The sequence below is a fragment of the Pelecanus crispus genome, chromosome 11, assembly GCF_030463565.1.
Source record: "Pelecanus crispus isolate bPelCri1 chromosome 11, bPelCri1.pri, whole genome shotgun sequence".
Lineage (NCBI taxonomy): Eukaryota > Metazoa > Chordata > Aves > Pelecaniformes > Pelecanidae > Pelecanus > Pelecanus crispus.
In genome coordinates this window covers 10132372-10276550 of record NC_134653.1, presented here as the reverse complement: position 1 = coordinate 10276550, position 144179 = coordinate 10132372, and the positions used below count along the sequence as shown (strand labels likewise).

Sequence of the window (144179 nt, the reverse complement as noted above, 5' to 3'; positions counted from 1 at the left end):
GAAGTTTAATTTACAATCTGAAGGATGACATACTAATTCCCTTCCAAAATTTGCTAATGTCACCCTTCAGGATGTTTTTGCTTGTTCAATTACAAGTCCAATCCACTTTTTAATCTTGCTGTATATTGGCCACGGTGATGCTCCTCCAGGACTTAACTCCACAATTTCCATTCTGCTTGCTGTCATTATCTAACTGTTCACATCCTGTTGGAAAGGCCAGAAATCTGCCACAGCACTAAAATATACAGGAGGCAGTTTATACCCCAGTAAAACATACACGCCCCTTAGGTCCAGCTATGAGCTGCAACAGAGGTGCCATACTCTTGAGTCAAACTGTCCATTAAAAAAATGACTTGTTCAAAAAATTTAGCCCTTCTTCAGCTCATTAACTCATTAACATATTAATTTTTACAAGTTTGTTCATTACTCACAGCTGCTTAATATATTCAAGAGTGCAGACTGCTCACAAAGTGGCCATAAAGCAAACTTAAACTGTTGGTGGCTATTTGGTACGCTGTGTTTAGCTCTGTGTCTCGGTGGCTATTGAGTTTTGATTCTCTCAGCTGAATTAAACATTTCTGATTATTCCTAAAATAATTTTTCGTTGTTCCTTGTACATATTCTGTTTCATCAGACACACAGAAAGAACTTGCCTTTTCTTGAAAAATTACCTAAATTAAACTTCAGCCATACAAGTGTCCATGAACAGTAAAATGGAGGAGGAACAAGGCCCTAGGTGCCTCTGGTGACTATGGGACCAACCTTAAAGCTGCCACTGACTTTCTGGGTGACTTGAGGCATATCATTTTACCGTCCTGCTTCAAGGTTAGAATGCATAAAAGATCTCGACTGTTGCATAAATCTGTTAGGATGACGATTTGACCCTGTAAAACACTAAGTAAATAGCAGGTACAATTAATGGTGTTGAACATATTAAACCCATAATTCTACCCACCAACAAGTTTTACTCTGAGCCACCCTTCCACTGAACTGCTTATTGCAAATGTGCCAGCACAAGAACCTCAAACAGTTAGATCCTTTAGAGGAGTTTAAATCAACAAATAATTTCTGTGAGCTTTTTTTTCATGAAATTTGGCCTCATGAGCAAGTAAGTTACAGCAAAGCTTATACAGATCTATTTTGTCCTCAAGTGAGCTAAAAAACTGCTGCTTATTCCGTGATTTGCACATTTTCACTCACTTAATATAAAAGTAATGACATTTTCTACTCCATTCTGCACACTTGAAGTTAAAGCAGCAATGGCCAGCTCTGAGCTTTCAGCTCAAAAGACTAATGTCACTCTTTGCCACCCCAGACAGAGCAACAGGAATTTTCAGGGATGCAGTTTATACTTGCTGGGTTGCCTATACTACTGCCTACTAGTAGAGAATATACTGTTCTTACACAAGTGGGAGTGTTGACACAGGTGTTGAATCCAAGATGAGGTATAGATAGACAATTTTCCCACCACTGCAAGTGTTCTTCGTTTTTCAGTAAACAAAACAGTGGTATCATGCATACTGGATCAGCCAGGATCTAAATATTTGAAAGAAAATTAAATCAACAACATTTAAGAATTTCTCTTGCCTCCAGCTTCCAGGAAATTTGGTTATAAGACATGGCTGGATTAAGAGCCCAGTACATAATGCAGCCCCATGAATGGTACAGCAAATTATAAGATCAAGAAAGAGCGCTGAGTGAGAACTAGGAATTTCCTTTGAATGGCTGATTTCTGGAGATTTATTGCCAGTTATCCAACAGGATATTGGATTGGTATGGGCTATGTTAAATATAGGGACAGGAAAAACAACTTTATCTTTGCTGTTGGAACAGACATGGCCAGTCTGACTAGGGTTATCTCAAAGCCGTCTGCCTGCTGATGGCACTGGTGACATGGAGCTGAACTAACTTTTTCAGTTGCCAGAATTGTCATACACAGTACCAGTAACTTTTTTTTCAGTAACAGCTTGTTTACCAGATGAGCTATTGCACCCATCTACCGGCAGCATTTTAAATTTGTTGTTAGCATTTGTTTTTTAATGTCACTTGACTGAGTGACCTAAAATATGTTTGCAACCACAAAATGTACACACAGATGTATTATTAGAAAAGATTCTGAAGAACTGAGGAAAATGAAATATTGTACTGTAAGCCAAAATGTAATCTTCACAGACACCATCTTATTAAAATCTGAGAAGCAGCCTTTTTAGTACTATTCCTTCCATTGATATATGGAGGAGTGGGTAGGATATCATATTAGCTCTCAGATTCATCCACTTTGTTGTTTCCATGCCAGGAGCAGCACTCTTTCTCCCATGGCCAAACAATATATACTGTATTTACATCTGTTATATTGTGTGCACTTATAAACAGTTGGCCAAGTTTAGCCCTGGAATAAATATGTCATTACAATTGCAATCATCAAACCTGCCTCCTCCAGAAAAGAATTTGTTCTTTTGTCCTTAAAACTGGATATTTTGTGCTAGGAAGTGACATGCTTTCATGGAGCTGGCTTTGACCCCTTGATGGGGGAAACAGGAAAAAAACCAAAACTTGCTGACCTTTGTATATGGCTGGTCAAAAATTAAGATGTCTGATAAATTGATATTTGTTATCATTTCAAAGTGAATGAAAGAAAGGGATATGCCTTAAAAGAAAAATTCAGAAGACTTCACTTAAAGAAAAATACTGACATATCTGATTGTAAACTGCACATGGCTGTGCCCGTACAGCTGCATACCTCCCACTCTCAGTCTCCTCTTCAGCCTGGCCTCTGCCACTGAGCTGCATCTCCCAGTTGCATCACTGACACAGAAATCCCCCAGTTCCATGAGAAGAGAAATGTCCCAGTACCAGGGGAGCCATACACAAGCTGGAAATCTGGTCAATGAAAGAGAAGGGACACACCCATCACAAAAATACACCACCTCTGGCAGCTCATGATAACATTGAAATGAACCATGACATCGCCCGGGTGTTTTTCTGAAAAGAAAATAATTTTGACAAAATCAATATTTTCTTCTGCAAATATTTTGTTTTTGTGGAAACAGGAGCAAGGAGTTTCTTGGGGATTTTTGTTTGGGGATTCTGCATTTGAAATTTACAGGAAACCTGCACCAAATGAATTCCCATTACAAAGGCAGCACGAGCAGATAAACAAAAGCCACAAAATACAGTAAGACATCCTTCAGTAAGCTGGTTCAATGTAACTTACTATAAAATCCACACACTATCTTACATAGGTGAAAAAATTCAGTTTAATTGGTAAGTCAGCTTCATTACAACTTGCTGACAGCTCCGTTATGATGTACATATGTTTCTATAGCACGGAAACTCAAAGGCATTACTGATGTGTCCACCCTTTTCCACATACTACGTTAACATGCATGTCAATCATTCAGAATTGCTTTTGCCATCATGAACACAAATCAGATGAAGTTTCATTACAAAGAGATTTCTATGGTAAATAATTGACACCCACAGAACAGAAAATATTTCATCCTTTGTATGTAGACCTAAGCTATGTGGCTGCCCTTAATGAACTCCACAACTGCACTTAAACTAAGCAGAAAAGTTCCCATAACCAATTAAGACTCATATACCCATAATAATATATCAAGTGAGGTAAGACAGTGCTGAGATTTTACAGGGACACAGTGGGATACATAAAAGGTTCTCCACTCTTCCCCAGTCCATGCTAATACCTACCTCTACAGTAACTCCTTACTCTCTTTCAATACTTTGCAAAATAAATGTGGTTTATGGAATTTCCAAGATATAAATTGCAAGAGGAAGTCTTGGACATGCTATTAAAGCAGTATTTGGCCCCTCTGGTTCCATTATTTCTCCAGAAGGCAGCATATCTATCAATAAAACACCTTGTTATTGCCAAGATGCCTTACTGAGGATGTTCTTTCTGGGATGCTGGTCATACAATGACATGGGAATGTGGCCGGACAACATTAGCAATGACAGAAAAAAGTTATTTACTAATCACCTCTTGGGCTCCAAAACAAACAGATTTGGCTGTCAGAAATATTGCGTTAGACAGCTACCAGCCTTTGCATTCACACACTTAAAGCATGTAAGAAGGCAGAGGGAGGTTTATGGATATAATCAGGATATAAGTCACCAGCATCTCCCAGGCTGGGCAGAGAGGGAAGGGACCAGCTCATGTGGGAAGGGGAAGCCTCTGGAGACAAATCAGCTACTGTGCAGAGCAGGATGAGGGACTGAGACATCCTCCTCACCTCCAGAAAGGGGTCACCACCTCACTTCCAGAAAGAGGTCTGATTCTGCTCAGTTCTGCAGCTGTTTGCACCATGCCTAACAGCATGTCGGATAATTTACTTGCCTATTTCCCCAAGTGTCTTTTTTTCTTTTTTTTTTCCTTCTAAATCATTCACTTAGCTTTCTGCTGCACTGTCCTGACAAACAGCCCTGAGGAAAGAGTCCCTTCGCAATGGGATTTTCTGCCCTGACAGCTTACTATAAAGTTTCTCATCAGCCTGGCTCCATCGCATCTGTGCCACTTCACATCACAGCTTAAACAATAGGAATAAATCAAGTAAATGAAAATATGCATCCTGAAGGCCTAATGCAAGCGATTTCATCCATTTTAAGAGCCACCAGCTCTGATTTACCTTAGAACCTTGCTTCTGCCTTGAGGGTGCCTCTGAAGTACCCTGTGACTAATGCCCCTATTTTCAGTTTTGTAGCAGAAGCCAAGGAGAAATTAAAGAAATAAAATTGAAAAAATAATGAGAGCTCATTTCAGCTTATAATGGTATTTTCTCAGGTGACTAAACATTCATTTGACTTTTGGTAGTGTTGAATTTGTTCTCCATTAGGGCAAATATGATTTGGAGGCTAGCTTGACCTCTGAAGTGTAGAACTTTCCTTTATCTTTATTGCCGGCTTCAGTTATTTATCAGGTCAGTGTGTGTGCTCAGATTCCAGGAAAACTGAGCAAAGAAATGAAATTAGCACTGAAGACAAACACAATTGGAGAAGCTGGCTGTTGACTCAGATGAGCAATTTCTTTCAGACAGTCACTAGCCTCAATACAAGATGAGATGCCTGTCAGAGTCCAGTATCTGTCATCTAAAGATTCATTTCACTGTATGACGGGAATAAGAAAAAGCATTTTAAAAAAAAAAAAATATATAGTCTAGTCTGGAAGAATTTGCAGTAAGTTTTTATATGTACCTGCTCCCTTTTGCATGACCCTACAGCATACAACTTCCACAGAAGTCTTAAAAAAACAAACAAACAAACAAACAAACAAACAAACCCTAAGATACATATTTTTAGGAACTAAGATTACTGTGGGAAACACATTTATTAATAAACTTAATGTAGAAGAAACAAATGTTCTTCCTGAAAGGCAAAGTCAACTCATTCTCTGCAGGCGGACAGCTTATTCTGTCTGTTCGTCTGTGAGAGAGAAAAAAAAGGGACCGTTTTCAGATTCTCCATGAGAAAATGACAGATTTTTCTGATTCAGGTCAAAATATTTCTTTATCTCCCTGTCACGTCTGAGTACTCGTGTTGGGTAGTGGCTGCATTAAGGTTTAAATGTGATGCAACTCCTCTCTTAGCATTTCTCACATTATCTTTGTCACAGCCCTGCTGTAGTGTACCAGTAAGTTTGAACGCATCCACAGGGTATAAGAGATTTTGCTAACTAGAGCATTGCTAACTTATTTAGCAAAAAGTCATCCAGGACAAAGACCTTGCTCAAGTCTGTTTTGCTGAGAGTTTACGTTATGAAGAGAGAGACTAAAGTGGGTTGGAAAGCTATTAGCAATCCTTCCTCTGTCCCTTGAGAAACACTAAGTCAAATTCAACAGGGCTAAGAAGCTCTATGATACAAGTAAAAATGGCTCCCAGCTGCAACAACAACAAAAAAAAAGCATAGCACAACTCCAGCTCTGTCAGTGGGAAGTGCTCCATTTAGCAAATTCAATTCTTAGAAATGCAAAGTGCAAACTATAATGGTCCCTGTTGAATAAATGGTACAATTGGCTAAGTTCAGCTGGCCTATATAAAAGGTGACATTTTGCCCAGGAATATTTCTTAGAAAATGAAGGATTTTTGGTGGTTATTTTTTCACAGATCACAATGGGAATTTCTGCACTAGTGAAAGGTGCCAAAAGCAGCTGCAGATAGTCAAATCCAATTTATTCCTCAGCATGAACAGTGAGCAGCAATGCAAGCCTCTGCAAACATGCCTTGAAAATGTCCTTGAAAGGGCCATTTCCAGAGGTGAGCAGGGAGTTGCAAGTCCCAGTTCCATGAACCTCTGCCTCTCAGAGGGGTTTGCCAACAAGTGCGCTAAATACAGCCTCTAGCAGGGCACAGACATACATGGGAACAGGGTGACATTACAGCAGATTTCACCTAAAGAACAAAGAAAAGGTGTTTTTCATGCACTATCCAAATCTGCATGAGAAGGTCTCATACAAGCCAGGGGCCACTGGTGGACCAAGGTCCTGAGCTGCCACCCGGGCAGCAGGTTGACAAGTTGTTCCTTGCTCCCTGCCACCCTCACTCACTTCAGGGGGAACAAAAAAGGAGGCTTTGAGTGTGAAAGGAAGAAAAACAATCATCTTCATTAATGGAAAATAAACTGTGTAAGGAATGATTTCTGGATAGCTGTGCTTCTCTCAGTACACGTGACTTACCTGCTGCCCCTGCTGTTAAGAGCTCAGTGGCTCATTTAGATGTAGTGTTTTCCTCACTTTTTGAGAAGATACTTTCTGATCAAACTACTAACTCCATTCTACCAAGAAATTTCTGAATCCCAGATCCTTCTTTTGTTCTAGTACCGCAAGTAGTAAAGGAACAATGACAATTTTTACACCATGGTGTGTCCCTATGCATCAAATATACCCAACTGTGTTGCTGATTAATAGGTAACATACAGCCTTCTTCAGCAAAGTGCTGCTCACAGGAGCAGAGGTGTTTTGTAATTAATGCTGAAAGGATAAGGCGGATCATCTTGACTGCTGCACCAAGGGCCAATACATGACAGAGCTTTGTTTGAGTTTCTCAGTTGGATAGAAGAGAAATTAATTTGCTCGAAAACATCCTCCTTGGGACAACAGGAATGACCGTGAGGGCTATTCCAGCATCTCGTCCCCACAAAGCACAGTAGTCCACAAAGCAGTAAGTGAGAGGCAGAGGGTAAAATCCCACACTCCAAGGGTAGACTCAAAAAGATCAGAAAGGGAACAGAACCACAGCAAATCCTGCAACTGGGACATTCACTTTTTTAATCCCTTTCACAGAACTGAGGATCCCTCACATCAGGAATTCCTTTCTATGAAAACACTAATTTCTCATCTCTTTAAAAATTAATCTGTGAAGGCAGCTATTCCACTTTGGGTAGGATTTCCAGCTTTTGATAGCTGCTCCTTCCAGTTGTTTAACAATGTAAATTATAGTCACAGTGCCACGTCTTCACTCCACCAGTCAAAGGGTTTTACCTCCCACAATGAATTAGAAAATGCACATTAGGAAAAAGCTGGCAGACAGATTATTGTGATTATCTTAGCAGCAGGTATTTAAAGCTCATTGTCACTAAAGCTCCTTGCCAATGCCTAAATTCTTTGTCACAGTCGTAAGGTCTGTGCTCCTGGGATGTTGCCTTGACAGACATCTTCTCCACTGGTAATGCTTCTTGTTTGGACTTTGTGAGTGTGGCTCAGCATGCGCTGAAGCAGTGCCACAGTGACATAGGCTATTCATGGGAAGGAGACGTGACCTGCCATCTGCTCATCCAGTATTTTATGGTCTTTAAATTGCACTGTAATAATTTCCTGGCTGTCATCCTGGAAGGAGACACAGGCAACGTGAGTTCAGTCAGCAAGCAAGACAAGAGGTGAGCAGAGCTTTCAGGCATTAAAGAGGAGAATTATTCAAGCATTAGGTGCTGGAAAGATGCTTTCATGGTATACATGGCTAGGACGAAAGGAATTTTCTTCTGGCCTCCAGCTTTCTCTTCAATATTTGTTCACTTTATATTGTATTATAATACAAGGTGTTTCTGAAGGGGGAGACTCGGTGGACAGAGACTGGTCTGGACCCCACTCAGGAGAAGTACAGCAACAGAGTGAAAGTACTTGAAAAGGGTTGAAAAACCAACTTCCCATCACTCAAATATCTGGCATATGTTTGCTCTGAAATTGCAAGGCATACAAGAAAGTACAAGGTAGTTTAGGGCCAGCTTTGATCACAGAACCATCGTCTTGCATTGACTGAGGTTTTGAATAATAAAGCTACACCCCAGGCACAGCTCCAGGGAACGCGTGACACCAAGAGGCCTCTTGGGCAGGGGAGGTTGAGTTGGAGGATGACTGTGGCTACTGAATACAAATAGCAGGTCAAAAAGGCAGTGGGAAGGGCAGGACACAAAGGCCTAATTAGAAACAAGAGGAAGCCTGTTTGCCTCTACACAAGGCTGCAGTGGATGCACACAGGAGGAGCTGTGTGTTCCCAGCAGCCATCCTTCAAGCAGGGGTTAGCATTCCCAAGGGTCGGGGGAGACATTGCTAAAAGAGAAAATACGGGGGGTCAAAGACTGAAGTCAGACAGACCAGACTATAATTTTTGCCCTTTCTATTATTTTCTCTTATTGAACAGATTAATAGCAATTATGAAAGCTCAAAAGCTAAAGGTCACATTTTTTAAAAAGAGGCAGAATATAAAAGTAGCTAACTTCCAGGGGAAAACACAGCGTTATTAACAGTACAGACAATGCAAGCACTGGAGCAAAGCCTAAGGAAACAGAGGATGCTGGCAAGAGAGGCAAATTGTTTGGGTTTCCTTTAGTTTTTTAATTTCCTCTCCACTCTGTGAAGGCAAATTGTCAGCTAAAGATGAGAAAATATTTTTATTTGCTTATCAAGCCAGAGAGAAAGAAGGCTTCACAAGGCATTTGTCCAGCAGTGGTTAAGCTCAACTCTGCATGGTCCATCAATGACTTGCTTACACATGGATCTGTCCCTCATTAACTCTTGTAGTCCGGCACAGGAGTGTGTGTGCACAGATTTAGTCAGTACCTGCTCCTCAGTAGCTTTCAAGTGCTGACAAGATCATGGGAACTACAGAATTGGTGGCCCTCATCTTCTGGCCTCTCAGTTATTCAAGGTCACTGCCTCACTAAGGATTTTGAGCCAAATTATCTACCAGTGTCAATGACACTTTCCTTGGCCTTTGGTTTTGCACAAGGCAGAAATCAATTATTCAGAGTGTCTTCATGAATGGAGTTGACAGCACAGCTGGGGTGATGACAGAAGAAAAGATCTGCCCTTTCTTTAAAGTAAGATTTTGCAGCTGAAACAGCAGGAGCAGCAAACATCCTGCGCTCAGCAGAAACCTTGACGTGATGATCATTCCCTTAGAGAGCAATCAGTATGATAACAGCAAGTTATAACATCAACTCATCTGCGGACAGGGGAGTGCCAGCAAACACTAACAGAAATTAGCTTTTTAAGAGGCCATGGTGGGACAGGGAACTTTAAGCCAATGTACAACCCAAAGCACCATCGCACACAGGGTAGTGACTGGAACTGATCCACTCCAAGGAAAATCAGCCGCAATACAACTTAGACAAAGCCTCACTCAAGGAAGTAGGACCACACAGGTCCACCCACAGAGAGCAAAAGTCTCACAGGTGTCTCCCACTTGCACTGTTTGAAGGAAGGGGTTGCTTCAGAGATCTTAATCACCATGGTGTCCCCTGTGGACTTTCTCACCAGAGCCACTTAGCCACAGGCTGGTTGGGTCAGGAGTCAAGAGCTAAGAATGGAAAAGTGGTCCCAGATGAAGTCTTCAGACCATGCTCCCTGCCAGCCCAGCTCCACCACCTGAGAGATCATTAGGCAAACACAGAATCTGCCCCCTCCTCCATTACTCATCATGGGCCCAGGCCACAGCCAACAGCTTCATGAAAAATACTCCCTCATTTCAGCAGGCTTCGGGTCATACCAGGTCAGTGCCTGTCCTAAACATCAGTTGACACCTGAAAAGATGCATATTCTCATTATCTGCCCTCACTTCTGTGTTCTGGCATGTCCCAAGCCTGCTTACAACAGCAACAAGAACAGCATTTGTTTTTTCTCAACACAGACTTTTTCTGCCTCCCAGAAATTTGGGTTGCAAGTCCATCACTTCAGCATCACAGCTTCCCCTGCAGGCAGCATTAAGAGATGTTTCTTCTCTTTTACAACTATAATTCCAACACCAAATCAGCAAATGTTGTTTTTGACAAAGGCTCCAAGCAGCACGACATGAAGGTGTGAAGACTTTCAAATATGTTTTAGGAGCAATACAACCTGATTCACTAGATTTGACAGCAGAACTACTAACTCTTAAACCAAGACTGACAATTTACTGCTTTGGGGTGACTCAGAGGTATAAATAACAAAATACTTTAAACAAAGACATCTAAACCCACTTATCAATAACTCACATACCTCCTGGGACCCTGCCACTGAACACTAAATATTGATTCAAATTGCAGTTTACCTCCTATACAATGAGAAAATACCCTCTCCAGACCTTAATAGTTGTCTGGAGAACTTTTTCAGATAACTAGTGCCTTAACATTTAATAAATTTGGCAATTAACTACTGTGTTGAATCTAATCTCCTGAAAAACTTGGTTAATAGGAGGAAAATCAACAAGAACTATTTTGGTAGGGGAGACGGAGAAAGGCACAGAGAAAGTGTCTTTTAAACTATATGCATTTATTTAGCTGGTCCTATCAATAAGTTTTCAGGAAGACTTGCCATCCCCAAGCATCTGCTTGTACAGAAGGCTAAAAGGGCCAAAGAGTTAAGAAGGAACTTTCTTCCTCAGAGCCTTGATGCTTTTGCTGCAGTGATTCAAAAATCAGGTCTGGCTCAGTCATAGTTTTATCACCACTTTTTAAGCATTTTCTTCTTGTTGACTTTTAGTTGTGGACTTTTTAACTAGTGCTATCATGGCCTTACTAGAGCATGTGTGTGAGGGCAAGTTTACTGTCCAACCACCACTACAACATGTTCAACAGTGCGGGCAAAACAAGTACCCTTTCCTTTCTTGGGGTGGGCGAAATGGAAGAGGAGAATTAAAGGTCAAATATGCTGCTGCCACATCTCAGTAAGAGATGCTAGGGGTTTTTGGAACCTGGGCAGAGACTGAGAAGTATTTTAAAAAGGAAGTTGAAGACATCAGACATCCCTGCTAGGGCTCTCAGTATTCTATCTGGAGTAACAAAGAGGATAATGATTAGGATATGAAAGTTTACAAGAAAAACTTGCTGGGAGACAGAATCAAGTTCACCTAATGACTGATGAACTTAACCAAGCAGCAGTGTGATAGCAAGAGACAACCTGGTGCCTGCCAGCGATTGCCAAAGCTCAGTCATGCCCTTGCTCTCTCTAGCTTTCCTTCTGGTCCCTGGCTGGCCTGCTTTTTTGGTTGAGGCTTATATGTACACGTAAATATACTTTCTCAACTGAGAAAGTCTGGGCTTCGGGGTAAAGGATTCTTCTGAGCACACAATGTATCATGTTCTCTTAGCAGTCATCTGCAGTACTGTGTTTGCCTCCCAAAGGTGTAACCTGTGTTCACCAAATTGTATTATAACTAAAAAAGAGGAAAATACCATAAGAAAACCTTACTTGTATTTATTTTTCTGTCTACATACATCACAGAGAGCCCTAGCAAGAGGAGAACGTGAGCAGGCAGAGCATGTCACCACTGCTTTTCTCAGGGTATGTACATCATCTTATCAGAAAAAGAAAGGATTTCTTGCTGCTATTTGGCCCATACGTTTGACCCATAAATAAGATTCCAGTTAAGTCCATTAAAGAACATCAGATAATGACAGAACTACTTGACATATTCCACCTAAACTACAGCAGCAATTCAAAAGACAAAGTATTTAATCAGAAATATGTTCAGCAAAATTTAGATTACTAAAAGAGCAGATTTTTTTCTGGCATCTATTTCAAATGAAATAAAATGTTCTTCAGACCTCAGCACTGGTTCTTTTATCATTTTTTAAAATACCAGTCCAATATCCCACATCCACTCTATATTTTTAATAAGGTATCATGTGCTAAGACAAAATGCCATGTCATTATACCCTATGACCAAAGACCATTGCAATGAAAGTAAAGTTTCCCAACAACTCCAACCAATTTTGTATCAAGTGTGCCTTATATTTCCACTGTATTGCAAAAGGCCTGTCAGTTTTGGCTCGTTTCTTCTTTTTTGTTTTGTTTTGATATACATTCTAGGTTCATGTTGGAAATCAGATTTTTGTCTCACTCTGATATATGAGAATCAAGAGGAAAATCATTCCAGTGTCACCTCAGGGTAAGTCTGGCAGGAGAAGAGAATCAGGCCCAAAGACTTCAATATTAATGATAAAGTCAATGGCTCTGTGTGAAGGCATCTGAAGCTGAAATGGACTCTGACAGTTCAAAGGAAACCCACTGTCAGCATCAGCTGCTTCCTTAGAGTTAATGGTGCTTTTACACAGCCTTTGCCCATCAGCAACATCTCACATGCTTGGGCAGGAATTCAGGTAAAGCTTCTCTATGTTATCTAGCTGCTAATATCAAACAAGTAATAAAAAACAATCCCAATTGACTCCAAATTGCAAACAGCATAAGCACAGCATGCTGTGAACAGTATCAGAAGGGTGACTTAGCCACAGGAGCACAGAGCCCCCCCTGCTAAAATGGCAAGTCCTGTACAACAACACATGGTCAAGATATTCATTTGAAGGCTTTTCTTCAGGAGCTCCTTCAGCATCCCCATGCCTGCCTCTCCAGCAACACGGCAGGGCTCAGCCTGCTGCTCATTTGGGGGCTGCAATACCTCACACAAGCTCTGTGCTGCGTTTGGAGGGAGCGAGGTTAAAAGAGTCAAGTTTTAAGAGGGAGGAAAGGAAGGTATAAGCTGTGAGGCTACTGGTGTGCAGTTACGGAGCTGGGACTGGCTCACTACAGGTGCCGTCTCCCACAGCATCCTCCTCCTGCAGGTCCCCCAGCCAGTAGTAATGATGGGAAACTCTGGCATGTGAATCGCTCCTGCTGAGTGAAACTTTAATTTCAGGCAAATTAAGAGAAATGCAGAGCGAGACCTCATAGGATATTGCAGCTGGGATAACTCTTTACCTTTCCTTGCCAGAAATGTCAACACAAACAGGGTGAGCTATGAACTCAGGAGAGTAGCTGGTATTTGCCAGCTGGCTACATCAAACATTGTATGAGATGTGATAACAGACATGCCACACTGCCTCCCATCAGCCAGCTTCTCTCTTCTGTCAGCCCCATCGCAAGTAAAAATTAATACTGTTTTTAAAAATGTATGTATTTACTTAGTTGTTTCTTTTTTGGGAATTTGGGAATTTGGGAATTTGTCCAAAGAAACTGAGAGCAATTCTCTCTGTTCCCACCCTCCAGATACAAAGAGAGCAAAAGTGAATAAGAATCCAGTATGAGCAGGATTCAGACACTACAACGTAGGAATCACCTGTCTTGTGCCAGATACACATTAAAAAAGTGAGGTCAAGGGGTGGTAGCCAGTGATAGATGCAGGTTAGTCTTTCCTGTAAGATGCAGAAGTGGTTCAGAGATGGTGTTCTACAGCACAGAAATCGAGGCAGCCACTTTCTCCCCAGGACTAACCACCTCCTGCAGACTGAAGGGCATCAGGCCATACCCTAAGTGACATGGGTTTTTGCCCCATGTCACCATCATCTGAAGTCCTATATGCTTGTCAGGGCAGCCGAGTGTGCCCCCACTTTAATGACCGAGTGGCTTGTGATAGAACCTATGTCGTGGTTTAGTCCCAGCCAGCAACTCAGTACCACGCAGCCACTCGCTCACTCCCCCTACCCCGATGGGATGGGGGAGAGAATCGGAGGAGTAAGAGTGAGAAACACTCCTGGGTTGAGATAAGAATAGTTTAATAATTAAAATAAAATAAAGTAAAATAATAATAACAACAATATAATAATAATAACAGTAATAATAATATACAAAGCAAGTGATGCACAATGCAATTGCTCACCACCCGACAACCGATACCCAGACAGTTCCCGAGCAGCGGTCGCTGCTCCCCGGCCAACCCCCCCCAGTTTATATACTGAGCATGACGTCATATGGTATGGAATAGCCCTTTGGTCAGTTTGGATCAACTATTCTGGCTGTGCCCCCTCCCAGTTTCTTGTGCGCCTGGCAGAGCATGGGAAGCTGAAAAAGTCCTTGACTAGCATAAGCAGTACTCAGCAACAACTAAAAACATCAGCATGTTATCAACATTCTTCTCCTACTAAATCCAAAACACAGCACTATGCCTGCTGCTAGGAAGAAAATTAACTCTATCCCAGCCGAAACCAGGACAGTATCCACCCCTTATTCTATACCATCTAAGTCATGCACAGGCCCTCCCCTTTCCAATGTGTTCCAATTAATCACCACCACTTTCCCTATCTTGATATACACACAGATATCATTCCCTTCGTCTATGGCCCATCCCTCTAAAATGTCCATTGAGTTCATTTAGTCCATGACTTTGGGTTCCATCTGTCATCACAGTCTTTCAGAGCAGGAGAGGTGGTGTGCAGTGTTGGACTGTTGCATGCTGAAGTCAGTTCTCATTCCAAAATGGTTTCATCAAAGTTCATTTTCATTAAGCTGGGCAATTCTTACTGCAATACCATTGATGTGACATATGGCAATCATAATATACAGTATTATATACTTAATATTAACCTACTATATTATTATATTAACATGCAGTTAAGAGATAACATATAGTTAAGAGATAACATACAGTATTATAAAGCAATTAATATTATACAATTCAGTTCATTAGCTATTTTCACCCAAAATCAAATTCCCTTGAGGTACACATTGGGCTTCCCCATCCTTTCGCATCACCCACCAAGTGCACCCAGGTCCTTGAGCAAAAGCAATCCCACGAATGGGTTTGCCTTTGCCAGAGGGGGACGTAATCCAGACTGTCTTCCCCAGCATATTTTTCATGTGCACTACAGGAACTTTATCTCCTTCTACAGTACGTAAAAGTTTTGATTGGGCAGGGCCAGCTCGATTGGCAGATCCCCTGGTGTTGACTAACCAGGTGGCTTTTGCTAAATGCGTATCCCAATGTTTAAACGTCCCACCACCCATTGCTCTCAGGGTAGTCTTTAACAATCCATTGTATCGCTCAATTTTCCCGGAGGCTGGTGCATGGTAAGGGATGTGATACACCCACTCAATGCCGTGCTCTTTGGCCCAGGTGTCTATGAGGTTGTTTCGGAAATGAGTCCCGTTGTCTGACTCAATTCTTTCTGGGGTGCCATGTCGCCACAGGACTTGCTTTTCAAGGCCCAGGATGGTGTTCCGGGCGGTGGCATGGGGCACGGGATATGTTTCCAACCACCCAGTGGTTGCTTCCACCATGGTGAGCACATAGCGCTTGCCCTGGCGGGTCTGTGGGAGCGTGATGTAATCAATCTGCCAGGCCTCCCCATATTTATATTTCAGCCATCGTTCACTATACCCAAGGGGCTTGAACTGCTTGGCTTGCTTGATTGCAGCGCATGTTTCACACTCATGAATAACCTGTGCAATACTGTCCATAGTTAAGTCCACCCCTCGATCACGAGCCCATTTATACGTTGCATCCCTTCCTTGATGGCCTGAGGCGTCATGGGCCCACCGAGCTATAAATAATTCACCCTTATGTTGCCAGTCCAAATCCACCTGAGCCACTTCAATCTTAGCAGCCTGATCTACTTGCTGGTTGTTTTGATGTTCTTCAGTGGCCCGACTCTTAGGTACATGAGCATCTACATGACGAACTTTTACAACCAGGTTCTCTACCCGGGCAGCAATATCTTGCCACAATGCGGCAGCCCAGATTGGTTTGCCTCTGCGCTGCCAGTTGCTCTGCTTCCATTGCTGCAGCCACCCCCACAGGGCATTTGCCACCATCCATGAGTCAGTATAGAGATAAAGGACTGGCCACTTTTCTCTTTCAGCAATATCTAAAGCCAGCTGAATGGCTTTCACCTCTGCAAACTGACTCGACTCCCCTTCTCCTTCAGCAGTTTCTGCCACTTGTCGTATAGGACTCCATACAGCAGCTTTCCACCTCCGATGCTTTCCCACAAGACGACAGGACCCATCAGTGAACAGGGCATATTGCTTTTCATTTTCTGGCAATTTATTATACAGTGGGGCCTCTTCAGCACGTGTCACCTCCTCCTCTGGTGATATTCTAAGGTTTTTTCCTTCTGGCCAGTCCATGATCACTTCCAAGATTCCTGGGCGACTGGGGTTTCCTATTCGAGCCCGTTGTGTGATCAATGCAACCCACTTACTCCATGTAGCATCAGTTGCATGATGTGTAGAGGGGACCCTCCCTTTGAACATCCCGCCCAACACCGGCAGTCGGGGTGCCAGCAGGAGCTGTGCTTCAGTACCAACCACTTCTGAAGCAGCTCGAACCCCTTCATATGCTGCCAGTATCTCTTTCTCAGTTGGAGTATAGCGGGCTTCGGATCCTCTGTATCCCCGACTCCAAAACCCTAGGGGTCGACCTCGAGTCTCCCCTGGTGCTTTCTGCCAGAGGCTCCAGGTAGGGCCATTCTCCCCGGCTGCGGTGTAGAGCACATTTTTAATATCGTGCCCTGCCCGGACTGGCCCAAGGGCTACTGCATGAACTATCTCACGTTTAATTTGTTCAAAGGCTTGTTGTTGCTCAGGGCCCCATTTGAATTCGTTCTTCTTCCGGGTCACTTGATAGAGAGGGCTTACGATCTGGCTGTAATTTGGAATATGCATTCTCCAAAACCCCACAACGCCTAAGAAAGCTTGTGTTTCCTTTTTGCTAGTTGGTGAGGACATAGCTGTTATTTTGTTGATCACATCCATTGGGATCTGACGACGTCCATCTTGCCATTTTATTCCTAAAAACTGGATCTCTTGTGCAGGCCCCTTGACCTTACTCTGTTTTATGGCAAAACCAGCCTTCAGAAGAATTTGGACTATTTTCTTTCCCTTCTCAAAAACGTCTTCTGCTGTGTTGCCCCACACAATGATGTCATCAATGTACTGCAGATGTTCTGGAGCTTCACCCTGTTCCAGTGCTGTCTGGATCAGTCCATGGCAAATGGTGGGGCTGTGCTTCCACCCCTGGGGCAGTCGGTTCCAGGTGTACTGAACACCCCTCCAGGTAAAAGCAAACTGGGGTCTGCACTCTGCTGCCAAAGGGATGGAGAAAAATGCATTAGCAATATCAATTGTGGCATACCACTTAGCTGCCTTTGACTCCAGTTCATATTGAAGTTCTAGCATGTCTGGCACGGCAGCACTCAGCAGCGGTGTAACTTCATTCAGGCCACGATAGTCCACTGTTAGTCTCCACTCCCCATTAGACTTTCGCACTGGCCATATGGGACTGTTAAAGGGTGAGCGAGTCTTGCTGATCACTCCCTGGCTCTCCAGTCGACGAATCAGGTTATGGATGGGAATCAGGGAGTCTCGGTTGGTGCGATATTGCCGCCTGTGCACAGTTGTGGTAGCAATTGGCACCTGTTGTTCCTCAACCTTCAGCAACCCTACAATCGAAGGGTCCTCTGAGAGACCGGGCAAGGTGGACAACTGTTTAATTTCCTCTGTCTCCAAAGCAGCTATACCAAAAGCCCACCGGTACCCTTTTGGGTCCTTGAAATACCCTCTCCTGAGGTAGTCTATGCCAAGGATGCACGGAGCATCTGGGCCAGTCACAATGGGGTGCTTTTGCCACTCATTCCCAGTTAGGCTCACTTCAGCTTCCAGTACAGTTAGCTGTTGGGATCCCCCTGTCACTCCAGAAATACAAATGGGTTCTGCCCCTCTATAGTTTGATGGCATTAGCGTGCACTGTGCACCAGTGTCCACTAGAGCCTTATACTCCTGTGGGTCTGACGTTCCAGGCCATCGAATCCACACAGTCCAGTAAACCCGGTTGTCCCTTTCCTCCACCTGGCTGGAGGCAGGGCCCCTCTAACACTGGTCACAGTATTCGCTGTTCACTTCCTGTAAATGTGAATCAAAAGTCCCCTGATCAAGGTCGGAAGTAAAATTAGCCCTCTTACTCTGTCTCGGGAACTGCTCACTGGAAACTGGAGCTGCAATCTTCCTGGGAGAACCGCCTTTCCTAATAGTTTTTCCTTGCAACTCACGCACCCGTGCCTCTAAGGTTGAGGTGGGTTTTCCATCCCACTTTCTCATGTCCTCTCCATAATCACGCAGGTAAAACCACAGGGTGCCCCGTGGTGTGTATCCTCTATATCCTCTCTCTTGAGCATAGGGACGTTGACTCCTAATGGCTGAGACACTGGTCCGTGCAGGTGGGGAGTAGGACAGATCCTCTCTGAGTTGTTGGAACTCTTGGCATATTTTTTCAGACAGTTTTTCCACAGCCGAGACACAGGCCCGTAGGGAGGAAGAGAGCTTTTCTTCGTAGTCCCGGAGTTGTCTAGCCACTTCATCCACCGTTGGTGCCTCGTCGTCTTTCCAGGCTAGTATTGCCAACGAGTTGGAATACGATGCTGGTGCGCTCCGTACCACCTTCCGCCACATGGATTGTGTGCACCTGACTTCATCTGGGTCTTTGGTTAACTGCTCATCATTCAGGTCACTGTAAATCACCTCCAGCACGCCTAATTCCCTCAGGTACTGGATACCCTTCTCTACGGTGGTCCATTTGCTTGGGCGGTATAAAACATCCTCCTTGAAGGGATACCTTTCCTTCACGCTTGACAGAAGTCGCCTCCAGAGGCTGAGCGGTTTTGCCCCTTTTCCAATTGCTTTGTCAATGCCCCCTTCCCTGGAAAGGGATCCCAGCTGCTTGGCTTCCCTACCCTCTAAATCCAGGCTACTGGCCCCGTTATCCCAGCATCGGAGCAGCCAGGTGATGATGTGCTCGCCTGGATGACGACCAAAATCTTTTCGCATATCTCGCAGCTCACTCAGGGATAGGGATCGGGTGGTCACCATCTCATTTATGGGTTCTTCCTCCTCTGGTTCTCGTGATGGCCCTGGTTCATCTTCATCCCTTACTAAACGAACTGATTTCCTTGTGTATTTTTTCTTCTGTATAGGGGCAACTGATACCGGCGCAGGTTGGTTCTCTGGTTTAGCCGCAGTGCCTGCCACTGGGGTTGGAGTGGCTGCAGTACCTGTGGTGGGTGTTGGAGTAGCCGCAGTGCCTGTGGTGGGTGTTGGAGTAGCTGCAGTGCTTGTGGCTGTGGTTGGAGTAGCCACAGTGCTCATGGCTGTGGTTGGAGTAGCCACAGTGCCTGTTGTTTTGTCATCAGATCCAGAGACCCTCTCTTTCCCTTGAGGGTACTGAATAGTGTTGAACAGGGCTCTATAAGCATGAGCCAGTCCCCAGCATGTTGCAATGAGTTGTGTCTCTTTGGAGTTGCCAGGGTGAGAACATACTTCTTCCAAATACTTTACTAGTTCTTCAGGATTCTGCACTTGTTCAGGGGTGAAGTTCCAAAACACTGGAGGTCCCCACTGCCCTAGGTACTTGCGCATACGATCCCACACACCCTGCCACTCATAACTCTCCAGCCTTGGGGCAGATCTCTGGATGATATTCTTAAATTGCTTACTAACCTTTGTCAAAACCAAAACAATATTCCCAAGAAGTATCAATAGAAGTATCTTAACTGCCCAGGGATGTTCAAAATACTGAAAACTTTCTGTAATGAGGGAGGAAGCATTATAGAATAAGGTAATGAAGGTGCCATTCTGTAGTTCCTCCACAACAGACGTCTCCGAGGGAAAGGTATAATTGCTAACTCTCTCCATGAGGTGGTACCCGAAGTACAGTAATGACTTGTGTATAAAACCCAGATACAAAACCATGCTCAAGGTCAGGATTTTGATAAGGAACCTCCCAATCAAAACATCCTTAATCACTACAGAGCATAGCGCAATGCACAGACCAACACCAAGCTTTAACATGCACAGCCAAGAAAAGAACATGGTACAGATCAGATGAACTAATATCATGACCGGCAACTGTTAACAGACTCCTTAATACACTCTAGTTAATCTGTTCTTATCTCAAACCCTTCGTGCCCCACGTTGGGCGCCAAAAAGGACTGTCGTGGTTTAGTCCCAGCCAGCAACTCAGTACCACGCAGCCACTCGCTCACTCCCCCTACCCCGATGGGATGGGGGAGAGAATCGGAGGAGTAAGAGTGAGAAACACTCCTGGGTTGAGATAAGAATAGTTTAATAATTAAAATAAAATAAAGTAAAATAATAATAACAACAATATAATAATAATAACAGTAATAATAATATACAAAGCAAGTGATGCACAATGCAATTGCTCACCACCCGACAACCGATACCCAGACAGTTCCCGAGCAGCGGTCGCTGCTCCCCGGCCAACCCCCCCCAGTTTATATACTGAGCATGACGTCATATGGTATGGAATAGCCCTTTGGTCAGTTTGGATCAACTATTCTGGCTGTGCCCCCTCCCAGTTTCTTGTGCGCCTGGCAGAGCATGGGAAGCTGAAAAAGTCCTTGACTAGCATAAGCAGTACTCAGCAACAACTAAAAACATCAGCATGTTATCAACATTCTTCTCCTACTAAATCCAAAACACAGCACTATGCCTGCTGCTAGGAAGAAAATTAACTCTATCCCAGCCGAAACCAGGACAACCTATTATTTGAATTAATCCATTATTGCCGCATTTATTAATTTAGACACTTTAGCAGTAAGGAAATTTACAGCAGTATGTAGCATGATTTGTTTGTGCTTATATTTACAGAACATCCTATGGCACATTGTTGTCTTCCCAATAAATCACACAAACTGCTGCTTTCATGTACTCCAATATATTAAATGCAACAGTCTTTTTTATATTCTTTAGCACAGAGGAGTATCTCACATTGGCCATGGAGATTGCTCCAAATGTCATTGAAAGTCAGCAGTCAAAATCCCCAAAGTACTGAATGTTGCTGACAATATTATGGTGCACGGACAGATGAACATGATGTCAAGCTCGGTGTCTGCTCCAGAAGCTGGAAGAAAGGCATTGCTTGAAGAACAGAAGCCTGTGCAGGATGGTGACTGTGCATCAGAGGGATTCCTGGAGCTGCTCCCATGATAAATATTAAAACACAAATCCTCATTTTACAGCAATGCTAGTTAGTTTTCTAGGAATCATCCCTTAGGAAATGAGGCTATCTCATCAGCAGTGCAGAACTGGCTATTCTTTGTAAGGCCATATTGCAATTTTGAAGTGTTAGAGAGCTACTGCCACACGGAATGAGCCAGGCTCACTCAGAAAAGCATGCTGCTGATCTCCACAGCGTGCCGCCTCCGTGCCAGTTCTCCCAGCAGCCACAGCTCTCCCTGCCCCTTAGAAATGCCCCAGTAACCTTCACAGAAATCAAAACTGAAACATCACCCCCTATCCTCATGGAGCCTAGGTGGGCATTTTCATCAGTTATCTTGCATAAAGGAAGATGTCTGTGGAGCTAACGCCAACCGCCAACTGCCTTGTCTGACTTGGTGCCTGAGCAGAGGTGGCAAAACACCTTCAGAGGCTGGACGCTTCCAGCAGGAACCCCTGTCAAAACACTAGTGACACATTCCCCCAAACTGACCACTGGACCCTGCAGGAGAGATTAAGGGGACAAAAGGTCCACCTGCCACTTACAACAAATTCGCCCAGGAGAGAAGCCAAGTCCAAATACCAAAACACCTTTCAGAGCTGTACCTGCACTGTTCACCTGCCCCGTAATCTCCCCAGCAGGGTCTAACAGTGCCATCTACTGACTCCTGCTTCAACAGTTTTCACTCCACCACCCAAGCAGCAAGGGACAATTCTTTAATTTTAATGCTTTACAAGAGAGATGGTAGAGATATAAGCTGCCACTGAGCCAAAGACAGCTGAGAAGCAAGAAATCCTCTGGGTTCCACTAACTGTTGTTCCTGTTTTACTCCAGATTTAGCAACCATTACACAGACACAACACAAATCAGTCAACAAAGACCAGCCATGGGAACAGGCTGATAGACACAAGTATGCTCGTATGCTTTTAAAAGCCACGATAACATGCAATACTCTTAGTTTATTTTAATTCACAGAGGAAGAATGAACTAATTGTTGATGCCAGTGCAGCTGGTCTGGGAGCTGCACTAATCTAGGACAGCCAACGTTTTGACAAAGTGAACATTGTCGCGTATGCTACCTAGTTGGTTTTAACAGGGGGCGAAGATACTGAGACCAGAGACTAGCAAATCAGCAATAGTCTGAACACTAACACTTCTGTCTTCATTAGCCAGTGCTCACTTCTCTGTTAATGCCAGCACAGGCAGACTTTAGCGGGGCCACATACAACTCTCTATAACGAGAGGAAGAATGGTGTAAAAACAAGATTTAGAGTACAGCAGAGAAAATGATCCAGCCAGCTTTTATACCAAGTCAGGCAACAAAACCACCATAGCCAGAAAGCAACAGAATGCAATAAAGCAAAAAATGGCATCTCTTTTTTTGCATCCTATGCTGTTTCCAAATACCAAGAGCAGAGGAATGCAGATCAAGATATCTGACAGCTGCCAGCAAGGAGCACGGAGGAGTTGTGGCTGCAGCAGTGATGGAAAGGGCTGCCAGTGTCACACTGCTGAGTCCAGCCCTTTTCAGTTGCTGGCACAGTCAGTAACATTTTCTGTTATGCTCTCATTCATTTTTTCAGCTCCTGTAATATTTACTGGCTGGACAGGCTGGGTGATGATTTGGCAATCAAGTGCTCTGCCACACAAGCTCTACCAGCACTACCAGATGCAAGCTATGTGGCCAGTCTGTCCTGGCTTCCCGTCCTCCTGTCCAGCTCCTCATCTTTGGGCTGCCTCATACCTCAGATCCCACTTTTCATTTGTTCTTCTCTCCCTCCTCCACCAGAGAATTGTCTGTATTTTTTTTCCTCCCACTTATAATATGTGGGAGTTTTAAAATTATCTATTTACGGGGGCTAATCCCACCCTCCTAAAATCCCAGTACACTGCCCCTCCTCACAGCCAGCCACCTCCCCTTTGCAAATATCCACCCGAAAGCAAGGTTTAACCCAGCCACCCCCTATTATTTGGGCTCAGTCCCTCAAGATAATGAAAACTCAGGTCACAACCCAACGTCTCAGGATTAAAGCACAGATCAAAAGCAAGTTTTGAGTCATGTCTTGTGCTACCTGCAGTTCACATTGAATGGGGAACCTCTTTCCATATATTAGTCACTCCAGAAACTAAGAAATTATGAATTCCACTTGCACATTGTGAACTGTTTGTTCTGGTCAGACCAGGAATTATTTAGGGAAGAAACTCACAAACAATTTGTTGTAATGAATTGTTTGAGAATTTAGCAATCGGCTCACAGGCCATTTTCAGACAGAACAAAGAAGGAATTCATCCAATAACTTAATTAATTGCAAATTATTTTCTCATGTGTAACGGAAGGACTTTCCACCACACTGTACCTCCTATGCAAAGATTTCAGAACACTTTGCACACAGTAATGCAGCAGCACAACTACACTGTCAGAAAGGAGAAATTTGCTCTGATATAGAAACTGAGAACAATGAATCGAAGCTAGGCACTAAAAAAGTGACTAAAATAGCCAAAGCGATGAGTGACTGGAAATTGTGACTTTCAGATAATGAGGGCTCAAAAGATTTGTGTGGAAAACTTTTTTTGTCCTAGGCAGAGGGGGGAAAAAAAAAAAAAAAAGATATTTGCTCTTCCCCAGTTAAACCCAAGAAGTCAGGTCAAGATTTCAACATTTTCACAAACAAACAAACAGCAACAGCAACAACCTTTGAGGAGTTTAATCTGTTATCCTGAATGCTTTACTGCAGAATCAAGCAGATTTGCCAAACATATTTTAAAATGGAAACTTAGAATCCTGCTTCTGCAGTTTCCAATGGTGCCCAACAAAATCCACTTTGCGAGACTTGCAGAAACCCTTTCTGCAAAATACTGAGCTCTCAATCTCTGATCCCAGAGAAAAGCAATCGGAGACCATCCAGCTAGTAAAACTAACACAGGGATGTACAAGTCTGAGCACAGCTGCAGCTCTCTGTCCCTCTCAGGGCAGCAGCAGGGAGCAGGACAGACAGTGAAAGTAGCACAGGTGGGCCCTGGGGAGCAGGAGGATTCCCAGCTGTGTTCAGAGCGCAGCTTTCTGCTCCCACTGCCCTGCAGAAGATGTAGAGACTGTGGTTAGGTGTGCAGGCCATCTATGGCCCCCGGCCATGCGCTTGCCAGGGTCAGCAGAGTCCTACACGTGCAGCATCCGGCCCAAGACATTTCAGCTGAGCAATTAATCCTGGGAAGGGCTTTGCTCTTTTCAGTAGAGTCAAGGTTAAATGTCAGCAGATGCGCATCTTGTTTTCAGGGCTGGCCAGGGCTGACGGCTGCACTTTACTGTGATCCACGCAGCGCTGTGCAAAAGTGCAGGTTACAACAGCTGTCAGTTGTAACAACCAAAAATAGCCATTTACAACTTCAGCAAAGTCTTAGACAAAGCGAAGCCTTAAAAATAGAGTTACAGTCGAATCCCCTTCCCAAGAGAGGCCTGTACAAGACAAGTACCTAACAGTTGTTCTCACTGCTACATAAAAGGCATGTCTCGGGTCTCTGCTATATGCTAAACACTCCGCAGAGCGAGTTGTCAGTCACTGGTAGTGATGCAAACCCGACTCAATGCAGTCTGGTTTCTAGTTTTGAGTTCGGATGTGCTCATTTTGCTTCTTTGGGTAAAGAGGTTTGTTTTCCTCTGTGCCACCGAAGACTACTCGCTTTCTACTTTTTTAGGATAACTTTTTTTTCTTACTTTTTTTTTTTAGGATAATCTGCTTGACTTTTTAGGATACCTTCCTAAGCCAGGTATTAGACACCCCTACCCGAGGGGATGCAATACTGGACCTGATGGTCTCCAATGCAAGTGAGCTCATCCATGACATCAAGACTGCAGGCAGCCTGGGCTGCAGTAATCATGCGTTGGTGGAGTTCACACACCTGGGGGACATGGGAAAAGCGAGGAGTACAGTCAGGACCCTAAATTTTAGAAGAGCAAACTTAGAGCTCTTCAAGGAGTTAGTGAGAAAGACCCCATGGGAAACAGTCCTCAGGGACAGGGGAACGGAACAGAGCTAGGAGATCTTTAAGGACACCTTCCATAGAGCACAAGAGCTCTCAGTCCCCAAGCATAAGAAATCAGGCAAGGAAGGGAAGACACCAGCATGGCTGAGTCAAGACATGCTGGTCAAACTAAAGAGTAAGAGGGGAACTGCACAGGCAGTGGAAGCAGGGACAGGTATCCTGAGAAGAGTACAGGGAAGCTGCCCAGTTGTGTAGGGAGGGGGTCAGGAAGGCCAAGCCACAGCTGGAGCTGAATTTGGCAAGGGATGTAAAGAATGACAAGAAAGGCTCCAACAGGTATGTCAACCAGAAAAGGAAGGTTAAAGAAAGTGTACCCCCCTGATGAACAAGAATGCCGACCTAGTATCAACAGATGAGGAGAAGGCTGAGGTACTCAACAACTTCTTTGCCTCAGTCTTCACCAGCAATCTCTCTCCTCGCCCCTCCTGAGTCAATGGACCACAAGATGGGGACCAGGGGGGTAAAGCCCCTCCCACAGTAAGGGAAGATCAGGTTCAAGACCACCTGAGGAACCTGAATGTACACAAGTCTATGGGACCTGATAAGATGCATCCCAGAGTCCTGAGGGAATTGGCTGATGTAGTTGCCAAGCCACTCTCCATAATATTTGAAAAGTCACGGCAGTCAGGTGAAGTCCCTGGTGACTGCAAGAAGGGAAACATTGTGCCCGTTTTTAAAAAGGGAAAAAAGGAGGACCCTGGGAACTACCAACCTGTCAGCCTCACCTCTGTGCCTGGCAAGATCATGGAACAGATCCTCCTAGAAGATATGCTCAAGCACATGGAGGACAGGGAGGTGATTCGAGACAGCCAGCATGGATTCACCAAAGGCAAGTCCTGCCTGACCAAACTAGTGGCTTTCTATGAAGGAGTAACTGCATCAGTGGACAAGGGAAAAGCAACAGATGTCATCTATTTGGACTTCTGTAAAGCCTTCGACACAGCCCTCCACAACATCCTTCTCTCTAAATTGGGGAGATATGGATTTAATGGGTGGACTGTTCAGTGGATAAGGAATTGGCTGGATGGTTGCATCCAGAGGGTGGTGGTCAATGGCTCGATGTCCACATGGAGACCGGTGACAAGGGGAGTCCCTCAGGGGTCCGTACTGGGACCAGTGCTATTTAACATCTTCATCAGTGACACAGACAGTGGGATCGAGTGCACCCTCAGCAAGTTTGCAGACAACACCAAGCTGCGTGGTGCGGTTGACACACCAGAAGGATGAGATGTCATCCAAAGGGACCTGGACAAGCTGGAGAGGTGAGCCTGTGTGAACCTCATGAGGTTCAACAAAGCCAAGTGCAAGGTCCTGTACCCGGGACAGGGCAACCCACGCTATCAATACAGGCTGGGGGATGAAGGGATTGAGAGCAGCCCTGAGGAGAAGGACTTGGGGGTAGTGGTGGATGAAAAGCTGGACATGAGCCGGCAATGTGCACTTGCAGCCCAGAAAGGCAACTGAATCCTGGGCTGCATCAAAAGAAGTGTGGCCAGCAGGTCGAGGGAGGCGATTCTGCCTCTCTACTCTGCTCTGGTAAGACCTCACCTGGAGTACTGCGTCCAGCTCTGGAGCCCTCAGCACAAGAAGGACATGGACCTGTTGGAGCGGGTCCAGAGGAGGGCCACCAAAATGATCCGAGGGCTGGAGCACCTCTCCTACGAGGACAGGCTGAGGGAGTTGGGGTTGTTCAGCCTGGAGAAGAGAAGGCTGTGGGGAGACCTTAGTGCGGCCTTCCAGTACTTAAAGGGGGCCTATAGGAAAGATGGGGACAATCTTTTTAGCAAGGCCTGTTGTGACAAGACAAGGAATAATGGATTTAAACTAAAGAGGAATAGATTTAGACTGGATATAAGGAAGAAATTTTTTACAGTGAGGGTGGTCAAGCACTGGAACAGGTTGCCCATAGAAGTAGTGGAGGCCCCATCCCTGGCAACATTCAAGGTCAGGTTGGATGGGGCTCTGAGCAACCTGATCTAGTGAAAGCTGTCCCCGCTCACTGCAGGGGGGGTGGGCTAGATGACCTCTAAAGGTCCCTTCCAACCCAAAGCATTCTATAATTCTATGATTCTACTGTGAGAATGCCAGTTTGGTGTTGAGTAGCTTTACATGAAGAGGTGCAACATAACATACAATGAACACAGCTGGAAGGGTTTTTTCACCCCTTTGAAGTAACACTACCAGACAGTTCAATTTCATTCAGGCAACTTAGAGCAATAAGGTCCAACACATATATTAGCATCCCCTGCCTCAAATCAAAACTCTTTCAAGATCTCTAGTGTCAGACAAAAAATATAGCTTGCATGGTAAAGTATTTATCTAAAATTCATCCTTATATTTAACTTATTTTCAAAAATGCTCAACTAGAATACCATGTCAAAGGATCATTATGCTTTTAGCAAAGTTAAAATTTCAGAAGAGGCTGTTCAGTTGTTTTAATCACCTACTCCAGTTCTAAGTTCCTATTGTATAAATAAAATGTATTTTAATTGTGTCACATAAATTAACTCCACATACAAAAGTGAAATCAAATACTTCAATTAAGGTTTGTGTGGTAGAAATATCCTCATCTAGATGAACTCAAAGGAAAACACCCTCAAGACTTGGAAAATCATTTTCATTTTTTATCTCAGCATAGAAAGAACAGCTCTGAGATGAGGGAGGGTGGAAGTGTGCTGCTCTAGCACTTTGGGATGTCCCCTGCACTTTGCAGAAATGGTGAGCCTTCTGGTCTCAGTTCCCCTCTGCTCCTCTGCACCTGGACGCCTGCCCTGCTGAGCCTCCAGTCCTTCTCCTCCATGGCCTTTTCGGCGCCGAGACCAGCTCTCCACACTTGCCCCCGTGTCCTGCTGCACTGAAATGCTGTTAGATCAGACTCTCTCTCCCACCACCACTTCATGCCTGAAGCACTGTTGAAGAACACCATTGAGAAAGACCGATTTCTTTAACCTCCTCGCTGGGGCCAGGCATGACCCTGGCATGACTTGCTGAGCTTTGGACCACCTCTCATGGGACATGCTGACATGCTACAGATGCTGCAGCTGCCTTCATTCACACCCAGCTCTTCTCTCTGCCCCACACACATGTTAGAACATATCGTCTGTAGAAAACACAAGGGAGCTCGCTTATTACTTTGTGATTAATCCTATAGAATCTAGTCCTTGTACCAGCAAAAATCCCACACCATCTTAAGCCTTGGCCTAAACATATATTGCAGATGTTATATCATCATCACCTCAATATTCCCAGAGAGAAACCCAGTGATTTTCCAGAGAGCTACCACAGAATTTTCTTGCAAACAAAGCATAGGTGACATCAGTAGCCCAAGAAATTCCACAGACCTGGACGGGGCAGGGGGGGCACACTTCAGAATTTAGCCTGGTTTTGGAAAGGCGATTCTAGTGGCTACTTAAAAGCAGAGCAAACTTCAGTTGCCACAAAATCAGCACGGCGAACTAAATTAGAGAAGCATACTTATGCACCTAACAAGTTTGAATCTGCAGAAAAACCTGCTGGGAGTGATTTGAAAAGACTAATGAGACTTTTCCCATCACCGGCTGGGTATATTCTCCTTTAAAGGTTTATGAGCATGTCATTTAGTTTCACTACAGCTTTTGCAAAATCATTAATGAACTTGTGAAAACAATTAGAGAGATAAAAGGGCAAGAAATGTATGTGTTAGCCTGAAACCTGTGATAATACAGAGTAGGTGAAGCAGAGGAGAATGCACTGCTTTGAAGGCATCAGACGCAAGATCCTGATGTTTTGTGCCTGTTAAAATTATCATTCCTAGTTTTGCTCCTGCTAATCCTAAAGTGGAAAGATATCTTTGTAGAACATGATCTTGGAGACTCTGTTGCTTATTAAAACAAGGGGGACAGCAGAACAATCTCATTAGGGTAAACAGAAGACATGAATGTCAGGCCATATAAAGCGCACCTCATTAATATCTGCATAAACTGAATGGCAGAGGCATGAATGCTATAAAGACTGGATCTGACTTTGATCTTTTGAAGCTACCTTTGAAAAACTCCCAGCTAACTACATATTGCAGAAGAAAAGCCAACGTTCAAAGGGAGAAAGGACTTAAAATCACAGACTCGGTGCCATGGAGGTCTTTTCTTACTTTGGGTGCACATAGGTTATTTTGGCAAATAAACCCACCAAACCCCATGACCAGTGAATACGCTGACTTCTTTCCCTTGAAAAGGCATTTTCTCCTTCTGTGCCAAGCTTACAGAAACAGGAATGGACATGGGGAAAGCCCTGTTCTGCTTTAGAACAGCACATTCCCACCCTACGAGCGACCCCAGCTCCCCAGCAGCACAAATATCCTTTGGCTTCAGGGACCATGGTCTGTGTGCATTGCAGCTCTGAGCACCAGCACATCAGAGGCTTCCTGATGTGGACCAAGGCTCGGGACTGAAAGCATATGGTCCTGTCACTGGTGCAGCATGGGACCAAGTTGCAGACGGATGGCCAAACTCACTCCAGCTGTCAAATTGCTTCCCTGCTTCCCCAGCGACTTCCAGCTGCTTGGCAGACCTCAGCCTGTCTGCTTCAGCAGAGACAGTACCTGTTCTTCAGCTCAGTGCCTGTGCTCCATCCTAAAGCATAAACCTCTTTATTTATATCTATCTCCATTACGGAATAACAGATTAATTTCAGAGAGACTGCTCTGAGAGCAAGACAGAAAGCAAGACCAGCTTCCTAAAATGACTGGCTTGCTCATCTCATACCATTTTTCTCCTCTGTATATAACCACTACCGTATTCTCAGCCCTGTGCAACTGAGCCTGTGCCTCAGCATTCACTGTGCATTCATGCAAGTGGTTTCTCTTCTTCACTAGCTTCTCTGGGGCCCCAACATGAGAAGGACATGCACCTATTGGAGCAAGTCCAGAGGAGGGCCACAAAAATGATGCAAGGGCTGGAGCACCCCTCCTACGAGGACAGGCTGAGAGAGTTGGGGTTGTTCAGCCTGGAGAAAAGAAGGCTCTGAGGAGACCTTACAGCAGCCTTGCAGTACCTGATGGGGGCCTAAAAGACAGCTAGAGAGGGACTTCTTACAAGGGCAGGTAGTGATAGGACAAGGGCTAATGGCTTTAAACTGAAAAAGGGTAGATTTAGATCAGATCTAAGGAAGAAATTCTTCACTATGGGGGTGGTGAGGCACTGGAACAGGTTGCCCAGAGAAGTCGTGGATGCCCCATCCCTGGAAGCATTCAAGGCCAGGTTGGATGGTGCTTTGAGTAACCTGGTCTGGTGGAAAGTGTCCCTGCCCATGGCGGGGGGGTTGGAACTAGATGATCTCTAAGGTCCCTTCCAACCCAAACCATTCTATGATCAGTATTCTGAATCTCTCAGACTTACAATCAGTAATTCAGAAAATGGAGACTGCAAGGTTCACTTCTTCCCTTTTCCCTTGGAAACACTGCAAGTTTGGCCAGCTATGTGGCAAAAATATAGCTAAATATAGGTCAAAACCCAGTGTCAATTCTGGATGATTTGTAGGCTAAGTGTGAACATAAACTGCCATAGAAACTTGCTGTCTCTGGGAAAGTCTGAAAATCAAGTCCCTTCTCTGCACATTAATGACCTGAAACTGGCAAGTGGCATCACAGTAGTCTGTCCCATCACAGCCTGATGGCTTAGGTAATGTCTGAAAAGCATTTGGACCTCAGGAAGGGGAACATTTTCAGTGTGGTTTCATTTCTTAGGTGACTAAGTCAGTTTCAGAAATAGAGCTTGGCTGCTTCGGCCATGCCATCATTTATAAGTGGTTTAACCTATGTGCTGGGCTCTCTTTTCCAGTAGCTATGGATAGTTCCAGTTTGGGCCCAGAGTCCCAAAACCTGAGACAAGTACAGTGAATGCCTGGCTGTGAGTCAAGTCATTCTGGAGAAAAAGAAATGAGTACAAATGGCTCAGAGTCAACATACACCGATAGAAAAAAAGTAGGACATTTTACCATCCCCTACACTCACACTAACTGGACTGGACTAAGCAGGATTGGTCCACAGCCCAGAAAAAGTACTGGAAATCTTGGCAATGACTTCAGTGAATTTGAATCATACTCAAAGACTCACAGGTTTTGGTGGTGAGTGAGTGTCATGGTTTAACCCCAGTCGGCAGCTAAGCACCACGCAGCCGCTTACTCACTGCCCCCCCTGGTGAGATGGGGGAGAGAATCGGAAGGGCAAAAGTAAGAAAACTCATAGGTTGAGATAAGAACAGTTTAATAATTTAAATAAAATAAAATAATTATTATTATAATTATAATAATAAACTGTAGTGAAAAGGAAAACAAACAAACAAACAAAAGGAACAAAACCCAGGAAAAACAAGTGATGCAACCACTCACCAGCCACTGACTGGTGCCCAGCCAGTCCCCAAGCAGTGACCGCTGACCCCCGGCCAACTCCCCCCAGTTATATACCGAGCATGACGTCACATGGTATGGAATAGCCCTTTGGGCAGGCTGGGTCAGCTGGCCTGGCTGTGCCCCCTCCCAGCTTCTTGTGCACCTGGCAGAGCATGGGAAGCTGAAAAGTCCTTGACTAGAGTAAGCAATACCTAGCAACAACTAAAACATCAGCGTGTTATCAACATAATTCTCAAACTAAATCCAAAACACAGCACTATACCAGCTACTAGAAAGAAAATTAACTCTATCCCAGCTGAACACAGGACAGTGAGAAACCCTAGCTAGAGTCTTCTGCCTCTAGGATACACTTCTAGGAAGAGATGCATTGTATCTTTTGCTGCAACAATCAGTATCTTGCATAGACAGCCCTTGTGCGCACCAGCTGACACTGCAATCACTGGTGTCACTCCATAAATCTGCTCGCTCCAATATTTGCTCCACTATATCAGAATTCGGCCCAGCCTCTGCATCTGGCAGGGAAAAGTGCATTGAAAGGTTCTACACACCAGCCGTTCCTCCTTTCCCCAACACGCTCCAGTCTTCTAATTGCCTTGTTTGGATTCTCCTCTCATCTCTCAAACCTTCCTGATGGGAATAAAATACACAGTAGATGACAACTTTCAAGTCATTTTCATGTCACGCCTGATAGCTGCTGTAGGAAGGTTATTGATACTGTTTTTAATTCTTTCATTTCAATTTTCCCTATACATTTCTGCCCCCAGCAAACCCTCAATATGAAATTATTTTCTGAACCGTTTCCAGCCTGCTCCTGATGTTGCTCTCAGAATGATCTGAAGACAGATAATACAGCTGTCATTTCTCAAGGCTCCCCTGCCATGCTTTGATAAAACCCAAATCATGGTTTTGATGGTGCCAGATTTTACAAGCCTATTAAGCTGTCTCTGCCAAGTGATGGTTTTCCCTTTACAAGCTCTAGGCTGACACAGGGTTTCCATGCTCTCCGCAACATTTAACATCCCATCTCCGCCCAACCGTCTGCCATTTTTTTAATTATTTTTTTTAATCTGACTGCCATTATAGCAGCAGACTCAAATGAAAAAAACCAGCATAGCCACAAGAAGCAATCACCTTATTTGTCCTCAAGCAGGGTGTCAAGGAGAAATATTTGTGTTTAAACAGAAAAACATAAACTCAGGGGCAGGGGGGGGTGGGGGGGGATACCCTGCCTTCTGGTTTGGATTTCTGTACTGGTTTTTTTTTTCTGGCAAAAGATCTCCATTCACCAAAGCATTTAACACACATTTTAGTCCCTCCTAAATCTGAGAAATTAGAAACTAAGCACATGCCCAAGCACTGCATTGAAATCCCAGCAGCTTTAGTGAGACTCAGAGACTGCACAGTAGAGATGTAGAACAGGTGGGATGAACAAGACCTGTTAATTCATTTCAGCACTGTTTCATTACTGTCAGACATTTACTACTCTGATGTGCAAACTGGGTCTTGCAGGCAATATCTGGCCTTCAACAGTCCTCCTAGATTTTGCTCATGTGGGTTACACTGTACAGGTGGGCAGATGCATTAATTTAACCTTCAATTAAAGCATTAACTCCTGGCAACATTACCCACTTTCTGAGAGTTTTCAATGGTTACCCAATTCTTGTGGTAAGTGGCCAAATAAAAGAGAGTTCACAGTAAAGGAAAATATTCATCATAAACAGAGATGGCTCTTCTGGACAGCAGCACAGCATGCCCACAGCAGATGGTTGCTTTGAACCACATTCAGTAGCTCCTCTCTGCAACTGCCTATAAAAGCTCGTACACCTAAAACAAGCCATCTCAGAGGTACCCTAATGCCTTCAGTGGTACCCTAATGCCTTCATGGTGGGTGTCAGACCCAGCTTCCCCTCCACATTCCCATCCCCACCTTTCCCTTGATAGACAGCAAAACCCCAACAGAAGGAGTGACAGCAGTTCCTGTTTCCCCACTTTGCTGAAGCCTAGCCAAGCCTGAAGAAATTTTCTATCTGGAAATTTTCTAATGTTGACAAACACCAATTAAGTTGCAAAGCAAATTGAATGGAGGCCATAGGGAGAACTTTCTCATTTCCATGAGTGCTAGTAACATGCAGACAACAGACCTGGTAGAAAACAGCAACCTGGCAGGCTGTACCAATACCCACAAAGTGCCACATAGCCCCAGTTCCCAACCAGACCTGCTGCACTGTCTGCAGATGTGAGCACGGGCTTTGTTGGATTACCACTGCAGAATACAATGCAAGGCAATGTTGCGTTTACAAGACAAAAAATAAGGATTCAGAGAAGAAAGTAATGATCTCTGCAGTGCTGATGCCATTCTTGCATGACTGAAGAGCCAGGCAGCATGAGAGCAACCTTAACTTTGTACGTAGACCTGAGAAGTCCCTAGAACCGTGGCCACACCAAACAGTCAGCTTTCAGAGAATAGGAAGACATGGAAATTAGTTTAAATGAGAGCTGAAAGGAAACCAGGGCCTGGAGAACAATTTCTGCAGAGACAGACATAAGGAATTTAATGTGTCTGAATAAAATAAAGGGTAACTCAATTGATACTCACAGGTACTTGCATGTGAAAGACCTAGCCAAGAGTAAGCTTCATCAAAATAGGACCCAATGGGCAGAAACTGAAGTCAAACAAATTTAGCTTTGAAATAAAAGCTTGTTTCCCCACACTGACAGTAATTAAACCATTGGAATAGCTTTCCTGGGGAAGTGGCAGACTTCCCGGCTGGGAAGTATATCACTGCTGGATGATATACTTTAATCTGCTTTGTCTATCCCTACACATCCAACTGTGCCAAACAGACATATTGCAGTGGTCCTATCCCACATGGCCTGCCTCAAGGCTAAGGGCCTTTGGCTTACATGTGTCCTGCTGTGAAACAAGAGCCTGAGGCCAAGGAGCTCCTTGCCTAGACAGACTTGGCTCTCACTCCCCTGACAGGGCCTATGGGAACCTGGGGACCTCCAGACCATGCCAGGCTCAGAGCTCCTGAGCTCTTATATTCAGAAACAGACCCTGTTTATTGTTTTAGAATGATAGAATTTGCTGAAGAAAAAGATATATTCAACCACTCATGAGTGAAGCGCATGACAGTTAGCCATACAGATTGCAGGTCCCTCCAGCCATTACCACCACTCTCTCCTTTTCTTAGGAACTTCTCTCTTGTTAGGTGCACTCTCTGGAAATGGCTGCTGTACCAGAGATGGTGGGCCTAACTATCTTTTGTTCATAAAAGAATGATCTCCAAAGGCCATATTCTAGTCAAAAGACCTCTAACATGGCAGCCCACCACAGAGAGGTGGTCTCTCCTCCCAGTAGCATGCAGCCTGTGAGCAGACCTCACTCCCAAGTATGCCTGACAGGGTCCCCCCAGCTCTGCAATCACAGCAAAAGCCCAGTACCTGGAACTGGCATAAGGAGAGGGCAGATTGATACAACCATCTGTGCCATCTATTGGTAGCCCACTTAAATCATCCCCAAACAGTACACTGTGCCTGCATCATGGAACCGGCTCATTTTCCTGAACACCATGGCACTATCACTGGGATCACGCTTCCCAAATGAACTGGTGAGGCACCAGACCAGAAGTCCGTACTGTGAATAGCAAGACCATAGTTGCCTTCAGTGCAAGGGTCAGGGAGCACAGTTCACCTTAAATTCTTCCCTCCCAAGCCTTCCAGACACTTGGAAGAGGCCAGTTAAAAAGCCAGACGCCATTGCTTGTTCATTTGCTTTTCCATTCATTATACATACTTCCAACCAAGAGACTTTGCTCCAACTTGATAAGCAACTGAGCCACATTTACCCTTGTTCCCAAATCACTGACTCCCCAGTAACCACTTTAAGATGGCAAGAACACCAAGTTAAGTGGCAGTAATTTTCCAGCATGAAGAGATGAGGTCATATCTGCCTATTCTACTTTAGGTTTTCCAGTGCAAAAGTGAGCCATTTCTTTTTATGCATTGCAGGCGCCTTTCAAGCATACAGTAAGTTGTTTTCTAACGACCTGGAACATCTTGCTTGATGAGATCTCTGTTCAAATTGTTATTTTCCTCCAGCTGGGTCAGGGCTTTCTGGCTTTGACACAATAAGAAAAGTACACACATTTTGCATGATTTATGTATTGCAAAGACTCGAGTGTCCATGCTGGCAGATGCAGTGCTCCAGCATCCAACCTTCTCCAGCGGGTTGCTTCCCCTTCCTACCAAACTCTGTCCACAAGGGGACATTTCCCTTTCTCCCCACAACTTCAGGAGAGCAGAACCAGTCATGGTCCTTGCACATGACTACATGTGTAATTTTCCTATCTGACCCACAAGACAATGTGACAGAAACAGACTGCTTCTTACACCGAGGAGCAACACATACACCAGGTACACCGTGCAAATGTGTCTCTCGAGCAACAACCAGCGTGTGACACAGCAGTGCAGCCAGTGTTGCTGCCACATGAATTCATCTGTCACAACTCACGGATCCTCATTAAGCACTTGGCCAGCTTGCAGTTATTTGCTTCTATAACATCTCCTGCTTGACGACAAACCTACCCATGCTGCTGCTTCAAAATAAACGTTTCACAAATAGCCATGCAGAGTTTTTATCTTCAAAGGAAATTTCCAGTGAGGCCACTGTTTCCACTCCACCACTCTCCCTCCACTGACACCAGGTGGCCACCCTCCCCAGCAAGCACAGAGCAGCAGATGTGTGGCAGACCACATTGCACAATTTGTTAGATCAAGTTTAGAAAAAACAATAATAAGCCTTCCTGAGCTCACAAATAAACAGACTGGTTTAATTATGGGTATGCTTTGACAGAAAGAATTTCCCATTTAAGCCTTTAAAAGCACTCTACCAAAAATAGATGAGGACCCCAAGAATATCAACAAACATATCCTCACATCACCCCTGCTGGGTGAAGCAAAATGTATTTTACAGAGAAGAACCTGAAATGAGAGTTTTAACTACAAAAATCTGTGGCACATGGTATCCACCAGCACCAGTGACATGACGGCAGTGGACTCACTTGTTGGAATGTGAGGCTTTCCATCACGGGTAGGCAGCACATTTCACCCATGTGCAATGTTCTTCCTATAATGTCACAGTGCTTTATTAAGTTCTGTGCTGTCGTGCTTGATTTATCAGCAGAAAAACAGAATAAAGGTGATTCCTGCCTTCTTTCCATCCTCCTGGCCTGCCCTCAGATTATTCAGTAACTTGACTGCATAATGCAAAAGCCATCCTGTCTTTCCTAGGCATTCTCCTTATAGCCACCCACAAACATTTGCTCCCATTTATCAGACATTTCACATGTCTACCACCCATTCATGGTTCTTGCTTTATGCTGTTTACACCAAAGACAGCAAAAAGCCACCAGCTGCATGATAAAGACATACCTATCTGCCTCTGGTTTGGTCCTTGAACTGGCCAAGCCTACAGAGACCACCAGGGTGTCAATGGCCTTTCCTTTACAGCAGGTAGGTCTGGGCATGGGCCAGCTCCTCCAGACCAGGAAGGCAGATTTCCCAGGATTAGTGAGGCAATTCAGGCACACTGCAAAGGCCTACCAGGACTTCTGGACTTTTTGTGGTGTTGCAAATTCCTGTAGACATGCAGTGCTAAGATTAACAGACATATCCCTTGATTTACTACAAAGCCTCAAGGTCAGCCATCTCTAAAAGTCTGTCCCACCGAACTGCAGGAAAACTTCTATGCCCCTTCAGACACAGAGACCTGTGAGAAGGCAGTGAAGCCAACATCACTCAAGTGATTTAGCTTTTATTCACACTGCAATTCCCACTGTCTATCCCAGGTAGCCCAGGCGTAGAAGAGCAAAATGTCAGCCAAAAATGTAATATCTAGGAAAAAGAGACAGAACCACCATTACATGAAATGCCTGAGCTAATCCTGCGGGGACGGTGCAGCCTGACTAGGAGCGAGCCCTCCAGAGGCAGTAAGTCTGTGGAAGCGTGCACACAGTAAAGCAATGCACAGTTCATCAAGAATTCGGTCATCTCTCACCCTGACTCTACTGAGGTACTCAAGCAACATGGGAATGGAGAAATGGGAATTTGGGTCTACTTGAAAGCCAAAGGACAAGTTTAAGCTAGAGCAGCACTTTGGGTGGCATCTAGAGGCTGGATTGTGCTCCCACCCTTACATCAGAGAGCAAAGAGCTGGACAAATGCACTGCCTGGACCTTGTGCTTCTGGCCAGACATTATTTGGTGGCCACTGCCACCTCATGGCACTGTCACCCACAGAGGGGCCCAGAGACAAAGTAAGGACTCCTTCACTCCTGTTACTCAGCCATGAACACAACTTAAAACAAAGGAAAATCTAACATTTAAGAGAAGAATAAGGCCTGGAGAGACTTGGAAGTTTTCTCTTCCAATGGGTGGCTGAGAAAAAGCACACTCCTACCACCAGAGAATTTGTTTGAGGTTTACTGGATAGTACCTCACTGCAGGTAAGGTATGGTCTACCCTGTCCCAGCCACCCCTTGCTGTCTCAGAAGCTGGCCCAACAGAAAGTTCCATCCATTACTACTACTCACTAACAGGTCAAACAGTAACAGCCCAGGCTTAAATGATTCAGACACTCCAGGTTCAATCAGCATCCAGGGCCCCAGCTGGAGGCTGATGTTTAAGATCTCCAAACTGTTGTTAAGCCCTGACTGTTTCCACACAAAGTCAAGGACAGGGTCTGCCCATGCCACCCTGCAAGGACACTACTGTGACACTACATTACTTTCATTGAGGCAAGCCCTGTTTCTCCCTGCAGATTGACGCCACTCATCTATCCTCAAGGCAGTACAACCTCTTGTTTGTTGAGGGTGACCTACCACCACTGCTGAATCTTCCAGGGCAACTTGATCACCAACCACCGTTACAATATGAACTACTCCTGAGGACTGCCTTTAATGGCAGGTCTTAAATCTCAGTGCTTAACACCATTTGTGCTTGCTTTTTTTTTTTTTCTTTAATATCTCTGTGCACATAAGCAGAGCAAAGCCTAAATCAATGCACACAATCAAACTACAGATGAAGTTATACGAAATTTCTCTTTGAAAGACAGGTTCCTCTTTCTAGGGGAGAGAGAACAGCTGGGGTTACATTCTCAACTATCCTGAGCTTCCCTTTGCCATTGCTGGAAGATCACTTGACATGTATTTGGTAGGAGCTGATGCAGAGCCATTGTTTTCATTGTCTGCACATAGTCCTTTGGGCAAGGGTCACCACGGGTTAATCTAAGTAGCATAACAGAGGAAACCATTTTCTCTCGGGGCAAGTAAAGCCTTCTCCAAACTTCCCCTCTGCAACTCCAAAGCATAGCAAAGTTGTAAAAATGTGGGTGAAACATGCAAATTATATTCCTGAAGATGTAACACCCACTTTCAGATGCCTGGCAGAAGACAGTCAGACCTTTATTTTTTTCCCCACCAGCTCATGTAACAAGCAGGTCCGGGAGCATGCAGAGAGCAAGCACCCCTGCATGAGTACGCTTCTAATTACAACTTCAAAGAGCCTTACCCCAACTCTCCTGTGGAAGTGTTAGCAGGAACCCTCCCTCTAGCTGCTGTGTGACCTCTGCCTATTGTCTGTAGAGATATTTACTGTCGTCGTGGTCTCCCTCGCTCTGTAGGCTGGCTCCCGAAGTCTTTTCATATTTGGAATATGTCAAGTAAATGGAAACACTGACAGGGAGAGTAATTTAAGCAACCAGGAACCAAACTACCATTAAAACAGTAGCACACAAAGGAACACATACTAATATCCTAAGGAACAATAGCCAATCTGAAAAACAATAGGTAATTTTCTTCTGTCTGCTGCTTTTTTTATGGCTCATACTACCTGTCATAAGCAGCTATTAAAGAGCCCATACCGCAGCATGGAAGAGAGGAGGGGGAAACCCAAAATACACTACAAAACATTCTCCCTCAAATTCTGCCCATCAAAGGGAATTTAATCTCCAGCTGTCTACCATTTAAGAAATATCAAGTAAAATGGTGAGAATAGACTGCAAAATGCCTTTTTTTGCCATTATATTCACTACTGAGGGAAAACATTTTTGATGGGATGACCTTTGCATCGAGCTGTGTTCATACTGAAATGCATTTTGCAGCCCGTGAAAAAAGCGGCTCCTTTTGACAGCTGAACTCAATACATAAGAACTATTTAAGAGAAGCTGCTTTACAAACAGTGGGTGGCAGATGACAATTAGTTTTATTCTTCTATTATGGTACTGATGGGGGAAAAAAATTATTGGCATTAGTCACAGTGTGCTTGATATGACAACAAAGAGGGACTGGGCTCTCTCTTCTTTCCCATGTTTTATTTTCCCTCTGTATCTGCAGGCATCGCCTTTATTCCTTTGTACACACATATACACACTTATTCTTTGGTCTGTTCCCAATTTTGTCTCCCTTTGCTTTAATTCAGCCCTAAATAAGTTAAATATTTAAATACATTAAATGCAAATCTGGGCAGCTTCCTGAGCCGTGGAAGCGTTTTGCATCTATCCTTGAAGATCAGGGTAAAAAGCTGAATCCAAGAAGGATGGGGATTAAAGAGGCGGAGGGGGGAAAGAAAAGCAACACAGGGAAGAGAGGGGGCACAGAACAAATCCTCCACCAGCACAAGTCACTCCCTCTGCTGCTTGAATTACACAAGATTAGTTTCTTTCAAAATGTCATCCGTGCCTCACCTCGATGCAGGGACCTTGCTGGAGCCCAGAGCAGAGCTGTTTGCTGCCCTCCAGGGACACTGGCATTGCTGTTCCCACTCGGGGCCGGCAGTTTCAGGCCGGACCAGCCCTCATGGCTGGGCAGAAGGGACACGCGAGAGACGGAGAGGCCACCGGTCTGGAGAGGGCAGCTGAAAAGCAAGAGGAGACTCAGTACCTGCAAAGCAACAGGAGCTCAGGACAGCTGAAAGCCCTGGCAGCCACCCTCCCTGTCAGCTTTCCCCGGCCCCTCGGGAGGGGCTGGGCCAAACCAGGCCCAGCTGCAGGCCTGCACCCGCTGGGGCAGGGCCGGCAGCCATGTCGGGGGGCCCGGCCTGCGGGGAAGCAGGGCCATGGCCACCGGCAGCCCCACCTGGCCAGGCCCTGGGAAAAGGGGGGTCCCCAGCGGAGTCCACCCGCAGTGCTGCCCTCCCCAGAGCAGCCCCACACGGGAGTGGCCCTACACGCCAGGAGCTGGCACAGGTGGCGGCTGTGTGGCTTTTAAAGGGTTCGGTGGGCTAGGAGCCGAGCCAGCAGCCTGACCTCTTTCAGGAGACACACGATCCTGAAACTCAGAGTCCAATGGTGATTGTCAAGCTGAAAGAGGGAGAAATGGGACAGTGGGATGCTTTCGGAAACAGGGCGACAAGAGCATAGGGCATTAACATGACGCTTGTTGGCGCTTGTGCCACACGTACCACAGGAAGCCATTCCCTTCCCACGCACCTCATGTCACAGAAAACCACAGCCGACTGCTTTTGAAAGGGGACTGAGGGACAGGCAGATACTCCATCCACGTCCAAGTGCCACTTGGGTAGTCACACACGCACCTGGCCCATCTCTGAGACCACGGGCTGGGACAGGGCACTGGGAGAACAGCTGGCAACGGGAGAGATCCCAAAATGCCTGGGAGGGTGGCCCAGCATCTCCCAGCCTGGTTCCTCTGCAAGAGGCCAAGATGGGCCAGGAGGGCAGCAGCCCTTGCCTTTGGCAACAGTAAACCTGGGTGGTGCTTTGCCACCAAAAGGCCTGGCTTTGGAAGCACCAGTCCCTACAAGGGGATGCCCAAAATCCCACCTACCTCTGCAGAGAGATGACCCCAGCCTGCCCCAGCTGGCAGCCCTCGTCAGCTGCGCGAGCAGCACCCTGGGTCTAGAAAACACCAGCGAAGCCCAGCTGGGTCTTCCCAACTCCTCCCCTTCATTCCCAATGAGCCCCACCAGCAAGGACCCTGCTCCGAGCCAGGGTCCTCACCAGCACCCGCTAAACAGGGAAAAGCTGTGGAATCACTTGTGTTCCCTGTTCCTGTAAGCACATGGTGAGTTTATGCTGTGATGGACTGAATTTGAGAATGCTTCTTCAGTATCAGACAATGGGCTGGGCTGTGTGTGCAGCATCTTTTTACTAAGAAAAGGACTAATTTCACCACACCGTCTGCAGAAAAGTGACTGTTTTCCTCAGCTTAGCAGACACCACGTAAGACTGACGGGGCAGAGGCCACGAGGACTGCCGACCCGCGTTCAGCGAAGGCCCGAGGGTGCTGTGTGAGACACCACACAGTGACCTGTGAAGAGAGACAAAGACATTTACTGAGCACATTCCTATCCAGGCAAGCAAGTAAACAAAAGGACAAGCAAAACTAATAAAAAAAAAAAATCCTATAAAGAAGTTATTTGGCCATAAATTAACACCAGTGTGGCAGCATCAGATATGATGGTTCCCAGATATTTTTTTTTCCCTGAAGGTCAGGCAGCCCTTTGACTAACAAAATTTGAGAACAACAGCTGTAAAGTCTATTCCTGCCTCTGTTCTTTGCCAGCAGAGAGAATATATATGCATGAATCTGTATTTCAGATAGCAGGGGCCAAGGATAACTCAAAAGATCTTCAAAAAGGATAAAAACATCCTTTTTTGTAAGGCAGCTTCCAAACCATGGTTTTGGTAGAAAATAGGCACAGTCATATGAAAAGCTACAAGCTACATGCAGCATACGAAAGGCAACAAAAAAAAAGTATGTGAATTCAGGAAATGGTTGAATCATTTTAATATCAGCTGAAGCTTTGAAAATGTGATTAGCATGTAGTTAGGAGACACTTCTCCTTTGCATCTAAAAATACCATGCCAGCTCTGGAAGAGAGCAGCCACCAGCAGAGCAGGAGAGTTGCATAAGCCTTTGTACGCCATTGTCTATGAGGATCAAAAGGGCCCCAGGTGTTTTCTTGGTGTTGTGGGAAATAGGAGATACTGCATTGAGCAGTTTGATTTTTATGACACTTAGCGTAACAAATCCATCAAGGTCAGCCTGAAATAGTCACAAGACATTCATACCATACATTGGCATCCTTTGATAAAAGGCTGTGCATCTCCTCTAGCACTTAAAAAGTGATACCTACTTTTGAATGAAGGTCTCCAAACGACTGTTTAAAACCTGAAGTGGGAAACAACATTTAGAGCCCAGTTTTGTGGCTCTGATTTGCATGAGACCGTGCTCCCACATAGCAGGGACAGTAACGAACTCCCTGGGCTGCTCCCAGCTTGGTTCAGCAGGCAGCTCTGCCTCTCTGAGCCATCACAGCCTGGTGGGGTTTGGATCTGTGCCAGCAGAAATCTTCCCTTCAATTGTTTGAGCTTTGGATGAGGACTGACCTGCACAGACCTTTTAGTGTGAGCTTCAGTGAGATGCGCTGAGGAAGGCCAGTTCAGCACATACTGTCCATTAAAGGTCAGCAGTTCAGGGATGAGCTTCACCAGGCAGGAGCGGGCACTGGCCAGGATCAGCCATTATCTTTCAGACAGACCATAAATTACTTCATCCTTCAGACTGGGTGCTAAAAGCAAGGTCCTGAATATCTCCTAGACTGCAAGGGACACCTGAAATCTGGATCTTTCTCAAGTCTAGGCAGGGGCTCTTTCACCCCTGTTCCTTCATGGCTGAGCACTGGCACAGCACCAGCCCTGCTGCAGCCCCACATTCAGCCCGGTTCCCCACACCCCCATGTGCTTCCCATATAATCTCAGTTGTTGTTCTAGGCAGACGGCTCTGTTTTTACTTAAGGCAATTCTATGCCTTTCATTGTGTTTTTAATTTTCATTTCACCAAGATTCACTCCCACGACCGTGCTTTCTGGCTTCTTCCAGCTTTTGTCCTTTATTTTTACTGCTGGAGTCAGAGATGATTATCTCTAAGAAAGAGATTTCAGCTGCATTATGTTGATGGTTAAGTGCTGCTTTTCCTGCCCTGTCTGATTTTCCGTGCAAGATGCTTTTCATATAGCTTTAAGTGTTTTATTATTTGCAAATTGATTGCCACGTCTCCAAGTTTCCCTTTCCCTGCTGTGGAAAGTGCCAGCGTTGCTGTAAGGAGGGGACTGCAGCCTCTGGCAGGCCCGAAGAAGCAAACAGTTGAACCTTGGAGAGGACCACAGAAACCTCCCACAAATGCAGGCTGCTCTGGAGCACTGTGACCTCTGCCGGTGGTACCATAGTGTCTTCGAGCACCTCTGTCTGTGTGCCCCAGGCAGCAGGGACCTTCCTGTGCCAGGGCATGGCTCGCTGAGGGACAGCAATGGGGTCACAGGCTTCCCAGCAGCCAGCACATTCGGGTGCTGCTACACAAGCTGTGACACCTCCATCATTGACAGCACATTCTCCAGCGTGACATGGAGATCCTCAAACTGTCACTTCTGCTGCTGGCACTGGGAGATGTCCACTGCTGAAGTCCAGGACTAAAGACAGATCCTGATGCCACCCAAACTTGGTACAAGCTGGACCTGGCCAAGACTGTGCTTCTAGAGTATCATCTTCTCCATGACAGGAGGCTTCTGAAGATGCCACATGAATCTCCAACCGTGACTAAGGTCTCCAGAGAAGCACCTTCCTCCTCCTTGCAGGCAAGAGGACATATGCCCTCCCCAGCCTCTCCAGCAGCGCTCTGCGTTAGCCTTCCCCACATTTCCTTCTCAGTGCTATTGCTGCCTTGTGCTTCGGACCACCAGTTCTCAGCTGCTTCTTCAGGCACCTTTCACAGGTCTGCAGTGGCCTCGCTGGTGTTACGCACATATTACACAGGGCCTGGCAATGCCATAAGCTTTCTCACATCACTTGTTGCGCTAGCACCCAAAGCTAGAGGAGTGGACAACCCTGTAAGAGAAGGCAAGAGCATTAAAACAGTGTCCCCGCATTGTCACCGGTCACCAGCAGCCAAAAAAGGTCCAACAAGGTCCTTGTCCCCTCAGCTGGCCATGTTTCCCATGCCCTACAGGGGACACTCGTCTGACTTCAGCCAAGTCAGTGCTGTAACCTCAGCATCTGAGTTTTTTCCTCCCTGCCTACTTGTCAGGTCCCTCTATTGACATAAACTACCTGCTCATCTCTCAGCTCTGCAATACCTCCCAGCGTGCTGCAAACCAGCAGGTCCATGCCCGTACAAGACCCTCACACCATACAGGCTTGTGAAATAATATATAGACATGGCAATACAATAGAGCAAGCACTACTGAAAGTCACTGCTGGCTCAGCATTTTTATTTTCAATCAAAGCAGCATTTTTTATTTTTTGTAATAGTTTTTCCCCCTTTGGCATTTTCATTAGAAGACCAACAGGAAAAAATACGCCTCAACAATCCCTGAGTGAAAGTTATAAGCAGCCTGACACCTGGTAATGAGATATTTCAAGCTATGGCCTGGCACTTTTATGGTATTTCTAAACCAAGCACTCAATCAAGCAAACTTAGAAAGAATGGAAAGTTTGTTACTCCCAGGCATATGTCTTAAGGTTTTTCATCTTATATTTCAGCAACGGAAGAATACAGTACAAATAAGGCAGGCAAATACCTGGCAAGTAAATACCTTTGCCACAGTATAATTATTCCCCTCCACAAAAAGGCTTCCAAGATGGCTCCTGAGACAGTACTCAGCATTCACAGTGGACCTGAGAAGCTCTTGGCTCCTCATTTGAAATGCCTTATGATTTTTCTTAAGGAAATAGAGCTCAGACAACCTCTTTGTCTGTCCACCCCATTGACTTCCCTTCCCCAAGTAGCTCTGCAGTCCACCAGCCAGTGTCACTCCAAGTTCAAACGGGACAGTAAAGATCCAAGATTGTCCATTTCCACACATTCTTACATTAAAATGTATGCAGAAGAGATGAGAAATCTTACTGCTGTTGCAAAGCAACAACTCAAAGATGATGCACGCTGCACCAGTCGAGTGCTAAGAGATGTGTCCAGAAGCTGTTGCAAGGGGGCCCTTCACTCCAGGCTGGCTGGCAGCCAGCGTCTGCCCAACACACGGACCTTCAACAAAGCTTTACCTCCCTCCCTCGCTCCAGAAACTTGGGGGAGAAACGGCAACCATAGTGGGAAGCCCCCATTGAAGTGGTCAATGCTTTTAAAATTACTGCAGGCTTTTGCTCTCTAAGGGCGAGAAACCCCAAACCCCATGAAATGAGAAGGGGCAGGGCAGCAGCAGGGCTGCCAGACCCCAACACAGCCGTCATGACCAAGCAGTTTCTGGGCAAGCGAGCAACAAGCACCTCCCTGCAGAGCCTCCAACACCACTCCCAGCTAAGACTGCCAGGTATGGGGGCACCTGAAAGCACCTGGCACATAAGCACAGAGAAGCAAGACAAGAATAAGATGAGCAGGTTCCCATCAGCAGAAAGGCAGGTAACCTGCACATTCAAGCAACCAACCTTATCTCCATCGCCAATCTCCACTTGGAGCACCCAACTCCTCAGAAGACAATAAAGCTTTCACCCAGCCACCCACACATCTGCAATTAAATTCCTGTGAGATAATTGGGATGTTTCCACTTCCCTACCACTCCAGCCACAGCTCAAGTTAAGCCTGTTGGCTGTGGCCAGGCTGTCAGGAGTTCCAGAGGGGCTGGCGAGGGGTCTCTCATCTTCATAGGAGCTCTGCAGCACCCAAAAGCGGAGCAGAGCCACCACGGGCAGGCAACTGTTGGGCATGGAGATGGGGGAGAAGAGCCGGCCTTTCGTGCTGTTGTCTCACTTGTCTCCTGTTTGACACAAGGAAGAGAAGGTTTTCTCAAAGCACAGCCATGCTTAGGCCACTCACTCATCTCCCACAACAAGTGATGCCATCCAAATGTTGGTGCTAATTGCAGAGACAGGAAAATCATCTGCATTCTGCCCATAATAATCCATTGTTATTTTTACGCACGCACACACGGACACGAGTAAAGAACCCTTCTCGTATCAAGCTGTGCTATTATGCTAACTACAGAGAAATAAATATGCCACACTGTAGCTAATAAGTGTCATTCACATCAGTATTTATTCCAAACGTGTTTTCCCCATCACGTCTGCTCTGCCTGGAACTGCTCATCACTAAAGAGGAGACCTTTATTTCTAGTGATTTCAGCAGACAGGAGAGAGTTAGCAATTAAAGCACACTTTTGTACAGTTTAATTCTTTTTATTTCAGCTATCGAGGAGTGTTATCTGCTATCACTGTATCTTTCTATTTCTGGAGCCACCATGTACCAGCACTGGGTTCGTGTTTCACCAGTTTGCAAGATGAGTTCTCCCACCTGGGCGTGGGAACAGGGCTGACTCTTGACATGCAATGGGCTTGTGGTTCTCAGCCCCCTGCCCTGTACTGTAGGACTGGGTCCACATCAGGAAAATGGGCTCAGAGTAACTTTCACTCAAGTGCTGATACATTCCTGTACGGCCAACTCCAGCTCCCTGCCACCCTGCTCTCGCCCGGTGCCTGCCATTAGGTGATGCCTGCTGCTCCCGGAGCTGCCCCGCACTCCCACAGCCACACCAGGAGCTACCGGCAGCTGAGCACAGATCCAGGCACCTTTGTTTGTGCCCTTGAGGGATTATTTCTCTGCTCATCAAAGGCTGGTGAGGACTAAATGTCATTCAAGAAAAATATTTCAGAGCTAAAAATAGTCTCCTGATTTTTGCTTCCCTCCCAGAGCAAATGTCTGCCTGGCAGGCAGCAGATGAATTCAGTGGTCCTACCACGCACATCTCATGTTTCACCTGACGATGCTTCACAAACACAGCAAGCAAGGCATCACACCAAACTCAGAAACTTCTGCTACTGGGCTGAACTATAACTGTTTTTCACATTAAACTGAAAATAGAACCAAGTCAGAAATCTTCCACCAGTCGTGGCTTTGACTTCTGCTCAAGAGGGACAGATCTACCTGCCCATCCAACTCCAGCACAAACACAGGTCTCTGCACAAACACAAGCGATGTCTGCAGTCAGCTCCGGGACCCACAGCCTGCCCAAGTGAGGTAAAAATGGTTTCAGATCTGAGGAGCGCAGATACTTAACTGAGGGGCTAATGTTGCTGCCCTAAGGAATGAATCTCAAGGACTGAACGAGGGCCAGCGCTAATTACCAGCCCACGCAGACTTGTGGATTATATGTCGAGGATCCTGTTATGCAAGAATACTGCTGGGCATGTTATTGCAAGTGAGGAGACAAGCATCCATGTGAATTGCAGAGGTGTAGGGAGAAAAGGAAAAAAGAAAAACAAACAAAACAAAACTTTCATTTTCCCCTTTTTTCATTCTTATGGTTAAAGGCCTGATTTGTAAAGATACTAAAAACCTAAAGTTCTCATTGATGTTCCTGGACTTTGATTTTTAAAACTGCACAGAACAGTAGACCAAACACCAATTAGGCTCCATCCATAGAGCCAATGAGAGTGGGAAAGTACCTAGAGGTGGGTTTCAGCAGCAGCTTTTATTTTAACCTCACTCATCACCTGCTTTTCTCCTCCTGCTCCCAGATATAATCCTTGCTCCTTCCTGCTTACAGCCTGGTCCAGCTGAAAGCACAATTTACTTGCATCACTGGAAGACAAGAAGAATGGTTATGCCACATTTCTTCCCCACAATAGAAGGGACAAATCCCACTCTAATCTAGCTGGGGAGGTGAAGACGGAGGGGTGTTGCACATACACGCTTCTATCCCAGATCACATCCCAAGTGTTTTGCTACTCCTGCCTTGTTCATGTTTTCTTATATTAGGGCAAGAGAGACATCTAGAGATCACAGGCAGGGGACTGCAAGCTTCTGGAAAAACAGTTTTCTGTAGAATGGGTAGCATGATGTGTTTATAGAGTGGCAACAATAAATGAAATGAATGAAATATGAAACGAATCAACTCCTGGTTATAAATGATGAAGACCCAAAAGGGAATAGCAATGGATTATTGAGTAGCAGGAACACTCTCCATTTCCTTGGCTTGTCCTCACACAACACTACCCCCAGACTGTGAAGAAAAGTATCTCCTTGGCAGACAGAAAGTTTGGAGTAGGTCACATACCCTGCTAGGGCACCCTGTCCAAAAGCAGACAATACTGCAGGAATGCATACGCAATGATTAAGTGCATCGCTAGCAGATAAAACCCTCAATAAAATGTAACTAAGCTAGACTTGGAACTGGAATCTCGCCCTTTTAATCCCAAAGCAAAGGCCCACGTCCATCCCACCTGCATAACTGCACCAGCAGCACCGCTATTCTCAACCCAGACACAAGACTGATGAGATTGGGTGTCCTGAGGATCAGGAAAATTACAGCCCAGAACAGGTAGAACAAGCTACCTGTTTCATTAAAATATGCACCTCACCCATTCGCTTTTATAGACCATTCGGCATCCACTTTAACAATGTTTTACGTCACTATAAAAAGTTTAAGTGGTGGTTGCTGGGTGTTTTCAGCTGGCTGATCTCAAGCGCCCTGCTGCACTGTGCTGTTGCATGGCACTAAAATTTGATCAACTACAACTGCGCAACGACTATTGCCCTGCTGCTAACCCAAGAACAAGATACGTGTCCCCAGAGATTTTGCTTAAACAGTTGAGTGTCACAACTGGTGTATGAAGTAGGGGGAACAGGGTTGTAGGACATGTAATGCAGTTGTAGCAGTCAGCTACATCTAGTCTACTGAAGAAAGCAGACATGAATTTGATTACCTTGTTAGACTGAGGCTTGCACCAGCACATCAGAGATTTTGCAAAATTTTAACTTGCTTGCTGCTTGCTGGGAGTAATCGTTGTAGCTTTGCTCCGCTTGTAAAGACAGCTTCACCACTAGCATACCCTCCTGTTCTTGTTCGCTCCCTTGCACCCAGAAAGAACTAAATGGGGTGAAACTCAACAGGAATGAGGTCTGGTGCCTTTGTTATACCAAGGTCAGGGAAGATAACAGAGTGTCTCTTCTGGACTTACTTCCCAACTCAGATTTCAGAAGGTGGAAAAATTGTCTTAGTGACACAAGTATTATTTTCCCCACTTTTACTTTGCATATATTTTTTGGCCTGCACTTTTCCTTCCCCCACCTTCAGCCAGTGAAACTCCAGCTGGAATACGCATCAGGTGATTAAGGACATCTGTTTCTCTCCTTAAGGAAAACTAGCACACCAAGGAGAGTCAGCACGCTGAAGCATTGGCACCCAGCTGAAACCTGTGTTACACAGACCAAACATGACTAAAATACTGTCATATGACAAGTATCACTTTTTACCAGGTTGTAATTTAGTTGTTAATCAAATATCTGCCCATCCTTTCATTCTGGGTACTGCGTGAGAAAAGATCCTGGTAGAGCCTGTCCTGGTGGAGTTGTAACCCTTCTGGAGATGGTGAAATTCCCAGTGGCTCCCACCTCTGCTGGGCTGTGCCCACGCTCCCCCTGCAACGCAATGCACTTGCCCTGTGCATCACAGCACCCCAATAGTACAGATTCTAATTTGTGCTCCCTATATAAATATATATGTTCAAGTTAACAGCTGCACACTGAGTAGGAATCACTTGGTGGCTGCTAAACGCAGTGCAGTCGGACCAAGAATGCCAGGACAGCTTTTGAAATTGTGTGTAACCACTAGCTAATGGTGGATACCAGGACTACCTGATTACATTAAGAGTGGTCCTAGCAAAGGTCAAAACTCTCATTACCTTCACCAGAACCATAATATTTCTTTGTACTTGTTCTCCTCTGTTTCTAGTGCTTTTATGAGGTTATTCTTATGTATCTCATATAATAAACCAGACTGGATCAACTTAAAACTAAGTGGAAAGTTTTATGCCTTCAGACATCCTCATTCACTTTGTCTGAGAAGAGCAGGAGAAGGTCAGTGGACTTTTTTTTTTTCCCCAGAAGAAGATGCACCTTTGCTTATCAAGCAATAAAGTTTACCCAGTTATTCTTGTCACTTGCTATGTCAGCACTTCTCTCTTTGTAAAAATATTTGTAAATAAAACCAAATTAATCCAGGTCATGAGCTGGTAGTCAAAATACAATGTACCAGAGCAAGGAGATGGTGAACAGCAGGAGAATTAAGAGAAAAAAAAGATAATTCTCTTCTTTTAAAAGAGAACTGCATGAGTAAAATGGCAGCACTTGAGCAGAGAAAGTATCAGAGGCAAGAGTGAGAATAGAGGCCACCAGCTTCTGAAACTCCGTGGCCCTACTAGGATAGTCCTCTGGACTAAAATGTGGTTAAATCCCTCCAGGTATTTACGGAGAGCCTGATACTTGCATTAATTGGCAGTAAGACTGAACAATAGATAGTCTTGTCTTAAATCTAAATTAGCTAAATAGCATTAAACAAAACACAAAAAACTCTATAGTCATTTGACAGCATGTAATTTTCATTAAAACCCCTAAAACAATAGCTTGGGCAGTCCCAGATCATTTAAGAATAAATGTCTCCTATCCTCTACCATCAGCCTCATCTGCACATCTTGACATGCGCATCACCATGCTCCCCGCTCCCGCGCCCTGCAGTCAGGGCCCCCATGCCAGCCACAAGCGACTCCTCATTCTTTCACTGCTGTGAAATAACTACTCAGTGCCAGATCCGCTGGGACAAGTTCTAAAGCCTCCCTCACCACTTCAACCCATTTTCTTTCCCTGCTTTCTGCTGCACCGCCACACGCATCCTTCCGTGTTGTTGCTGGCTTTCATTTAGACTGCAGTAGCCGTGAAAGAGTCACTAAGATAACTGTTCAGACATTGGAGATCAAGGTTTAATTACTGCTTGCATTTCTGGTGCAACTAATTGGCACATGAGTTTGAGAAACAAAACACACGCTCCATTCAGGTGAAGGGAGCTGACTGAATTACCTGTGGCAGAAAACAAACAAAATGACGAGGAGGAGAAGGTGCATATCCAGTGAAGCCACTGTTGTGCGCCAGGCTTTTTACCCTGTTGCCGTATCTTGAAGATCCATAACTTATTCTCACCTCACATATTATCTGAAATCAGGCGCTATTGCATCAAAGACAGAAAAAATTATCTTTGTGGACCAGAGTACAGGAGAAGTCAGGATATTTAGCTCTGCAGAAGGAGCAGGGAGACCGGCCCCAACGCCAAAGCCCTCTTGGGACTCCTCTCACACAGATCCCACTCAGTCTCCAGCAATTCAAAGTCAGATGCTGCCATCTGTTGACAACTTCCCACTGCAACAATAAATAGGTATTTCTCTTAACATATGGCAGGCGGTTTGAACATGTTTTATCCTGCTCTTAAAGAATGGCGTAAGGAGCAATGGCAATCGGCATCCGGAAATACTGATCACATATCTTGACAGCAGAAGTGAGACCAGGCTGCACCCCGCAGATGGGTCACCTACCCTCTCCCAACCGCTTCTGACTTAGTAAGTAATTTTCACAACTCAAATTAAGTTCTGACCCCATTTTACCACCTTTGACTAGGACTACTGATGCTTACCTTCTTGTGATCAGCTGAGCAGGTACAAAGGGACTATAGGCAGTGCAGCATCACCATACACTATCCATACCATAGTAAGACTAGCCTCTCCACAGCACAACAGCCAGGCAAGTGGCCGTGCTCACGCAGACCTAGGTGTTCAGATTAGGCTTAGCCAGTAGAAGCAGACCTCCAGCCAAAAAGGCCAAGACTTCTCTCTACATCTAGAAGGGTACAGAGGTGACACAGTCACTTCCAGACTCACTCAGTGTTGGACTGCAGGGTATATGGGATAGCACCAGAGGTAAAGCTTGGTAATTCCAGGGTTTGCAGCACAGATGCTTTCCTCAGGTGTCACCCACCCTCCCAGTTATCTCCACATAAAGGTCAACTGCCTCTGTCCCATAGGGGACTCCTCCACCATTAACATCCCCCTCTGCTCCACAGGTACCAAACACCTTCTCTAAGACTTTGCCTTGATTGCCACTTGCAACCCATACTGCACTTTCAGCTTTGTGCCATTTTCCCTCTCACCTGTCCCTATTAATCCTTTTATTACCCAAAATGATAGTTAACTTTAACCTACAAACAGCTTTCCCCAACACATATGCCCTCAGCTCACAAAAAATCACCGAGGCTTAAAAAAATACCACTTTTGTATCTTAAACATGTCCGAGAGTAAGAGTTTCTGCAAACCCATTTAAAGCAGTTGTGTTGCAGGGCATGTCATAATCCTGTATGTCAGCTCCCAAGCCCCACTTCAGAAGTGCCTTGGACCTCAGCCAGCAGCAACTGCCCAGGAGTAAAGCTCTCGTCAGTGATGTGCGAGCTCAGAGATCATCTCATGAACTTGGAACAGCCTCGTCAGCTTCCACGTGTGGTAAGCCAGTGTGTAATTGAATTTGTTAGATATACGGTGGAAAAGGTGCATCTGCTCCTGCACACTTCCCTCCACATCATTCTTTTTACCTTGGAGCTCTAATTTCCATTTAATAATTCTACAAAAGTCGTCAGGCTGGCTTGTGAAAGAAATTAATAGTCTATTCCCAGCTGGCCCATTAACTGAGAGTATCAGAAATTCTCTTACTTCAGAAGTCTATGTGGTAGTAAAGGACATACACAGGTGAACTGGTTCAGAAAAACTGATGTATGCCTCCTGTATAAAACATGAATGTCAAACTAGCAGGCAACTTGAAGCCATAGTAAATTCATCTAAAGGAACCCTTAAAGTGTCACTGACCTTCCTCCATCAGGTATCAGAAACGTGTTCTATTCTGGACTGATAAAAATCAAGATTTTATAAAAAGGAACAGTGGAATCTTGGTATGATCTTCAGGGTTACTCTGACCAAGAAATACAAAAGCTCACATGTATATCAGGGCTTAGTACTGCAGAATTAGCTCCATTAAGGATAAAAAAAACCCCACAAACCTGTAATGGCTTGATTTGACAATAAAGAAGGGGTGAAAACAGACTTCTTTTGACTTCATAACTACTCTTTGTAATTCAGTCTACAGATCTTTATCTGCAGCTAAGCAAATCTGTTTCAAATAAAGAGAACCATAACGATCACATTTGAATGTTTTGATGCCATCTGCAATCCACACTTTGTGACCTTAACCAGCATGTGACTGAGACAAAACAGGTAAACTGGCCTTTTCTGTTGTTCCCCTGCTCTTCTCACAGTCAAGCTGCAAGTCTTTGTTGCGGGATGCTAGCGTACACCACCAGAACACTTACTGTAAGCACCCTTCCACAGCTGTCGCTAGCTTCTTGGCCCTCAGAGAAGAGCTACCGCATTAGGAGAGACTGCGCTGCCTGTCTACAAAGAGTTAAGACCTGTTTGCTTAGCAGTTATCACCTTCGCCTTTTCTCCATAAAAAGTAACAGATTGAACTGAAACAGGTTACATGAACTACAGAGTTTAAAGACTCGGTGCCTGAAGACAGTCGCTTCCATCCCAAGGCTCTCTGAAAAGCTGCGATGAAGTATCACCTTCAAGGCACAATACTTCTACCTCAAGCAACTGTACATATCAAGCATCAGGATATACCACCAAGAAGGAAAATTGTTTCCAACTGTGTGCATCCGAAGAACCACAAATTCAACACCTGTTTTAAAGCATTCTGAAACAGGCTTGCTACATTTCAATAGGCTCCTTCCTAATAAAGACTCCAAACAAAGCGAAATAAGGCATTTCCAACTGCTGTTAGACAATGCAATCAGCCCAGAAGCTTGCCTCCTGTTCTCTACCATCTGCAAGCAGCTCTTCAGCTGTAGTCACCTGCTCCATGTACTCCTTCGAAAGAAATTTGATTGTTCTGTATCAAGTACATTATTCTGTCATGCATCAGATGCCTGAAACAAAGACCAACAACTCATTCAGCACTAAATATTCACTACCTGTAAGTTCAGATATCCTTATTTCCTCACTCCAAAAACTTAAAAAGAAATCCCACTTATGTCTTCATGGCAACATGCAAAGCAGCTGCACAGTAACTACCCTACCCAAAACTCTGATGTCTCAAAGGACCTTCAAAGTAGAAATTTGAAGAAAAAAACATTATTCACCTTTCTACCTCAGTTACTCCTTACACTGTAAGATGTGGAACAAGTTTGTGATCTGAAATCAAACTTTAACCATCTTAATAACCATTCCACAATCCCACATCTCCTAATTTTTTAAACCATAAACAGGAAATACCTTCTGGCAAGGCACCATCTATTATTTAGCCAAAAGGTGGAACTATAGTCGCATACATGTAACTATTGGGGACATGCATATCTAACACCTAAGAGGCAATCCCACTGCATGATAGCTGAGTCTGTAGTTTAACATTAGAGTTCCCCTGCTGAGGCTATTCTGTACAGTGACCTGTAACTGTCATTCAAGTGGTAACTATTAGAAGTATATCATCAACAGAAAAAAACGTCATGACCAGGGAAGGCGTGGAACCCAAATGTCCTATGAGGTGAAGCTGGAACTTAACCACTATTGAAGAGCTGCCTGTTACAAGCACTATCACAGGTAGTGTTTGAAGTCATTAAAATACCGACTGGAAACACCAGAGTCCATTTGAACAATTTATTAGTATCCTCTTTTTTTACAAGTTTTAGAAAAAGAATCCCAGGATTTTGCCTCCTGTGTGTTTTCGCCTAGCCTCCTCATGGTCCATGATGCCAGCTGAGGTTGTCAGTACAATGTACCTGTTAAGAAAGAACAAATGTTCAGTTTACCGCAAGCTTTGTTCTACGCTTGTGCAGAGTTGACAGCCCTAGCTTCACTTCTGTATTACAATAGTAAGATCTGTTTCTGTAAGAATGGGCCTAACGGAAGCAAGATCAGGTTATCAGACAATGAAAAAGAAACTTCCCTCACAAGTACAACCCTGCAGCACACAAAGCCAGTTACAGGCTTCTGTTCTGCAGTATTTGTGTAAGCGTCAGCAAGAAGTTCTTGCGCATTCCCACTGTAAAGTCAGTTCAGCTGTTGTAGCAGTAGCAATTCTATAGCTTCTAGACAAAGTCTGCTTCTATTTTAAACAGACATTTTTCTTCAGAGCAGGTAGAGTTGCCATGGCACCAGACAGCTCCTCAACTCCGAGCGCCTTGTCCCTCGGTGTTTTGAACACTGTGCACTGATGCAGATAAATACCTGGATCTGGACTGACAACTGAGGCAGCCTTAGTCATTGCTAATGCCAACATCTGGATTATCAGCATACTTCATCCACAGAGCTTCATGTCTAAGAACCTCTTGTCCCACCACTCTATAAATACTCTTAAAAATCTCAATATGACAACACATACTAGTAAGCTATATAGGTACAGCTAAAGCAAGCGGCTTATCACTGGAGCTTTAAGAACAGAAATGACAAGGAACTGTTAATCCTGCCTTTGACGGGACAGACTGGCTGAGCCCCTTAAGAGTCCTCTAGCTCTGTCATCCTGGTGCACTGAGATTTATTACTCTTGACTCAGTGAATTTTGGGAAGGAAAAATATACTGAGTAATTGTAAGATTTTCTGTGTTGTGGAAGTTTGTTTAACAGAGGCTCCGAGTCTCTCATCACTTACTATCTAATCAAGTTACACATTCAGGAAGTTCAATTTAAAGTAGTACGACCTAATTCCATTGACCTGGTAAGTTACATGACTCCTCCCCATCTATATATGGCCATTAATAAAATTAAAACAAGTAAGAGAAAAGTCCTGTTTTCCTGGTAAACTGCAGAAATGGTGAAACGAGGATTTAACAACACCAAGCGCAAATAGGTCCTTGCTTAGCTGTGCCCCTTTAAAACTGGTTAAAAAGAGCATTTATATGGAAGATGGATTTTTAGACCGCTATCTACCTCCAGATTGATCAGGGAGGAAAGGTGTCAGGCGAGTCGAACTCAGGCAGTATGAAAGTGTAGTAAAACCCCCCAGATTTTTACATACGACACAGATTTAACTCTTCTGCGTACTTACCCAAACTGACGTGAAGGCAGTAGGTTGTTCTGCCACTTTTCCAAATCCTTCAGCTGAACATCAAATCTGGGACTGATTACACCACACTATAAAACAGAATTCCATTACAAACTGAAGAACTTTATAAACTGGATTTGCACATTTGTCATTCTAATTCACTGGATGAAGGAATTTAACAACTGCAATTAAAATATTTCTGGCAGCAAAAGACTAGAGTACCAAGCAGCACGCTCCATTACCCGTAACATGAAACGGCACTTCCTCTCAGGTAAGTTGGAAGTCTCACACAGCTATTCAGCCGTTATTTCCTTAGCCTTGCCTCCTCCTCCTCGCTTAAGTAGTCACTTACACTGCTGTTCAAGCTAACAAACAAATTAATGGCTAGACGTGGGACAACACAAAAGCATACTATAAACCACCCAAGATAATTAAACATCCTATTATCATCAAAAATCCTGCAATTACTCAGGGATATTCTACTTCTAATCATCAAACATAGTTAGCAAAAAATACCTGTAGGTTTTAAACAGAGAGAAATTAACATGCATAGAAGTTATTGAAGTTTTCAAGTTAATCGTATTACTTACTGACCATGACCACCACCTCCATTTACCTCACTGGCTCCAATTACTTAATAAATACCCAAGAGCAAAACAGAAGCACACCTTCCGGCACTGACTGACATTTTTCTGATCCAAACAGCTGTTTCCTTACTGCAACTATTGAGAGAAACATCATATCCAGCTGCACCCCAGAAGATCTGTTACAAAATCATCCTGGAAGAGTTCAAGGAACACTATACTCAAACCTAACACGCATTATTTTTATTACACACGCATAACACTAGTAATTTGGGCTGTGTCAGAATTCTTTGCCTACTACAGTCAAGCAGTTTTCAGCTGCAATATTTGTTCCTCATGGAGATAGCCCCCAACATATTTTCACCAAGTAATTTTTTTATTTCTTTACTAAAGAGCCAAGTCTCACTTGAATAGCTTAATAGGAAGCAATGATGCCCAGCAAGTCATCACAGAACTAGACAGCTCAATATTTTGAGACAAAAGCATTTAAAAAACTTCCAAAACACACACAAATACTTCATATGCCCCAGAAACTTAAAAAGCTCTAATTAACATAGCATTCAACTTTCCCTCAACTGCAAGCAAAGCCCATCTAGCAGCAGAAGAAAAGTTTGTCTTCTCAACATTTACAGGTATTAAACACCAAATGGAAAGCAACTCAGTTCCTATCTCTTAAGACAAACTGAGAAATCACTAAGTAGCCAGAAAGCCTTTGAAGAGAAACACACAGTACTTGCAAGCACACTTCCCTGAAAATGTGCCTTACGCATTCAGAGTTTAAAAAAAATGTAATTAGTCAACGATAACATTATGAATCTAGAAAAATTAACAAGCATTTGGTAACCACTGATAATACCCATATTAGTCTCATTTCCATGGATTCAATAAATACCACCTTCTTTACAAGTAATTCTTTCACAACTGGAGCAGACAAAACATAAAAAAGTCTCATTTAAACAACATCCTAGAGAACTGAATTCAGGAAGACAAATCCTACCTTGTTGAGTCTGCCTGTGAGATTGACAACAATCTTCCCAGCTCTGTGATCATCAATTATCTCAAATTCACCAATGTACCCTACAAAAGATTAGCAAACAAATATCTAATACTTAGCTATATTAATACAATTCAATTAATTATGTTGTACAAAACTAGTTCAAGCATCTTAACTTTTCGTCAAAAAGCACCTTAACACAACAGCATCCACAGAAACCACGAACGAGAAAAAAGTCAGCGCTGTGCACTCTAGACTTACCGTGCTTCATCATCACAGTTAAAAACCGGACGATTACTTTGGAGCACGGCCTAATGAGAACTTGGCGCTTCCCACGTTTCTCTGCATTGTTGATGCTTTTCAGAGCATCGGCTAGAACATTCATGCGCACCATGGTGCCTGCAGGCAAGAGGAGAGGCAGTTACGTACACCAGCTTTTCAGCACAGAAATACTGAGCCACGCACTTTTTTTAAGGCTAATTTTAGACCTAAAAGATCTAAGACTGACAGAAACTCACATTAAACCTTAAAAAAGCATTCTTAGGCTAAAAAGCAGATCAAATCACATACTCAGGTATGCTTGAGAGCGTTCACAGCTAGGACGACAAGTTAGGAAATCTGACACTTATTTAAGCTTGGCTTTATTGACACACACACACAAAGATTTAAAAAACACCACCTAGGCAACATTTCATCAGTATGACAACTTTCCCAGGTGAATCGTTTTGGGCTTCAAAACCCAATTATACAATGCAGTATTAGCCCTGTTCAAAAACTAGGCCATACATAGTATTAAATGCAACAGATGCTTCTCGGTTTATTTGCAAAAAAAATTGCAGGTTGCAAGCACAACACAGCACTCTGAAAAGGAAACCGAGCATCAACTCTTCCATTCTCGTGAAAAATACAAGAGCACCCGGACTACTACGAGCCATGACATGACTTGGTACTGTCCCCAAACCTACTAGCAGAGCCAGTGCACTGCCAGAAGTAGCCAGCAAGGTGCTCCTGAGCTGGGCCGCAGGGCCATTCCCGAGATGGCCAGGTCCCACGGCACACAAGGGCTTTTACCACTAAGCCAGGGACCCCCAAACGAGCAGGCCTGGCCAATTCCTGCCCAGAGAGCGAGTACAGCCGGGCCCCCCGCCCCGAGGGCCGCCTCCTCTCCCAGGGCCCAGCCCACCGCCCGCTCCCCAAGCCCTCCGCTACCTCCTCCCAGGCCTCGCCGCACGATCCTCGCTCCCCGAAACCCACAGACTCCGCGGCTCGGCTCCCCCAAGCCTTGCCCAGCCCAGCCTCCCACAGCACCGGCCCAGGCCCGGCTGCCGTGCCAGCCCTCGCCCTCGGCTCCCGCCCCGCATCTCTGCGGAGAGCGGAGCCACAGGCAGAAGGGTGCTTCCCCCCACCCTCCACTCCGGAGGCTCCAGATCGCGCTAGGGGGGGCGCCGGCAGCTCAAAACGGGCCGGGCCGGTCGGGCGCACCCTCACGGCCCCAGCGAGGCGGGCAGGGGCGGCCGCGGGGCCCGGATGGGGCCGGGAGGCGGCGGATGGCAGCCGGGACCCGGCAGCATCCCCCACTCACCGGCGCAGCAAGATGGCGGAAAAGGAAGAGGCCGGGCGCCCGCGCGGGATTATGGGAGGGCCATGGGCGCGGCGTGGCGCGCGGCGAGATCTCGCGATACTTGGCGTCCCAGTCGGGAAGCGCCGCGCGCCAGGCCTTGTCGTCCCCATTGGCCGAGAGCCGCGCATCGCACTTCCGGAGCGACGCTTGTGGCCGGGTCCCCATAGCAACCGGAACGCTTCGCCGCGGGCGGGGTACGGCTGGGCGCGGGGGCCAAAAAGCGGGCGGCCCCGGCGCTCAGCGGCGCGCGCTCCCCCGAGCCCGGGGCGGCTTCGCCGCCTGCAGCTGGCACGGCGGGAACCGCGCCTTCTGGGAACAGAGGAGGGGAAAACCCCACAAACCGAAACAACGGGAGAACGGTGTAGCTACTCCCCACTGGGAGGAGCCACACGCGGAAGCTGAAGGTCTGAGGTGAACAAAGCTGCACCAAGTAGATGGGGGGGGGGGCTGTTTCTACCGAATTCTGACTGAAAGCAGGAACACGGCTCTCAGGCCTGTAACAGCAAGCACACCGTACTCTAAACTAGCGTTAATGTGGGGGTAGCAGGGCGGCCACCAACTCTCCCGAAGACAGCTCTGTGACACCGCGCAGTGTCACCGCTTGTCTTCGTACATCCAGTGCTTCTTCCAGCCAGAGCCTGTGCCAGTGAAGTAGAGCGCTTTCTAAGTAACAGTTTCAAGATTGCACTGTAGCATCTCCCCACAGTTCAGATCTATCACAAGTTTTACTGATTGGGTCTGATTTCTCCACAGCCTCAGTCACTTTTATCAGTGTTAACTACAGATGATATTACAGCCTTTCCACTCTGCAGCAGGAGCTGTCAGTGTACTGTCAAGGCTGATAAAAGTTTTACTATTTGCACTAGGCTAGTTCAAACAAAAATTTTTTCTGTTGGACACTGTGCACCGACTACCACATGGCACTAAAACACCATTCCCAGCTCCAGCTCTTGACCAAAAGACACATTTACACAATTTTCTGTATATACACAAAGGGCAAGTCTTAAAGAAGTTTCTCTTTAGTCTGTATTTAACTATTCAACAGTTACAAGAAACACTGAAGAGAGTTCATTTTAAACCAGTAAACTTTTAAAATGCATTAACACAGGTTTTAGCTTTTTAAAGAAAAAAGTTCAGTTTTAAAAAAAGGAGGGACAGGTCATAGAAAAGCACAAACAATTCAGGCTTATGTACAGAGACAAACCTAGCATATTCAAGGTGATTTTGTACACAGACAACAACATTCATAAAACCAAACATGCGACATGGCTCCATGACAACAGCAGTTTTTAGAACAATCAGCTCTTAAGGTAACACATACCTTAACTCATCTTCTACAGTCTCAGTGCAATGAGTTGAAGTTTACACTACACCTAAATAACTGAACTACAAATTTATATATTCCAGACCCCTATTCAACAGATAATCTGGTATATGCAGCCAAAAAAGCAAACATATTCAGTGAGACAATGGGACCACCTTCTGCAGTGATTTCAGCTGTGCACCCTCAGCTATGATCATTCTTATTCAGCTCATAGTTCTCCTTCCACAAGGATCAGTAGTAACAAGCCTCCAAGAAGCATAAGCTTTCAGAACTCCCTTTCATACTTGCTGTAGCCACAAATGAATGATCAGTGAAACTAGCACAGTTACAGAAATGCCATCACGCATGACAATTCTGCTGTTTCTTGAGTTGGGGTATTTATTCACAGGGCCTCTTAGTTTGGTGAAGACACTTAATAAGCTCCACACATCAAAGGTCTGGATCTTTAACATATGATCAGCTGCAGGCTGCAGAATCCTAGTCAGCACAGCAAGAGACACACAAACCCACAGCAGTTGCTAGAGTGACATTTTCACTTCATCAGGTAGCCAATAAAAAAAAAAGCCAGTGAGCAATACAACTTCTATTGTCTTAATTATACGTTAATTCTCAAAACTGTTCCCAAGGAAACCTTTTACAGGAGTGAACAGCAGTTAAGTCTTCATTCATTTTTCTTTTCCTTGTGCTTGAGAAGTTTGTTTATCTCCCTTTTTGCCATTCCAACATACTTTGTAATGATCCCATGCTGGTTTAGTCCAGGAAACAGCAACAAGAAGCTTACTAGAGAGGAGAAAAAAAAAAGGAATGACTTAATACTCCTGTAACAAGCCTCTGTCACTTTGTAATTCCTTGATTCCCTTAAGCTCTATTAACTGCTTGAAAACAGACAAACAAAACCCTGTGACCAAAAAAAAAAAAAAAATCACCACACACATAATGAAAACTTACTTCTACCAGCCTCATACAATCAATTTTAGGTAGCTAACAAAAAAGTTACTTCTGTTTTGCATGCTGCACACTTACCAATAAGATAGGTCAGAAAGAGGTTGTGAACTTGCTGTCCAATCCAGGCAACCACAGCAAGAGAAAAAAGCATGGTCATGAAGTACTAAAAAATGAAAAGGGAACAGTTATCACAGATCTGCTGGGAATTCCCCCCCTTCCTTTCAGTATCCAGCAACACTTCAACGTTTAAAACTAACCTGAAGTTCACTGGCTCTTCCACATGCAATACCTATGCATAGGCTTGTTAAAATTGAGATTACAGAGTCTACGATTATATGTTCTCTTATTTTTCAGACCATCAGTTTTACAGGATGCCAGTTCTTTTCTGTCCAGATATCCCTTAGAGTCAGACTATGCCATCCCCATCAACACAGCTTCAGCCCTTCACAGCACCTGAAGCTGTTCTCAGGACAGTAAACTCAGTAGTTCATGCACCTAAGCTGACACATTACTAAGAGCTAGTTTTTTTGAACAGTTCATGGGCACTGGAAACAAGCTGTGTTTCCAAAAATTGACCTATCCAAAGAAACCCAGTTTAGCTTTATCTTAATATCAAGGATATGCTTCTAACTGCACAGTACTGGAAGTTTAAAGTCATGTGTCTTGCCACTCCAGGTTTGAATAAGATGTGTGACCAGCATTAAGTCACAGCCAGAACTGCTGGTTCTTGGTTTGAAATACCAGTTTATTCAGACATGTGCTTTGCTAAAATACTTAATGCAAAACAAAACAAATAGAATCTTAAGACAAAAGAGATGAACTCCTGGAACCCAATACCATTTTAGGCTTCTCTTCCTTCAGCGTGAAGAGGCGTTTCCACCAGCCAACAATTCGGCGACGAGATTTCACCAAATTGCTGCAAATCTCATGAAATCTTTGCTGCTGTTCCGTAGTCCTTTTATTAAAGAAAAAAGCCAGAAGTAAGAATTCAAGATTCATCTGAAATTGGAAAAAAATCTCCCATGGTATTTTTCCAGCAGTAAAAATTTATCCAATACTTATCCCGGCATTTATTTCACTTAGTTTTATACCTTATCTTTATTGAGCATTGTAATGCAATTGCCCATGTATTTTTTCTGTACGCTGTCTTAAATTGACTCCCAAAAAGCAACGACATTCAAACCAGAAGACCGCTGATTTTAATCTGATACCAGTGTGTATTACTTTGGCTTTTATGTTGGTTCATTATCAGACAAGAACATTCATCCACTAGTCATCTTAAAGCAGATACACTAAAATTTACTCCTAACTCAAAATATAGTTCAAATAAGGTTCTTATTTTTTTATATAAGCATACTGTTTTTATATAAGCCTTGCTCATCTTCAAATCTGTTTCCATCACTTACAATAACATTCATACTCTCTGCATTACTCTTTTCTTAATTGTATTTACTACTGCCACTCTGTCCAAACATATAATGCAATACCCTTCATAATTTTAGTTCTCAGTATCTATTATCCATTAATTACTAAAAACTAGTTTAACAGAACTAACTAGCATCCTTAATGGAGAGCAAAGAATGTGCTTACTCCTTCAAAAAAATCTTATTTTTCTAGAAGAGAAGGAACAATAAAGATACGTTGTCACAGTTATCTTTCAGAAAAAAGAAAAATGAAGGACATCTTACTAGTGTCCTCACTTCATATATTATAGAGATTGCCCATATCTTACCACAATGACTCAAACTGCAAGTCAGATATCCATTTTGATAAAGTTCATAATTTATTTACACTCAAGAAACTGTTTGAATTCAAGCTTTCCTCACCATTTATTAGAGCCAAAGATTCTAGGTGCAAGAGCAGGAACAAGATAATCAGCCAAACAGAGGAACATAACAAAACAGGAGACGCCTGAAAGGACTGATGGGTCCAAGTAGTAGATCATCCTGCAGAAAGACGACAACAGAAATGATTTCTGGATGCTCAGACTGCTAACTACTAGACATATTTAGTCACCTCTTCAGATTGGCTCAGGACTTCAAACAGTATACAGCAAATGCTTGTTCAACCTCAAAAAAAATTCAAATCTGAAATACGAACATATGTTCATATGTATTTTGAACATATGAAATAACGAGGTAGAGTGAAAGCTCTGATGTTGTTGGTTCTTAAGTCACAGAATTCAGATCCAGTATAGGTTGTCATTTGCTCCATCTCACCTGTGAGAGCCAACCAAGCCTGTTCTGGACAAGAAGCCATAAATCTCCAGTTAGGACAGTGTGGTGCTTTTACATATTAAGTATGCCATCACTCAAATACAGCAGTATTGGTACTGGACAAGAACTAGCTCATCTCATAAGTGGTGTCTGTTAACGCTCAGCTGTCCCCCATGCTACTTATTTGCACTTAACAGAAGTTCCTGAACACTGAACTAATAAAAGTAAAGAAATTACACAGTCCATTGCAGGGCCAGTCTTTCTATACATCTGACACAGTGCTACTGCACTGAATGTTCAAGTTAATTTTTGATAAGTACCAATTCAGAATCTGAACTAGCTCTATCTATTTCCTCAAAGTATTATCTGACACAAGATTTTTCCTGCTATCATCAGGAAAATCAGAATTTATAATCGAATACCTTAAAGTTCATGCAATTACTTTTTTTAAAAGTTACTTTTCAGTTTCATTTGATTGCCATCCTCCTCACTTCCCTTGAAGACCATAAATTTTATATTAGCCAGAAGACCAATTATCCCTGCCTCACCTGGTTCAACGTTTATTTTTGTAACTCCCCTCTTCTCCTTACTCTAAAAACACATGCAACTGGCAAACTCCACAGCTGGCATGGGCACTTATGTGTACAAGTTGGGGTCATCCTGGCTACTATCATGTTACGTAAAAGCACGTACAAGTGCCTCCAGCAAGCCAGTTCTGTATCTCCAATCCAGAGACAGGCAACATCCTCCGACCCTGTTGACTGAAAGTTACCTGCAGCCTTTCCTTTTCCCCCTTTCTCAAAGGACAGAGAATGTAAAAAAACCAAGTTGTGCAAAACTGATTGAACTCATCCTAAACACCACACCAAAGATGAGGAATAGGAAAGTTTGCCCTATGGAAACAAGTTTTCCGTAACAATATGGCTGTTGGTTTGGGGAAAAAAGCCAAAGGAGATAACCAGATTTGACTAAGAAGCAGGACACAAAGGATGAGGGCAGAATATGAACACATCAATGAAGAACATACAGCTGAGCATGGTAAAAAACTACAGCAACCACTGCTGGCAAACAGCTTTTGCAGAAAGCACGCCCCCCGCCTCTGAGCAGGATGTGACTTGTCTTACTTCCTGTTTTCAATACTTAAGGTTTTTATTTTCAACAAAGTTCACACACATTCAGAAACAGAACCTGGAGTAAGAGCCTTCCTATTAGATTTTTAGAGATGCCTTACTAATTAATAGGTTTGCTACCAGCCATGAAGTGCAATGTTGTTCTAGGCCCCCTCCACAAACTACTTACAGAAAAGAAAAGGAAACAACACTCATCAGCGCCAGAGGAAACCAGGCTCTCTCCCAGCGCAGAACTTTATCAGTCATCAAAATCACTTCTCCCCATCCTTGCAAGTGCTCTTCCAAGCTAGCAGTTTCTGCAGCCTGCACAAAGAGAGGAAGAAAACTTTTATTACTAAACAGAGTACCAAATTAATTCCCACGCTCGAAGTTGCTAAAAAAAAAGTCATAATTAAAGACCCCAGACACAAACCTTTCTGAGTAATTAAACCACTAATAATGTAACTTTTGTACTAAGTTATGACATTGTAGCAGTGATACTTTAAAATAGTCAAGATCCTAACAAAGTAGCAGCATATGTCATTAAAGCAAATCATACCTCCTCCCAGATTTTGCCAAGGTGTTTTTCCCCCAATCTCCCATTCACCAAACTCCTTCCCCCCAGATTAGTAGAAAGTAAAGTTTTAGCTAAAACCTCTCAAGTTTTTAGTGTCAACATCTGGAAAATTGCAACATGAGAACTATTTAAAATATATGTATTTTCAAAGAAACTTTACCATGTTAAACTGAAGCTTTCTAGTTGCTGTCCAACACCAATTTTTTTATTATGTGAAAGACAGACAAAAAACGAGAATCCACAGTAGAGGAAAGGTACCCAACTGACCACATTTGGATTGCAAAAAGTTTTTCCACAGGTTGCCCAAGAAAGTGTTCAGGCACTCCTGATCCCCATCCTGTATTATTCCTACATTCCTCTCTACACATCTTCTGCAAGGAGGCCCTATCTGCTCTGGCATCAACCTGCTAAGCAGTTCACCTGAGGTGTTCCACATTTAACACAGCTTAATAGTTTCCCCTCAGTGGGACAAGGTATCTCAGAGATTATAAAACTCAGGTAACCATGAACTGGACCGATCATTGCCCAAGTAGTAAGAGGTGAAAAGCCATCAAGACCTGCACATGTGCTGTGCAGAGGTAGCAGAGCAGGTTTCATTCTCGTGTGCTGCACCTACCTCAAAAAAGAAGCCTGACACCACTAGAATAACAAGGACAGCTGAATGCAGCTATCATGCTAAAGCACAGTTTTCTTGTGAGATACCATTGGAAAGTATTTGAAAACTACAGTTCACAACAAAAAAAAAAGGAATAGAAAACTATCTGACATGCTGCTGAACACCTTCCAGCTTCTATTTCATGTTATAAACACAGACTGTCACATGGAAGAAAAAAAAACAGCTGCATTTCTCCAGAAGACATTTTATGACAAACTGTTTTGCTTTATTACCTCTGGCTGCCTGCATTTAACATCACAGCCAAGAGAAAATTTAATGGGAAAGAGACTGGAAGGTAACAGTGTTATTAATAGCAGCCTGCCTCCATCAGCCTAGAAGACAACTGTTGTAAGCTGTTTTCCCACTGGGCCAGGTAGAGAAAACTTAAGTCAGCTTTTGTCAACACCATCTTCATTGCAGAACCCATTCATCAAGTGTTTGTTCATTAATCAAACAACATAAATTTTCCTTAAATATGAACCTCTGCTGTGAAAGGAACACCCCTCCCAGACACTGCACATATTTTTGGCAATATAGTCCCACACGCTGCTTCTGCAGAAATTCGAACCTCCCTCGCACCTCTGCGCTGCAGACAGTTTCTCCCTGTCCCTCCCGGGCTGCACAGCTGCCTGCTCGAAGAAACAGCGCTCATCAACAACGCACTCAAACGCTTCCCTTCAAGCCCTTCACATGCTTTTACAGCGATTTTCCCATTTCCCATGGCGGCCGTTTACCAGTACGGAGATAAATACACATATCCTTGTATTTATTTAAGCTTTTAAGTATTCAAGCCCACCCTTGACATTATTAAGTTAAACCAATCACCCAGCTCCTGCCACTCTCCTGCATCGCTGAAGAGTTCGGTAACACAGCCAAAGGACGTTGAAACACAAAGACATGAATATTAAAGGTCAGCCCTGCACATCAGGTAAAGCCAGGTACTATTATGAGCTCCGGCCTGCGAACAGCAGCCGTACCCGCTCCCAGGGACGGCACACAGCAGCCTCCTCAAACCCAGCCCCGCCAGGCCCCGAGGCATACGCCGATCCCTGCACAGGAACCTTTCAGAAGCAAAACCGAGCGCAGGGAGATAATTCCCCCGCGTTTCACAAGCTCGGCGGCCAAGGCGGCACTGGCCAGCCGCCGCCGCGGGCAGGCCTGGCTCCCCCGCCTCCCCCAGCGGCGGCGGGGCCAAGCGGCCACCAGCCCTTCCCCGGCCACCGGGAGGCAGAGCACCTCCCCACCGCCAGCCCCAGAAGCGGCGACTCGCCCCGGCGCCGCCCGCCCTCACCAGCTGGTAGACGCTGTTGTTATCACCCTCCGCCATCTTGCCTGGCTCCCGCACCACCGCCCCCACCGGCCGCGCCCTCTCGCGCTTTTTATAGCCTCGGCGGCCCCTCTCGGCATTGTGATTGGCCTTCTCGAAACTCAGCGCGGACCAATCCCAGAGCTCCTGCCGCGCCCCATCGACAGCCGGTTGGCTGGTGGGATTTGAACAGCGACAGCCGCCCAATCAGCGTGGGGTCCCTGCGCCTCCTTCCCCGCCCTCCGTCGCAATGCGACTGCGGCAGGAGCGGCCGTTGGGGCGGGCTGCCGCGGGGGGCGGGGGCCGGGCCGGGCGGGGCGGGGCGGGGCGGGGCGGGGCGGGCGGGCCGGGCGGGCCGGGCGGGCCGGGCCGGGCGGCGGAGCGCGGCCCTGCTCGGGGAGGGTGCAGCAGGCTTGGCCGGGGCAGCCTCGGGCGGGCCGGCGGGGCGTGCCCGCGGCGAGCGCTGGGGGAGGCGTCGCGGCGGCCGTAGGCGGTCAGGCCGAGAGGAAGGCCGCCAGCGGGCCGCCTGGCTGAGGAAGGCGAGCCAGCAACCCGGCCGTCGACACAGGGGTGATAACAGAGCCGCCTCCCCACCAGCGCTTTGGAGGATGAGGCTTGTATTTTGAAAAGCCTGACCCATACAACCTGAACGTGTGATTATTAGGAGCCAAATATGTAAAAGATTATGTGCTGTCTAAAAAAAATTTTACCTTTTCTTGACATACGTCATGCATGTACCTGTCCTATGAGCTGGACAGAGCCTTTTGATGGAGAACGTTTCAAGGCTAATATATAGCCCGTTAGTGCTGCAAGAACACAGCACCGGAGGCACTCGCCAACAAACTTTCTTTGGCTTAAAGTTTTGCTGTTTTTCCAGCACAGGTATTTACTGCATGTGACCGACATGAAGCAGGCAGCCTGGCAGCTGTAGACAGCAGAATCCGTGGGTACGGGATTTCCGGATTACCACACGGGAAACCGATGAAACAACTCCGAGCTTCGCAGGGAAGTTCTCCAGCTCAGAACACCACCACTGCCTGACCTACCTATAATAATTACCATCCGTCCAACTACTTGCTTTATTTTTTTCAGAAGCTGTAGCAGCATTAGAATAAACACAGGAGAAAAGCACTAGTATAGAAATATTTTTTCTCACTCAACTTCCTAAATGTTTGTCACACATGTTAATGAGCTTAATCACAATCCCTAGGATGTAATACAATTCCAAAATGAGGGCAAAGAAACCATCATTTCTGGCACCAAAAATGCAATACTTCTCCAACCCAGCTCACCAGCTTGACGGAGAGGAGGAAAAAGAGGACTAAGGGTGATACTGTAAAAGGAAAAACATGTCTGTACTGAATTGTTTGATCTTTTACGGGGTGCTTTTCAGACTCATTCAAGATTGTATGTAAAGAATAGATACTTTACTGAACAACTTTCAAGTTCATTTACATGTTGCCAAAAGCTAAGAGTATTTTTATGTACCCTTTTGCACTTCAAAATCATGGAGTCCACCCTCAAAATCCATAATTGCACCACAGCAAAGCTCAAACAAAAGCTAATTTCATAGGGAAGCGATGCCAGCAATAATTAGTCTTTGGAGGAAGTACGGACACACGCAGAAGCACGATGCATTGGTGTTCTAGGAGTATTTGCAGTGTCCTGCAGAAGCCACCTCTCCGGCTATTCGATACAATCAGCCAGCTCCTGGTTTCATCCATTTATATGCTTTTCACCACAAACACGAGCACTTACCAATGAAAAAAGCAGGTATTTCCATCATCTCCAGCCACAGTCAGATTCATTATCTTCCAGCTAGTCTTTCAAATGCCAGCTCCCAGATCGGTCTACTGCTACAGCTTTTCTCCCATCCCAGAGGGCCCACAGAGGTGCAGTTCCCTCGTGTTAAGCGTTTCTCCGGAACTCAGAGGGGCAGAGGGAAAAGCGAGCCTTGCAGGATGCCCTCACTGCCCAGAAACACCAGAGGAGGAGTGCCATCGCGCTACTGGAACGGGACAGCGCAGGGCCCTGCCACACTACTCGGCACCCCCCTCCCTGAGCAGCCAGGCCTTTTGAAGCACAACGTAAAATGAAAAAAAGGTGTGTGTGTATACATATATATGTTTATAAATTTGGTTGTTAAAATCAGAACCCTAATGTAGAAGGCAGAGAATGGTAATAGCAGTAGCTCAGCGTGGAAAACTATTAATCACCTCCCATACATTACCTGAGCTATAGAAAGCCAATTGTTTTCTGTATGCTTCAGCGTATGACACAGATCATGCTGCAGTGTGATGCATTCTCCCTACGCTGAGATTCCCTCTTAGCAGATGCACATAAAATTAAATGCCCAAGCTAACTTCACAAGGAGCAGTTTAAGTGCTCTATGCGGTTAGAACAGAGACACAAATTTTAAATGTTAAGCCTCTACCCACTCATCATACCTAATATAATAAATGCATCTCAAACTTTTTTCTTATACTATTAATAAAAAATTTGATGGATGGCAAAATTGCTTGAATCAGCTATGCATTTAAGTACATACAACAGTAATTTTGTGTAATATCTGTATTTTCAAGGAAATTCTTTAACTAAAATGTTAACAGTATACTCACCAATAACTGTTTTCCACTAAAGAAAAAAAAATATATACGTGTGACAATTGGGTAGTGTATTAAGAAAGCAAAAGATGGATGGCAGGTGTCATCTTAAACTTTTTTTCTAGTCTAACTCTTTAATGCATTAAGGGGTGTGTCTACCCATTTTAGGAAAAGCTTGCAAAAATAAGAAAGGGGGGAAAAAAGTGCAAAGAAATCTTTTAAGTACTTGAGCGTGTTAAAACAGGATGGCCAGACGTACTAGGCACAGAACACACTGATGAATAATTGAAGCAAGTTAACCTTAAGGACCACAGGATTTCAAAAAATGAAGCTTTAACTTCTCCAATCCCCTCCAGTATTTCTGAAGTCATGTTTTTATATGGTGCTTTTCAATCAGGCATCACAAAGCAGTTAACAGGATAAACATTATTTGATCAGTTCAGTTTATCAGAGGTGGTGTCACAGGGCCCCAGCGGATGGCTGCTCCACACCGGAGGTTGTGCAGTGGAGCACCCTCCTTTCCCACGCAAGGTGACCTCGCACTAGCATTTAAGTGTCGCCAGTGCTTTTATAGATGCCTGCTTCATTTTTCCTTGGAAAACTAGCTCCCTCCCTCTGATTTATATGGGAGAATTGAGTCTTTTACAGATATTTGAAAAAATTACAGACAAAACATATTACTATTTAAATAACTAATGACTGAAGGCAAAACTAATTGTTGCAAAGAAAAAAAACCACACCACGAAGTCCCTGCAAAGCACCAAAATAATTTAACTGCACACATCTGTTATAATTTCAATTATATTACATTGACACTGCCATTATTCCACCAAAATAACCTAAGACGCCACTAATGACTCCAGTTTGCTTAACACATCTCAGTAACCCGTTTGGTAGAGCAGTGTTCACATCCTGGCTTCACAGAGGGGAGCGGGAAGACAGGCAAACTAGTGACTGGATTTCCAAAGGGTTAAGAGCATCTCAACCACTAGCCTATGTAACTGGGCGGGGGGGGTAACAACTGAAAACCGATGAGCGTATTTTCAATGTGACTTCGAGAAATTAGTTTATAGCATGATCCCTTGGTTAACACTTAACTGTGTGTGAGCACCATGCAAAACAATTGCCATCAGCAGAATGATTTGACTTCTATAGCTTCAGCTGATTTGTAAGTATTTACAAAATTTGATTCTAGATTTGCATTATTTCAAATCTGTCTTACTTTTTTTCTGCAGTAAATGTCTCAGTCTTACTGAAAAAAAAAAATGAAGTAACCTTATGTCTTTATAAGAAACACATTATCTTTTAGAAAAAGATAACGTAACTAATACCATCTTATTTAATATGCAAGATGCACAGAGATAATCTGCATTTTGGGTTTAACCAAGACTGTACCCGTTTGCTGTATTGTCAACACATACCAAGGAAAATGCATCAGCACACACAAGCTGACAGTCCCACTGACTCCTAAGCATGTGAGCTGTCTCCTCAACATTAGTCATGCAAATTTAAGTCCCTCTAGAATCCTGCTCTAATTTGGGATTTGTTTTGTATTTGTTTATATTTGGCATTTTATTCTCCCCCGTAATTTTCACAACCACAGGTAGTTTTGCATACAAGGAAATTATGAATACTACTTTTTTTTTTTTTTTAAAACTTTATTAAATTACGCAGTAAGAACCCATCTCCACACAAGTGTTTCATTTCTGGACAGCAGAGGTATAATACATGAGCCACAGGTGAGTGCATTACCCCTCCCTTCCCCCCAGCTTCCAAGAAATAAAACAGCATGTATAATACACTCTTGTTACCATGGTACTCCAAACAGATTGTTCATAAGGTTATTTTTAACTGGAGAAAAATAAAAAGGACCGACAGCGTCAAGTGTCTTGTTCTGCATATGAATGTTCTTCACTGCAACATTCAAACACCTTTCTTGCAATGCATGGCGCGGCAGAGGGTTCAGGAAGCAATGGCAGTGGAATGCGTTTGCATGGGTATCGTTCGGTATAAAGCCTGTGACTTCCCTAGAGTTAATCAGGCAATCAGAATGCAACAAAGGCCATGTGTCTGTTGAAAGTTCTTACACTTCAAAGTGCATGTCCACGAAAAATTGGCAACAGAGGAGAAAGTGAATTCTAAGACCTACTGAGGAGGCAGAGCAGTTAGCATAGTGCAAATACTGAAAATAATACAAGTTTGTCTATTACTTATGCCTGGTGTTAATTTATGTTATCTGACTACTAGCCAAGCTTTCTACTCAGATGAACTGCTGCAAATCCACTCAATTAAATGAGTTTTATGCCAGTAGTGGACTTGGCTCAAATCCTTTAATACTTAGATTCTGATTGAAAAAATGCTGTATTTAAAGTGTGTTTTTACTCTGAAAAGTGACTAAAATGGCATAAAGGATCTTCCCGCGTCTGTTGTTTTTCAGCAACTGTGCGTAATGAATTCATCAAGTTTACAAAAGAGAAACTTTTTATACATAGCTAGGCAAATTTATCTGGTTTGAGAACACCAGTGTACATTTCTGCTTTAGTTACCAGCACCTGTAAGGTTCTGTAGTTGTAACTGAATTGTGTTAGGTTTATTTGCTCTAAGAAAGGAAGCTGCCTTTTCCTAAAGGTGTCCCACTTCAAAAAGGAAGCAAGTAGTCTTTTAGACAACCAGCAGACAAGCAGGACATCGGTCTAAGTAAGATGATGCCATTTTTAGAGAGACTTTTCTGACCATAATCACACTTTGAGTGCAGAATTGATTAAAAAAAAAAAGCCACAAAAAACCTTGGTGGAAGATTCATTATGGATGCATTATTGAACAACCATCTGTAGAAGTAATATGGCAAAGGAAAATTACTTTGCAGAAATCTTTACAGATCTAATTGAACAAAAATTGGAGAGTCCTTCATTTCTTGGATTATATGTATACCCCTGTGAACTGAAGCACTATAATTTACAAGTGGAAACTAAAAGTATTAGGAAAGTGAAGTAAAAAGCATATCACTCTACCTCCACCAGAACATCACTTTATTGTTTATCTGTCATCAACAATGTAAAACTCTACTAGATACTCTATCCTGTTTTTTAAAAAGGTACAGATTACATTGGATTAGCTACGTCGTACGAAAGAAACTACAGCAATCACAGTAGAATGAGATTGGAGGGACAATTTGAATTACAAAAAAGTGTACACTGCAAGCAGAGGGAAGTGCACATTAAATCAAATGCCTGTAGGATTCATTACTTTTTAAATGCACAGTGACAATTTTGAGAAACTGTACATAATAGAATCACAGAAATGACTTTAAAATAACCAAAATTACATTTTGCATTTGACCATCCAACTCATAAGTTATCATTGATGTTCTATATTTTCAGTGCTTTTGGAAAATTTGTTTACCAAACAAAATTTAAGTTGTTAATATGACTAAACTGTGAAGTAGAAGGATTGAAATAAAAGGTATATTGGAAGTACGCCTAACCTACAAGAATAAGCCAAGAGGGGTGTCTGCAGGGAGAGGCTGGGAGGGAGGAGAGAAAGGAAAGAGGACAGGGAGAAGAGAACAAAGGCTTTTTCTTCTATCTCAGAAGTTCTTCCAATGCAGCGTATATCTGATGTACAGCTCTTTGCTTTCAGTCCATTTCTGAAGTTTACATTTTGTAGCCTTTTTCCATACTAACTGGTCGACTCAACCAGCACTGTTGCCACGCAACAAGAGTAACAAGAATCTGAATGCATCAAATCTTCCCTTGCTGTGATTTCTTCATGGCCCCATTTTTTCTGTTTTCCTTTGAACAGGGTTCGGTGTTTCCTGAATTGTTCACAGGGTCAGGTGGAATTGAGTTCCAAATCACTCTGCGGTTTGTAGCATCCCGATTTCTTTCTGCAGCTAACCCCCAGACACGTTTGCAGTTCTTCCGTAGCAGAAAGACAAACCGTGTTGTTCAAGCGGTGGGCTTTCACCCTTGACCGTGGGGGTTGCAGACCATTGTGTTTAGCGTATCCCTGAGTGCAGCTATCCTGCAGGATTCACTTCCCAGTGCACCGAGATTTCCTAGGTTTCCTCAGATTAAGCCCCAGTATGCATCACCACCGACTGTGGTGCGGCTATGGATGCCTGAGGCCGAGTTGATTCTGGTGGACGTCTGACCTCGCTGAACCAGACTGATCTGCTTGCTCCCTACTCATACCCAGGCAGTCCAACCTTCATACAGCTGAGCCAAGTTATCTAGATTAGTTGCTTCCTTAATCACAAAGTCAACCTATTAAAAAGGTCAAACAAGTAATTAAAAATAAGCTAGATTTTTAAAAGTGTTTAAGTGATCTTAAAATTTACTGTTGAATGTCACCTGCAAATACAAAATTTCAGTGAAAAAATCTATAGTAAATATAAACTTAATCTTACAGAATTTGTGTAGTCCACATAAGAAATAGGAATTCGTACTGGAAGAGCAAAAAGAGAAGATCATGCACCACCTCATTCATAACCCCTATCTTGAAAATAGTCACAGCATTCCCAAATTTGCATGGACATCTGGGTCCACTGACTCAATCTCCCAGAGACAGGAGCGTGGTTGTGCTATGTTAATGAACACAGACAAGTTCTGTCCTTTAGACAGCTGTACAGATCTCATGTTCTCCCTGGGTATCAACAGCTGTGTAACAAATGTTAGTTTACTGATATACAAAAGGCGATTTTATCCAATTCACGAGTTAATATAAATCTACAATATAGAAACAAAAGCATTTGATAAAAAAACAGAATGCAGCAATACAAGGCAGCAGCATACCTCGATTTGCATTGGAATATAAATCACACATCTCAAAAAGGGACCCCCCCATTCACAATAGGATTTTAGTCTTTAAGACATACTTCAGCATGCATACACACGTGCTTACTACCAAATATTTAAAGCAAGGACCGGTACTGGAACTTTACTATTTTCGACTCACCTGTTCAGCAACAGACATTCTCCTGTTGGGATCCACATCTCGGCCCTCTAACTTGGCTTTGACTCGCTTCCACACGCTAACTGCGTATGAATTCCTTTCCTGCACAGCTAAAGGTACAAAATAAAATTAGTTCCATTTTACGTTCCTGCCCAGAAGCCCACTGAGGTGATTTGGGGTTTTTTGTTGTTCTCAGCAGTGGTTTTTTTTCTGGTTGGTTTTTGGGGTTTTTTAAGGCCTGTATTTACCTTTTCCTGTTTTCGGGTCCCTGGCAGTCTTTTTGGGACTACAGGCAACACTTTTGCCAGTTCCTGGGACTGTGCTTGGAGGAGTATCTGCTGACGTGGCAAGATTTTTCTGAATTAGCTTTCTTGCATTCTGTGACATCACCTCTGGCTGAGTTTTCTGCCCTGTATTGCTACGTACAGCTGTAAAGAAAGTTTAAAAGCGCTTAAGTATTCAAACTAATATAATTACAGGTGCAAGAAAAAGCACAGTTAAATGTGCATGAGATGCAGCAATCAGTACTTCAGTACAAATGCATTTTATACTTGTATTTTAAACTCCACACCAGTTCTTCTCTCTTCAATCTTTCTGTTTTATAATGTCTTTAACTTCATAAACAAGAGGTTTTGTTCCATTGCAAAACATTTATTTACATTAAGCAAATTTTTATGGGCTCTCTTATGCTCTAATTCTATCATTTCGTATGGCAGTTATAAAATGCAATTCTTGTTCTTGATAGAAATCAGGAATCTGCACTTAGTCCAAATATTGACGGTAGAATAATCCTTTAAACAGAAAGAAATCCATGTTCATGAGAAACTTTATTCATGTTTTTAACTGTAAAGTAATGAAAATTTTGCAAACATGAATGCATTTGCAGGGTTTCAGTATTAAAATTTTGGAACTAAATTCTTTGGACTTAATCCTAATTTCAACAGAAATTACAGTTCAGTTGATATGACAATGTGTTTCATGTATTCTGGGCTTTGTGGAGTGAATACAGACCTCAAAGGCTATGATCAAGTGGTCATTCAGTATTGTATACTGAATGACTTGAATTTTATAGGCTTTTATAATGCTGTAGAGATCATCTGTATTTCAAAATTTATTAAAAGTTATGATCTACTCTCTAATATCAGTTTGTGGTGTTTTAATGTTTGTACTTTTTCAAGTATTACCTGCAGCAAAGGTTGGCTGATATGTAGCAGCTGACGTTGGGCTTGAGCATTCATTTGATGTATCCGTGACTAAGGGTGATGCAAAACCCACTAGATTATTGTAGACACTAGGAGACATAATGGAGTTGGTAAATATTCATGCGACTACTTGACTTATGGAAAACTCAAAAAGAAAGTGAAGTCAAATTTTGCAAGAAGATCTCTGCATTCTAAGACAACCACCAAGGAGGTACCCCATGCTGTGTTTCTGCTATATCCAAGTAGATAAGCAAAATGACCTTGCCCAAGAGAAGGTGACTTTCTTACCTTTGGCTCTGTGTTTTTAGTTCTTTCAAGGTGGGAGTTATTTCCTGCAGCATTTCAACATGTTCCTGACTGCGGACTTGACCCATAACCTGAACTAATGTAAACAAAACCGTCTGAATATTATCTTGCCACGATTTATATTCACCCAAGAACTGCCTAACACTATTCTCATAGGGAACATCTTCACCATCTGCCAAAGCCGCTTCTTCATCCTGTAACAAAGATGTGCAAAAAGGTTAACCATTTGCTGTATTTTGGCTAAGAGAATGAAGGTGAGCATTTCTTAGCCTTTTCAGCCCCTCAGCTTGTCATTTGACTGCAAATAATCATAATTTTCAGTAGTTACATGTCAAGAAAATAAATGTGAAAAAGACCAAATGTTTTACTGATTAAAAATCAAGAGGATTTGTAAACACAAAGGAAATGTTTCAACTGCCAAATGAGAGAAGCAGCTTAATTCAACCAAAGCCTGATTAGCCTAACTCTAGAAATAAAGCTTTATGAATTCATAGGGATGGAATGAATTTTATGTCTTGAACTCCATATGCATGAACACATTTCACTGTTTCTACACACTGTAAAAAGCACAGTGTTACAAGTGTTATTTTTCTTAAACTATACTGACATGAGTTTGAGGAATAAAATTAATGAAGTTTTAGGCATACCTTTGCCATAGCTTTCAGTAGATGTTTGACATCTCCAAGTTGTCTGTTATGACCCGTGAGTACAGTTTTAATACTATCCACCAGATTCTGAATTGTTTCACAAACTGTTTCTATTTGCTGTTCTCTTTCTGTTTGTACTGTTCTCTGTGTAGATATTTCCTGGGTCAACTGCTTGTGAGCTGAGTGAAGCCATTCAGAGCTGCCAATAGGATGTTCAAGACCAGTGCCCTAAAAATAACAGAGACATTTTTGTATCTATATCCAGAGATAAAATTCAATTACTGTGTAGATGCTACTGCCAAGTGTTTAGCAGCTGATGGAATAAACTCTGTAATCCACAACCTATTAGAAGGTATACATAACATTAATTTAGAATGAAAGACAAAATTGAGAACTCATAATTACAGCAATTCTGTAATGTTACATATTTTGCTTTGACCTTTACTTACCACTCTCTGAAGCAGGCGAAGTTCCAGCTCAGAAACTGAACTGTTGAACTGTGACGCAAATGAGCACATTTGTTGACAGCGTTTCAGAAGTTCAAATAATGCAGCATCAAGATTTAAGGCTTCTGCTGTTCTAGTACGTAAACTTTCAAAATGAATGATATTACTGCAGAGGAAAGTGACCTGAAAATCAAAGGAAGAGTGAGAAAAATTATTCCAATTAAACTGTCTATTATACAAACTGCATTTGTTCCATGTCCTTAGAAGGGAGAATTTGAAATACAGCAGTAAAGCCACTCTGTTACAGTAGCAGTATCATTTCAGGGTCATCCAACCCTGCAGCAATTCTCCCAGAGGTTATTCATATTGCTTTTAAAGTGGGATTCCCAGAAGTATTTGCTTATCTATCTTTGCTCTTGAGATGCTGAGGAGGAAACATATCTTCTACATAAATCTCAAGTAGGAAATACAGTGTGAATACATTTATTGAGTCAACAGTACTATACTTATGTATAGTACCTGACTTGCTCTTTGACTTTCTTTCAGTACAAGGTTTCTTCTTTCAGCAATAGTGGCATCAAAATCTTGCAAGACTGGTGCCAGTGCAGGATTAGCACCTCCTGCCCATTTTAAACGCTGCTCAATACTTGCTTCAAGTGCTGCTAGTTTCTCCTGCATTAGGGAAGAAAAAAAAAAAACATAGATACAGATAATACATACATACATATATATATATCATCTTAAGCCTAACTGCCTAACTTAAAAAAAAAATTAGGCATATGTAACACATGCAGACACATTCTTATACCCATATATATATAAAAGAATGTGGTATTCATGATTTACAAATGTTAGCTTATGCTGTTTAAAGGTTTATTTTCAAGTACACATCACAACTGGATTTGATTGTTATGGAAATAAAATCACCTGTCTAGATTTTAACCCACTAGAAAAAAAAATACAGAAGCAAGTTAAAAGTAATCACATTTCTAGACGAAAAGTTATATAAAATCATAGGACTCCTGAATTATTTTACAAGTGATCTTCAAAAAATGATTACAAACAGTACCTTCACAACTAAAAAGAAAATTGAAATTCAAGCAGCTAAGCAGTATTTATTTTAAACAATTAAACATTCTATATTACTGATACCCAAAAGTCTAAAAAGCAGAGCCAAGCCACAGTACACAGAAACCTTAACACACAGAATAATTGATTTGCCCAAATCTACAAAGGAAGCTTCTGACACTTAGCTAGTAAAATCATACTAAGGATGATCCAAGTCAGACAAACTTAAAGAATCGGAGCATGATCAGCCTTCAGAAGGACAGGTACTTTCACATAGTTGTATTTTCACTCATGAAACAGATACTGATATTCCAGAGACAATATTTTGTATGAGACAGCAAAATCAGTGTAACAACATACATCAGACAGACTGAAACAGATCAATGAAAATACCACTAAATTTGTGCTCCGATAGCAAGAGAGGTAACATAATCTGGAGGTGGCAGATAATTTTGCCATTTGTGTTAGAGTCACATTCCAATATGCTGCTAAACAAACCTCCCAAAAATAGCAGTACCTGGACTGCTGCAATTGAAGCTTCAATCTGACTGAGCGTGTGAAGTTTCTTTTTCATGCTGGCTAAAATTGCAGATCGAGGTGGAGGACTAACAGAAATAGCTTGTGGGCGACTGATTAGGAGATCTTCATGCTGCCACTTTAAGAAAATAATGGGAACACTTGATTATCAATATTGCTCAGCACAAAATACTTTGCTTCACAAACAGCAATTCTAGTACTCTGGTACACTTTATAAGTAAGGGCATTTTAAAAGAGCTGGGTGTCAGACAATAATGGCATGCTTAAAAGTTCTAAATCATTAGAAATTATATAAGTAATCGTAAACTAGGTTTTGCTGGCTTGGATATTTGTGCCATTAATTAGTCATTAACTCACCAGAAGTGATTTATGCACATTTCCTTGATCTAAAGGAAAACCCACCAACATTCAGAAACAATTCACTTGTGATGCATTAAAACCAAGACAATTTTGCTTACCAGTCTATGAAATGGTTTATTAACCGACATGGAGAAAGCCTTTACCCTTAACCTATAAATCACTACAAAATGAAGATCAATGATACTACAATACAACTGGATACCAGCATACAGTTTAAGGTACACAATGGCATTTATCTAAAGCCTCAGAAGAACATTTTCAGGATTGATACTGCTGCTATCTATATTTTTTCATGAGGCAAACAGTGGAGCAAGGAGACAGTTAATGCATTAAAACTTGGAAGGAAAGGTACAAGATAATGTTCAGCAATGCACACCCTCTGTTTTAAGCAATCTCCGCCCTTAAAGTCATAGTCTGTTTGAAAAAAGGGAGAGAATGAGACAACATTGCTAATAAGAAAGCCAGTGAATTACTTCTTCTCTAATAAATGACTTAATGGTTATTGAAAAAAATTGCATGTACTGACTCAAAAAAGAATTTACATATTGCCACATTTGCATCTTATAAAGCAGCTAGTCTTCAAAAGAAGCTAACTGTAACACTTCTTTTTCCTTATACATTTACAGAATAATTTAAAACCAAAATACTTTATCAAGTCCATTAAAGTACTCTAGAGCTCATGCAACAAAACATAAAGCTCTTGTGGTCAGACACAGTAACTAAAGCTCACTTTCCACAGCCACAATTTGAAGAGAAATAACATGCAATCTTACCTGGAACATAGCAATATGCAACTGTACTCTCTGAAGACTGGTCTTGCAAGATGAAATACTGGTTTCAAGTCTGCGCACTAGATCATGCTTCTTCCATGCTGTATCGTATGAACTAGCTAATACCGTTGCCCTGTTCATGACCAACTGTGAGAACTTGCCAATTTGGATATTGTGCTCCACAGCTTTCTTGCACAGGTCATCCACAGAAACTTTGCTTTCCGCTCCAAAGTCTTTAGCCTCTACCTGAGCAATGATATCAACACCCAAAGCGCTGATGAAACTGCACAAAGTAAGTCCCAAAGCTTGATTTGGAAGGCCAATTAAAAGCTGTCTCACAAAGTCAGCTGTAAAAGCCTTGATTGGTTTGGCCATTTGGTCTTCACTAAAACAAGAGTTTCTGTAAAGGGCTTTCACATTGACAATCTGAACAGGTCCATTTACTGCATTCTGGTCTTCAAGTGAACTGATTCCTTTTAAAAGGAAAGAAAAGTATTTTTGTGATAAACAAAACATTTGATGCATCCAGAAAAATATTATCTGACTTATAAACACAGTAAGATTACAGGAATTAATTTTTAATTTTTGCACACTTGCCATATATGAAAAGTAAGTTACAGTAAAAGCAACCATTATACATTCTTCTCAAAAGGACACAGGATGAGAAGTGGAGAATTGGACAAAGCAATACTGAATATTTGATAACATTTATTTACCTGACAATGTTTTAGAAAAGGTACCACAGAGCCTGAAAAATTCTTTGATTGTTTGCAGTCTCTTCAGAAAGAAAATTTCCTCTAGAACTTGCCGATTATTGTCATCATCAAAGAAGTTAACTTGGGTGCTGCGGGCTTCCCTAATGATGTCAATCTTACGCCAAGCAACAGGTATTTCCATCTTGTTTAGCTGAGTGATGTAAAGGAAATAGATTAGTTTTGTTTTAGTAAAACTTTCATATTCCTGACTTAAGAGTACTCTGAAAAGAACAAATCCATACCTTTTCAATCAATAAACCAAATGCAGTTTCCACTTGAGCAAACATTCCATCAAAGGCTACCAAAAGCATCTGACCAGCTGACATTTTGGGAGTTTCATCAACTGAACCATTTCTTGGCTGAATCAGCTCACCATACTGAGCATGAAGTACTCTAAAAAAAAGAAGAAAGTTTACAAGTTTTTGCTTAATCTACAAGAAATAAATAGGTTTTTCTTAAACTGATTGATCCCACAGCTACAGCAGATTGGAATTAAGTTGCATCTGAACAAGGTGAAATTTTTGCAGGCTCTTCCTATGTGCCCCATGTACCACATGAATCCTAATGCTGGTTTCATAAGAACAGCTAAGTCCCATTTAAGATGGGACTGTATTAAAGAACCAGCTACAAAGCTAACTTAAAATACAGGTAGAGGATACAGACTGTACTTCCTACGAGCATGGTAAAAAAGTTACGAATAGTAAGTAATGCAATATCACCTTTCCTTCCTTGAAAACCAAGTACTGGTTTTATAACATATACATGTTATATGTATATAACTGACTGGAGTATAGGCTAAAAATGTGGAAGATGAGGTCTCAGGTTATGGCTGAGATGGTTTAACAGCTTGCCACTCCTGAAAGGGTGGTCTTGTCCTGTCCCTCCCTTATATCACTTTTGACCCTCAATAACAGGCTGAGCAGGCTTGCCAATGTGTAAACCAGGAAGAAAATTAAGCTAACAGAAGAAAAGTATATTGTTTTCAACTGGTACAGCAGCCTTCATTGTACCACTGATGGAGCCATCTTAAGTGGCTCAAGGGAAGCAGCAAGATCACTTCTACTTAGCAGGAAGCTTTTGAATTGGCTCAGTTGTCTACTGAGCACTTCCCCAGAAACGTACTGTCCTGCATTACAAGATGCACAAGTCTTTTCATTTGGTTTGGGTTTTGTTTGTTTGTGTTTTGGGGTTTTTTTTAATCAAGTCACTGATTCATGCAAAAGCTGCTCAAACCTCCTGATGAGAGGAGTGCCATGGTTACAAGCTCTCCCTTTCACAGGTTTCTCCCACAAACTAATGGTCCAGTTCCTATTTTCAGCATCCCTTAACTTCAAACACAAAATTACAGCTACGTATTTTGGAAAAAGTTGACTACCAAAAGTCGACTTCAGGCAGCTGTAAATGTAAATTGCCATAGCTCTGCATTTCTATGTATGCATGCGGATAAACACACAAACACGCAGAGAGGAAACGCGCGTACTTCAGACACTGCACTCTCCTTAAGGGTATTCTTGGGCAAGAACAGCCTGTACATCAAACAAATAATAAAATTTAGACAAACTGATGTTCTGCAGTCTTCATTCTCTCACACCTGAACTAAAAAAAGTGATTTACCTTGCAACATCAATGTAATGAGTATGTGTTTCTTCCTCTAGTCCCATAGCAGCATTTCGTAAGTAGGCTTGAAGAGATTCAACCAATGTTTGCAAAGGGACTCCATCAGTTGTTTGTTCAATAAGATTATCTAATTCATGGAGCATACTTTCTAAAGTATACTCTCCTTTCATTAAGCACCTAAGCGCTTCAGGAAAAATGATCTGTCGGAAGTTTGAGTTCAATTCCTGTTGGGAAGTAAGTATGAAAACATAAGAAATTTTCCCCTCTCGAAAAGTATCATATGCAACATCTTTCTCATTTTAGTATTACACCACCCTGTGGTAGATATTATCTGAAAGATAACATGATGGTGGTCAGCCAAGGGTCAAAATCTACTTTTTTTTTTTTTAAAAATCTAAAGAAATCAGGAATACATTAAACCCTGTACAAACCCAAAAGGTTTGATATTTGCACAATGTAGCAACAACTACCTCAACAGCATCAGCAGCAATACTTTACAGCAATCCTCAGCAGAGGATTAATGGTACAGAGATCACACTTTGCAAATCAGTTTTGTCAAATTATGTACCTTTTCTTTTCCATTACATAACTATAAACAAGTGAGTTAAATTATTTACTGAATTCATGATTTGCTAAACTGATTGGACTAGGCAAGGGAAAAGAACCAAAAACCTGCCAGATAGCGATTATTTTGCTAAAGTCCTATTCATGCCACAGAAATCAATGCAGGTAAGAAAAACAGTACCTTCAGTGGCATAAAACAATTTTCCCGGGCTAAGGGCAGCTACAGAAAGAACCAACCAATGGACTCTGTCTCCAAAATGAGACAAGACTCACCAAAAAGATTAGTTATCTTGACTGCTCAGTGAGCTACACATCTTACCCAAGAGCTCACAGAGAGGACAACAATGTGTGGGTGAAAGATCTCAGCTGCAATTCAATGAAATTGCATGCATGTTTCTGAAAAATTTCTGTAATGTTAATACTTTGTTTCTTCACTCTTCAAAGTGATGAAAATCTCAATGTGCTTACACAAGTTGGTAGGAAAATATTTTTCAAATACAGTACAGGCAAACCAAAAGCCTCAAAAAGCTATTTATACCAGCCACAGTTTATAAACCACCTAAGTCTTCAGCAGATATTTTACTCAAGCTGCCGCTAATGGGTTTTTTTACTTTATTAAAGTGGAAACATTTCTAAAACACAGAATTAGAAATGCATTTTTCTCCTTCCCAGTCTTGGAGATAGGGACCTGTAAAACAGGCTTTCAGAATTTGTTTCAAAGTACTTGTTTCAGGTGAAAATAAGTAAGGTTTAACAGGAGCAGAAAACAGAAAGAGCACAGATTAAACAGTCTGGAAGTTGTTCTGGACTGCCAGCAACAGAATAAAAGAATGAAAGCAAGACATGAAGCTGGTGTTTTTATAAATCTGATACTAACTTCTTTCTCATGGTCACTTACTTGACAGCAGTTTTTACAATTTGTCATGTATAGACCAAAATTGGTTTCTTTTCAACTAATAAAAATGTAAATGACAGTAGCAAATGCCTGTTCAGTTCAGCCAAATACAGCAATCAAGACTAAGGTCCAACAAAAAGAATCTCAGCAGCATCGTAAACAAACATTTAGCTGTTTAAGGAAGAAGCTGTTAAGAATGGCTTAGCTGAAGCCTTAGAAGGTTGGGGATGAGGAAACAAAAAGTAACATAAAAATTAAGTATCACCTGAAGTGAGATATATACTCCATTTGCTAAGTGGACAGCTTCTGATGCTTCAATTGGGTTAGGAATATCTAAGTCCTGGGGTACAAGATGACACTGCTTCAGCAACTGCACAAGGCAGGTAACATTCCCACTCATGCTGCAAAGCTCCTCCAAGAACCAGGCTCCATCTCTTGAAGTCAAATCAACCAGTTGCTCTCCAGCACTAGATGCTGCACCTTCCATCATCAGATTTCGCCTAGATGAATTATGATGCTTAGTTAGACAACCTGCCTGCTATTGCATTCTCCACATAATTATGTCATTTGAATATTCCTGGTATGTGGTCTCAAACATGAACACATACAAAAAAATTTCACGAGGCAACTCACCTCGTCAGCGAACAAAGAGCAGAGATGATAACGCTTGCTAAGCTCAGCGAGCCCTCCTCTCCATTTTCATGAAGGAAAACTTTTATGCAACGTTCAATTTCTTTCAGCTGCTCTTCACAAACAGGTACAGTAACTGCCTCCTGTTTCAAACGCTCCACCTGCCTGATAAGTCTGTTATTTATATCTGCTGCATAGCGCTGTAGAGTCATTTCTGTAGCAGTTATGAACTGACACATACTTGGAGGTGGTTGAGGAGCATATTGGATTTCATACCTGTAAAGCAACAGTACAATGACAAAATTGTCGCTTCTCAAGTGCTAGGAAATTGCATTCTGCTCTGTGGGTAGGAAAAATACTCTGCATTTGAACAGTTCCCACATTACCTACTCCATATCAACTCTAAATACCACAGCAGGTGATGGTTACCCTAATGACGCTTTCATAAAGTCCTAGAATGCACCATATTTCATACCTATTTGCAAGGACAGAAGATAATCAGTAGTCCTTGAAGCAAAGAATGAATAGAAGGTAAGAAATAAGAAGGAAACAGGTTTCAGTGTAAATGCTTGAATATAATCTAGATCTTGTAAGCCAAGTGGTAATAATGCTGAAGTGGCCTGACTTTAGAAGAAAAAAAAAAAAAAAAAAGAAATAATTGCTTGAAAATCTGCTTTAATTAAAAAAAAAATCTTTAGTAGATTGGAGTGATTCTTAAATACTAGAAGTTTCTAAAACCCCTAAATATCAGTACCCTAAAGCCACAAACACAGTTCTTCATTTGTTCATTACAGGGGAGTGTTACTTGGTTTTCTTTTTGCAGTACACAGATTAAGCTCTGGAATAGTACTTTTAAAGCAGTTTTTAATCTTTTTGTCCAAACTTCTGGAATTACAACTTAATCATGTCTTGCTTTATAATTAGATCAGTCCTCGCAAAAGTATTCATTTTAATTAGAAAACTAAAATCCTGAAGTAGCTTGAAAATTAAGTTCTTCAAACAATGCATTATTCTGTCAACTTACTTCCTAAAGATATCCTGACAACGCTCAATTGTCATGTTACAGATGAGTTCTTCCATCCAGGTTTTCCACTGCTCTATTCGGTGCTTCTGAAACACAGCTTTTGGATACTGAAGAGCTACTGTTGCATAGTTGTGCAGTTGTTCAAGACAACCACGTAACACGGACCTTCTCTGCTGGAGAAGGGCACCAACTTCTCCTTCCAGTTGTTCACACTGACTAATAAGATGTGCCTGGCCTGCATTTTGCAGGAACGCTGTTGCTGGTACATAACTTGGAGGACCTTTTAAGAAAGATGGTTAAAAAATCAAGATGCATCTCTGAAGCACACGTTTTACAGCATACAAATACTGAGCATTAACATCTTTTCAGAAACATTCTTTTACTTGTGATAAAGGAGGCATGGAGAATTCATATTGAGAATTTTGAACACAAGGTAAGAGAATAATCTCATGCCCAGCTAGGATAAGACAGACAAGTTCCTTCAGACAGCTTGGCACAGAAACCTTGAAGTGCTCTAAATCACCCTTCGAAGGACCCCCTTTTCATTCATCATATGCAGGTCCTTGCCTTTAAGTTAGAGGATACCTCCTGATATTAAACTCTAGTTCTTTTCAAACCATTAAAAAAACCCCACAAATACTATTTTATACCTAGGTCCATTTGCGTGCTAATTTCTTGGAGAAGACTTGCAAGTTGTGTTGCCTCCAAATTACTGAAAGCAGTTTGGTAATGTGTTATCCACTGCTCAAACTCATTCAGCTTCACCTGGATTGCTTCCTGGACAGCTCTTTGTTGAGACTGCAACTGTGTGTGCTCAGAATACCTGAATTATTGAAGCCACAGAACAAGTAAGTACTACAAAAAAAAAAAATACTTAACTATATTGAATACAAAACCATATTGAACAATACAACTACCTTGTTGACCAGAAAATTAACATATTCTCACCAATACATAAAACTTCAACAATATTGTGTTAATAATTAATTCTTTTCCTACAAAATACTGAATGCATGTGCATATTCATACAATTCTAAAGTCCTTGATCTATTTCAAATAAACTTGAAAAATAAGTTAAAGAATTACAAACTTAAATGAAAAGATTTTTGTGCTATTTATCAATAGCTGCATATTATGTGGATTAATTTGATGGGACACCACATTCAGCACATTCAGTCTCTTGCCTTGATGGTCAAGTGTGGAACACGGACTAGCACAGGTTGTATTGATGGAGCATGAGGCATAGGACATAAGTAAGATTATTCAGTAGGAAAATGGTTTCAGTAGCTCTTCTGTTACAATAAGTGACCTGCTTACTCTAAGAATAGCTTTTACCTAGCTATTAGTCTCTTTCATATATCCATTTCTACCATATAATTCTTAAGTACATTACTAAACCACCACCTGTATTGAACTGCAAGATTCCTGACAGAATTCCTGGCTCCTCTGTACCTGTGCTGAAGCGTGTGGGAAGGATGATCCACTCCTTCTGCACCTTCCAGAAATTCTATCTCCTCCACCAGTTTTCCTTGCAACTTTTCTACATCTGTCAACTGCTCTTGCAGGTTCAGATACTCTTCTAAACTACTGTCCAATTTTGGCAGCACAGCAAGCATTTCATCTCTGTTCTTAAACCAGTTAACCTATAAGCAAGACACAGATGTTATAGAACTGGACTTAATTCAAACAGGTAAGAGAAAGTAATACATGGCAGCACTTAGCCCTTCAATGATGTTGTTCATCTAGGACTACCTCCAGTGCTATAAGTGCTAAACCTTAACAGACATTCTTTATTTAGACTGCTCTCTAAACCTCTATTTTTATTCCTCTAGCCCAGATTCAGGCGAAACATTAAAGCATATTTTAGAATGAAGCACACAGAAAATGAAAATAAAATACTTCCTAGTTCCATATAAGCACTTCCCTCAATACCAACTCGGTTTAGCTCAATAAAATTTGTGAACTATTTCTACTAAGCGACCACCTCTTCCACCACCCCCAAAATGCAAATAAACGAAGTGAAAGCACAGGGCCTACTTTGGTTACAAAATAGAAAATTATTGTAGTAAACTCACCTTTATCTCAGCCACTCTTGACGAAAAGAGACTACGTGTAATATCTCTTTCCATTTCTCTTTTGCTTTGTTTGTTTTCAGCCTGCTGGCCACCACCACCATAGACAGCTCCAGCAAATCCTGCTTCGCCTCCTGCTGTCCAGTCCACCAGAGGATCATAAACAAAAGCTTCAAGCAATGTAAGCAAAGTCTCTCTCCCACGCCGCATAATATGAAGGACCTGCATCATATTTTAAACAGACTTATTCTGATCTTGCATTTCCTTGTAGAACAGTGGAATTTTAAATGCAAAATACTGTACTTGAATAGGTACAGAAATCCATAACTTATTCCTAACCACTACAAATACTGGAAGAACACCGCAGTATGTACAAATGCAGCTAGCCTACAGTAACATCACTAAAACTAAAGATTGCATTCTAGCCTTCCACACAAACTCTATACTCTAGCAACAGGCACTTGAGGAAGGAAACTCTCCTTTGTTCAGAGATACGTTTTAAAAACGTATCTCTCATGCTTATAAAAGACCAGTCCTGAAGAAAGAGGGTAAGCAAAACTTCACAAAAAAAGTCTTCAGGAAAAGCATAACATTTTACATCTAGAGCTACAAGTCTCCCCCCCCCCCGGAACTGTAGTTGTACCACTACCTGCACATGTATTTATCTGACATTCCCGTATTTCTTAAATGCCTACTACAGGATGTATCTAAAATAAGTCCAATTAAAATCACAGCAGGAAAGGTGAAGGCTTTATAAATCAACACCAGAATGTTCAATAGGAAAGTTCTAAGATAGTATTATTTGGCAAGTGATAGCCCTCAGTTTTCTGCAAGTCTCCTAACTTACCTGTTCACAAGAAAGCCTGAAAACCCCTTCTACTCCTGTCACTCCAAGTGCTGTTTCAATATTGTGCGTCATCCGGAACGGAACCTTCTCTGGTACCCTAAGGCTTTTCCCTTTAAGATAAAAAATTAAGTTGTTTCTTTTAATTACCAAGAAGGGAAACCTTTCATTTGAATAACATATAGCATTTTTTAAATTACCTTTTTCAAAGCAAACATTATAATCTATGTGGACAACTTCTCCTGTAGTCATATCTATAAGAACATTATCCAGATGTCTGTCTCCAAGACCAATGATGTAGCCAACCATGGACATAACTGCAGTGGATCTTGCATACGACTTTAAAGAGAGTTTCAGGAAAAAATTATTTGTGGGAATCCTCTGCCAACACATTGGACTGACTACCATCTTAAAACATCATTTTAAGTGTAAGACAAATCAAAACCAACTTATTCCAAGCTGTATTCTATTTGTTGTCTGATGGTATCTTACAAGAGTTCTCATGTCTTAGGCTGATAATTCTAGTTTAATACTGTAGAGTTATCAGGTGTATACCCATTTTTTTTATTCCAGATGGTACAACTGCATCATTTCCTGCCAAATGCTAACATTTCCTGTTATGCAGAACTTCAGCAGTCCCAGCTCACCTAACTCAGGAGTATCATTGCTTGAACACATCCCAGGCATTTGTTGCCCCTCATCCCATTAAAAACACAACCTTTCAAAGGGAAAACATATTTGTTATAACTCACCTGTGTAACTCTCCACCATTCATCCGGTGTAGTACATGATGACCAGAGCTCCTTAGCTAGAAGATTTGGGGGAGTTGCTTCCATCAGTTCTTCTAGAACAGCCCTCATGACATTCAAGGGCCAGTCACGACGTGACACGTCAAGACTAAGCCCAACCGCCTTTAATGCGGGCCCAATTTTACTGTAGTAAAGCTCACTGGGTCTAGGCACTATTCCAGGATTCTGAGGAGTCTGGTAAGAGTCCTGAGCCTAGAAGAGGTAAAAATGCTAGTTTACATATTGCAACTCTCATTACCACAGAAAATGGTATCCCAAATTCAGTTTTGGTGAGAATAATGTGAAATCAACTTCTCTACTGAGGATGGCTTTTACAGCTCAGAAATTTAATTCAAAACTCAATGGTTAAGAAAACCTAAAGAAACTGAAAACACATTGCTTTAGCCTAACTCTACTCTTATCAAGGTCAATTTAAAAAAAAAAAAAACCAACAAAACCAAAACTGTATTTAAAATTAAATGAGAATGAGAGAATAAGATGTGGAACTAAAATAATTTTAACTAACGTTAACTCTATTTGTTTAAAACCAGTTCCCCTTGAATTATCATGCTAGAACAATAAATTTATGTTACATACTGCAATATATGTAAATACATATATACAATTTCATTGATATGTGGTGAAATCCCAAGAGAAATGAATACACAGAACCATTTTGCATGATTATGAACAACACACAATCCACTTAAGACTACGTTATTTAGAACCGGAAAGCAAATCAGAGTATGTGTTTCCCTTCTGCATTGTCCTACCTGGCATAAAACACAGTTGTTACCTTTTGTGCTTGTAAAGCAGCTTCTCGCTGTTGCCACCGCTTGTAAAGACCAAACAAAGGTGTAGCTCCATCCACCCACTGGATCAAGCCCGATCTCGTTCCCAGAGGTGTCACAGAGTAGTGCCTCGCGTGGAACCTTGGTGTCTCTTGACGGTTAATTGTGGCAAACATTGTGTTCACAATTGATAAGAATTGCATGATTCTTTCATCTAGATGCAAGTCTTCTAAACCTGCAATAAATTTATTTTGTATAAAATTTAGTTTCTAGATTAAAAAAAATTATTCCCTTAAAGCCCAAACTTAGCATTTTTTGAAATCCTACTTCATTTCAGACTATGAATAGCTTTATAAATTATGCCGATTAAGGATGGGTTGTTCAGCCTAAACCTAAAGGTTTACATAGCATTTACATACTAGAATCACCAGTTTATGACAGCTGTCTGTGAGCAGTACACACAAGAATTACTAACATAACAGATAGGTATCTCCCTTTCAGGGAAGGCACGAAGTCTCTTAAAGTTCTCTTCTGGGTGCTACCTTAACCTTCCAGAAAAGTACATCCAGCTAAACCCTATCAGTATGCAAGCAGAACACTGTTTCTGATGTAACCCTTATAAAGAAGGGATCTGAAACACCCCTGACTTATGGCTTCACAAAGCAAAAATCCTTGAAAATGTATGGTGAGGTGGGAGGTAGGGAGGAGAGGGAGCAGATGTACTAGACAACTCTTTCTCCATATCATGCAGGCAGAGAAAGCAAAAGTGGCAACCATGCATCTTCCCAACTTCAATATAGTCTTATAACAAGAGACAGTAACTCATATGAGAAAATTTCAATTTCTTACCTTTGAACAGATAGGGATAGTTCTTCCCATCTGAACCCAGGAAAAGCAGCTTTTTAGGTTTGGTTTTGGTAGGCAGAATTGTGATGGTGCTGCCCACACTATGAATTGTGACTGTGTCTCTAGTAGATACTTCTCCAGGAAGTGCTATTTCAGTGCTCATCATGGCAGCCAACCAAGGGCTGATTTCTTCAAGACGTAAAAGGTAACTAGCCCGTTTCTGTGCTCTTTGCTGCAAACTTAGCATAACCTATTCCAAAGAAATTTTTTTGTTTAGGTTGAGGTTCACCTTAACAGCTAGCATTAAAAAAAGAAACCAAACACCAAAACGGACTTAATGGAGGTCATCTTCCAGAAAGCACGGAGATTTTTCTTAAACTACCTTTCATCCTTGCCACCGTACTAATTCATTTTATAGCTTAGGATGAAGAGGACAAAATCTAAAAAATATACTTTATGCAGCAAATATACCCTGCCTGGTGATAGGCACCAAAGTCACAACAAATTAAACTGCTCAGGAGGTTTGCTCCTGCATTTGTAAATATTTGAGCTGTGGTCAAAAGCAGCAGCATTCAGCAATCTCCTGTTTACGTATCTGCATGCCTGCTTGTTCTGCAAAGCAGAAGGGGAACTACAAAAAAAAAAAAAAAGCCTATTTGTGTGTAAAACCTAGGTTCTGTCTATCAAGACTTTTAAAAACCACCAGGTTGGCTCTGGATATCTGAGTGAATACATATTTTGTTTTTCCTCAGACCCATAAAAAAACCTAATAAAATCACATAATTGAAAAACAGAGTATATTTGGGAAGGGTCAATCATTTGAAGGTTGCTGCACAGCCCGAGGACTACACTTAGCTAACCCAAGTACCAACTTGTTAGAATTTAAATTCACTAAATTCAAATGGCATAGAGTTTCAGAAAGACAGTACTTAAAAAAAATTAAAGTCCTCTGCCCCCAAAACTGACAGGATCTCAGACAGCAGAAGATGCAAGATGTGAAAAAAATAATTTCATTGAGTAGAAATGCAATAATGCAGACAGTCAGTAAGACTTGTTACGGAGGCAACAATTACTTTGCTTTAGTTCTAGCATGCCTGCGGTGATTGCAGAGAAGACAAAGTTTCAGGCTGCAATTTTGATATGGCAAGAGAATACTAAGGAGAGGAGTCAAACACACAGTCCAGCAAGAGTGTCAAGAGTCTCTACATTGTACTCTTAGTCTGTGCATATAATACCTCTTTAAATGGGAGCCAGCTGCTTCCAGGTTTAGCAGGATTCAAAGGATTCTTAAGTTTCTCTAGTGCATTTTCAATTGCATCTCCATAGTTATCCTGAAACCATTTCTCATGAGGAGTTTCTGCAGGAGCTGCAGTGATGCTCCGTACATGTTCCAAAGCAAATACAATGGGCTTCATTAGAGCTGTATGCTTTTCACGCATGATTGCTATCTTCTCCTCCCTATTAAAAAAAACAAATTTCCTCTTACCTCTATAAAACCAGGTTACTTCATACGCAGAGCATTAAAATAAGACTGCAAATGAGACATCTAAAAATTCACAAAAATGGCTACATCTCTAAAATGAGGTCTTCAAGGACGACCGTATTAAAAGGAAGAGTATTTCATGCTGCACTGAATGCATGTTCCTCTGAATCACACTTTTTTTTTTTTAAAACTGAAACATTTCAACTGGGCTCTTCACCACTGGAAACCCTGAGGAGAAGCTCAGAGAACTCAAACCACCCTAAGCAACTATTTCGTTTAATAAAAGAGCTTCTAACTACTACTTCCTGATGGTGTACCACACTATAAAGAAGGGGAAGAGTGCAATTCAGATCAGGCTGTTCTCCCATTCCATGTCAAGCCTGACTATAAAACTTAAAAGGTATTCTTAAGCTTAGCCGGGTTCCCAGTGAATGGCTTTCCTCTTCCACAAATCCATTCACAGGAGAACCCAGGTGAGAGAGACTTGCTGAACACTGAAAACTAAAAGTAGATTAAGATGTTCTCTTTACTCCAAATATCTGTATTTACAGTAGACTCCAAATAGATTACATCCTTCAACATGCTTGTTCTCATTCAGCTGACTTGTAAGAAGGACCTTGGAGTGAAGAACTATAGGATCTCATAATCCACAGCTTAATATGCATTGGGTTCTAACACATAATTACTAATGAAATCCCAACATGGATTCACAGGTAGACTGTTGTTGTTTCTCATTTGATTAGAGTACTAGCTGTAGCATCAAAATGTTCTTGAAATAAGGTCACTGGCTTACAAAGAAGCAGCTAGGGTAGTACAAATTCAGCAGCAACAACACTGTTGATTGGTTTGACTGCATGCTTCCCCAAGAACAAACATTTGTTATGATTATCAGTTGAGTTATTCAAAAAAGACATACTTCCGTAAAGTGTTGTTGTTTTGGACCCTCTTGACTTCATCTTCCAGTTGTTGAATCCTTCTGAGGACATACATGTGCTGCTGCACTAGAACTCCCAACCACAGTTCATCCCAAAGAACTGTAACTCTGCGCAGCTCAGCCACTAGCATCTGAACCTGTATAAAATAAGATTCACTTATTTTTAAGGGTACTAGTATAAGTAGTACTAGTACTACTTATCCTTGTAGATGAACAACTTGAAGAAAGATGACAGCCTAACAGCAAATATGCACCAAACTTTCAGTAGGCCTACCCACAAGATATACAAATTACGTATTTTGTGGTGCAAATAAAACCACAAGTAACATACATTTGGATTATTTACCTGCAATACCATTGTTGGATTTGCAGCAGAGAGTTTCTCCACAATTTTGCTGTAACAATCTTGCATCATTGCTTGATCTTCATTTAATCCAACTTTTGTGTCATCTTTACTACTTTCTTGAGAAGCTGGGGGGCTCCCTCCATCACATTCACCACCCAACAGTTCTTCTCCTTGAATATTACCTAGCAAAGTAGGGATGGCAGAAGGCAGCTTGTTTCCTAAATTAAAACCAGATATTAAAATATTAGCTACACTGTTCTGGCCTTGAAAGACACATCACTCAATTTAGCATGAGGTCCCCATATTACATTAAGTACTGGCAAAGTATATGATCAAACTGGAAAAAAAAACCAACTTATTTGCCAAACTGGTAAATCAAATGAAAGGTATCAGTGAGGTCCCATAATAAAAATATTCTTAAGATAGAAAGTATCAGAGTTACTGAAAAAAGAAAAAACCCTCAGTATTATTTTATCCAGTATATATAAATATATTAGCTAAAGTGTATTTGAACATTTATTTTTTCCTCCATACCTGAAGTCTGGGATTCACTGCTAAGTGAAATGGTACCCACTATTGCAGGATATAGTATGAGATGAGGAGAATCTTGAGCCACTCGACACAGTAAGTTGCAAATACTCTGACGAACATACACTTCTGGGTGATTCAGGCGGGAGAAAAGCTGAGGTATAATACCTTCATAAACAGGAAAAGAAAATGGTCCGATTCATTTCATTTCACTTCAAATGATGCAGAATTTTATTTTATTTTTAGAAGCATGCTGGCTTTGCATTGGGAGAACGTAAATGTCTAGTTTCCCAATAAAAACATCTTTTAAATAACTGCCTTTCACAGTACAGGCAATAGCTTATTTTCTTCTTTTATTCAAATACAGATAACATCAGGTGCAACACATACGTCCTTTAGTCAAGCACTCAAATTGACTTTTGCACATTATATCTGTTATATCATTTTTCAAAAGTAAGAAGAATCACAGTAATAGTTCCTGAAGTTAGCATAACTGGATGTTTCAAAAGAAAGCACAATTTTTCTATAGTTGGCCTCCTCTTCTGCTGCCTTCCAGACTTTAACTCAATAACCGTTTGTGGGAAAGTCCCTGAGCAATGAGAACCAGCAGCGTAGTGACAAACAACTACTTCTGAGACATCTGGCTTTAGCCACACATCTTTCTCTGAACTGCATTTCAAACTGTAGCTAGGAAAACACCCACCCCCCCCCCCTTTTTTTTTTTTTAAAAAAAAAAGGTGTTAATATAACATAATACTTCACAAACTACATCTCCTTTCAATGTCTTAAGGCAGGGGATGGAGGGGATCAGAATCTGTGCTACTTGTCTATTCTAAGATCAGAATGCATGGCAGACTTGAACACCTTTAATGAAATTATTTAATAAGACAAGCTCTCTGTCATGCTTAAATAAAAATTTTATGGAAGTGCAATAATACTTTTCTGCTTGCATTTAGAGAAAATGTGTCAAAATGAATTTTAACAACTAGATAACATCTACTTACCTCTCCAAGGAGCAGTAGGTGTAGTTTCTAGCCCATGCTCTAGATACTGTCTAAGTTCTCCAGCATGTTTCACAAGCAATCGTAACAGTCTTAGGGTTGCCATCACAATAACATCATCAGTGCTTTGCTCAGAAGTATTTCTTAAGTGCAGCCTGGGATCATCTTCATCAAGTGGAACCTTGAAAGAAAAAGAAATATTCCTCTAAGCTAAGTATATCGTTCATATCATCATTTAGAAAAGTTTGTAACTGGATTTCCTCATCAGCACAAACACTAACCTGACCAGCATTGAGTTTGAGGAAAGTAAAGTATGCACTGCAGGAGAGTTTATAGAGACTGAAGATTCTGTCTACAACTTTCCTCCACACTTTAATTAACCCTTCTGTTGCATTTTCATCAAGATCTGAAAGCCAGGGACAACTTGTTAATAACTGACGCCATATAACATCCACCATATCGTCTTCTTCATTGTCTTCATTTTCAGTGATTTGTAGAGTCATATCTTCATCCTAAATGCAAATAAAGAGAAAACAGATTTGATTAAGTCCTCCAACCATTTCTACAAGCAATACTAGCTCCTAATCCAGTTTTTGTCTAGGCAACTCACGCAACTGCATTACTTGATCATACTACCATAGTCCATAGAACAGATGTGTTACCACTTAGCTAACAGACAGTTTCTTAGAGAACTCTTGTATCATCTGAATTTTAACTTTAAAACATTTACAAGAGTTAATACGAATCACAAGTAGAGGAAAACTAAGCTTCACGCTGAAGTTGAACATTTTTTAAGCAAGCAAATTTACACTTACTTGAATCCCAGCTGGACGACACACTGCCTGCCCAAGAATCCCATAGATTTTCTCTTTATCTTCCTCCGCAATGTTGTCTGGAAGCAAGTTCTGAACCTCAGATTTTTCCCGGGGCAGCAGACGAACACCTTCTCCCTGACTGTAACATTTAATGAATTACTCATCCCCAATATATTAGTATTTGTAGAGCTACTGAACCTGTTAAGACTGTATGTATAAAACTTCTTGAAGGAAGAAATCTTCATACTTTTCTCAGAATTAAACTCGCTTCTTTTTACAGAGGGCAAGTAATCAAGAGAATATTCAGTTCTCTGTTCACATGCAACTTCAGACCACAAAGAACAGTAATAATAAATACAAAGCTAGGGTTTACCTTAAGAAAACTAATAATGAAGTATAAATTTAAACATTAGGATGAATTTACCTGGCATTATCAACTACTTTCCGGCCCCATCTATAAGCCCAACTAGCCAGGGCTGCCCAAGACTTGGCTACTTCAGGTGCCTGTACTGAAGACAAGTGATACAGCTGTCCCAAGATGAAGTCAGGCTCTCCAACTCCAATATTCACTGTGATGGGAGAAATAGAGCAATATATGTTATGATGTAAAGCCTACTTCTAATTTTCTTAACATAGAAAATAACATCAAAACATTGTAAGTACATAGTATTTTTTTTTTGGTCAAGTTAGTACCCAAGATTTTCCGAAATGCAATGATTTTTCAGTTCTGACACTGGCTGCAAAACAAAGACCAGTTTTTCATTTGGTAACAACCACTGCCTATACTCTACAAATGCTTCCTCTTTCACAGAAAGCTGGAACTGAGGCAAGAAACTCACGATCTCCAAAAGAGCAAGACACTTCAAAGAGCAGACTTTTATGAAGTACCTAGGGCAGTGTGTTTGTGTTTATTTGTATATATATTTATTTTCTTCACCATCAAGTCAGAAAGCACCTACTACTTACATCCATTAACAGCTCTAAAATAATTCTGATTCTGCAAGAGAGGAACTAATTTATGAAATCCATGTTTAAGCAAAGAAAAAATTTTATCGTGGCATTTGAAGAAAGTCTGCCAAAACCTGGGAAATAGAGTACATTTTGTTGCAACAACAGAAGTGTTCAAATTAAGTACAGACTAAAGATCACGAGAAAACCTGAGGTAACTGCTCCTCACACTTATCAGGGCATTCAAAATATCAATCCTGTTGATGGTTAATCTGAATGATCTCATTCAAACTTTAGCAAATACAGGAGCTGAAAGCAGACAAAAGCATGACAAAATTTGATATCCTCCTCATAAAATAAATGCATTCCAGTTTCTTCTTCAGGCCAATATCACTTGAATGAGAAAAATGTGAAAGAAATATGAAATAGCAATACTAAGGTGTTTGGATTTTTTAGCTGTTTATAGTTACCTATTACACAAACCACACACTGTTTATATGGGTATTAGGAAAACAAATACATGAGTGATGGAGCACTTAGTCTTTATCAAAATAACTGGTGCTATCCCTCAGTGGAATCATCAGTAACTAATTTAATAAAAAATTAATAAGAAGGAGAACAAATATACCTGTAGATTCACTTTCAATCCTAGGATATTCTTCTTCTAGTGTATTAACAGCTGGGAGATCAATCAAATTATATATGTTTTTAGACAAGGTTGACAGTCCAGTGTGATTCTGCTGCTGTCGAGCTCTATATACTTGTTTCAACTGTCCTGAAATCTCTTTCCATTCTGCTTGAATCCATTTAGCCAGTGTGAGAATAGATTTAGCAACTGCATATTCAGCTTTGGCAGATTTGCAAAAGGATATGGCACAGGAACTCAGCATTTCCATGGCATGTGTTGACTGACCTACATATCATGAAAAGCATATCTTCAGTAGAGTGTTAACTTTATTCAAAACACTTCTTCTGAAATTCAGCATATTCAGATACAGCTTGTAACAATAGATTTTTACAAAGCAAGTTCTCTTTTGAAGTTAAAGTGACAAGTAAGAAAAGACTTGTGAAAACACTTTCAGACTGAAACAGTTAGTAGGATGAAATCAATTCCTAATGGCACTGTCCTATTACAATTTCTTCAAGGTCAGGGGAATTAGCCTGGTTATAAAGACAAGAAGCTCAAGTATCTACAACATAATTAGCAAATACTCACCTGCTGTGTATAACAACTTTGTTTTCTCGATATCAAGTTCAGGACCCCATTTTTCATCTATCTGACCTGGTGCAGACAATTTTTTGAAGTGCTGGACTAAGTCTTGTGCAGTGGTGGTTTTTCCTAGCTGAACTTCACTGCACTGGGCAAGCAGTCGTGTAGCTAGGGCAATATTTCCTCGCTTCCGTGCAAATTTTGCTGCTGTTAAGCCCAGCTCCATTAGATGGCTTTTAATTGGGACTGTTGGTTCTGAAGAAGCAAGACATTGTAAACAAAATTATTAAACAAATAATAATTGCACTTGAGTTATATAGATAACTTCTGCCAAATGTATTCTGTACATGGCCATCAGTAAAAAGTTGCTCAGCCCTTTCATATTTCCTAACACCTCCTTCAGAAATTTAGATGACTTCATTTCTGCCTAGAATATTTATATAACCCATCTGAAACAAAAAAGATATATCCAGATTATCTGCTGTGCAAGAGTAATTTTTTCACAGCAAGCATTTTTCTTAGTTAAGAAATCTGCTTGTCTCCTGATACAGCTTTTCTCCCATTACCTCTTACCATACTGCACATTTAAATTGCTTTCGTGACTGTTTTTAAAGACCCTTTATTGATAGTGTTGAAGTGTTCAAAAGTGAAAGCATTTAAGTATGAAGAGATGAGCAAGTGCAATTAGAAGAGTGAGTACAGAACTGCTAAGCATTTCACAATAAATTTTTTCAACACTGTCTATATTACAGTAGTAATTGAGACCCCTACTTGTAAAGCAAGACACCTAAATAACCAAAACTTGGCTTTTAAAAAGTAATCCATCTAAGTAATAGAAAAAGACACAGCTGCTGCTTTCAGCAGTTTTATGTTCAAATTCTGCATTTACCTTTCATAACACTAAGATGAGAGCTTACATACCTTTAAGTTTTTCCATCAATTGATTCTGATACACTGTGTACCTCAGTGCATGCATCCATGGCCTTACATCATGTTGTTTGCATGACCTCAAAGCATCATTGAAGAGAGGTATAAGACAGTCCTGAAAGACGCACAGAAGTTGCATAGTTGTCATGAAAGGCATCTTTACTAAAACATATTTTCATGTTTTTCATATTTTCACTGGATTGATGGGCCGAGGCCAGTTGTATGAGGTTCAACAAGGCCAAGTGCTGGGTCCTGCACTTGGGTCACAACAACCCCATGCAACGCTACAGGCCTGGGGAAGAATGGCTGGAAAGCTGCCTGGCCAAAAAGGATCTGGGGGTGTTGGTAGACAGCCGGCTGAACATGAGCCAGCAGTGTGCCCAGGTGGCCAAGAAGGCCAACAGCATCCTGGCTTGTGTCAGGAATAGTGTGGCCAGCAGGAGCAGGGAGGTAATTGTCCCCCTGTACTCATCGCTGGTGAGGCCACACCTGGAATACTGTGTCCAGTTTTGGGCCCCTCAATACAAAAAAGACATTGAGGCGCTGGAGCGTGTTCAGAGAAGGGCAACGAAGCTGGTGAAGGGTCTGGAGCACAGGCCTTATGAGGAGCGGCTGAGGGAACTGGGATTGTTTAGCCTAGAGAAGAGAAGGCTGAGGGGAGACCTTATCGCTCTCTACAACTACCTGAAAGGAGGTTGTAGTGAGGTGGGGGTTGGGCTCTTCTCCCATGTAGTTAGCAATAGGACGAGAGGAAATGGGCTCAAGCTGCGCCAGGGGAGGTTTAGACTGGAAATTAGGAAAAATTTCTTTACAGAAAGGGTGGTCAAGCATTGGAACAGGCTGCCCAGAGAGGTGGTGGAGTCCCCATCCCTGGAAGTGTTCAAAAAACGGGTAGATGTGGCACTTCGGGACATGATTTAGTCTAGTCTACCCTTGATTGGTTTAGAGTGGACTTGGTAGTGTAGGTTAATGGTTGGACTGGATGATCTTAAAGGTCTTTTCCAACCTAAACGACTCTATGATTCTATGTATTAAAACCAAAGACAATTTTAGTGCAGAGTAAACATTCTTATTTGTATTAGTAGCCACTCTTTATCATTAACTAATAAAATGCAAATATGTTTTATGCAACTCTAGATAAAGACATGCTTGATTTTTGAGAGGACAACACTAAGAATAGCTCAAAATCAAGCAGAATTGTTTTCCGAACAACATGATTAGACATTAGAACTAGACCATTCATGCTGGTTGAAGTTTGACATTGAGCTTTTAATTGCTGAAGTGATTGGTTTTTGATAAATATTTTAAAGTTACTTTTAAAGTCAATTACATGTGTGTGTTGTAGGAAGAAGTGTTACAATGTATTTACAGAAGAAATATGAACACTTCTCTAAAAAGCAGCTACCAATAAAACTTTAAAAATAGTCTAAGTGTAATTGAAAGAGATGATGTATTTGTAACTATAGAAAGAAGTCCAACTGATATGCAAATTTAAAAAAAAACTTGCGTCAAGGCACATTAGAAAACTAAATGAGGTCTTTTTACAGTATGATTAACAACAGTCAAAACAATTAATGTATGTTCTATATTCAATACTTCATAACATGACGTGGAGAAAGACATTACTCCAATTTAGGTTTTAAACACACAGACATACCTCTGATGTCAGCCTGTTGGATACAGTGTTTTCCAAAGCAGAAGAACAATACAACTGAAGGGTGCTCAACACTGGTAAAGACTGAGACACAGTGAGTGTGGAAAGTCTTAAAGGCCCAATAGCAATTCGTGATGTTTGCTTTAAGTACTTAATGACATTTCTGAAATAAAAGAACCAGAACAGTCATTTTTGTTAGCTAGACTTTAAGAGTAAACAGTGATATCAAAATTACTGAAGAAAAAGCAAATCCAACATCTTCAAAGAGATGATGAGCAAATATTGCAATATCATGCACAAGTTACAGTATGATACTTTATTATTAAACTGACAAGAAGCAGTACTTTATCAACTCAAAGAACTACATAATCTTCAAGTTAGACATCATCTTATTTTCCTCAGTAAGCTTATAACTCACAACAGCTAAAACTGGTAGCAAACTACCATTGACGCTGCAGTACAAAGCAGAATATGCTTTTCACAAAGTTATGTTTAACAAACTAGAACAGCTTTTTACAGTATATTGCATTCATTCATAGCACATTTCAACTTACTCAGATATTGACTGCCACTTTTGCTCCTGTTCTATGTGGTTTACAGCTGTTGCCAGACATACTGAACTTCTCAAAAGCTGTACTTCGACTGCTTTTTGAAGTTCTCTTGGATCAGGACTTAGCATATTAGGAAGGAGCTTCTTCATGTCTACATGGAGATTAAACAATTGAAACTAAATAGAAGTGCCAAATTTTATCAAGTGTCACTGTCTGAGAATGCAGTTTTGAGAGCAACTAAGTTTGGAAAAATCCATTTTTTAATATATATTAATATATATGTATATATTCATATTAGAAATTGATGATAGACTACTTATAAACAAACACATAAACTCCAGAAAACATGCTTGTATCAACATTTAGAATGACGACTGCCAATCATTTTGAAGCTTGATTCATAAAGGTTATAGTCAGTCCACTGAACACAGCAAACTGCATTCGGAAGTTTCAGTCTGTCATTTATAGAGACAGATACATCAAGAAATATTTACTTCTGTATTTGAAGTAACATTAACTTAGGCATTTATACCTATTTTTTCTTTGGATCCCCCTGCAAGTAGGTTGATATTTTCTCCTGGTAATAATTCTAGTTGTTCAGTGCATTCGGTAAGTTGTCCAGACTCAAAGCTGCTCAAAGATCTGCAATTCAATGTTTATAGTTTATTTTCACATTTCTTACTTCATACCAGTTGCTAAGTACCTTATACAGCAAAAAAGAACTCAAGCCTAACTCAAAATCCTATAGAGCACTTATGATTAATTCTAAGCAAAAATCCCAATTTTCACATAGATCAATAAAAAGCAATAGTACTGCACCAAATGGATAAATTCAATATCAAAGTGAAAGGAAAAGACACCTCTCCAGCTATGAAGCTTTTCAAATTATCATCACACTATATATAAAACTCTTCTACCGTACTCAGGAAGAAAAAGGTTGACTTTGGAAGAGTTTATAAACAAAGAAAACCCCAGAACTCCCCCCCAATGCACAGAAAAGTTAAGTTTTGGGGCAGAATTTCAGGAGGCCATGGTTTCAACTCTTCAGTTTACATGAAACCAAAATTCCAGGAATACTGGAATATTGTGCAGGTCACAGATGATACAAATTTATATTGCCTAACAGCCTGAAGCAGCAAACTTAACTTCCCCCCCCCCCCCCCCGCATTGTTCTACATTAGGAAATAACTTGAACATTATAGCATTATAGACTTCACAGAACTACACAAAAAAAAAGGCACTGAAGGGTTAAGAGGCTCGATGGCTCAGAATACAGAAGACTCAAAGGTTCAATATTCTTGGTACTATCCACTGAAGAAGGAATTATCTAAGTATCTGCATTAGAAAAGAAAAAAAAAGTTCAGCATGTGAAACTCCCCTTTCTGCTGAATTATATTTCAGTCCTCATTACTACAGAGAGTCTCTTCTCAGCCTGCTCAGAAGCAGAAGAGTCAAAGTGCTGTGCATCCTCAGGAGCTCTTTAAAGTTTTTTTCTGATTATATACTATGCTACTTCCAGTAATTATCTGGATGAAAACTAACTCAAACCAGCCAAAATCACCAGACCTCTGCAATAGTACAGCAAGCACTTGTGATGTTTATCAGAAGTACAGTGGCTTTAGTTTACAAAAAATATGAACATTCAGAAATGACACATTTTCACATCCCTGATGCTCACTCTCCTAAGGGATTAACTGCACGACACTGAGTTACCGCAGTAAGAAAAAGGATCACCCCTTTTCTCTGACAGTAGTCACCTTTTCAGACCTGCAAGATTTTATTTCAAAGCTTCCTTCTAAGCTTTTATTTTCAAGTCAAGACATTTCAGCCAAAAGGATTTTACGATGTTTACCACAATAGTACAGGGATGGAAAGTAATCAAGTTGTCAAATGAAACAGAAAGGACCCTTAAAATGTGAAGGACTATTTCAATGTCACAAATATTTTTTCATGAACTAGACAAATATCAAGGGTTAGGAAATAAATGCACAAACTACAATGCTAAATTCCATTTAAAAAAAACCAAAATTAAAAAATAATTTAAGCAGCCAAGACCACCTCCTTAATATACTTTTTACATTAGATTAATGAATTAAAATATTTTTAAGAACTGTACCACTGACAGGCATTTCATTTTTTACTACTATTTAAGTTGTGCGAAAGGATGCATCTTCTGACAATAGAAGTAGAATAAATTTGGTATCTTTTACTTTCAATGAAAAGATGTTTTTCTTGAATACTAAGAAACCTCAGCAGTCAGAAAGCCACAGTAACTATTTAGAATTATGTTACCTCTTTAGTTATCTATATGGCTAGTAAATATCATTGCCAAGTTCCGTGTCACCCCCCCCCGCCCAAGAACTCAACTTTCTTCTTATCATGTCTCTATTTCAATTACATCCAGTTTCTAAAATCCATAAACACTTTAATATTTCAGTTCTAAGATGCTGAACTCCAAGGTACTGTTGAATAAGTTAATTATATTCTTACTTTATGTAGTTAAAATCTGCCTTCAGATTGATTGAGGTATTACTATTGCTTTTCTTCAAGTCATGGACCATGTTTTGCCACTCCTGAACAGCGGACCAGTCAGCAATGGAAATGTAACATTCACATGCTTTGTTACCCAAGTAGTTTATAACTTCAGGTGAAGATTCACTTGGCTTAGTCAGAACAGTTTTTCTAGTTTCTCCTGTGAAACGAAAAAATAGTATACATACCTAAATATATATTTAAGCTTATATATTTTAAAATAGCAATTCTATCACTCAAATGTAATTTCTATGTCTTTTGTCGAGAAAAACACTTAATTTAAAAAAATCAAAGTTACACAACATTTACAGTAGTATTCTTCCACTTATACTTTTTTTTTTTTTAAAAAAAGAACCTTTTCAAAGGAGGTTTTGGAAAATTTTAGTCCATATCTATAAAGAAGCATCAAAACAGGAAAACAGAAGAACTACATTAGGAACAAAGAAGGTCCCTTTTCAAAGGTGAAATGGAATACTGCAACAAAGTCTCAGTAGTTAAAAAACTCTTAAGTTTATGTCATACATACCAAGCCTTAAGTTATGATCTAAAATAATTTCAAATTAAAATAGTAAATTACAATATATTTTACCTATTATTTTTAGTTGCATTCAGCTAGACCTCAGAACTGCAAACCCTCATCTACACATAACATTGCTTTCAATGGCATTAAGTGGTTCAGTTTAACTACAGACAGAAACAGGTTTTCAGATTTAAGAATTAGACACTACCATTACCATGGCTATATCATTCAGTGTTCTAATTTTATGTACATACAGTTACAAAATTGTATTTCTCTTGGACAGAAAACAATAAATACTGACCATTCAAGGAATGCTTTGGGCTGGCATTATTCACACTGTTTGAATTGGCCAACTTCAGAACAGTTTTGTCAAAGCCTGTTATGCAGCAATCCACTCCTGTCATGGAGCACAGGTGCTCCTGGTATTCCACAGTTGCTTTTTCAAACCTTAAATAGTTTAATATCATAGTCAGCATTTTACAGAACCAGTTTTCTTTTTTGGTAAATAGACTATATTTTAAAAATTTCTTTACCACAATACTCAAAAAGTTCACGTGTCACCTTCAGCAAAAGAAAGGGATTAATACAGAATACAAGTTTACCAGCTGAATTTCCAGGTTATAGCATAGTATAAAAGCTTTTCCATTCAGGTTTTAATGGCAACTTCAAACCAAGTACAGATTGAAGGAGATAAGTGAGTTTTATATTTGACTGTCATACTTTTTACTTGAATGAGTAAAGCTGAATATTGATTAACTACGTATGATTTAATAGAGGATTGTAAAACTGGGTCTAGGGCAACAATTCACACCTTAAGCTTGACATTTCTGAGAAACTTCTCATCTATTACAAAGCTGCACGTTATTTTAAGAAATCTTACAGAAGTGTGAAAAAAAGATAGTTAGAAAGATAAAACCTCATTTTTTTTGTTTGGAGATTTTTACATGGCAGGTAAATAATGAAAGGTGTCCCTTTTTCATTTCATACAGAAGAAAGGATGCATTCCTTTAAGGAAATGAAAACACCAAAATAAAGGCATACCCTATCTGGAACATTGACCCACTTATTTGTATCTGCAGCCAAAGATTCTACTTCAATAGACGTAGAAGCCACTTTTTCAAAGCTGAACTAAAACTGCAAAGCATCTGCCTTGGAGTCCCTCTCTTGGCAAACTGTGACAGGCAATCAGATCACGCCTTTGTCAGAAACGTCATTAGAAAATATTTAAATTACTAATATTTTGCAATGGAAAACTGAATACAATATGAAAATAATATTGCTGTGTATGAAAAACTATAAAAAAACAGCTTAGGGACACCATTTATATTCAAATCCTGGTAATTTAGTTAAAACTAAAAGTTAAAATACGTAAAAATGTTGCATGCATTAGGCATCTCTGAAAGACACGATGACTTTAATTGATATGGAAATTAGATCTGTAGCCTTGATTCACGCCACAATTTAGAAGATTCAGAAGTAGAACTAATGCATAAGAAGGAAGAAACGTCCAAGTTTGTAACATCCAGTTATCTGAGAAAACTTACCGCCCTTCTGCTTGTTGAGCTACAGAATTGATCCAGGCAAGACTCTTCCCAACTACAGCAGAAGACCAGACAGCAATACCCTGAATAGCTTCAGGACAGTGAAGCTCACATAATGCTTCTACCAGCATCATAATTGTCACTTCCAATTCATTTCCCTAAAACCAAACCAAAAGCTTTATTTAACAAATCTCATATAAAATAAGAGCTATATACATGGTTAAATACTTGGAATGGTAAAGAAGTTATTTCATTACGTGCATCTACAAGTGAAGTGCTCTGCATATCCATCCATTACACTGCTTTTGGAAAAGCAAGGGAGCTAAGAGAAGAGTATATGCTGTGAATGCACAGCCTGAACGTCAATAGTTAGCAATCACTATGAGATTGTCTATACCTATGTAAGTATGAGAATTCATAAAGAAGCAGGAAGTAGTAAATACCTATCAAACACCCTTTGTTAAAATATTTAAGCAAATCAAGTCACATGCTGAAGAAACTATCCAATCTTTTTAAGAAGGCTTTAACCATTTTATCCACTCATCCCACCCCTGCACGTATCTGCTAGTCACTTATAGAGGAAGGATACCCTCATGATACACCCCACTCCTGCTCATACCCACAGGTAAGCAAAGACACTACACTACCACAAGCCTGGGAAGGCCTCACACTAATACAACAGAAGTTTCATAAGTTTTAAGCAGAACCTTCTGCTTAAAAAGAAATTGCTCAGTTCAAACCATGAACAAACTATAGCATTCCTTTATGTATAGTATTTGACTACATGTATACAGTACATCCTAATCTCCAACCTACAGTATCACTTAACCACAAAAGTCTGTCAATACAGAAGTATGAGTTTAAAATGTGGCTTTAAATAACACAATATTTTACAGACTAGTTGGTTTAATAACTACTGACTGCCTTAGCTAAATTCTTCTGGAATATCATGGGAATATTTTTGCACTAGTCTAGAGTTTGAAAAGAGAGTACCTGAGAGATACTATTATTAGTTTTCATTTCCGTGAGTAAATCAAAACCATGCCTGACTGTCACAGCAGGCTGGCCAGCCAGCAATCCAACTCTCATGATGGAAAGTCTAATCCGCGTTAGCCAATCTTGGCATGTCTGACGATTAGTATAAAAGAACGTCCTGATAACCTTTAAAGACAGAAAAGGTAAGGTTTACAATACTGTTGTTCTGTATGAATCAAAATAGTTACGTTAAGTACTTAATATTTATAACAGTCAAAGTCAGGACAGGTTTCTTTTCTCCACTTGAGTTTTCAATTGAGAGATGAAGAAACAGGTAAAATTCTGCATCTTTAATTTTATTAATGCACATGGTCTGAAATAATGCATAGCATGCACCTGCCAGGCACACTGGCAAGCTAAAAATCTTGAAATGAGTATTAGTGTCATGTCAAAGTCTGGTAATTAAACAGCTTATTTCAACAGTGACGAATGTTTTGCAGTCAGAACTACACAAAAGGGTATGTTGTTTATAACTAATTATTATATTCTTCAAAAAGCAATTTAAAGACTCAAATAATTGTGTTACTTTATAACAGGACTGCTAACAATCTACAAATAAGTGACTGCTACAAACTAGAGGTACTACAGACTTGCTTGATTTGTACCACTACATAAGCTGGCACTCCAGAAATAAATCCTGTTTCCACATGTTCTCTAGGAATAAGCCAAAGTCAAAGCCAGATTAATTAAGAGTCTCCAAATTTGTTTGAGAAGTTCTTCTGAAGTTCCACAGTTAAGACCTGAACAACCCTGAAAACACTGTTCATTCAACGGACTGTTTCAAGTAACATCAGCACTGTAAGACACACAAACCTTGGGTGGAGAGGTAAGGGCATTGGCACATCCTTCGTAAGCATTGTACATCAATTTTTCCAAGTTCTCCAGATACTGTAGAAGGAGAACAAGCCTAAGCTGGTTGCTACTGTGGCCTTCGTCATTGTCTGCAGTAGTCCACTGGCTAACATCTTGGTCAGGGTTTAATGTATGGGCTGCAAGACTCCTAATAATACCTACACATTTTACCAAAACATGGAAAAAAAAGTTACCAGACAGTATTTTATTTAAAGGTGTCAAGGGATTGCAATGCTGAAGTAAAGTCTCTCAAAAGTTATTAGTAGTTATGCAACCGCTCTTCTGCCATTGCATTTCTTGATGTGTCAAACACATGCTAAAATCTATAATCACTGAAAAATAAAGTCATTGTGCTTCTTGCCTTGCACAAGAAGTTCTTAGCTGCACAATATTACAAAAAAAGTCCCATGAAAGTGAACTGTATTTTTTACATTACCTTCAATTGTTTGAAATGTATCTTGGGCTCTACCCAGAGGAGTTCGTAACTTCGAAAGAACAGTAAACTGAGCTGCTTCCCAAACAGCCCATTGCCAAAGAACAGCATCAGTCTTCAACAAATTACGAGGGATGGTTGGTTGATCTCTCTTATCTAGTCTTTGACAGCTATAGAATAATCTTTCTAACCAATTATCCTTCCTGAAAGAAAACATCAGTACATTAACACAAGTTCATGTGGTAACAAGTTTATACTGCACACACTTCAGGTCCCTACTGTTCTCAAAGAAATCTCTCCTAGATTATTTCCAAGCAGCAACGTACATAGGCAAATAAGCAAAAAGGGGTGTATTTGAAGATATTTATAAATACTTAGAGAAGTGTAAAAAAAAAAAAAAGATTGAAGGTAAAGCAATGTAATTCGTAGAGACAATCACAAATTTTAAACTAAATATAGCTTAGAATTGATTACTATAAATTCAACATCCATGGATTTCAATTTTAAAATAAGTTCTTACCCAGTTCGGTGAGAGTTTCCATACAAAATAAAACTAATGACATCTGAGAAATCCTGTGGGTGGAATGTATTACTTGGAGCTTTGCTCATATGACTTCTTATAGCCAAAGAGATTTCTTGTATTTCTGTGTGGGTACGGTTACTGCAGGAAGAGGTGGGGAAAAACAACCCATGCTATAATGTACTTGAATAAATCAAAAAAAGTTGTGCAAAAGTTACACACACACATATATATTCAATGACTGGAAATAACTACACTCTTTGGTGTTAAGACAAAGTGCTTTAAGAGTTCAGGTTTTTGAGACAAATTGCAGGACACAATATTGCTGAAGCTCTGGATAACGTAGACCTTAAGTGTTCAAATTGGCTGCAAGAAGCGCTGCATAGTTTATCAAATTTATTAATTACTTTGGGTACTACCTACTGTTCTGAAACCTGTAACAAAGTAGAAGAGATAGCAAGACACTTCATGTTTTTTGATTTTAAATTAAGACAGTACGATGACATTCAACTGGCATTATTTTTCAGATAAATATCATTGAAGAAAGAAACTAAACCGTTCTCAATATTGAAGTTAATCTGAACAACTTACCTCAACACGACGTCTAGAGGAATTGACTTCAGAAGTTTTCCAAAAGTTTGTCTTACACGAGCACCGCTATGTACTAGTTGAACACGACAAACATCAACACACCTGCAGCACCAAAAAGGAAAAAAGGTGATAACATTTCCATTAACAGTGTAATTCAAATAATATGCAGAATTATGTGCAAGTACCTTTGTAAAAGGTCATCTGGGAGGGAGGAAGACAGGGCATGGAGGCTACTACATGCTTGAAGACAAATGTTCACATCTTCCAGAAGGGCTGAATTAAGGAGTTGAAAAGGAAAAAAAGTTATTCTCACTAGAATTAGACAACTTATGCATTACTCTGGTTCTGGCAGAACATCTACAGACCTTTTTAGAGCATACCTGGTAGAAGGAGACACAAGCTTTAAGCAATACTTTTGATTTCATCCACTGGTTTTACCATAACAAGTAAATACTTAGTAACAAAAAGTCACTTGTGCTACATGTTACTTATGGGCCTTTTCTGACAGCTGACAGATTAATCCTTCTATGGTCTCCATACATTGGCATTATACACAATATATTTCAATAACAAAATCAAAGGTAAAGTTAGTAAATCCTGGCCTTGGGAAGCTATGCTTTTGCTAGTATTATGCTACTAAAAGCCTTTGTTCCCATGTTTCTATTTCCATGTTTAGAAATCCAAAACAATACATCACATTATGGAATGGTTCCACTGCTTTTGATAAAATAAAATGCAATCTTACAAGCAAGATTTGGCACATCAATGACATTTTTGGTATATCAATTTTGCAATCACAAATTATTATTTTAAGAAAATTAATTGTTTGCATAAGTAATAGGTAGGGAATCCATTTGAGAAAAATTATAGGAGGAGCGTGTAAGTTTTTGCATAATACAAACCGGAAGCATCCCTAAAAGTAAGTGAAACCAGTACAGTTATGGCTATCAGTTGTATATGACAAGGTCACTTATGTACTTAATTATGCCACGTAAAAGACAGTTAGTAAGTAAAAATACGCGATATCTTACTGTTTGCTAAAATTCCTTTACAAAACTTATGAAAAGATGGGAGAGAAAATAATGGTGCATATGTTTCTGATTTTTTCATCAGAACAGCCACTTCCAAAGCCCATGTCATAAGTAGTTTCCTTCAAAAAACAAAAGTATTAGTCACTCTACACAGTTACAGAAAGGTATCTTTCAATATAACTTAAACTACTTCATGTTACAGATGAGTATTATACCATAATTACTATTTTTTAAACAAAGGGTTTCATAACATTAAAAACGTCCCTAGCTTTCACAGCATTTTGGTAACACAGGATTGTAACTATTGTAAAAGGGTACTTCCAGTGAGCAAAAACTTTTTTTCAGTAAAGTTTGATAGCTTTGCTTTTACTGTATAGACCTTATGACAGTTTCAATTTTTCTAGTTTTCATGCATAAAAATGAGCAGCTACTTTTTCCACAGGTATTTCATCATTAATGTTTTTAAAAAAAAAAAAACCCACACAAAAAACCAAAAACAACCCCCCCCCCCCCCAAAAACCAAACACACACCACCAAAAGACTGCTTAAATTTACCCCAAGTTTTACGGATGAAAATTATCCTGTTTTCTGAATTAAGGCATTCTACTGGGGGTAGGGGTGGGTGGGGAGTCTCCTGATTAATAAGAAAATGTTAGTTACCTGGTATCTTGAGTAAGGTTATCCTTCTTAAGCAGTAGCCCCAAAAGGTTTAGTATGATTGAGAAATGTTTTTTTGTTGCTGTGGTTACAGTACTTATAACTGCTCCATCAAACAGAGAGGGAGAGGAAGAACTGAGGCTACTGGATATGAAATGGTCATGCCTGAAAAGGCAAGGAAAAACATAAAATATAAAACCACCCCAAGATTAGGGATACTTCCTTAAAGTATACAGGAGGTGGGGAAAACAACAACAAACCCAAAACACACGAACAAAACCAAACCCAACAAAAAAACCCAGCAGCAAAAGTTAATGTGGTTACTGTGTGGGTGTACATTATGTCAAAACCCAAGTATTTTGATGCCTGGCCTAAAAGAACAAAGCTACAATTTTTACATCGGTCCATGCAGCCCAGTAACCTGGTTTCAATTATGTCTGGTATCAAATGCTTAGTGAAAAATCACCAAACCCAAGAAATGTACAGAGTAACAGTTAAACTAGTATATTCCCTTACTTTGCCAACATTTTGTAGTAACAAGGTCCAAAATGTGTTTAAATCTGTTGTTTACATTTCATTACCTCTCCTAGATCTCACAGTAAGCAAAACAGTAAATAATCTTTCCTTATTTACTTTCAGTAGAGTTCTCCCTCAGTTATCTCTATTCAAACACAAGACTTCTAATCTGCCTTTGAATAAAATGCCAAATTTTAAGCCAGGATATGCTTTCTTGGCTGAGACACAGACTCCCTGCAATTAAAGTAAAAACTGATTAGGGAAGTTTGAGCAAAAGCTTAATTGTAATAGCCAATTTAAATTCATCCCTCCAACAATATATTCTATTCAGATCAGTCCATCCTAGTGCTCTTAAAATACTGATGAATTATTAATCTTCATACCTGGAACAGTGTGAATATAATGTATAGAGTACTGCATACTGGACAGCAGGAAAATGAACTGCTATGTCACCATGAACAATCATCAGATTTTTACTCAGTAGCGCAAACACAGTTGGCGAAAGGGCCCACATCTACAAAACAATTGCAACATAAGCAAAGAAACGTAATAAATAGCATCTATTTTTAAGTGTAGTTTCCATACCATTAATTATTGTGTTTTGCTTCTTCCCAAGGGAAATAATTTAACTCTTAGTTTTCTGACCTTAGTTGTAACCGTTTTCTTTCCCCTTTTTAAACAACCTGTTAAAAGCAGTTAATGTTTTTATTTGGAAAGATCTGGAACAAGTGTTTTCACATGGCTGATATACTACCAGAGGACACACTAAAGCTGCTTTTACCTGTCTTGATTTTCAAAAAGAATTACTATGATGATCTTAGAATCAATCCATGAATAACCCTGGTAAGATGCTCTTCCCTAGAAACCGCTTTTCATTATGTACCAACTAAAGATACAACATACAATCCACCCATTCTGTTTCCCTCAAGTTTTAATAGTGAAAGTTTTTCTATGACATAAGTCAGGACACAAATACGACCATTTTAATGATACATATGTGCACCACTGGTGAAATACATTATGGTATATTTTAAGTAGAAAAGTTTTTACACTTATTGCACAAACTTCATCTGTAGAATTTTTACTCACCCCAATTAATGAGTTTTTAGCATTTCCAATAGTACTTAAAGCACTGAGGTCAAATATAACAACAAACTTTGCATTATCCACATTGAGTATACGCTTCTTGAAAGAGTCATGCTGGATTTCAGAACAGGCCTCAGGAAGATGTAAACTATAGAGAAGACTATTTAGAGCACAGGTCATTTCTCCTAGAATCAACCTGTAAGCAGTCTCCAAAACAGGAATGTTCTTCAGGCTCAATACAGCTTGGTATACAGCATGGGCTGCTGCAACAACCTTGCGAATATAAAATAATTACAGTAATAATTGATTAGCATGAAATCATAAAATACATTAATCAGCAACACAGAATTTAAAATTATGCTTCTTTATTAACAGCCTAGCCTGATACACATATCTATCTTCAATTTTCTGTAATTAAGTACTACTTGCTTACAGAATCTATTAATTACTTCCTAGGTCATCCACATAACAGGCTAAGCATGAAAGCCACATCAACTAAGGACTTCTCTATCTGATATGATGGCCAAATTACCAACTCCTTATCAAATCTAAATGCCAAAACCCAGAACTATCTATATCTGCCTTTTCAGAAGTTACATTATTTTTTTCTAACTATATATCTATGAATTCAAGATGAACAAAGTTTTACAGCTTAATAAATATATTCCAGGAAACGCATGAAGGCTGTTGCAATACACCTGTAGAAGTCACTTACTCTTACCTCTTTCTCCTTATGATAACGAAGAACAAGTAGTTTAGACTCTGGTATAAATAATTTCTCTACAAATGATGATGGTAGTTTTGTATTTATTTGTTCAACAATCTGGGGATAAAAACCAAAATGATAAGTATCTTTAACTACCTGAATTAATTTTTATTAGATTAGTAAAGATTAAACTACTGTTTTTCTAGCTTTTATACGCTATAGCCAGAAAAAACAGCTTCCCAGCAATGCAAGTATTTTGTATTTGCTCTCCAAAATTCACATTCAGAGAACTAGTTATTTTCAAGCTTTAACAGTCCAGCTGAGAGAGAAAGTTGCGTGATTAATTTAGATCGATGTGGGTTTAAGAGTTTGCGGCCTACACGTTAACAGCTATGTTTTGAAGAAGTCCCATTTCCCACATCATGGCATAAGTAGATAAACATATTAAGCACTAAGATTCTGAAATTCATCAGGTGGTGTTACCAACTGCAGAAGCCAGAGAATGGCACTGTCCAACAGTCAAGCCGGGGAGGGGGGGAAACCAAAACCAAAAAATCCCACACAAACCAAACCACAAACACTCAGGCTAAAACACCACTTTATCAACAAGCCAAACACATAAACAAGCTAGCAGCATAAGCTTTACAGAAAAGAATACAACCATTTAGAAGAGGAATTTCTTGATTGTGATCAGGAAGAGAAGAGTTTTAAATATTTATCTAATACACACACAGGAAAAAAAGTAAGATTGCTTAGAAACTAATATGCAAAAACCGCAATAACAAAAATATGTACAAACCAGTGTCAACAGATTCAGGACTGAAATGATATAATCAGTGCCACAACTCTGACAATTTTCCATTTGATCTAATCCATATGTGATGACCATGTCACAATGTATGGTCATACTTGGATCTAGGCTGCCAAGTAAGACACCAACGCACTCATTGGCAGCTGTAAGTACGGCTTCAGAAAAGAATACTTGGTTTGCTGCAGTCACACATCTCATTACTCTGTACAGAACCTGAAAAATTAAACAACACACCTAAATTAACCTCCATTAAAAAGAGACAAGGACTGTATGCTATTTAATTATATTCACATCCATTTAATATCCTGTCCCATCACCTACTCTGCAGCTTAGTAAATTCTGTCAATAGAATATTCTGAATAATGTACATCATGGCTTTACACTTCAGAAGTATAAGAAAAAACAAACCTGCAATTGCCTGGTTTCCTACTCAGTCAAAGACCTGCAAAGACCTAGAAAACCTAAATTCATTATTCAGAATTCTGTTCAGTTCCAAATGATGTCAACAGAACAACTCCTGTGAAAGACAGACTAGTTTTCTTGAGCTGTTGTCACAGGAATCCTCTGCAGATTAAGACACAAGTTACATAACTATCTTGGCTTTAATTGGGAAATCCATATACTTCTCTGAGAAATTTTGTCCCTCACAGAACTCTGCAAGGGCATAAATTCCAGTTGTGCAGCTCATGCAGCAACAAGAAGATTTTGACTGCAGGTATTTTTATCCTATCTTTTCCTTTTTTTTTATTTTTTTTTTTAAAAAAAAATCATTCACACCCGCTACGTTTCCTGTTGCATAAGTATAGCAGCTACTCAGCATATTATATATTTATTCTGAGTTTACACCATCCTATACTGTACTTTAGAACAAAAGGACTTTGCTATCAGATGTGATACATACAATTTCAGCATGGATAAAACTCCTACATTGTATAAAATTGAACTCATAATCTCAATTCAGTTTTTATAGCATCATAGCAATCTCAATAATGGTAACATTATGGTTACAAAGACAGATAACAAAAGCATAAACCTAGCTGCATGAAGTTAAAATCCCTAAAAAAAGTTAGTTTCTGCTATATATGACTCCCATATGCCACTATCACAATCTACACCTTAATATTTAATATAATTCTTGTAGTGTGTTTCTTCAAGAAAATAAATTTGCTCAAAGCTGAGCATATACATATCCATATAAAATTCACAAAACCTAAATAAACTCAGTGAATAGCATCATTATATGGTGATAAATCATGTCAGCAAAGAACAACAAAAACTTCAATTCTTACATCAGTTACATATGCTTCCGTAATTGGTGGTCCTCTAATTGGGCTGAAGCGTTCCCCAATACTCCTCACCACAGTACTGAAAACCCGAAGAAGTGCAGCCAGTTTAGGTAGCGATACTGAAGGAGGAGGAATATCTTCATCTACCGATTCCCCAGAAGCCACATGGCTGAGGTCCTACAGCACAGAAGTTTTATATAAGAGTACACATCATTACTAGTTATAATACATGTATAAAAAAATCAAAATATGAGATTGAAAATACTTCATCTATCTATTTTCCAGACACATTATAGATACTATCCAATTATACATTTATCCAGTATCTCTAACTTCACATACATACAAAGATGGGATATAGGCACACAATGACAATGAGCAAGTCACAGAGCAGTAATGAGATGCTGCTCATTAGTTTAGCCACTGAAACAAAGTACTCAGACTATATCTTGTAAATTAAAACAGAGGCTTATGATGTTCCTGGCCCCTGGAACATGATCATCCATATTGTTGCACTGTTAGAACAGTTGTGTGCACACTTTTACCACTCTCCCAAACAATTCCTGTCCACAAATTGGAGTCAGGTTGTTCGACTGGCCATTCCCATCACACTGTTTACATGCAGCTACCTTGATCTAGAGACCATGAGTTTACTAGCAGGCTACTTCATGCCAGCTGGCATCAGTGCCTGGGAACATTCCCAGAAGTGCTGATCTCATTAGTATAGATATAGCCTTGGTCTACCCCCTGAGGATAAAACAACACTAGCTGGAACCACGTCCTCCATGATTTAAGTTAACGCACGTTATCTCAAAACTCTTCCATGACTAAGAATACACATGTTGTCCAGTTCAGCAGACAAGTTGATAAGCAGCGACTTACTGCACTGACTAATCACTTTCAACCATGTGCCCAGTCACAGCAGCACAGGCTTCTGTGGGCTTGACACTGCCAAAGAGGTCTGTGAATCCTAACTCTCTAAAGCTGTACTATCAGAAGCCTTGGGGTACATGCAAGTACACTAATAAAATCATTCTGCTTTGAGTGAAACAGATTATGCTGGAAGTGCAATTTCACCTACAGGATCTGCATGTTAATATATATAATATCACATAATCTATTCATAAGCATATATACATATGAGCGCATATACTTTAAGAAAAAGGCAACACTCCCCCACCCAAAACCAAAACTCTTCCATTAATGACAGCATCAGATAAACTCTATGCCCTATTAACTAAGCAAAGGTTACAAAGTCAAAACAAAGTATGTTAAATGAATACTTCAGTTTTCCCTCAGTTCCTGCTGCATTATTTCCTGCACAATATAATCCGTTACTTTATTTGAAAAAAAGACAACATTTATCATTCCTCTACAGAAGCATTAAGAATTCCTCTCCCCCCAACAGTCACTACTTCTGAAAAACTCCGAAGTTGGACAATTAGAGCAAATACCAAGGAAAGACCATGAAACATCTTCTATGCAGCTTTTTAAAAATGAAGGCATTCCTGTTCAGTTAATTGTTTTTATTTTTATTATAACATGATATTCTCAATCAACAATGCCTGAAAGCCTGGCTATGATACTATTTAAGCAGTTCATAAGGTTTTGTGTAGAATTGTCATCGTACATGTCTTAAGTATACTCTGCAATTTGATCCTCTTTTCCCCAGGAAAACGATATAATTTTGTTTTCTACAAATATAATACATCCATAACAATCACAGCTGCAGATTTATTAAGAAATCCACAACAGTTAACTCTGGTATATACCATAAAGTCTTGTTTACCTCAGCATAAGCTTCCATATCTTCTAAAAACTGACCCAAGAGCGTGGTAGAAAAAGTAAGATCAGCCACCCAAAAAGGCTCCAAGCTCTGCAGCCATCCTGTATAAAAATACCAGGGCAATTAAAACAGGGGAACAAGGTAACATACGAAAATTAAATTTTAGTTGCATATTGCTGAAGTAAAAGTTGCTAAGGCAAGAGAAGGTCATCTGCATGAAAATTTTAACATAAGTTGTTTTTAAAATAAATAAAAGTTGTATTTCCCTCCTTTGCCCCTTTGACAAATTAATTTTAAGGTTCACTCCTGCTCCACAGCAGTTAGACATTACGGATAGAATCTAGGACTATGACACAGGAAACATAACAGACTTGCTGTGAATAACTCCAAGACAACTGCTATAGCTGTAGAAAGACGTTTCCCATTTCTTAAATGCCAGTAGAGTATCTTTACCACAAATATTTTCTAGAATTACATAGGAGAAAATATATTCTTTCACAGAGAATATATTAAGATCTATAAACTTAGAGATTGTTAAAAAGTTACACAAAACAATTCATGTTTAAATGTAGCCTGACTAAAGCATCCCATTTTTCCAGATACAGCATAAAATGGCAAATGCAAATTTACTAAAAATTAGGAACAAAGTCTCTTGTTATGGAGCCAGAAACTCATTTTGGTTTTATGTCAACTTCCATGTCAGTAGGACCAGACTTGTGTAAGTAAAGCCATATCATCTGCAAGCCAGAGAGGAGTAAATTAGCAACCCTTTGGCCAAACTTACCAGACACCTGTTGCGTCAATGAAGGTTTCTGAGTGTGATCTATATGCCACCCAACCAGTATGTCCACTGTGTCCTGGAAAGCAATTTTAAGAAAAGGTTAATTACCCCACTTGCTGCATCAACATTTCTATGCGAGAAAGAAAATACAGAGGACAAAGTAAGCTTACCCTGAAATTGGTGCTGAAAATGTGCGGGTAGCATCGGGACACCAAAAGGATGCACTTGACACATTTGCATAGTAACTCTGGTGTATCCACATTTTCTAGAATGGACTGCAGGCTGGTCATTACAAGCTAAAAAGTAAAGCAAAGCCACCAGACGTTTCACTTCATTAAACAACATGTGAAAAAGTTACGATATTAGACACAGAGATTTATTCAGTGTTGAACACTTTTTTACCAAACTACTTCGACTCAAACATAAACATCTCAATATTCTTTCTGCAGGAAGGAAAAATGCAAAGAACACCACATATACTACATGAAAATAATAATTTCAAGTGGGCATTTGCTTGAAAAATGGCAGACCCAGGTTCAAGACTTGGGAACACTGTTTTCTTTAATACTTTCGCCACAGAACAACTAGTTGTTCTAAGTTCCTGTTTCTCCTGCTGAAGCTTTTTGGCTCTGTATAGTAAATATTAAATTGGAGCACAGACGTGGACATAGTTGTACTACACCTGAAATAACAGACCCTAAAACTTGAACCATGGGACCGGATTTATCTGCACACATCCTACTCCCTCTCAGTTCTAATTACAATTCAAGTTAAAAATTGTAAATAGGAGGTAGCACAAAGTAATCAAGAGCTTGCGTTTTGTGTACCATTCCACTTGAGTTATCTTTTTGGTATCAACAAGATTCTTCCTCTTGGATCTGCAATATATACTAAGAAGTTGCATCAAAATATATATCATCCTACAAAGACTTGACACTCCTTTCTAGTGTAATCAGAATCAAAGAATCCCATTCAGTCAGAACATTCCCTCCCAGTTGTAATTATATTTATTATGTCAATATAGCAATACTTATTGTTCATTCCAGTTGAAAAAGTTGATTCAAGTATTGCACTGGAAAAATCACTAATAATTCTGTTTTAACTTGTAGTCTTACCTGCATTAAAGATGAAAAGGCTTTCTTTTCTCCTACAGTCTCCAGTGCTTTGTATGTTGCACACAAATAAAGAAGTTTAACTTCATCTTTCGTGGATGAGCTGAATTTGCTAAAAATCCATTTAAAGATCTTCTCAGCCTCGTAGCTCAGAGAAGCACAAAGAAGGCCAAGACAGCAAGCTCCTTCCTGTCTCAGTTCTTGAAGCAATTTGCTACTGTATTTTGGGGGAGAAAAAAAAGAAATGTCGGATCTCCAGACATGAGAGTAGAACAGAAGAAACCAATAGCAAATGAAAATATTTTTTAAAGCAGAAAAATATATGCATGAATGAAGCTGCCTCTCTCCTACTTAATGGCAGCAGTGAAGAAGCTAAAATAAAAACTATTAATCTGAAAAATTCTATGAAATATTATTTCTATGGAAAAAATCATCTTGAATAAAAGTATGCAATAAATAGGCCGTTCTAACTGCAACACACTATCCAAGGAAGAAAATTCTTAACATACACCTGACTTGGGTTAATAACACTGAACTAAACACCAAAAAGCCCGCACACACCTGAGCTCCGTCTACATATGCTCTTAGCTGGATGTAAATGAATCAGATCAGGTTGTAAAAAACTGAAGTTCAATTTGCAAGCCAGACAACCATAGCGCACTACTGCACCTAGGTGGTTAAACATAGCCGAGAGACTTCATACTACCTACAACATAAAAGCCACACTTGTGCATTCAAATTCTCTCCGTGTGAAGTGTACTCTAGACAGTCTAACAGTATTGTTGATGTGCCTGAGTCTTAACTCTTCCCCAGTTCCGTCCTGTTACTGCAATCTCACACCCATGCAAAATTAGTGAATGAATTTCTTTCAACCTTTCCCCCCTCCACCCCATTTCTATACTGAAATCCAAACCTAACGCTGGCTTTAAAGAGGAAAAATAATGACTTCAAACTGCTTAGTTTTTCCAGCTTACCTTTCATTGAGTACATCATGAATGGCAGTCAGGATATTATCCAGTTGTTTAACTAGTACCTATAATATAAGGTACATAAAAGGCATAAACATAATAATGGCACAATAACTTCTGCAAACTAGGTCCTGTTTACACCCACATTAAAAACACCACTGCCAATTCTCTTTGCCAATAGAATGCTATTATGCTTTCCATGGCCACTGCAGACTAGCATGAACTATATTAAGCAGTACTGCAATATTATCCTACATGTTATATTTCATATTTATTTACAGTAGCCACAAAAATACACTGGCAGCCTGCTATCAAGGTTTGTTCTAAGTTTAGTTCTTGCTGATAACATTACATCACAAATGTAAGACTCACCATACAGCTCATCAGTAGTGTCTACTGAAGACCTAGACTTCTACACTAATAATCAATTGTATCAGCAGAATATTTAATTGATGAGATAATACAATGTGAAGCATTAAAATTTCTCCTTAGACAAGCCTGACTTTCAGAGAAAGAGAGTACTATTTTGGGGGATGAAACATTACTGATGAACCAGTGCTTCTCAGTAAACATAACCAGAAATACTTGTTTTCCTAACATGCACTGAAACAAAACCCACATTAGTGAGTTGAGTTGCAAAATAATACATTAGCTGCAACTGTATAAGACATTAACAAGAAGTTTTCTTGACAAGTTAATAAAAAGGTTCATTTGCTTTTTCTTCAGAAAGATACTAATTTTTAACACAGAGTATGTTACCAAGTTTTTGTTAAGTTTCAAGCAACATCACTCTTGGGGGGGCGGGGGGGGGAAGGAGAGAAAGAGGTCCACATGCTTGGCCTCTCAGAACTCACAAGGACGTTTTAAAAATGTGCCTGCTATCTGCAAAAGAGGCTACAAAAGAGATAGGAGAAGGCATCTATACAATTTAGAAGCCAGAGCATGATGCCATTACATGACAATGCCATTGCCTAGTAACTTTTACTACTTTACTTTGTTGAACACACATTTCAACCCTGAGAATGAAGGGAACTGTGTTAAACTACACTTAATAGCATCAAGAACTGCAGGACCTAGTGCTAGGTTAAACACTGTCCATTATAAAGTTTTAAGCTTGGCATCATGGATATGACTTGACACCTGATCTTGTTTTCAGTAGTGAGCTAGGAGAAGTTTAAAGAAAAATTTCTCAGTGACAAACTTTTAACATTGTGACCACTAACAAGTACAAAGTTTGTCAGCACTGAGTTAGATATTAGAATGGCAATTCCAATATGTTCTGAGATACCAATAAGCCTAAATAAAATGCAGCTACAAAAGAAACTGGGGAAAAAAATGCACTGGGAATAATGGAAGTAATTAAAAAAAAAAAACAACCACAGAATAATTGTGGAAAGCATTTACTCCCCAAATCCTTGTATTAACAAGAATTTTGTTTCAGAGGAAAGCTGAACTATTAGCTAGGCTTGCACATGGTCTGCTTATACCTAGGTGCACAGAACAGAAAAGTCTCAATGTTTAAGTGTCACACCTTTTGGAAAAGAGCACAATTACCACTGGTTAATTAATATATAATGGGAGAATGAACCAACTTCTTGCAAATACGGACACACACATTACCCACAACTGAAATATCACTGCCTGTAAACGAGTGGCAGGGTATTAAGCCATCACTTCCCGCTTTTTCAATACTTGGAGAACTCCTAAGCTCTCCAAAACGGTGAGGGAGATGTGTCAGACAAAATACTCTTAATACTTCACTTCAAAATAAGTAATATTAAAAACATATACCCACAGTGGGATAATTCCCCCTCCCACCCCCAAATGCTTAAGAAACACTTGAGGATATCAGAGTTCAACAACCCATTAAAAAACCCAAAGATGTAATGAAAACTAAGGCTTATTTGTCCTCTTCCCGTAAAAGGGGAATCCATGTACAAAGGCGTTAAGCTAGAAAGTTGAGTCACTCTAAGATGAGATTTTCACAAGACTCTGTAAATATCTGCATATTTTCAATTTAAAATATAGAAACTATAGAAACAGTTCTTGAGCAAGACAACACCATGTTTTACTTCCTTTTTCCTCTACTTCCTTGCTGAAGGATCCAGAAGATATTGCTAAGACCAGTCAAAAAAACCCACGTGCATGCCATATTTACTCCTACAGCTCACGCATTCAGTAGTTTGGTTTAAAGGTAATATCATAAGTAATGAAGCAATAAAAAAATTCCTGAATGCCAGAAAAAGGACAGGCAATCCAGGAATACACTTTCCTTTGTTGTGGAAAGAAATTCCTTGCATATGTAAGATATTCCTCACAGACATATCCCAATACTCAGATTTTTAAAAAGACAGTTTTGTAAAATGAGAAATACTCTAGTGCTATGGAAAAGTAAAAATTACTAACCAGTTTGTTTTCTGGTTGCTGAATGAATTCTTTCAATTGCTTTACAGTAGCCAGTCTTCGGTCTCTGTCGTCTTCCCGAGTAATCCTCCGAAGAAGATTTGACAGTCGAGACTCGTCAGAATAAGACAACGATCGCTCTGAAAAAGAAAAGGCAACAATTTCTTTTCTCTGCAGCATTTGATCAGTAATATCTGTATTGCCTGAAATGCGTATTTGCGGACTCAATAAGTCATAACAGTAATTTGAAAAAAAAATTTTTAAAACTCCTGATTTGTTTTAAAGCTAATATGAGGAAAATTAAATGTAAAATCTAATTTAGCTACCAAATTATTTCATTTCTTCCAGTGGACAGCCCAGTACCTGGCTAGAACTCATTCAGAACTAAGCAGAACTGTTTTACTTCTACACAAAAACCTGGATTTGGTTCCCTTCCACACAAATGAACCAAAAAAAAAAAGGGTGTGGTAAGGTTAAATTAGACTTCTGACTGAATATATAAATAAAAATAATTCAACAAATAATATTTAAAGAAAACCTTGTGGAAAAAACAAGCTGCTTCTTGAAGCAAAGAACCAGATTTAAGCTCAAGCAACTAGGTTAAGCTCAAGAAACAAGGTTTTTCTCTATCATTCTGGCACAAAAGAAAGATTATGAGTAGTCCTCTGACAGCTAGCAGGGTTCTGTTTTGAAGAGGAAAATAGATCTACTCTTCCTCTATTGAGGAACAAAATATGCACTGTTCAGAGGTGTAGTGGCTATTGATTTAAGTGGATCATAATACAGGAGAATTAGCATCTTCCTAAGAGAACATTTCACTTAAGTTGACCAATACCACTAGTGATACCAGTGAAGGTCACAACTCAGTTTACCTGATTTAGGTACCAATTACAATGAACTCATAAGAAAAATTCTTTTCCCTCATTTGCAAAAAGGAAACAAAGTTTCTTTTGAAAAGTTTAACATTAGATGTTTCATGGTCATTAAAATTAGAGGATTCATGGAACATGATGAGGTTTTCTTAGTCACCATGACTCTTACGAGAACACACAATACAACTACAGACAGCTTTTTTCTCTGGTATATTACGTATCAGTCATCTGATGGGAGCAGCCATAAAGGCAACCTGGTTATAATGGGAAGGTTATAATGGAAAAATACTGACAGAAGTTGATGTCTGCCAGGCTGGGAACTGCTAGCCTGAGAACCTGGCCTGGGAACCTGAAGCGTCTTTGAAGGGCAGCTAGGTACCTAAGACATCCTGAGATACCCTCAATAAGTGCAAAACCAAGAAACTGCTACAACAAACATTGTCTGGAAAGGTGAAAAATAGACTGTATAGTGGAAAACATCTTGGGAAAGCAGGGATTGGCAACAGCTATTGGCTGCTCCTGCTGGAAAAAAAGACTGGGAAAGCACACAATGGTCTGAGAAAATAGAAAACAGCATCATCTATTGGCTGTTCCAGGTGAAAAACAGTAAAAGCTACTGGTAGCTCCAGGTGGTTGTGTCCTATGCCCCCTTATGTCTCTAACAATACAAAAATAACTGATTTTCTACCCAAAACGGAACTTCTCGCCAAGAGCTCCCCTGCAAAGACTTCACTATGCGAGATCTCCTGGACAGACCGGATCCTCACTGGGGATGCCTGACTGACTCCAGGCTCCGTGATGCAGATCATCTTTGAAGCGAGACACTGTCTGTCATCAACTGGACCCACTCCTGGGAGAAGTTTGGCAAGTGCTGTACTGGTAACACTTTGAATAATATATATCAGTGTGCATACAAGTAATTAATCGTAAGTACCTCCTTGCTTTACTAATGGTAATTTGTAGTAACTTGTAATAAAGAAATTTAAGAAACAAACCCCTTTGTGAATCCTATGAACCCACCCACAGGCCAGTAACTCTTATAGGTCATGACAACATCTCCAGGAGAGCATGTCTTCTGTATTACAGTCATGAAGAATATTCTCAACCTTATTTTCATGTCTTTATTTTTTTAATTTTAAAAGAGAGTATGAATAAAACAGGCTTTGATAATCTGTTTTTTGCTAGGAATCAGTTTAAGCAATTAATTTTGAAGATACCTGACATTCTGAAAGACTAGGCAGGCTTAGCAAACAATAAAATAGCAGTTAGAGTCTGAAGGATCAAATCTACGTTTTGTTCCTAGCTAGAACTACGTATGACATGTTGAGATGTTATCTGACAGGCATGAGGAGCACTACTTTTAAGATGTTACTGATTTTACAAAAGACTAAGGCATACTAAGGCCATTTAGGAAGAATTAAGTTTCCTTTCCCTTGCTTTATCTGGAAACCACAGTCTTCAGTAGTGGACGAAAAGCCATGTGTCTGGTGAGAAACATACAAGGAATCATGATCAGCAAAGACACCTTCTGAAGCAGTATCTGAGGTCTTCCTGAGTGATGGTGCCAGACTAATAACTACAATCCCTGATAGATGATCACTTGCATCTGAAGATCTCCTTGTATTTCTACCCAGAGTTGAGCTAGCAGCTGTAGTCCAAAGCCTGCCTGCCAACGCTCAATACATAGCCAAACTTCAGAAAGATGGACCTAGTGCAGTTACCTACCCAAAAAATTTGATCAGCCCTGGAGGAGAAAGAAAAGGACTACCAGGAAGGATGCAGCCTGCCCAGCGGTGTACCATATATTCATGCCTACCATTTTCTTTAAAACCTGGGCAGTAGTAGAAGGTCACCAGACCAGGGAAAAAAAAAAATTTTTTTTTTTTTTTTGAAAGTTCAAATGGAATAGCTCAGAAATAAAACATATGCAAACAAGAATGAAAGTTCTTTTAAAGCTTGGTTACAATGGAAATTAACACAGACTATGGTACACAAAATAAAAAGTGCAACTGCTATTCAAGAATAATTCCACGTGAAAACTCTTGTGCTAGGAAAGTACTGTGTTCTACATTACTGAATATATCTTGGAAGCTTAAACTGAACTGAATCTACACATAGTTATGTCACTATTAGACTGTCTACATATGAAGCCTCTCAAAACAGCAATTTGAATCTGTCCTTGAGTAATTCAATGCATTGGCCACCCCATAATGCAGTCCCTTCCAAGACAGCAGATGTGCCTCATGAGAAAGAGAGAAGTCATTTCTACAGTATTCCTACAGCTGCACTCCACCAACACTAACCTGGACCAGAAATGCATAGTACACATCACTTTTCTTCTGTCACTCCCAGTTTGCACTGATCTCTGCCGCTCAGCAAGTACATGGGAAGCTACACCAGCACAGCTGGGCTAGTCACTAGATACTGCTCTTGAAGGGCAAACGGGGATGCAGTGGTTTGGAAAACAATGAAAATTATTTTTACTAAATAACTTTTTATAAAGACCTTCTAGATCTTTGAAAGGTCTCTAAAATAGTCCCCTCTCCTGTCCCTGAACAGGTTGGTTGACTTTCATCTAACACTGAAGAGTCAACAGTAAGTATAAGCCTTGAATTAATTAAATCCACAACTTGCAACTTCTGTGTTGTCTTCTCTACGTTTATCTTTCTGTTCATAATCTCTTCATGGAAAACTGTAATTTATTTTGAAATATGGTTGTGCTGTTCTACATACAAAAAAATCCTAAAACCAGAACTGTATAAATAAAACTACCACCACCGAGGTTACTGGTATGAGACGCACATTTAACTGCTGCTAGAACAAGATGTACTGTTCAAAACTCTCTACTAAAAGCAGCTTTGTTTTTATTCAGTTAATATCTGATGAACATTGGCATTATTCCCTAAGAAAGTTAAGTGTTGAGCCATAATCATAACCTAAAAGGACAAAAAACCTAATGAAGAGCATGACTGAAGCTATACTTATCAAAGCACTAGTTAATGAACACCTGTATGACTTCCACTTTGTGAAAAATCAGCAAAGTGTCAGCCACACGCTAACTCACTCACAGAAGACAACTATTTTAAAAATCATTTAATGCACAAACTAGCAAACAAGAAAATACAAAAGAATTTAAAAAATAAGATCCTCTTGCAGCATAATCCCACTGGATTTTGAAGAAGATACAAAAAATCAAAATTACTCGCCGAAACCTACAACAATCAAAGACAGCCCAGTCAAAAAGGAGAAACTATTGAAATCTGACATCTAGAGGACAGAATACATACAGAAGCATACAAGTCACAGGCAGCGACTTCAGTCATCACAAGTTATAGTTCCTACCATTTTTAAGGATTAAAGAGGTGTACCTAGGAAAACAGCCTGAATTTTCTGCCAGTACTAACCAATACTAAATTCATGCACAAGCCCACTACCAGAGGTATTATGTACACAGATCTTTGATTAGTATAGCTTCAGTCATGCTCTTGGTTAGTTTATTCTTTTTTTTTTTCTTTTTAGGTTATGATTATGGCTCAGCAGACAGCTAACAGTTATTCTCTATTAGACAATTCTCTATTTCCTCTATATAGACATAATTTAAGACATTAAAAGGACTGAATAATTTTTGTATCAAGACACCAGAATGGGATTATAAAGTCTGAGTTTAACCCATTCCAAAGATGAGGCTTTTGCAACAGTCAGGTCACCACTTGCACCTCAGTTCTTCCACCTGCAAAGCACACTGAACACTGTTCTTTCAACTTTTGTCTCCTCTGAAATATAAATCCCTTGAGGAGAAACACCATGCCCTCATACGTTTATAATGTGCCTGGCATAAAGCAGTCATAGTTTTTGTCAGTGGCTCAACTACTACTTATACTAAGTGATGCAATAAATGACAGTGCTTAGTCATAACAAAGTTTCTATTTTCATTCAGAAGTCCTTGGAATAACTTTTTTTTTTTTTTAAACCACGCTTTAAACCCAAATAGTGGGAAAAGTGAAGCCTTCTTTCTCAAAAATACATGCCCAGCACTCTTGCACCCTTCTTGCAACTCCAGATTTCCTCTCACTGCATCTCCCAAGACCTTGCCCACATTCTTATGATGCCTCCAGTTCCTCCCTGGCCTCTAATCCTCAGCTGAGCAAGAGGGAGCATGAATTGTGGCTGGTTTAGGAGTACACATCTACTGACTAATCAGCTGGTATGATGCGATGACTAGCTGACCTGCAGGCCAGTGAGAACAGATAACGGTTGAGCTCACCGTCGAAGATTTTCCCGCACTAGGGACTCGTTAATTAACAATTTTTTACTCAGGCATCAATTTTCAACAAATCTAAGAGTAACTTCTCCTTCTTGAAGCCCTTGATCTCTCTGCCAAATTTGGCTAATCTGAATAAGGATTCCAAAGCTATTTAAAGGAAATTGAAAGATTGACAGCATAAGCCGTATAGTCGAGAGATCTGCCCAACCTATGGAGGAAGTTTCAATGCAGGGAACAGTAAATACAAGATCACAGTTTCCATCAACATCATCTAATCACGTATCACAAAAAAGAAAATCCATATAGATTGCCTAACCATAGTGAACTTCTTTTCATATTCTGAACACGAGAGGTTGCCAAAAGAGATCCTCTTTTCCTGAAAATCTGTGGTATCCTTACCCTGTGATTTCCTCATGTCTTTTGTGGCTAAAGCACGATTCCCATGTGGAACACTGGTAAAATCAGGATTGGTCACATTGTTAACTCTCAGCTCTTGCCCCAACGACTTCCGACCATAAGTATTTTCCCCAGGTCCTCCATTGACACTGTAGCCACCTGTGGAAAAACCAATGTGAGATTAAAACAGGCTATCAGACCATATATTTAGTAGGGTAGTATGTTATGAGTTATTCAATTCACATGCAAATTAGCAGCCCTATCCTCTACCACCTTCTTTAGCTTCCTTTTTCACTTTCACATGCAAAAATGTTTTGTTATGCCCTTTAAGTTTCCAGGTCACATATTCAGAATCCAATCAGTCATTTTTTGAAGCATATGAAAAAACCTCTACTGCAATGAAGCTTAACACCGATTTTGTTGCATTTGGGGGTTTCTTATTATTACTTTTCACCCTGTATTTTACAAGGCCCTTCATGTCAAACTGCTAGTACACATGTCTAGATACATTCACTTACTTGCTCCTGGATTACGCACATCAATTTTCCACCCTGTTTTTGTTATAAACCCACCACACAAGCTCAGTAAAATGGCCAGGAAAAAAAAAAAAGGAGAAAGCTTTTAAAAAGCCACAGATTATCTATATGTACAGATTGAACAACTCTCCCTAAACGTACAACAGTCAATACTTTCACACACTAGTACTGACATAATCTTAAACTCAATTCTACATTCTCCCACTTGAGATACACATGGTACATCTTCAGTAACCACACAAAACAAATAAAAGTGTCATTTTGAGTAATTCAATTATTTTTACTCCTAGATCCACAAGAATCTACATACTCCAATGTTGAAACCAAAGATTTTTCCAGTCTGCCACACCATTTTGAGGGGCAGGTTCTTCCTCTGCAGTACTGTGGAGAACTGAAACTGTCCCCTGAGCCTGCCCAATACTTCACTCAGTGTATTAGAGCTCACTTTCGATACAGCTGTGCAGGCAGCCTTCCCTGCCTGAGAGAGGGAAGAATCAACTAATAAAATTAAACCCAGAACAACAAAAGATATGCAAGACTTCTTTCAGAAAAGGTATTTCCACAATTCCACCTGCATCAGTGTATAGAAGAAAGCCTGGGGAAAAGGAGAGGTGGCTCTCCATAAAAAGAGGCAGCCTACTGAGACTACAGGATGGACAAAAAAGTCAGTTGGAACATCAAGGTGAAGCTGGACCCTAGTCATCTTGAAGGCAAAGCTTTTGATAAAAAGCTGTGAACTACCAGTAGAAGTCTGTGTATTTCTATACACATGGGACTACCCCACCATTACAGAAAATCCTGTGCAAAGTCTCAGTTGTAATTAATTAGCTACAGTAAAGATAATTTGTGTATGTTTGGATTTACAACATTAAACATAATTTTTAAACATAAACTAGCATGTATGCCACCTTAACATTATTTTGTCCTAACAAACCAACACTGTCCTATGAAGGAAATTGCTTCTAACAGTAATAATTATATTTATGACTAAACAGAAGTGTATCACTAAAATTCAAGGCAACAAAGAAACAGTTTAACTGAAGATGTCAGATAATTATGCATTCAGACCACAAATACCAACTACAAAAAATAGACATACTACCATACACTACTGGAGTTCTTAAAGTTATTTCATACTTTCCCTCTAGCACACAAAACAAGCCAGCTTTTTTGGTTCTCTATAAAGGCATGTAGTACTTGCTACAGCGTATTTGACATTATCTTAAATGAATTAAACACAAACCTATATTCTCCCACTTGACATATAGATGGCACGTCTTTGGTAATAACATGAAACAAATTGTCATTTAGAGTAATTAAAAAAACAGCAGGGCAATCAGGATTTTCAGCAATAAGGCTGTAAATATTACATTATAACTCTATTCAGTCATCTCCTGGTCTGAAAAGTTTTTGAAAATCCTAATATATACAAATTTTATTCATTTCCCTTTAAATGTTAAACCTGAAACCAAGTGAGAATATGATCATCTATGTCACTGTTATTAATTTTAGCATAAATATGCAGATACCATGACATAAAAATACTAGTGCGGTATCTTTTTAGCAGTAAGGACTCTCAGCACATCATAGTTACAAATCCAAAGGGAGGAAAAGCGTTGCAGGAAGAGAGAACATCTCATCTATAAGTAAAAACCCAAGAGACTTCTATTTAGTTTTAAAAACTTAAATCTTCCAACTCCCCGGTCTTGTTTTATATAGTAAAGGAGAGAAGACAAAGGGGAGAGATCTAATTGCTGTCTTCCACTAGTTAATGTGAAGGGTCATTAAAAAAAAAAAACCAAAAAACCCAGAACCCACACACAAAAAAAACCACACAAACCAGAAAACGCACCACAGCCAGACTAATCTTACAGATGCAGAGCAAAAGGACAGGAGTCAACAGCCATAAGTTGCAGCAAGGGAAATTCGAACTGGATATGAGAAAACAGTAATTTACCAGGAGAGTGGTAAAGCACTGAACAGGCTGCTAAGGAAGGCTGCAGAACCTCCCATCCTTGGAGGTTTTCAAACCTGAACAACTTCCAGAAATTATCAAGTTGGAAGTAATTTCTATTATCAACACCAGAAACTGGGGGGTGGAATCTCTTTCAACGAATCTACGTACTTATGACATATTGTTACCCAGGATCGAAAAGCTAGAAGTTCTTAAAATGAAAATTCCATGCTGGCAGACTCCAACAGATTAATTGAAAAATCTCAGTAAACAAAGAAACTATTCTGCAGCTGTAAGCTTTCTCCAAAAATAGAGATGAACTAGAGATATTTGGAATTTGGTTTTATAGTACAGAATATCCTAATCATCTCTTTTCAAGTCACACCTGAACAAAATAGCATAGTTAAAGTGCTGAGCTAGCAGAGACATGCCCTGTAAGGCACAGTACTTGAGGGAGAGATAGGTGCATTTTTCTTTTCAAATGGCACTTTCCTAGTAACTTCACAAACTACCTTACTGAATTTGGCTGAAACTTACTACTATTTCACTATACCACCAGTACATTCTTTAAATACTAGCACACTTGGAAGTATAAGAATAACCTACTATGCCAGTCTGCATGAAACGCAGTAAAACTCTCCATGTTTGCAGACACACTGACATATACTCACTTTCTAACCAGTTTCTCTGTTACAGTTAACCAAATCTCAAGGTTCTCAAGGTATGTAGATAAACAAATACCTGTTTCATGCTCCTGCCTCCTACTAACAGTACTTACTACTTATAAAAAAAATAAATTTGCATCCATGCACCCAGCTGTAACTTCCCCTAATATGTAGCAATTCTTCAGATAGTTACATGGCAGAGAAGTACAGGGAGTGCGAATGCTTTTTAGGTTCCTGAACAAAAACTCCCACACTTAATATTCCTCTAAGATTTTTTTTTTTTTTTTTTGAGTCTGGCTTGCCTGAAGAAGATTTACATAGTCTAAGAAGTGACTCTGCAAGTAAAAAATCTTCCTATTTGATACCTGTATTTGGCAATTAAAAAAAAAGTCAGAATATAGATTTCTTTTTCAAAAAGATGAGACACACATGATTCTGAATTTTTAGCTATTTTCTAGAGAAAATACTTCCATTCTTAAAAAAAACAGAAAAAATTGTATGAACTATACATGACACAATTTATATGAAGTCAGACTGAGGTACATAGAAGTAGAAATTCCCATTAAGGACAAAATATAGATTTGATTCCCAAACAAAGACTCCAGTTTGCTGCAGTAAACCTGCAATAGGTAATATATCACATTAGTATCCCATTTAATCAGGCAGTCCATTTTCAATACCAGAAGCACTAGACAGTATTCAGGAAGAAATTAAAACTTGCAGACCAGATACATCCAGAATACTGTTCTTCAGGAAAAAGTGCTTATTCTCTTAAGGCATTAAGTCTTCTCTTACATTCTTCTCCTAATGCAACTGCATATTTTTCTCACTATTCATATCGACCACAACATTTCTTTGATCCCTGGTAAATCTCTCAACATAGTGATACTGTGGCAATGAGTTATTATCAGTTGACTGCCCTTTTTTTGGGGGAAAAAAAAATTTCTCCACCATTTCAAGTTTACTGCCTTTCTCTGAATGTCCCCTCACAATTTACACATGAAACAGCAATCTGTATACCTTTTTCTTCATTCTGTATGTCAGTGTGGACTCTGATATCATCGTGTCTTTGTCGAGACACCACAGCTGAATTTGAGGGTTGTAATCCATAGGAGGCAGAACTGCCCCGATCTCTGGATGAAGAGTATTTTAAATTGTCCTGGTCAGCTGATGCACTGTCAGTTCTATAAAGAGAAAAATATTTTTTTATGTAGGGATATAACAGGAGTGGGATTCACATTCACTTATAAATGCAACATATTTAAATGACAATCCCAAAGGTATTTTCCTGTGTCAAAAAAGTTGTAAGTCTAACCTGCTTCTTAAAAAGTGACCTTAAATTCACATTGGGATTACTATTGCCTAATTATTACAGCAACATGCAAAGGAAATGCATTCTAGTGCGCCAGTGCCTCTTCTCAGGACGTTCTCAAGTCTCTTTTCAGTTGGGTGCTTATATAAGGAAAAATTATTTCCCAGAAGTGAAAAATAAAATACAACTAGGTATAGGTATATACCACAGCTAGGCAATACAGTGTCCATTGTGAAAGTCATTACTAATCCACACATGAACATTTACATAATATGCTGTGGGCCTTAATTAAGCAATGTAAAACCACTTATTAGACGGAGGTGTTACTAGCATGTAACTGATAATCAATATAGGAATCGCGTATCAAGTTTGTTCAAAACAAGAAGCGCAAAACAAGAAAACAGGCTTTACTGTGGAAAAACCTGGATTGTAAATTAAGAGCTGTAATCGTTTAGAGTAAATGTTTGCAGATAAAAAGTGAATTAAAAAATGTGCACTAAGTTTAAACCACTCTCATATCAGAAAACTGATTTATAGCCCAGAATAAACTTTTAAGGAGAAAGGTGAAAATTATGAAACCAACTCTTCTCACCGGACATGCTAAGTGATTTAATTTTTAAAAGTACAGTAAATTTAATATACTAAACTTGTGTGCATAAGACTTCAGAACCTAAATTCAACCAATCATGCCCTGCATTCTTAAATGCATTCTTACAAGTAATACTGGAGGTTTTGCATTAAAACCAGTAAAACAATACCCATCCAAAACAAAAATCAGCAGAATTTTGTTCAACCCAAGTATATTTGGAATCACACTACTCAAATTATTTACAGAGGGTTTTTCCTAAGTAAACTCTACAGATCTAGTATTTTTATTTTAGGCTTTGGATACTTCATTTGATTATTTAACAAAAAGCAGGACAGATCATTCCTTTTCATTCTTGTACAATTTGTTTAAAGACAAACACCACATGTTCTTGGGAAAAAGTCTTTCATTTTTACGTTTCAAGAGAACACTGTGATTAGAACCAGTAGATAAATTCAGGGAAAAGGCATTAAATACATCTCAAGGCCAAAAGGGAAAAACACAGCTAAAATTTTTGAAAAGCAGTGGTTACTTAAGCAGTCCTGCAGGCTTGCTATTTTCAAACATAGCTCGTCCTCAGTACAACTGGAAGAGTAATACTATGAGGGTTGATATTTGCAAAAACAACTGGAATTAAAGAACCCACACATACATATTTTACAATCTTGAGAATATTAAAAGACAATATACTATCAATTTGGAACAGGGTTCAAACGAAGAAAATCATGCTTTTGCCCTGTCCTTACAGTGAAAGGTTGACACTAGGTTTGCTTGGCAGGTGTTATTCCCTTTTGCTCTATAAGCTATATACACAATAAGATTATTTTCCTCGTTCAGTATGCACTGTGGCAACACATCTACTGTTTTGTTGTGCACTTGCTTGGACTATTTTATAAAATAGGCTATGCTCCTCAAGAGGCAAAGCCTTAGTAAAATTGTTTGCTCATGACAGTCAACTAGGATTGCAGAAATACAGTTGGACCTTCATCATTCACCTAAGTTATGTTGAACAGCAATGAAGTTCTGCACTGTACCTTCAAATGATATGAACTTTAAATGTGCCTACACCATGTGCAAATTTTCCAGTCAGCTACAGAGCCCCCAGATTTTCCCCCTGCCCTAAAACCTCAGGAGACTTCCAGCTCACTTTGAGGAACAGCAGAGTTTATTATGGAGGATTCAAATTATTTTAGCCTTTCAATGAAACAGACTGACAAATTTTCAATTGGTAAATTTAAGTACTGATGGGTTTTTAATAGTGTATCTCCCCAAAGAGCATTACTTTTTTTAAGGTGACATGCTGTAGACTGTATCATCTCCAACTGTCAAGCATTAAGTCTGAAATTCTTAAGTCTGAAGGCAAGATGATTGAATGTACAATTTTAAGACTGTTCTGCATATCCCAGTCAACTAAGGACTACACATTGTTGTGGTTTAACCTAGCAGGCAGCTAAACACCACACAGCCATTCGCTCACTCTCCTCCTCCCCAGTGGGATGGGGGAGAGAATCAGAAAAAAAAAAGTAATATTAGCGGGTTGAGATAAAGACCGTTTAATAGGACAGCAAAGGAAGAAAAAACAATAATAATAATGAAAAAAGAATATACAAAACAAGTGATGCACAATGCAATTGCTCACCACCCGCTGACCAATACCCAGACAGTTCCTGAGCAGTGATTGCTGCCCCCCAGCCAACCCCTCCAGTTTATATACTGAGCATGACATCATATGGTATGGAATAGCCCTTTGGGCAGTTTGGATCAACTATTCTGGCTGTGCCCCCTCCCAGCTTCTTGTACACCTGGCAGAGCATGGGAAGCTGAAAAGTCCTTGACTAGCATAAGCACTCCTTAGCAACAACTAAAACATCAGCGTGTTATCAGCATTATTCTCAAACTAAATCCAAACCACAGCACTACACCAGCTCCTAGGAAGAAAATTAACTCTATCCCAGCCAAAACCAAGACACATGTGTTCTCAGCTAACCTCACTTCCCGCAGCATAGCCTTTGAACGTTTTGTAAAATTTTCCATTGTGGTAAAATACATAAGCCTATTGTTTCCCTGGGAAAAACCACACACTTGCTTCGTTCTGGTCTTTGGGAACAGCTTTTTGCAAGCTAACCTGCTCACACTTTATCACCCAAGTAAAAGGTGAGCACAATTTTATTAAAAATATGTAACTATTCTACATTCTCCTATGTATCAATGTAGGAGACAATAGTTCCCACTGAAAACATTGTTCCCACTACAATAAATGCTACAAATTTCAATATCCAGCCGTGTCCGCCCTTTATGAGGCAAAGAAAAAAACACTTCATACAAAGATACTGTTTCCAGAGAACTAGGCTCTGTGGCCCAACTGGCTGCTCTGGTCCATACTGCTTTGAAGGAGGCTTTTGAACTGAAAGAAGCTTGCAGTAAGATTCACACCAGAAGCAGAGCCCACCGTCTCATGGGCCTGTGCATTTCCAGCTGTCCAGTGATGCACACCATTTCTCATGTGGGAAACGAATTTACGAATTGTACTGTAGGCTCCCGCATCAGGACTCTGGGAGTTCGTGGTGTGGGCTCATCAAGACCTGGGGACACAACGCCGGTGCCCATCACCTGTGCCTCTGCTCCCTTACCGAGGAACCCAGATGCTGGGGTGACACAGGACACTGCTGTGCAAAGTCACAGCCTGTGTGCACAGGAAGAGACGTTTAATTTTCAAATCTGTTTCTAAAAAATACCATTTTTCATGTTAGTAACATATTCATGATTTTGAAAGACAACCACTTAGAACTCAAAACGCAGCCACTCTGTGGACAGGTACTTGCCAAAGTCTTACAAATAATTACTTTTTCTGCCTCCCTCCAGCTCTTTAAGGTACACTGCAGCCATTCCACCAGGCAATGGGAAGAACTGTACTCCTGGCTACCTCAACTCATGCCCGTATTTCAGGAGGGCACTTTTCCGTTCACATGGCAGTATTTCCACTTTAATTACATTGTGCCAAGCAGGTGGTAGGTTACATGACAGACATAACACTTAGCATCATCTTTCAAAAGAAGTCTATGTAACAACAAATTTATCAGTTACATACATTGACATTGTCACAGACCTCAACCAACATTGTATACTAATAAACTCACAACTTACAATGTTAACAACAGATAGGCAGAAGTATAAATACAAATGTGATTTAGACAAATTTGGAATGGGAAACTGCAAGGATGAAGGTGACTATGATTACCTTATACCGCAGTTTCAAAAGCATATTTGCCACTTATGAGACACTGTTTTATTTCCACCTGAAAAGCCCATTGATGGAGACTAAGCAAAGCAAGTACTTCAAGAGCTCACATGACAGTTTTCATCTGTGCCTGGTTCTGGGTGGAAGACTACCTGATAACCACAAACACTGGCACCAATTTCCCACACACACTGTTTTAGCAATATCATTTATAAAGAAGAGATTGCATACAGTTTTCTGCAGGGTGATTTTTAACCTTGCCTTTATCCAGCAGAAAAAGAAAATAGCTCACCCACCTAAATAAGCAGAAATGGCCACTAGTTCTCCCTTAAAAAAAAAAAAAAAAAAATCGACTTAATTTTTTGTTTCAGGGACACGCAAAAGGAAAGTTAAGACTTTTCCAAAAATAAGCATATATCTCATTCCATCAAAAGTATCAGCATGATTTGACTAGCCAATTTGTATGACTGAGGAAAGCATGGCTGAGAACAACTGGCTTTAAAAAAAAAATCATCTTTTTACACAGAAAAAAGAAAAACAGGTCAATCAAAAATATATCATATTTCTTTAGTTATATGGAAGCCTTAAGAATTTTTGTCCAAGAAACTTGTTACAAACAATCTGGTGTATACTATTCATTATCTGTAGCTCTTTCAGAACGACCCTGCCATCAGGATATTATTTTGAGACAAAAATCACTTAACTATTCTATTTGATTTTATTTCCAAGTACAGGATCTCCATGGAGGAATTATTTTGAGACAACTCTACTGTACAAGTTATATTATTGTTCAAGTCAGTCAATTTTTGCTTGCTTATTTGCTCTGTTTGCCAAGTTTATTTGCTATAATGCAGACAAATTCTTCATTACTTAAAATCTTTATCAATAAAACATCTAAAACTTAGAGTCACTGTATCCACTCAAATCAACAGCTTCCCACCAAGTTTCCAACCTTTCTTCCACTGGCATGCAGAGCAATGACAGCCGCCTTCTGCCATGCTCTTTTTATCATCACTTGGTCCATCTTGCCAAGCCCCAGCTTGGCTGAGCCCACCCCAAAGCCTACTTTTGTTTCTACTCCTGTGTGGAGAAAGCATGATGAGAGTGTAAGTGGCCATGTTTTCTACTAGTGAAATAACAACTGATTAACTATTTTCCTACTGCAATTCTGCTATGTCCACTGCTGGACAACTACCTGCAGTCACAGTAACTTTTCAAATCATCTCTTGATTCTGTATCACTCCCTTCTTACACAGTAGTTCACCAATTTCCTTCTGTCCTGTGATGGACATTATAAGGGAATGTCAGAGAAACAAACGTATCACATTTGCATCCTGTTCATATTTTTCCATACACATCTTCTGATAGCCATTTTTGGATACAGGATGTTACACTAGTTAAATCATTGGTCCAATCTAGTATGGCTATTCTTGTATGGAAGACTATCTGCTCTCCAAGTTCCTTTTGCTTCCCACTGGCATCCTTTCATCTTCTTTCATCTTTCTCGTATCTCATTCTCCTCTGTCTTCACATTAAAAACAAAGGCTTTCCCATTACAAACTTAGGCTCCCCCATTTTACCAAAACCCAAAAAAACCCTCTTTGATCTCATACCTTCCCAACCTTATCAGCATATTCAACACACTCAGATGTGAAAGGAGATCAAGAATTACTTGTTGCCAGTTCAGAACTGAACCCGTTCCTGTTCAGCATCTCCCACGCACAGTCCACTGAATCTCTTCTCAAGGTTTCCATGGACCTCTGCACAATGGCACCTCACAACTGATACTGCATCTTGTTCTCTAAGCTGCCTTCAACATCACAGACCATTTTTCTCTCTCTCCCCCCCTATGTACGTATCTATCTTTCTCTCTTGCTCTTTGCGCTTTCTCTCTCAACTATCCCTGAAGAGATGGAGAAGCCTTACCAACTTTCATCCTACATGACTCTACACCCCTTCTCAGGTAATTTCAGTGACATCCCCAAACATCTCGATGTTGTCAACTTTCAGGTCTCTCAGTTACAGACCTGTCCAAACTAAGATTTCCACCTATTTCTAACAAACATTTTCTGTGTACCTTATTGTACATGCAAACACAGAAGAAACAGAGTCTCTGTCTCAACTTTCCTTATACACAGCACCTACATCACCCTGTTTGTCATTCAATGTGTTAATCCAGCATTATGAACAGACAATATCCACAACTACTGCTTGCCTTTCACAAAAGACATGCCTCTGCCCTTCACAGCCATGTAAAAAGCACTGCTCTAACCATCACTTTCTTGGCCCATTTGCTCTGATGAGTTTCTTTGCTCCCTGCCAATAGCTCCCATTCTGTCTTTAATTAAACACAGGGTACTTGTCCTCAGTTATGAAGTGATAGCCAATACTGCTCTCCTGTTCAAGTTATAAGCTACCTGGAAGGAGAGCCATATTTTGCCATCTTGTCTCGTCATGTCTAGACCTATGGGAACCTAGGCAGTAACTTGGTTTGGCAGGCACGGTGCTAACAGAAATTAGTAATTCGTAACACTGACTTACATCGCACAAGGATACACTTCATTTTCAAGAATGAGTTTCAATACTGAACCTAATAAGACACTTGTGGAACTTTTCTCAAATGTGAAAGATTTTCTTTTTCACTTTTCTATACTCACCTGCTAACCTATACTTATGATAGTAGAGACAGCGAGGTCCTGTTAATTAAAATCTTACCTTCCTTATCTCACTTTCACCTAAGAATGAGAAAGCCATGGTGCACCCTGCACTTGCTAACCTGCTACCCTGCGCTCACGCTCCTGCTTAGTGCCACCATAAGCACATGAAACTTGCTTTGCCGCCTAGAGCATTTCCTATCAAAGGAAAGTATTGCTTGTTTCAGTATATAATTAGCCTTTAGTACTCTACCGAATTAACCCTCCTCACACGAAAGACCTGCACCCTGACAGGATTTCATTTTTATCCCCAGAAGTCGTGTCAGGGAAAATGCAGTGAGATCTGTCAAACAAAAAGGAAGAAGGTCTAGAAAGGTATAAAGATTAGAAAAAGGGGCAACAAGATCTTATCAAGCCTTCTCAGAAAACCTCACTGTTCTCTGTCACATACATCCAACATTTATCTAAAAAGTTTTTGTGTTGCTATTAACTTAGTTTGGTACACCTCAGCGCACAAACTAATATGCCCATATATATCAGGACAACTTCTTCCTCTGTAATACACAGCTCTATCAATACACACACTGTAGGAAATCCAGTCCACATGCATCTGACAGATAGGACTACATTCATGCAGGCACACACAAAAAAAATCTAATTAAAAACTAGTGTCCCTTAAAGAAGGATGTGGGCTCCAACTTTCAGTTTCACAGTTTTCACCCCCAGTCCCAGTGCTGATTAGCATTACTAAAAACTGAGAGGAATGTGTACCTAGTAATGAGGATCGATCTAGTCATTTTTACTCAGAACACAAATGTGCGTTTGGAACCACAGTCCATCTGACAATACACCTGTGCATTAGCAGTTCCTTTTTTCCCCTTTAGGAACTTGAAACAACTACAGCTACTGCAGTTTTCATTACTTTGGCCATGTGCATTCCCTCTCCCACACCCTGCAAGAAAGCATTTACCCAGCTTCATCACCTAAGGTAAATGAAACTAACAGTCAACAGAAAAGAAAGAGGAAGAATAAGTGGGTACATTTTGTGTTGTGGAGTTTGTCCAAGAGCATATTTGAAATAGTCAATGAAAAAGAAACACTCATTGCCAGTTTTATGTAACAGATCTCCTTTCAACCGTGCATGTGAATCACTTTAAAAAATTAGTTAACACCAAAACAACAAAGACTGATTTAATCTCTGCATCATTCTTTAAACTCTTAGTGTAGGCTCACAGGCTGCGTATCACCGAAGCCTTCTTTCTGACATTTAAAAAACTTGAGTATAACATATAGAGAAAAATGTGCTCTGTGCTTGGGACTGTGTGAACACTTCTGATTCCTGGGCACTCTCATCAGATTAAAAAAAAAATATATATATAAACTTATTTAAAGGAAAGGATAAAGTTATTTTCTTACAAGTGACAGAATCAGTGAAGAGGTTTTACCTACTTCTTAGCAGGAGCTCTAATCACACAGTGTGATGGAAACAGAACTAGGCCCTACCCATGTTATGAAGCTCCCCTAGTCTGCCACACTTTCTCTAGTGCTTTCAGATTTTTGTTTCTGCTGTGGCTTTTGGGATAGTTATTTTAGCAGCCCAGTTTACAGCGGCTGTACTTGAGAGCTAAGGAGGCACCAAACTACAGCATGGGGAATGGGACCAGAGTCGGACACTGAGGTAACAGTCTAACTTCTTAAGCCAGCCTTATCACCAGGTAAAGCATTTCTGCAGCTACACTCTTACTTTCACCCCTAACACAACTGAACCTATTGCAGACAATGCTATATTGGAGAAAGTCAGCTTCCTAGCCCCCGGAAGACATAATTTTTATGCTAAAAGATAGAACTTGTGACAAATTAATACACCCAACCAGAAAGCGTTTATAGAAGCCATTCACTGCAAAGACACAAGATGTACATCCAATTTCTTCCAGGAGGGAAGGTCAAGAGTTAGGGTCCAGAATTCCAGACTGCAGCCCAGAAATCTGGAGCAAGGCAGTAGTTAAGGTGTAAGAGAGAGACCAGACTTCATAATTCCCCCCAAAAATCTAGATGCTATAAGAAGATGTCACCAACGAGGCTTGCATGTTTTTAAGTGAGGAAAAAATAGTAAGTTATCTGACCAAGTAGTTCAATAACAGGAGAAATTAGAACTTAAAACAACTATGCCCCACATACCATTAAGAATTGAATAGCCTCCGGTGTTAGCCCTACAGGCTGCACTGCTAGCTGTTCGAGCAAAAGGAAAGCTTCCTTCACAGTAAATCCTGAAGTTACATCAATGTTTCACAAGATCTACCGTCACATCCACCCAATTTTCCTAGTCCAAATCACACGCAACTGGGACCGTCATCTGTAAATGCATTCCCAAACGCGTGCCACTCTGTTCTTTGCTGGAAACTTCAAAAGTAGGATCCTATATTGTGTTAAACTTTCAAAAACACTAAAAAAGCTGCAAATCTTCCACATTAAAAAAAAAAAAAAACACCAAATTTATTTATAATTTATAAGCGACAATTTTGACTCTTAAACTAGCAAAGCTGAGCAGTACAGCAAGTACACTGGTATCAGATATATCAGAAGTAATCAAGACCTGAAATACACTCTCTGTATTTGGCTAAAGAAGTCAACAGACTTTGAATTTCAGCTGCTAAGTACCACCAGGTTATAAACACACCTGAAAACCTAACACATCGTATAAGCTCTCCCCCCAGCCTACTTACAGCTCAACTACTTTCCCCAGATTAAACAAAATAATAATAATAACCCTGTACCATTTTATTAACCCTCAAAAGACTACGAGTAGTTCTGCAGCCTCCGTTCTTCTTCGATTAACTGCCAGCTGAAAACTAGGCTGAAAAAGCACAGGTAGCGAGCCCCTCCGCCCCGCCGCAGGCCCCCACCGCTTCTGCTTTCGGGCGAAGCGTCTCCCCCCGCGCAGCGCCGGGAGGGGGGAGCCGCTGCCCGCGGGCACGCTGCGGGATCGCCGGGTTCGTTACAGCCGCCCCGCGCCGCCGGAGCCCGAGGGGAGGAGGGACCCCGGCCGCAGCGGGGGGAGGAGGCAGCGCTCTCACCCGCCGGCTCAGAGCCCGGACCGGGGTCCCACCGAGCCCCGCGCCGTGACAGACCGGTCCCGGTCCCCGGCCCGCCTCTAGCCGCCAGCAGACACGGATCCGGAAAACCCCTCCGCGCCCCCGCCCGGCTCCCGCCAGCGCACGGCCGCGGCCGGCCCCGTCCCCGCCGCCTAGGCCCGGCGGCCGGCCCGCCGCCACCCGCCCCGCGCTAGGCCCGGCGGCTGCCGCCCGCCCCTAGGCCCGACAGCCAGGAAGTGGCTCCACCGCCGCTCCGAGCCGCCGCGGCCCGCGCCGCCCCGCTCCCCGAGGCCCGGCGGCGGGGCCGGGCCGAGCCGCCAGCCGCGGCGCCCCGCTTGCCCCGGCCCCCGCGCCCCGCAGGCGGCCAGGCCGCGCCCCCTGCCCCAGCCCTGCCCACCTGGGTTGCCAGTCATTCCAGCCCCGCGGGTGGTAGTGCTGCCTGCTGCCGGTGCCGCTCAGCCGAGACCCCGGGGCTCTGCGGCTCATTACCTTGCCCGAGACGGCATGGCCGGCCGGGCAGCGGCGCGGGACAGGGGCGGAGGAGGAAGGGCGGGGGAGAGGCGCGGGCGGCGGCTCCTCGCTCCTCACTCCCGCTCCGCAGGCGGCTGCTGTCTCACACCGGAGGGAGGGGACGCTGCCGCCGCGGCTGCTCCGGCTGCTGCCCGGCCGCGCGGCATGCCGGGACCGCGGACATGGGCCGCCCGCCCCCTCCGCGGGGCACGCTGGGAGGGCGGGGGACGGGGCGCGGGGGCGGGGGCGGTCCGTCTCCGGAGGGCAGCGGCGGGACGGGCGTCCCCACCGGCGGGGAGGGGGTCCCCGCCGCCCGCCCCGCGGGGCCTCGGGCGGCGGTGTCCCCTGGAGTGGGCGTGGGGGAGCGGGCGGCCATCGTCGCCTCCCCGCCCCGGGGCGTGGGAGGAGCGGGGGATCCCAGCCCCCCGGGTCCTGTGGGGAGCCTGAGGCCCCGGGCTGTCGGGCTCGGTGACAGCCGACGGGCTCCCGGCTGTGAGGGGAACCCGGGGCCCCTGGGCAGGAGGGCGGCCAGGGGGTCCCGGCCTGACCAGCGTGAAGGCATCTGGGGCACCCCGGGCCCTGAGGGGATCCTGGCAGCCCTGCACCCTGAGGGGATCCTGGCAGCCCTGCACCCTGAGGGCACCAGGGTCCCCGGGCGGGAGGGGAGGCGGGGGCTCCCAGTCCCTCGACTGCGAGGGGAGCCGGAGGATCCCCGACCCTGGGTCCTGAGGGGAGCCTGGGCCCCCGGGCGCTGAGGGAACCAGCGTCCCCAGGGCGTGAGGGGAGCCTGGGGCCCTTGAGCCCTGAGAGGAGCCGGGGCTCGCAGGCCCCGAGCAGAGCTGGAGGGGCCCTGCCCTGCTCCCGTCTCCCTTCGTTAAGAGGATGCGGTCATCCTCCCCCCGTCCCGCCACAGGGGTCTGTGCTGCCC

General features: G+C 41.3%; 3 protein-coding genes across 6 annotated transcripts; all 3 read right to left on the bottom strand.

The window, feature by feature from the left end:
* Positions 1 to 55162: 55162 nt before the first annotated feature.
* On the bottom strand, positions 55163 to 61752 carry RPS15A (ribosomal protein S15a). 3 transcript variants are annotated; one of them, XM_075718111.1, is made up of 5 exons: positions 61714 to 61752; positions 58399 to 58536; positions 58141 to 58220; positions 56563 to 56648; positions 55163 to 55298 (listed from the first exon to the last, which is right to left on the bottom strand). In XM_075718111.1, exons 2-5 carry the CDS (start codon positions 58529 to 58531, stop codon positions 55205 to 55207), a joined length of 393 nt encoding a protein of 130 aa, XP_075574226.1. In that variant the 5' UTR covers positions 58532 to 58536; positions 61714 to 61752; the 3' UTR covers positions 55163 to 55204. The 3 variants fall into 3 exon arrangements, with proteins under 3 accessions (XP_075574226.1, XP_075574227.1, XP_075574228.1); XM_075718112.1 differs by lacking the exon at positions 61714 to 61752 and adding an exon at positions 59720 to 59743; XM_075718113.1 differs by lacking the exon at positions 61714 to 61752 and adding an exon at positions 59347 to 59387.
* ARL6IP1 (ARL6 interacting reticulophagy regulator 1) lies at positions 60767 to 67933 on the bottom strand. Of its 2 annotated transcripts, none has more exons than XM_075718109.1 (6): positions 67876 to 67933; positions 65543 to 65676; positions 63854 to 63973; positions 62865 to 62982; positions 62106 to 62190; positions 60767 to 61862 (listed from the first exon to the last, which is right to left on the bottom strand). In XM_075718109.1, exons 1-6 carry the CDS (start codon positions 67909 to 67911, stop codon positions 61744 to 61746), a joined length of 612 nt encoding a protein of 203 aa, XP_075574224.1. In that variant the 5' UTR covers positions 67912 to 67933; the 3' UTR covers positions 60767 to 61743. The 2 variants fall into 2 exon arrangements, with proteins under 2 accessions (XP_075574224.1, XP_075574225.1); XM_075718110.1 differs by lacking the exon at positions 67876 to 67933 and adding an exon at positions 66090 to 67540.
* Positions 67934 to 72179: 4246 nt separating this feature from the next.
* On the bottom strand, positions 72180 to 143227 carry SMG1 (SMG1 nonsense mediated mRNA decay associated PI3K related kinase). Its single transcript, XM_075719271.1, has 63 exons — positions 143139 to 143227; positions 132880 to 133043; positions 128708 to 128863; positions 123176 to 123312; positions 120776 to 120834; positions 119805 to 120018; positions 118860 to 118985; positions 118693 to 118765; positions 117912 to 118009; positions 116126 to 116299; positions 114825 to 115049; positions 114041 to 114142; positions 113323 to 113592; positions 112617 to 112747; positions 111721 to 111882; positions 111061 to 111179; positions 110215 to 110302; positions 110030 to 110131; positions 109439 to 109579; positions 108922 to 109121; positions 108447 to 108643; positions 107592 to 107759; positions 106602 to 106756; positions 105359 to 105504; positions 104496 to 104697; positions 102538 to 102647; positions 102009 to 102156; positions 101458 to 101617; positions 99795 to 99915; positions 98880 to 99128; positions 98292 to 98576; positions 97140 to 97284; positions 96716 to 96854; positions 96182 to 96412; positions 95904 to 96081; positions 94906 to 95067; positions 94372 to 94589; positions 94008 to 94162; positions 92844 to 93066; positions 91612 to 91858; positions 90768 to 90997; positions 89936 to 90184; positions 89384 to 89522; positions 89187 to 89296; positions 88343 to 88561; positions 87720 to 87910; positions 86918 to 87090; positions 86268 to 86547; positions 85247 to 85519; positions 84879 to 85113; positions 83152 to 83378; positions 81780 to 81930; positions 81499 to 81688; positions 80786 to 81255; positions 79633 to 79770; positions 78567 to 78719; positions 78051 to 78230; positions 77602 to 77829; positions 76937 to 77148; positions 76631 to 76737; positions 75695 to 75874; positions 75450 to 75556; positions 72180 to 74758 (listed from the first exon to the last, which is right to left on the bottom strand). The coding sequence occupies exons 1-63, from the start codon at positions 143225 to 143227 to the stop codon at positions 74681 to 74683; spliced, it is 10989 nt and encodes a 3662-aa protein (XP_075575386.1). The 3' UTR covers positions 72180 to 74680.
* Between the last annotated feature and the right edge of the window lie 952 nt (positions 143228 to 144179).

Bases quoted from the DNA above. Each gene is read 5' to 3' on its own strand.
- RPS15A (XM_075718111.1), bottom strand. From the start codon at position 58,531: ATGGTGCGCATGAATGTTCTAGCCGATGCTCTGAAAAGCATCAACAAT. The intron at 58,221-58,398 runs GTAAGTCTAGAG...AATCTTTTGTAG, and splicing joins AACTGTGATGATGAAGCACG to GGTACATTGGTGAATTTGAG. The intron at 55,299-56,562 runs GTAAGTACGCAG...CTTTCTTAACAG, and splicing joins CTGCCTTCACGTCAGTTTGG to GTACATTGTACTGACAACCT.
- SMG1 (XM_075719271.1), bottom strand. From the start codon at position 143,227: ATGAGCCGCAGAGCCCCGGGGTCTCGGCTGAGCGGCACCGGCAGCAGG. The intron at 81,931-83,151 runs GTAAATCACTTT...TCTTTTTTTTAG, and splicing joins CATTACATTGATGTTGCAAG to AGTACTTCATGCTCAGTATG. The intron at 75,875-76,630 runs GTAATACTTGAA...CTTTCTTTACAG, and splicing joins TCAGCCAACCTTTGCTGCAG to CTGTACGTAGCAATACAGGG.
- ARL6IP1 (XM_075718109.1), bottom strand. From the start codon at position 67,911: ATGGCGGAGGGTGATAACAACAGCGTCTACCAGCTG. The intron at 62,983-63,853 runs GTGAGGAAAGCT...CTTTAATAAAAG, and splicing joins ATCTTTGGCTCTAATAAATG to GACTACGGAACAGCAGCAAA. The intron at 61,863-62,105 runs GTAAGTGTGCAG...TCTCCTCTCTAG, and splicing joins CTTTCTGACCTATCTTATTG to TAAGCTTCTTGTTGCTGTTT.